The sequence below is a fragment of the Sciurus vulgaris genome (assembly GCF_902686455.1).
Source record: "Sciurus vulgaris genome assembly, chromosome: 1".
Lineage (NCBI taxonomy): Eukaryota > Metazoa > Chordata > Mammalia > Rodentia > Sciuridae > Sciurus > Sciurus vulgaris.
Genome location: NC_136461.1, coordinates 121,853,255 through 121,997,433, shown reverse-complemented (window position 1 = coordinate 121,997,433; position 144,179 = coordinate 121,853,255). Strand labels below are relative to the sequence as shown.

Sequence of the window (144,179 nt, the reverse complement as noted above, 5' to 3'; positions counted from 1 at the left end):
CTAGAGATGTTGAGCATTTTTCCATATGTTTGTTGATTGCTTGTAGATCTTCTTCTGTGAAGTGTCTATTCATTTCCTGAGCCCATGTATCGACTGGATTATTTGAATTCTTGGAGTAGAGTTTTTTGAGTTCTTTATAGATTCTGGAGATTAGTGCTCTATCTGAGGTATGATTGGCAAATATATTCTCCCACTAAATAGGCTCTTTCTTCGCATTGCTGATAGTTTCCTTTGCTGAGAGAAAGCTTTTTAGTTTGAATCTATCCCAGTGGTTGATTCTAGCTTTTATTTCTTGTGCTATGGGAGTCCTGTTAAGGAAGTCTGATCCTAGACCAACAAGGTGAAGATTTGGACCTACTTTTTCTTCCATAAGATGCAGGGTCTCTGGTCTGATTCCGAGGTCCTTAATCCATTTTGAGTTTAGTTTCGTGCATGGTGAGAGATACGGGTTTAGTTTCATTCTGTTGCATATGGATTTCCAATTCTCCCAACACCATTTGTTGAAGAGGCTACCTTTTCTCCTTTGCATATTTTTGGCCCCTTTGTCTAGTATGAGAAAATTGTATTTATTTGGGTTTGTGTCCATGTCCTCTATTCTGTACCATTGATCTACCTTTCTATTTTGATACCAATACCATGCCGTTTTTGTTACTATTGCTTTGTAGTAGAGTTGAAGATCTGGTATTGCAATACCCCCTGTTTCACTCTTCCTGCTAAGGATTGCTTTAGCTATTCTGGGTTTCTTATTCTTCCAGATGAATTTCATAATTGCTTGCTCTATTTCTGTAAGGTACGTCATTGGGATTTTAATTGGAATTGCATTGAATTTGTATAGCACTTTAGGTAGTATGGCCATTTTGACAATATTAATTCTTCCTATCCAAGAACCTGGAAGATCTTTCCATCTTCTAAGGTGTTCTTTAATTTCTTTCTTTAGTGTTGTATAGTTCTCATTGTAGAGGTCTTTCACCTCTTTTGTGAGATTGATTCCCAAGTATTTTATTTTTTTCGAGGCTATTGTGAATGGGGTAGTTTTCCTAATTTCTCTTTCTGAAGATTCATCACTTATGTATAAAAATGCGTTGGATTTATGGGCATTGATCTTGTAACCTGCTACTTTACTGAATTCACTTATGAGTTCTAAGAGTTTTCTGGTGGAATTTCCAGGTTCCTCTAAATATATAATCATGTCATCAGCGAACAGGGATAGTTTGAGTTCTTCTTTTCCAATTCGTATCCCTTTAATTTCTTTGGTTTGTCTAATTGCTCTGGCCAGAGTCTCAAGAACGATGTTGAATAGAAGTGGTGAAAGAGGGCATCCCTGCCTTGTTCCAGTTTTTAGGGGGAATGCTTTCAGTTTTTCACCATTTAGAATGATATTAGCCATGGGCTTAGCATAAATGGCCTTTACAATGTTAAGGAATGTTCCCACTATCCCTATTTTTTCTAGTGTTTTGAGCATGAAGGGGTGCTGTATTTTATCAAATGCTTTCTCTGCATCTATTGAAATAATCATGTGATTCTTGACTTTAAGTCTATTAATATGGTGAATTACGTTTATTGATTTCCTGATGTTGAACCAACCTTGCATCCCTGGGATGAAACCCACTTGATCATGGTGCACTATCTTTTTAATATGTTTTTGTATGCGATTTGCTAAAATTTTGTTGAGAATTTTTGCATCGATGTTCATTAAGGATATTGGTCTGAAATTTTCTTTCCTTGATGAGTCTCTGTCTGGTTAGGTATCAGTGTGATATTGGCTTCATAGAATGAGTTTGGGAGGGTTCCCTCCTCTTCTATTTTATGGAATACTTTGAGAAGTATTGGAATGAGCTCTTCTTTAAAGGTTTTGTAGAACTCGGCTGAGAACCCATCTGGTCCCGGACTTTTCTTTGTTGGTAGGTTTTTGATGACTTCTTCTATTTCAGTACTTGAAATTGGTCTATTTAAATTGTTTATGTCCTCCTCGTTCAGTTTAGGCAATTCATATGTCTCTAGAAACCTGTTGATGTCTTCGAAATTTTCTATTTTGTTGGAGTATAGATTTTCAAAATAGCTTCTAATTCTGTTTTGTATTTCAATCCTGTCTGTTGTGATATTTCCTTGTTCATTCCGAATTTTAGTGATTTGGGTTTTCTCTCGTCTTCTCTTTGTTAGTGTGGCTAAAGGTTTATCAATTTTGTTTATTTTTTCGAAAAACCAACTATTTATTTTGTCAATTTTTTGTATTGTTTCTTTTGTTTCAATTTCGTTGATTTCAGCTCTGAGTTTAACTATTTCCTGTCTTCTACTACTTTTGGTGCTGGTCTGTTCTTCTTTTTCTAGGGCTTTGAGCTGTAATGTTAGGTCGTTTATTTGTTGAGTTTTACTTCTTTTATTAAATGCGCTCCATGAAATAAATTTCCCTCTAAGTACTGCTTTCATAGTGTCCCAGAGATTTTGATATGTTGTTTCTTTGTTCTCATTTACCTCTAAGAATTTTTTAATTTCCTTCCTAATATCTTCTGTTATCCATTCATCATATAATAGCATATTGTTTAATCTCCAGGTGTTGGAATAGTTTCTGTGTTTTACTCTTTCATTTATTTCTAACTTCAATCCATTATGATCTGATAGAATACATGCTAGTGTCTCTATCTTCTTGTATTTGCTAACATTAGCTTTGTGGCATAATATATGGTCTATTTTAGAGAAGGATCCATGTGCTGCTGAGAAGAAAGTGTATTCGCTCTTGGTTGGATGGTATATTCTATAAATGTCCGTTAAGTCTAAATTATTGATTGTGTTATTGAGATCCATGGTTTCTTTGTTCAATTTTTGTCTGGAAGATCTGTCCAGTGGTGAGAGAGGCGTGTTAAAATCACCTAGTATTATTGTGTTATGGTCTATTTGGTTTCTGAAATTGAGAAGGATTTGTTTGACATACATGGATGAGCCACTGTTTGGGGCATAGATGTTTATGATTGTTATATCTTGCTGATTTATGCTTCCCTTAAGCAGTATGAAATGTCCTTCTTTATCCCTTCTGACTAACTTTGGCTTGAAGTCCACATTATCGGAAATGAGGATGGATACTCCAGCTTTTTTGCTGAGTCCATGTGCATGGTATGTTTTTCCCCATCCTTTCACCTTTAGTCTATGGGTATCTTTTTCTGTGAGGTGAGTCTCTTGCAGGCAACATATTGTTGGATCTTTCTTTTTAATCCAGTCTGCCGGTCTATGTCTTTTGATTGATGAATTCAGGCCATTAACATTCAGGGTTATTATAGAGAAATGATTTGGTTTCCCGGTCATTTGGTTCATTTTTTACATTTTATTTATTTATTTTTTTGACACAACTTGTTTCCTCCTTTATTTGACAATTCCTTTAGGGTAATTCCTCCCTTTGCTGCTTTGCTTCTTTGTTTTTCATCTCTTCCTCATGGAATATTTTGCTGAGAATGTTCTGTAATGCTGGCTTTCTTTTTGTAAATTCTTTTAGCTTTTGTTTATCATGGAAGGATTTTATTTCATCGTCAAATTTGAAGATAAGTTTTGCTGGGTATAAGATTCTTGGTTGGCATCCATTTTCTTTCAGGGCTTGAAACATGTTGTTCCAGGCCCTTCTAGCTTTTAGGGTCTGGATTGAAAAATCTGCTGATATCCATATTGGTTTTCCCCTGAATGTAATTTGGTTCTTTTCTCTCGCGGCCTTTAAAATTCTGTCTTTATTTTGTATGTTAGGTATTTTCATAATAATGTACCTTGGTGTGGGTCTGTTGTAATTTTGTGTATTTGGAGTCCTATAAGCCTCTTGAACTTGATTTTCCATTTCATTCTTCCGATTTGGGAAATTTTCTGATATTATTTCATTGAATAAATTGTTCATTCCTTTGGCTTGTTTCTCTAGGCCTTCCTCAATTCCAATAATTCTTAAATTTGGCCTTTTCATGATATCCCATAGTTCTTGTAGATTCTGTTCATGATTTCTTACCATCTTCTCTGTTTGTTCAACTTTGTTTTCAAGGTTAAATATTTTGTCTTCAATGTCTGAGGTTCTGTCTTCCAGGTGTTCTATCCTATTTTATATGCTTTCTATGGAGTTCTTAATTTGGTTTGTTGTTTCCTTCATGTCAAGGATTTCTGTTTGGTTTTTTTTCAATATCTCTAACTCTTTATTGAAATGATCTTTTGCTTCCTGTATTTGCTCTTTTAACTGTCGATTGGTGCGATCATTCAATGCTTGCATTTGCTCTTTCATCTCATCGTTTGCTTCTCTGATCATTTTAATTATGTACATTCTGAACTCCTTTTCTGTCATTTCTTCTGCCATGCTGTCATTGGGTTTTATTGATGTAACATCTAGATTTGTTTGCAGCATTTTCTTTCCTTGTTTTCTCATGTCGTTCAGGTATCAGTGGACCACTGAGATATTGCAGATTTCCTCTATTGACTTACAATGTCCCTGAATATTTCTATATATATCCCCCCTTAGCCTTCAGTAGCCTGAAGTCTTGGAGGAAGTTGATAATGCGGTGCTCCACAAGGAAGCTGCCTCTCTAGGAGTGGTGGCCTTCAGGTGGGGTATAATCCCTGCTAGTGGGCAGAGGTGCCTCCACTTGTTGACCAATGGTCATCCAAAGGGGACCTAGGCTGCGGGCTGAGGCAAGGCCTGTTTGGGCCTGAGTCTCTAGTTTTACCGTCCTTGTGGGGAAACCTCACCTGGCAGGGAAGACTCACCCGGTGGGGAGGTCTCGCTGGTCAGTTTCCTCCTAGAGGTTCCCGTCAATTTACAGCTACCGCCTGGGCTGGGCTGCCTTCCTATGAAAAGTTCCCAGGGGCCCAGCCCTACCTCCTGGGCCTGGGAGCCTCACCCTTCGCAGATGAATCTCCTTAGGCTGCCCCTCCTCAGAGAATCTGCCCGCAGGCCTGGAACCTGCGCTCCGCCCTAAGCCTGTCTCTGTGCGGCTCTTCCACCCAGAAGCCTCCTAGATCCTGGGACCCTGCTCTGTACCTAATCGCCTGGCTATGCGGCCCCTCCTCTGAGCAGCCACCTGGGGCCCCGTACAATCGCTCTGAGACCCAGAGACTTGCCACACGCCTCTTCCTCCAGACAGCCGCCTAGTATTCCGGTGCGGTCACTAGGAGTCCAAGAAACTCACTGCGTGCCTCCACCTCCCACCAACCACCCGTAGCCCTGGGCAATCAATCACTCCGAGTCGAAGTGACCCTCCCCGTTCCTCCTCCTTCTCCAGATAACCCCCCAAGTGTTCAGGAGCTGTCGCTCTGAGTGGCTCTGAATCCACATGACCCGCAGCACGGGTCCTCTGGGCAACCGCCCGGAGCTCTGGTGCGGCCACTCAAGACCAAGCGTCCCACCACGCTTCTCCTCCAGGCAGCCCCCCTGTGTTCAGGCACTGTCACTTTAAGTCCAAACAACTCACCACTCGCCTTCTCCTCTGAGCAGCCTCCTGGAGCGCTAATGCAGTCACTGCGAGTCCAAACGACCCGCCGCGCTCCTCCTCCTCCTCCTCCTACTCCTCCTCTGGGCAGGCCCCGGGGTTCAGAAGTGGTCTGAGTCCAAACAGCTCGCCACGCAGCCCCTTCTCTGGCAACCGCCTGTAGCTCTGGTGTAGTCACCCCGAATCCAAGCGGCCGCGCTCCTCTTCCTCCTCCTCGTCCTCAGGGCAGGCCCCGGTGTTCAGAAGCGATCACTTAGAGTCCAAACAGCTCGCCGCGCAGCTTCTCCTCTGGCAACCGCCTGTAGCTCTGGTGCAGTCACTCCGAATCCAAGTGGCCACGTTCCTCCTCCTCCTCCTCAGGGCAGGCCCCGGTGTTCTGAGTCCACACCTCTCCTGGGCTCTCCTCGCCACTCCTCCCCTGGGCAGCCGCCGGAGCCCCAGTGGTTGCTCTGAGTCCCAGCGCTGTGCCAAGCGGCCTCCTTTACGGCACTCCCAGTTGTTCGCGTTCACTGCTCCAGCGGGGGGAGGGGTGTCTCCCTCAGCCCTTTTGAATATTTTATTTAGAGGCAGGGTATCACTGAGTTGCTTAGGGCCTCGCTAAGTTGCTGAGGCTGGCTTTGAACTTGCAGATCCTCCTGCCTCAGCCTCCCAAGCTGCTGGGATTATAGGCTCTTCTTGTTTAAAGTCCTCTTACTGGTAGAAGAATGAAATGCAGCACCTTTTCCAAGGCCTGCTCACCTGCTGTTCACCAAAGTCAATCAGGACTCACTTCTACTTCTAGTGATTCATGGTTTGGGAGGTGCTATTAATTCAAAATATTAATTCCTTCATGGAAAATCCTGAATCCTTCTCATTGGGGGACTGAGTATAGTGAAACTTTGCCACTTTTCTGGCTACACCACAGCAGGATACCTTTCCAACTTTGGAGAAATCCCTCCCACACTCCCTATTCTGTGAAACCTGGAAGGAGTCAGAGTCCCAGTTCTGAGGAAGTTGAAGGAGCCTGATTCTCCCTCACACCCTCTGACAGTCCATGATGCAGGCAGGTAGCCCAGATTTGGCTAATTGGATGTTGCGTCCCAGAATTCTGAACCTTGAGATAGAGAAGCAAAGTCAATCAGTTGGGAGATAACAGCAGGGGTGGCAGCACCAGAAGTCCAACAGCAGCCTGGGGGAGGCTGATGGTCACAGTGCAGCAGCTCTGTCCCAACAAGATTGATTCTGCCACCCAGCCACGATGATAGTCTCTGAAGTCCATCTTGAGTTTCAGCCCATTTTCCCATCCTGGGATTCCAGACTTCTCAATGATTCCAGAATAGTCCTAACATTTTAAAGTAAATTCCTGTCTGCTTCAGTTGATTGTGTGTGTGAGAGAAAGAGAGAGAAAAAGACCTAAAATTCCTAAGTATAGTCAGGCATGGTGGCACTCACCTGTAATCCCAGTGACTCAGGAGGCTAAGGCAGGAGGATCACAAATTCAGGCCAGCCTGGAAAACTTAGCAGGACCCTGTCACAAAATTAAAAATAAAATGGGCTGGGGGATTTAGCTCCATGTTAAGTATCCCTGGTTTTTTTGTCTTACAGTTTCTGAGATTAGAAATTAAAATGGGGTTACTGAGGATATACCTCATTGGTAGAGTGCTTATATGCACTAGGTCTTTGGTTCAATGCCCAGGACTGAAAAAATAAATTAATAAGAAAAATTTTAAATGAGTCTATGGATCACTAAAAGGGTTTGAAAGTGTTCCTTCTCAGGTTTAAGGTATAAAAGCTTCCCTTTTCTTTTTTAATGCTTTCTTCTTTCAGTATTGAGGCTTTATGCATGCTAGGAAAGTTCTCTCCCTCTGAGCTACATCCCCTGTCCATATTTTTAATCTCTAAAGGTCACTCATGTTCTGTGGATCGTGGCCCCTTCCTCCATCTTCAAAGCCTATCATTCTGATGTCTGCTTCCATCATCATATCTCCCTGTTCTGTAAGTGTCTAAGTCTTTTGCTTCCCTTTCAAAGGACCCATGCCAGGCATGATGTCATATGCACTGCAATCCCAGAGATTAGAAGGGTAGGCAGGAGGATCCCAAGTTCAAGTCCAGCCTGGGCAATTTAGTAAGACCCTGTCTCAAAATAAAAAAAATAAAAAGGATTAGGAATATAGGTGAGTGGTAGAGTGCCCCTGGGTTCAATCCCCAATACCACTCACATACACACACACAAAAAGACCCATGTGATTACATTGGATTACCATGTGATTATCCTGGGTAACCATGTGGTTATCCTGGGTTATGCAGGATAATCTCTGTCTCAAGTTCCTTAACTGAATTATGTCTGCAAAATCCCTTTTGCCATCTAAATAACATATCCATGGGTTCCTAGAGTAGGAATGTGGACAATTTTGAGAGTACATAATTCTGCCCTCGATATGACTTTTCTGTATATTTGAAATTTTTCAAAATTAACAGGAAGAAAAAAAAGGGAAAATGCCTAGGAAATGAGAACGATACCCTTGATGCCTCTCTTTCACCCACAACCCACAGTCAATCTGTTCAGCCCTACCTTCAGCATAACCTGATCTTGTCATGTCTCTCACCTCCCTGGTTCTTACCCTTGTCTGTGCCACTAACATCACCTGGCTTATTACAATCAGCTCCTCTCTGCTTCTGCCTGTGAATATCTCCAATACAATCTCAAGAAACAAAGCAATCTTGCTAAATGATGCTATTTTCCTACTTAAATCCCCCAAGTCTTCCAATCTTGCCCAGAAAGCTCAGAAGACCCTATACAATCTGATTCCAAGATGTCAAGGGAGAAAACGTGTCTCGGTAAAAGGGTTCAAGAAGTTCCAGAGAGAAGAGGGAATTTGACTTAGGACCAGCTGGGTTCTTGATATAAGTGATAGGAAAGAATTTCAGTCCACATCAGTCAGAGGAATAGACAGAGATTGATTTAGGAAAGCAGATACATATTTAAGGGAGAGAGAATGAAGATAATTCCAAGAGAATGTGGCCTTTGTGGATAAAGCAAGAAATACACATTTCAAGAGAAATTGTGGTCCCACTCCAGAGTGAGAGACATGTTTTGGGGGTTCTGAGCTCTTCTTTTAAAGGAAACTTGAGGAGGGGTGGGTATGAGAAGGTGTATAACAATGATTATCAGTCTGGTGATCTCTCTGATGGTCTGGTCAGTGTCAGGATTCTCCAGCTGATGTGTTCTTCATTATCTGATCAACAGATAATGCTGGAAAGTTCCCTAAATTATAGGTTCCTCAAGGTATCGTCTCTCTCTTTGCTTAATCTATTTATTGGGGGAGTTAATTAACAGTGCACAGGTAGATTTACAGATTCCCCAAGAATTTGGGAGTGGCAGGCCTGCAAGGAAGACAGACTTGGGGGTCACAGACCTGAAAAAGTGTGCAGAACTTCTGAATTTAAATCTTCTCCCCTCGTCCTTCCTTTATGTCTCCTTTCTACCTGTTTCTCATTCCTCCTTTCCTACCTTAATTTACCTTTCCGACATTATCACCTTCTACTCTCCTCCAAGCTTATTCAGTTTCTGCTACATGAGGTCCCTTCTACCCTCTGAACCAGCAGATTCACTTCCACCTGAAGTGTATTGCATTTGCTTCTCCCTCTGCCTGGTACATTCTACTGCAGACCCCTTCATGGCTCAATCCCTCATGGGGATCCATTCAAAATTGCAAACCATGACTCTCAACATGTCCAAGTTCCTACTTATGTGTTGAAACATTTTTTTTCTAAAGTACCTGTCAAAGTTTGACATTCTATTTACTTTATTTATATTGTGTGCTTTCTAATTTTTGCCTGTTTTGTTGCTCTATCCCAAGCTTCTAGAACATGATCTGGCATGCATGTAAAAGGAATGAAATTTAGCTGCACATGGTGGCACACACTTATAATTCCAGTGACTAGTGAGGCTAAGGCAGGATTGCAAGTTTGAGGCCAGCCTGGGCAACTTAGTGAGACCCTGTCTCAAAATAAAAAATGAGAATGACTGGGGATGTCATGGGAGGAGCATCCCTGGGTTCAATTCCCAGTGCCAAAAAAGAAAAAAAAAAAAGAGAAAAAAAAGAGAAAGAATAAAGTTTATGAATGATTAGAAGACATTCATAAAATATGCTGTTAATTCTATAGTAACCCCTAAAAGAATAGAAGCAAAGTGCATAATTTTAAAGCTAATATAGAGAAGAAAATGAATAATAATACCACAATTGTAGCTTGGTGGGGTGGCACATGCCTGTAATCCCAGCTACTTGGGAGGCCAAGGCAGGAGGAAGTCAAGTTCCAGACCAGCTTGAACAACGTAGCAAGACCACCTCAAAATCAAAAAAAAAAAAAAAAAGGGCTGAGGATAGTAAAACACTGTGGGTCCAATCCCCAGAACTGCAAATAACAACTACCAAGAAACACAATTGTATTAATTCCTTATAGTTGTTAAAACAAATTATCACAAATTGGGTAGGTTTTGAAAACAACACAAAATTATTCTCTCACAATTCTGGAGATTTGAAGTCCAAAATTTAGGTATCATCAGGGCCATGTTCTTTCTGAAGACTCTGAGAATGGGTCCTTTCTTGCCTCTCCCTACCTTCATTTTGTTTTTGTTGCACTGGGGATTGAGATCGGGTTGTGTAACCACTGAGCCACATCTCCAACCCTTTTCTTAATATTTTATTTTGAGACTGGATCTTGCTAAGTTACTGAGGCTGGCTTTGAACTTTCGATCCTCCTGCCTCAGCCTCCCAAGTCACTGGGATTACAGTTGTATACCACCACACCCAGCAGAAGGCAAAATTTTTAACAAATAATTAAAAAATATGATAAAAACTAAAAAGTATAGTTTGAGTGCAGGAATGTCCTGTGATTTCTTAAAACTATTATAATTTAAGAAAGAGTTAGAGACTTTGTTGCTGTTGTTGTTTTTGGTGCTGAGGATTAAAGCCAGGGCTTCATACCTGCTCTGTAAACAGTCCATGACTGAACTACATCCCCAGCTTCCTCTGAATCATCTTAATTGTTAAAATCCGATCAAGGTGATCCCTAATTACTAACACCTCTGAGCACCTGCCAGGAGCAAATTTAAGTCCTCTCTGGAAGGCAGAAGACATCATCATCTCTGAAATGCTCGAATTCATTACCGGTCATTTCAATGACTACGATACACAAGAAGTTCTTGCTTCCATCTCCCCTTCACTTTGGTCACTATGTGTTAATTATGTCAGATTCATTCATTTTGTTCAGTCAGTTGGAATGAGACTCTCATGCTCTTATACAAGCTTTGTAATTATCTCCTGATGTTGCCATTATACAATCTGTTGCTCCAAAAAGCATATTATAAAATTGTTATGGGTAAAAATGCATTGGTTGTCCTTCCTCCTCCCGATTAAGGATCCCCAACCAGGGGGTGATAGGTAAAGGACTGCCTGACATTGTACAATGGATACCTTGACCTTGAGATGTTTTTCAGCATTGGGGATTGAACTCAGCACATTCTACCATTCTACCCCAAGCTACATCCCAAGTCTTTTTTTTTTTTTTTTTTTTCTGCCTCAACCTCTTTCAAACTAGCTAGGATTATAGGCACGCACCATTGCCACAGGCTTGACCAGTACTCTTTCAGTGTGACATTGCCACTTTTCAACATGAAGTCACACCTATTCAGGTAGTTTTGGTGACTAATAGGGTGCCTATTATCCACCCATCTCCTGACTGCTACACATCTTCCATGGCATGTTCCAGAATACCATTTGGTGGTGCCAAAAGATCTGCTCCCTCGTATTCCTCCAGTAACATAAGGAGTGGTAAAAACACTAAGGGAAAAGGAATAAACTGGGCACAGTGACATATGCTGGTAATCCTGGGAACTCAGGAGACTAAACCAGGAGGATTATAAGTTTCAGGTCAGTCTCCACAAATTAGCAAGACCTTGTCTCAAAACAAAAAGGACTGGGGTGTAGTTCAGGGGTAAAGCCCCTCTGGGTTCAATCACCAATAACACAAAAAAGCTTTCAAAAATTTTTTAATTAGAAATTTTTTTTTTTTAAATTTTGAGACAAGATCTCAGTAATTTTCTGAAGATGGTCTCAAACTTGAGATATTCCTACTGTAGTCTCCTAAGTTGCTGAGATGACAAGCAGGCATATCTATGCCTATCTCTGAGCATTAGCTTTTGAAGGAACCCAAAAAACATGTCTTGATATTTGTTAGTATAAGTTCCCTAATTTTTTTTCTTCTTCAACATTGTGTTTACTATTTTTGGCTCTTTGCATTTCCATATAAATCATCTAAAATTTCAAAAATCTGAAATTTTAACTTTGATTAGGATGGCACTGAATTCACAAACAAATGTGAGAAAATTGATATCACTTTAATATTGAAACTTCCAATCTCTGAACATTTTATTTTTTCCATTTATTTAATTCTTCTTTAATTTCTTCAAATAGGTAGATTTTTTTTCAAGAATTGATCATCTGTCATTGAACTTATCCCTTGATAACCTTTATATTTATTTTTATGATTTCAAAATGATAAAGTTTATTTTATCTTGTTTTGTAGTTGTGTGTTTCTAGTGTGTATTGATATTCATATGACCTTCCTAAATTCATGTATTACTTCTAAAAATTATAGACACTTTCAGATTTCCTACATTCAAATCACATCTTTTCTTTTACTCATCATGTTTCACTGGCTAAGTTCTCCAGCAAAATGCTGATTACATGGAAGCATATGCCTGTGGTCCCAGACTGAGGCAGGAGGAGTTCTTGAGCTCAGGAGTTCAAAGACAGCCTGGGCAACACGGTGAGAACCTGATCCAAAAAATACTTAACAAATAAAAATAAAAACAAAATAACATTACCATCATAAGATGGTGGTGGGAATCAAATGAGATCATTCATATAAAAGCAATTTGTGAAGAGTAAAGACCAATACAAAGTAAAAAAAAATTGTGTGTAGTAATAAAGATTAAACTCAGAGGTGATCTACTGAGCTACACCACTATCCACCTTTTTAAAAATTTTTTTAATTTTTGAGACAGAGTCTCACTAAATTGCTGAACCTGGCCTTGAAATTGCCATCCTCCTGTCTCAGCCTCCCTAGTAGCTGGGATTACAGGTGTGCACCACTGTGCCCAACAAATACTATTATAATTTTTTTAGAAAAAATTTACCAGAAGTAGTATCACCCATTTCTACATAGTTCCCAACCTCTGAGAAAAACTTTCAATTTCTCCATGAAGTATGATGATGTTTTCTGCCATTTTCTGGGAGATATAATTTATCATAATAAATGATTTCACCAGATATAAATTTAAAATTTCATCAGGTTCTCTTTACACAGCTATGAGACCTTTTTCCTCTCCCTCTCTCTTTCATACCATTCATGGAGTTAATTAATTGATTCCTTGCATTCCTGAAATAAATTGAACTTTGTTACAATGTATTTTAAAGAATGGATTAGATTCGTTAGTAATTTATTTAGGATTGCTGAATATATAATCATGAGTGACTGGCTTGTACTTGTCCTTTCTTGTGATATTCTGGTCAGATTTTTGTATCAAGGTTATGCTGCGTACCCAGTTAAAGAAACAATCCCAGAGACCACTCTCTCTTCTGACACCAATTGCAAGTTCAAGGGCTTCCAAGATCACCTTCACCTCAGATGTTAATTACCAGCTTGTGAGTCCCAAGACCACCTTGGGTCCAATAGTTCACTAGAAGGACTCACAGATACTGACTGCTGAGCCTGATATCTGCTTCCAGACAGCACTCTGAGCACTGGGTCCTCTGAGGGGAGGAATGCTGCACCCTCACACAGCAGAAGGGACAGGAGGACCGAACATCCAAAGGTGAGTGGGAAGCCTCTTTTAGGAGGGCCTTGATTCCACTGACCTGAAATTTCAATATTAAAGTGATATCAATTTTCTCAAATTTGTCTGTGAATTCAGTGCCATCCTAATGGCATTCATGACCCTCATGACCCATCACCTCTTAAGGGCCCCACTAGTCAGTACTATCCCATTGGCAATTCACTTTCAACGTATGAATTTTAGGGGACACATTCTGACCATTGCAAAACAGATAGAGGATGAAGAAAAGGCAGAAATGAGGCAATAAGGAAAAAGGCAAGTGTACGAATACTAACTGACAGAGATCAGGCTTAAGGAAGAACAACCATGAGGGCTTCACGGCACCTTTCAGCCAGCAGTTACAACCCAACCCACCAGCCCGAGCTACAAATAAAGAGGTAGTAGCAGCAATTGTCCCCATTAAAATACCATAAGATCAACCAGGCTTGGTGGTGCTCCCCTGTAATCCCACCTACCGAGGAGGCTGAAGCAAGAGCATTCCAAGTTCAAGGCCAGTCTCCACAACTTAGCAAGACCCTGACTCAGAATAAGCAATAAAAAGGACTGGAGCTCATCTCTACAGAACACTTTGAGTTTTAATTTACTTTGGGTGTTTAGTCTATCTGCAAGGACAAGGTAAACATTTAAAAGACAAACAAACAATAACAACAAAAAAGACTGCCAGGTCACTTCTTTCTGTGGTCTTTTCATAGCAACCACAGACAGAGTTGCACACAGTCAAATGTGTTTTCCTCCAGGCCTAGCTAAAGATGCCAGAGAGATTTTCAATTAAAGATCTGATGTAGGCTTGGTGAAACTGGATTTGAAAGGAAAGCCATGCAATGGCATGAAATTCTTAACATGTTATTAATAAGGAAACTGGTAAAGTTGAGGGGAACTTGGAAACCAAATAGAAATATTGAGTATGGTTTGTCACAGAAAAATGGGGCATTGATAACACTCTAGAGAAAGACTTTCATCACAGAGGAAAACTGGATTTGTTAAGGTTTGGAACATACTTGATAGTACTTTCTCACCAAACACAGAAGGAAAAGCAGAAAAAACAAACCTTTCTGTAAGAGTTTGCAAGTCCTTTCATAAGAGAGTATGTATAAATCTTGGTTGTGATGTTAGCCTTAATTTTTCTGGACCTGCAAACCAGAGTTCATCTGTCTTTGATTCTGAAAGCTGGCTTGCTCTGTACCAGATGAGCTTTGACAGTGCCAAATCATTCTCCTCTATAGGATTTATTTATTTATTTGGTGGTGCTGGGGAATCAAATCCAGCACCTCACCCACACCAGATAAATGCTCTACCACTGGGTCACATTCCTAGCCCCCCTTACATAGGATTTAAGCAAAATCCTCCCGTCCAGAGTTTCTAAACCACAGCACCATGAACATTTCTGATTAGATCATTATTATGAGAAGAGAATGTCCTTTGCAATATAAGATGATTTGGGGATTTGTTTGTTTGTGGGGGCGTTATTGGGTTTGTTGTTTTTTTGCTTGTTTGGTACTGGAGATTGAACCCAGGGTTGATTTACCACTGAGCTACATCCCCAGTCCTTTTTATTTTCTTCTATTGCTTTGAGAGAGGGTCTCACTAAGTTGCTGAGGGGTTCACTAAATTGCTCAGACTGGCCTTGAATTTGAGATCCTTAGACCTCAGCCTCCCGAGTTGCTGGGACTAGAGGCATGTACCACCATGCCCAGCTGTAGTATAAGTTATTTTGCAATATCCCCAACATTCACTAAATGCCAGTAGCATTCTTGCCAGGCTCCCTTAACACCCCTGCCTCCAACATTGCCAAATATCCGTGGGGAGTAGTCTGCCAGATAAAATATTGCATAAGACATAGTTATACTGCAAACATTATTCATCATTTATCTGACATTCAAACTTAAGTTGACCCTCTATATCTTTCTAGTCATCCTACCTGATAGGCAAAAGTGCCCCTTCCTATCCCACCTCCTTTGCTATTTGAGAACCAATGCCCTAGTCCATGGGGATAAATAGAAAAGGGATCATTCATAAAGAAGAGAAGTGTTGCTCAGTGCTGGAGCATGTGCTGAGTCCTGGTTTAATTCCAAGCACCTGCTCCCAAAATGTGGTGCTGGGGATGCATGATCCAATCAGCCTTTTGAGCAAAGTGTTGTAACACATATGGTCCCTGCTCCCAAGCCAGGGCTGCTGTGGTCAGCACCGTGCTAGCACAGATGGCTCTCTGAGGTCTGACTGAAACATTTGGTCCCCGTTTCAACAAGCAACTCAAGATGGTATGCCAGAGTGGCCAACCATATCCAGGTATCAGCCAATTTGTAAAAGGAATTCAAACAGACCTAGAGACACCAATTGTTGCCATTTATTACCCTCTTTTCTTTATTGGTATTCTAGTTTTTCTGTATCCAACAGCCTAGGGTTTGGAGATGGGTTTCCAGTCCCAAACCATAGAGCTCTCATCTGTAGAACAAGAGTACAGCTGCCTCAGTTATCTCCCGGCTGCTGCTGGAGTCAATGTGAGCTCCATATCCATTCCAGTAGAAGGAGGAGAAATCCCCACACTGCTTGGGACTTTCCTCTGGGAAGAATCCTCCTCCTCCGATGCAATGCTGGGGAAAAGGTAGAGACAGTGAGAGATCTGATTTGCTGATGACACCATTAAGCTCGTTGGTCCTCATGCTTCTTGACTTTGAGCATATCCTCCTATAAACCCCTCTCCTCCAGTGGATTCTGAAATAATGCTCTTTCCTGACTTCCTTTCTTCCTTTTTTAGCATTCATCTTCAGAACCCTCCGCTGGCCTCTCTTCCTCTGCACATTCCCTAAATGCTATTGCCCAAGGCTCAATCTCTGCCTCATTTTTGCTGTATGACTCATCTTCTCCCTGAATGTAACTATTAGCAGAATCTGGACCACTTCCAGGTCTCCTGCTCTGGCCCAGATGTTTCTCATGTTTGAGGTCCCTGTATCCAATAGCCACCTGGATGTTCCCAACTACATATCTCAAACACCAATAAGGGGGAAAAAATCTCTCCCTTGTTGTCCCTGAATTAGTTCTTCACTCTGCCATCCTGTCTTCTGCCCCCAACCCCAGCCCTGGGAATTGTTCCCAGGGCCTTCTGGATGCTAGATAAGTGCTCTACCACTAAGTCATAACCCGTTGTCACCCTGTCTTAATTAATTGATAGTAGTTACTCAAAGCCTTAGTTTTTTTTGGTGATTTGTTTTGTTTTTTGGTACCAGGGATTGAATCCAGGGATTCTTAACCACTGGGCCTTTTTTTTTTTTTTTTTAAGACAGTGTCTCACTAAGTTGCTTAGGGCCTCACGAATTGCTGAGGCTGGCCTTGAACTTGTGATCCTTTTGCCTCAGACTCCCAAGTCACTGGGATTATAAGCATTTACCACTGCACTTGGCTTCTTTCTAGTTTTTTTTTCATTTTCCATCCCCGACTACCATTTGGTCATCAAGAGCTGTTGCTTCCATTGATTATGTTCTCTGGAATCCATCCAGGTTCAGATAACCTTATAAGTTACCCTGCCTCACAGTAGACTAGAGGAAGGGGATGTGGGGATCAGGGGATGAAACCCATCAAATTATGTTATTGCATGTACAAATATCTAACAACAAAGCCCACAATTAGGTAAGTGATAATGCACCAATACAAAAATGTCATTCTTCTTTTTACCCCATTTTGGTTTCAAAAAATGTAATTATTTTTCATAAAATGTGAAATTTATCCTGCCTTAGAATAAAAATTTTAAAAAGTACTGGAATATAGCTCAGTGGTAAAGTACCTCTAGGTTCAATCCTAATACCAAAGGAAAAAAAAAAAGGGACTAGAGCCAGACCCAGACCCAGGGGCACACACCTGTAATCCAGGGTGAGGCATAAGGATCACAAGTTTCAGCAATTTAGTGAGACTCTCAGTAATTTAGTGAGATCCTGTCTCAAAATTAAAAATTAAAAAAGACTGGGACAGTAGCTCAGTGATAAAGTGCTTCTGGGTTCAATTCCCAGTACCAAATAATAACAACAAGAAACAGCTTCTTTTTTAACCAAAGATGCCCTAAGCAAAAATTCAGGCTTCAGTCAGACATCCAAGCCCCACACCCTTGTGGCCAGGGTTGGATGCATCCCAGCCCTGAACTCAACTTTGAAGGAACCTCTGTCATCTGGGGTAAGAGGCTGGAACTCACAGAAGACTTGTTCTCCTAAAGACTGTGGGAGAAGTTAGACTGCACAGAAAGCTCACTAGGCCCACCACAGTGGTACAACCTGTAATTCCAGTGACTCAGGAGGCTGAGGCAGGAGGATCACAAGTTCTAAGCCAACCTCAGCAACTTAGTGAGACCTGTCTCAAAATAAAAAAAAAAAATAAAGGCCTAGGATGTAGCTCAGTGGTAGAGTCCCCTTTGGCTCAATCTCTAATACCACCAAACAATAAGAAAAAATAAAGATCACTATGTAAAGATGAGCAGTATAAGCCATTGTCAGATGCAGCCACCTGTTGCTGTTTACACAGGCCTCAGCCAGTTACCGTGGGATGTTTTCCCAGCATCAACTGCTGTCCTGCTTTCATTCAAATATCAAAAGCAAACAGTAAGAATTAAAAAAGAAAAAAAAAAAAAAAAGCAAACAGTAGGTCTTCATTCTGGTGCAGCTCAGTGGTAGAGCGCTTGCCTACCATATGTGAGGCACTGGGTTTGATTCTCAGCACCACATACAAATAAAATAAAGGTCCACTGACAAATTTAAAAAAAAATTAAAGCAAGCTGTAATGGCTTTTGATTTTCTGATCCAAGACTTAATTTCTGTGACTTTATTTTACAGCAAATTTTTTTGAGGAAAATTAATAGCTATCCTTCATAACAAAAATAAATCTTGGGGCTGGGGATAGAGCTCAGTTGGTAGAAAGCTTGCCTCACATGCATAAGGCCCTGGGTTCAATCCCCAGAACCACAAAAAATAAATAAATCTTCTCTGGGTGCCGTGGCACACACCTATAATCCTAGTGGCTCTGGAGGCTGAAGCAGGAGGAACACCAGTTCAAAGCCAACTCAGCAACTCAGCAAGACCCTAAGCAACTCAGCAAGACCCTGTCTCTAAACAAAATATTAAAAAGGGCTGGGGATATGACTCAGTGGTTAAGCACCCCTGGGTTCAATCTCTGGAATCAAAATAAATAAATACCTATAAAAAATAAATCTTCCTCACCACTTTGCTTGTTCCTTCCTCAAAACATTATCCTTTGGTTTTTCTTAACTATTATAAAAGGCTGCATAGAGAGGTAGTTACGAAGACTGGGTTTATGCCTTGTAAATGGAGAAAACTGTATTCTAACTTAGTAGTTTTCTCATGATGTAATGACATAAAATCATGTCAAATTCCTAGGAAAGAGTCTGACGTATTTTAATAGCTCAATCAACATACTAGCTTTTTCTTTTTTTTGATGGTGGTAGTGGGGATTAAATGGAGGGGTTCTCTGCCACTGAGCTACATCCCCGACACATGTTATTTTTTTATGTTGAGACAGGGTCTCACTAAATTACTGAGGCTGACCTCAAACTTGCAATCCTCCTGCCTCAAGCCTCCAGAGTAGCTGGGATTACGGTGTGCACCGCTGAGTCTGGCTAGCACTTATTTATTATTGTTATTTACCCCTTTCCCCCAAGAATTCAAGAAAGGACTTCTGATTGAACTTTGGGAGCAAACACGCGCTTCCATCAGTAGGAGCGGTTTTCTGAGCATCACCAAAGTCGTAGACCACAGGTATTGCTGGGCCATTGTCAGTCCAACATTTCCCTAATCCATATTTCACTGGGTATTTCTGCAGGAACACAAAAGAAAAGTTTTGTAAGGACAGTAGATATGCTGCCTTTGGGCAGGAGAGGGATCCCTTCAAGTCAATTGTCATTATTCAGAAACCAGTCTGAATAATAATGACTCCTTCCCCATGGCTACATCTCCCCAACAGTCCCAAGTCCTCTGTGTCTCTTCCTCCTTCTTCCCACACTTCCTCCTCTAGGCTTCTTCCCTTGTCTGGCTCAGGGTTTCTGAAATATGCATGATATCGCTGTGAACTCATTAAAATATCAATGCAAATAGTAGTGACTTTGATTTTCCCAGCAACTCAATCATAACCTGGCTTCACAGAGCAGGTTTGTCCCCCAATCCAAAACACTTAAGTGTTCCCCCAGCCAGCAGCCCTGTGTACCTGGTAGAGGCCAAACAGATTATGTCCAAAATGCTGGAAGAAGCCAGTTGTGATGCGGTACTTCAGCAGAGAGTTATTCCGCCAATTCTGCATGGGGCTGTTGTTGGGCACATGCCAGATGCCCAGGCCTGGGCCTGGATGTCATAGTAGCCAGTGTTCTGGAAAAGCAACCAATATTGAGACTGACCAGCCCAGCAGGTCCCACAGGGGAAAAACACACATGGGCTCCCTCAGCTGAGCTGACAGCTCTGGGCTCCAGGTGGACAGATGGCCAGCCATGCTCACACACCCCTTCCAGCTGATCTTGGCCCCCAGCACCACCTCACTGCCTAATGACCCTGTGGGGAGGGAGCTGGGATGCAAGATGTGTAGCTACTTCTCTCTTCTGCTCCAGCACTATGTCCACAGCCCACCTCCCAACCCTCCCTCCTGCTGTGGCCCAGCCACACTCAGGTCCTCACCCTTTTCCAAGTGGCACCCACCTTATAGTCGTTGCTGGTGGCCGCCTCAGCAGACCCAAAGGTGTTGTAATTGGCCCAGTTGCCATACCCCTCCGGGTAGTCTGCTCTATTGCCCTGCTGACTGGACCACCGATCGCCCACCGTGCACTTCCCAGGCATGCTGTTCTCGTGCACACTGGCCACCAGGGTCCAGCCGCCACCCGCAGAGGTCATGTCCAGAAGGTCTGATAGACAGCACCATTCTTGGCCCGGAGGAAATACAGGCCATCTGTAGAGAGAACCAGCCAGAGCTTCCCTGTGTGTGAGCTCATGGTCCATCTCAGCCCTGTGACCAGAATGGCCCTGGGAAGTTAAAAGTGTATTCTGAACATTCTCACAATGTTCACTTATCTCCATGGGTACAATAATAATCCTCCATGGGTATCTTGTGTTTCTTCCCATCCATAAGCAGAGGCATTGACCACCTTTGTTCTGTATTATTTTCTCAAGGAATTTATAAACCAAATAGAGAAAGATGGTTCCTCCCTTTATATAGTGCCTCGCTCTGGCCAGGATACTCCAGAAATCATCATGCATGTCCCATCTGAGTAGAGATCAGAAATAGTCCCCTGAACTTCTCAGAGCAAATGGCTCCTTCCCTTATTCAGATTCCCTAAACTCAGAGTGTGCCTCTTTTCCACAACCTGCAGGAGGCTGGCTCCTCTGTAAGTACCTTGCACATTTCCCCACATAGGCAGGGCTTAAGTTCAGCTTTTATCAGAAAGCCCATGATTCCCCACAAAACATGGGAACATGGGAAGTTTGTGAGGAGCTACTACCTGGTCATTCCTCACTCTCCTCCCTATCTTCTATGAAAGCTGTCACTGCTCAGTAATCATGACAGATCTCATTGCCTCCCAGATTCTGATGAGGTATGAGGCTTTTTGTGGCATCCTACCCCCACCCCTCTGGTTCTATGAGATTGCTTAGCTGCAACACAGATTGGCTCCTCAGCAACAGAGCGCCCTACTACCCACATCACGTCATCAACCAGCCCTTTTTTGGGAATCAGAAAAGCTGACATCTTTGCTAATCTTGATTTTTCTCTTTCTGAAAGAAACTACCTGACTCCACAAAGAACTTTTTCTTTCTTCCTTTCCTTTCTTTCTTTGGCCTCAAACTTTTGATTCTCCCACCTCAACCTCCCAAGTCACTGGAGTTATAGGCATGTGCCACCACAACTGGTTTGTTTGTTTACTAGCCAAATTTGTCAGCCCGCTTGACAAACCCACTACGTGTAGAGATGTCACCTGGCCCAGCACAAGAAAACACTGATACTCTGGCTTCTGCTTTGCTACAGTAAGGAAGGTCTATGTCTCTGCCTCTGGCATCCCACACGTTGTGGTAGCTTCCATGAACCTGCGGCACACTAACTTGATAGTTTACGAGTAGAGGAGGATCTTAACTCATCAGAATTCTTGCCGCCACCCTAAGCATCACTGGCAATGCCGCATGTTCCTTGTGTTCAGAAGATTATGTGTCTGCATGGAACACAAACACCTCAAAATTCCTACCTGGTTCCAGCTACAGTGGTACACACCTATAATCCCAGCTACTCCAGAGGCTGAGTCAGGAGGATCACAAGTTTGAGGCTAGCTTGGGCAACTTAGTGAGACCCTGTCTCAAAATAAAAAATTAAAAGGACTGGAGATACAGTTCAGGGGTAAGAGTGACCCTGGATTCACTTCCCAGTACAGTAAAAAAAAATAAAAGAAAGAAAATCCTACTGGAAATCTCTTTTGGGTGAAAACTAGAGCCACAACAAGAGTCTATCCTCTTGATTTCCATGATTAGGCTGTGTTTCACAAAAAGTGACTTCAAAGAGAGAATGCTGGGTTGGTTCATTTTTAACCTCTTGCTCTCTAGCAAGTTTCTCTGATTTCCTTACAGCTTCTAGGCAGGGAAGAAAAGAAAGAGGCACAGGCTTTTCCCTCCCATTATATCTCAGGAAAATGGGTCACTGTTATAGAACATGAGAACAATTCTCATTAATAGATCTGGTACCACTGAGACCATATTTCCTGCATATTAGCTTCAGACCCCACCCCACTGCATCAGCTCGTCTCTATGTTCTGAAGTTACAAGAAATCAGGGACTCTCTCTGCTAAGACTGTCTGACCCAAAAGTAGTACAAGCTGAAGCTGGTCAACCAACTTTACTTAAATCCCTACTGTGTGAACTACCTGGACACTGGACATTCAAAGACAATTTGACATACTCCTTCAAGAGATTGCATCCTAGAGGGAGGAAGGACACAGAGAGGGACCCAGGTGAAATTGGGTAAGAAGAGGCCCACCTGTGGGCACAGGAAATCTCAACTTGCTGAGAAAGCAACCAGAAGTAATTCAGAACAGGTTGAATCTGATAGAACAAATAGGAACTGGCTATGAGACTGGAAGGAAAGGGGAGAGGACACTCCAGAAAGCATAAAAAATAGCATGAAGGAATGACCAAGCATAAACCAATCTTCTGAAAAATCGCAGGTCAGTGGCATACTGTGGCTGGAACACATGATGTAATGGGGTGGAGGGGGGTTCAAAACTAAAGCTGAGGAATTAGCAGAGACCAGTGGGGAAAGGGCCTTGTTTATTGCCCTAAAAGCATAGAAATTAAGTCAAGCATGGTGGCTCACACCTGCAATCCCAACAACTCAGGAGCCTGTGGCAGGAGAATCATAAATTTGAGGGCAGCCTCAGAAACTTAGTGAGACCCTGTCTCAAAATGAAAAATTACAAAAATGGCTTGAGATATAGCTCAGTGGTAAAGCATCTCTGAGTTCAATCCCCAGTACCAAAAAAAAGAAGAAACAAATGCCATTAATAAACTCTTCTTACTCATGGGCAGCAAATGAAATAGTGTATGAAAATGTGCCTTTCAACTTGATGGAATGAATTGAAATAAATAATATAATCCAGTAACACTGGAAAATATCACTATTATGTCTATCATGAGAAATGCAATGGTGAGGATGGAAATTAGAGGAAGATTCCTGACTGCTCTGGCTACCAGTTCCCTCTACAGATCCCAAGGCCAAGACACAGGAGCCAGAGAGGCTCGGGGAGGACACAGTTTCTGCCTCACCCCTGATTTCCTTCCAGCCAGACCCAGGAGGGGCCAGAAATCTGCCCCAAGTCCACATCTCCAGCTGGCAGCCAAGTGTGTGTTCTGTGCATCTCCACAACTCCTCTTCTGGCCTAGGACTTCAGAACCCAGCCCAGTTCTACTCCTCTGATGCAAGGCACCCCAGAGGGGAAGCAGAGGAACTGTTGCTCCTTGGAGTGATTTACCTGCACTGCATCTTTTGGTGCCACAGAGAGAAACAAAAGGAAGCAGAGTCTGGTCATCGTCCTGTAACCAGAAACAAGATACCCAGGATCACTGACTGGACCACCTTTTGTCTTCCTCCCATTCTTCCTCCCTGATTTCGCTGAGTCAGGAAATCTCCAGTGGAAAGTGATCAGCAATCTGGAACTCCTGAAATAGCCTGCATCCCTATTGAACCCTGTAAATACCCAATGGGCCATGGGCTCCTTTCCCTGAAACTCTCACTCCCTGAGACTGAGACCGGACCTGAGCTGGTATCATCACCCTCCCCACCACCACCATGCCTGGATCTTGTCTCATACTCAGAAATATCTTCCTATTCAGGCATGGCAGCATATGCCTGTAATGCCAGTGACCTGGGAGGCTGAGGCAGGAGGATTGCAAGTTTGAGCCAGCCACGGCAACTTACCAAGAACTTGTCTCAAAATCAAAAATAAAAAGGACTGGAGATGTAGCTCTGTGGTAAAGGACCCCTGGGTTCAATACCCAATACCCAAGAATGAAAAGAAACCCTTTCTCATCCACACAAATAGCTCCCACCTTCCTGCCTCAAGATGACAGAAGCTGAAAGTCCTGCCAGGTGGAGACTCGTAGCTCTCTCTGCAGAGAGTCCTGATGTGGGGTGAAGTGCCTAGCCCTTTATGGGCAGAACCAAACCACACAAGCCCCACCCACCCCAAGCTGTTTGCCCCTCCCTCTGACATCCTTCCCTTTGAAGGTACCAAATCTTAGTTCTCTGGAATTGAGATGTGTGACTGCTGGAGAAGCAGGGAGCTGTGCTCTTAGTCACACAGGTGACACTTACCATCTGGCAGAGGAGCCCTGCTTTGTCAGGCACACCATAGGGTGTAACAGTATGTCATCAGACTCTTGGGGTACATCAGACCTTACAGTCCTTCCCTGCCTCACACCCTCCCACCTCAATCTGATGCTCCAGCACCCCAGACATATCTCTGTCCACATATTATGTTTCAAGTCTCTCCTTAAATTTCTCTGAGACCTCTTCCCTGAGATTCCCACCCAAAGCTGATGGCTTCTTCCTTTGTCCTCCCACTCTGCACTGTTCAAACACTAATTATTACACAGATCTCACCACAATTCCATTGTTTTAGTAATTTTTTTTATTTAGAAATTACTTAAAATTTACAAACTGTTGTAAAAATTAAAATACAAAAACACACATATATCCTTTCCCTAGATTCACCTATTCTTTTTTTTTTTACCTATTCTTAATATTCACCCATCTCCTTATCATTTATTTATTCTCTTTCTTTACACACACACACACTTTTTTTCTGAACCATTTGACAGTAAATTACATACAGCATGGACCTTTAGCTCTAAATAAATATGTCTTCTAACATGGACATTTAGCCCTAAATAAATGTCTTCTAACAATTATTCTCACATATAACCATAGTACAACCAACAATTTCATACCATTGATTGATTTCTTTTTTCTTTTTTTTTTTTTTTTTTTTTTTTTGGTACTGGGGATTGAACCCAGGGGTGCTTAACCACTGAGTCACATCCCCTGTCCCTTTTCATTTTTTATTTTGAGACAGGTTCTAAGTTGCTTAAGGCCTTGCTAAATTGCTTATGCTAGTCATGAATTTGCAATCTCCTGCCTCAGCCTCCTGAGTTGCTGGGATTACAGGTGTGCACCACCACACCTAGTGTATCATTAATTCTGCAGCATAACTGATATTTCCCTAGGGTACACCAGCCCAGAGATTATGCTGGGTTTGTATTAATGGCACTGAAAGTTCTCTGGCTTTCATCCCCTCCCATTATAAGGAGACTTGTGGTCCTCTTTGAAATCCATAATCCCCAGGGGATGTTTTCTGTGTGCTAACAAACAAGAATTCTCCATCCTACACAAACCCCAGCCCACCCTGATTCCTCTCAGTACCACTCACTGCTGAGGCCCCAGCTGACCACTGCCTGTGTAATATGGTGGCCCTGCTGCCTCTGATGCTGAGCCTGGTGTGAAGGAAAAGTTGCTGATGTTCGAGACACTGCTTCCTCTTCAGTCACCAGCACATCTCATTGTCATCCAGGGCACAGGAGCCACCCACCTTGGTCAGTGTTGTGGGAGTAAACTGACTGCTCTGTCCATGGCACCAAAGCAGGACTTGCTGTGTGTCTTGGTGACCTCAGGGAAACTGTTTTTGTAGTGTTTCTTGCACATTGCTGTCTCCTGGACCCAGACAGGAGTCAAAGGAGGTGAGGATGGAGGACAAAGCTGAAGGACACTACGCTATACTCATGTTAGGCAGTAGTTAGCAATGAGCAGTGAAATGCAAGGTCACTGGTGTTCTTTAAATTACTTTAGGGTCTTCTTTAAACTATCCTCACAGTGGATGAGAAATCAAATGGTGGCATTAATCTGTAGAAAATAAAGCAAGGGAGCTATTTGGAAAACATGTCAAGAGAATAGGATTAATTGGACTAACTCTTGACAAGGTCTACTGAGATTGATGTGAAGCTACACATTATGGCTATAGGTGTTTCCATCTATCTGGGAAGGAAGATGTCTTTAATAGGGCAGGTGCACTAAGGTGACTTCTGACCAGCTATTGATCCCACAGCCCACTGTAACATGGGATTGACTTTTAGATGAAGCCCCCCCCCCCCCCAATAGTACGCCCACCATCCAGAGAGAACCAACTAACATCAAAAACTCCACCACCTGTCGTGAAGGAGGAGTTGAACACCTGATTGGCAAGGAATACAGAAGGTGGCCCTCAGTTCTCTTGGTAAACATTAAACTAATAAATTTGGAGATAGCATTGTCTCCTTTGTTGTTCTCTGCTGGAAGATGGCCCACTCTCTCTTGAGAGTGCTCTCTGCTTGACCTTATTTTGCTTTTACTTTGCTATTACTTATAATAAAGTTCTCTTGCATGGCTTTTGGTGTCTGATTTTAAATTTCTTTCATCAGAACACAAGAACTGAGGTTTGGAGTTTCAGCTTTCTGCTTACCTGTGACACTCTGATCTGACACTGATGTTAGAACCCTGAAATACTAAATGATTATGTGAGTTTCTTTTCAAGAAATGTCTGGATCTTTTTATTTAAGTATTTGTATAAGTGCTTGCTTAATACGGGTCTCCTCCTCCATGAGGACAGGCACAGATGCAAGGCTGGCCACCATGACTCCAGGTGTACACAAAATGCCTTGCATATAACAGATCCTCAATATTCATTATTTAATGGGCTGGTGGTATAGTTCAGTGTTAGAGTACTTGCCTAGTATGTGCATAGCCCTGGTTTGATCCCTAGAATTCCCAAAGGAAAAAAATCATTAGTCATAATGTCTTTTCTGTTTTTTGTTTGTTGGTGTGTGTGTGTGTGTGTGTGTGTGTGTATTTTCAGTATTGAACCCAGGGGTGTTCTACTTCTGAACTACATCCGCAAACCTTTTATGAATGTTTTATTTTGAGAAAGAGTCTCACTAAGTTGCTCAGACTGGCCCCAAACTTGCCATCTTCCTGCCTCAGCCTCTCGAGTCACTGGGATTACAAGTATGCACCACCACACTAGGTCATTAAATTTCTAAAAAGAATAATGTCCAATGCAAAATGTAAAAGTCCTGCTATGGGTGTATCTCAGAGGCAGAGTATGTGATTAGCACATGTGAGCCTTTGGGTTTAATCCCTAGTAACAAAGAAATAAAAATAAAACAAAAATTTAAGCCAGGAGTAATAGTGCCATACCTGCAATCCCAGTGGTTTAGGAGGTTGAAACAGGAGAATTAGAACTTCCAGTCCAGCCTAAGCAATTTGTGAGATCTTGTCTCAAATTTTGTTTTTGAAAAAGCGGGCGAGGTTGTGGCCGGGGATGTAACTCAGTGGTACACCACTTGCCTAGCCTACATGAAACCCTGGTTCCAATCATCGGTACTACAAAAAAATAAGATAAACTGAATTTTCTCCTCTTTGCTTAATCACTCCCTGCCATGCTTCCACTGTCAAAACAGCTAATGTTGTAGTACAAACAACAACCTGATATTTGCAGTGTTTTCAGGAGACAAAGGAAGAAATGTAGTGTCCTATTTGGGACAAAACAATCCAGAAAAAAACTATGGTATCTCCAGGCTGATGGGTGATAAAGAAGTAGATGAAGCTAGGCACAGTGGCACACACCTGTAATGCCATCAACTGGGGAAGCTGAGGAAGGAGAATGGCATGTTTATGGCCAGTCTTAGCAATTTAGCAAGATCCTATCTCAAAACAAAAAATAAGAAGAACTTGAGATGCTGCTCAGTGGTAGAACATTCTGGGTTCAATCCCCAGTAGTGAAGCCAGAATTGGGGACAGGCAGTTAGTGTAGAAATAGGGGATCAGGTCAAATTGAGGAAATGTAGGCCATGAAAGCCATCTGCCTCTGGAAGTTGGAGGCTGCCCCTGGGAGAATGGAATGTCAAGGCTCTCCAGATCCCATGGATTACCAAATTTACCTGCCCTTATCAAGGACTGCAAGCAAGAAGCTGCTAATTAATGCCCCCTGGGCCCTTGCCTTACTAAATCACTTTGGCCCTCCCCCTGCCCCATCTGCTTCTCACTTTTTACATCTCACCTGCAAAACCAGGCCTAGTCATGTAGGCAGGAAGGAGAGATAATGGGGGAGAGAACTGGAGAACTAAAAAGATCTTCTTATAAAAACAAAATTGGGGGAATATAATATAAAGCTGCTTCCCCACCCTTTATGCTGCAGCCATTTCTCCCCCTCCCATCTTACAACCTAGATTGTCAGTCTGTGAACATCCTAGCTAGTCATTGGTCCATTAATCAGCCTGCAAGTCTCCTTCTCAGTTATTGGTTCTTTGTTAGCCCGCAAAATTCCAATATTTAGGAGAAGCTCCTGCGCCATTTTCTCTCTAATCTTTCTTTTCCATCCCTGAGTGTATGCTCTGGTTGTCACCCTAATGAAATCTCTGGTGCGAGTTCTCGTGTCTGGAGTGGCTTTCTGGGTGCGGTCACTGGACTGAGACTCAGACCGGGCACCCCAGAGTGCTTGCTCCCCTGGATTCAAGGGTCTGAGCTGCCTTGTGACCTGAACTGAGCCACATTTTTCTTACAAGTACATTAGTATTTGACCTTAGGAAAAACCTTGAATACCTATAACTGATTGTCTCACATACATATAACCAACTTAGTTACATGCAAACTTGTTGAAATTTGCCCTTTACTTACACAGACTTTCTTAGTACTTACTTAGACCCTCATGTTTACCACATAAGCATTTTCTTACCCAGAAAAATTTTGTTCTTCATTAAATATATTTCCATATCTAGAACATTTTATTTTCTCTTTCCTATCTGTTGACCCCATTTTTGTTCATATTCTGAAACAACTCTTAGAAATTTCTGAATTTAGATAAATTACTCCATTTTAATAAGATTAAATATTTTGTTACTTATAGTACTCTAATTGAAACACAGTTGAAACTTTTGGAACCCTTTCTATATAGAATTGTACCTGTTAGGACTTAACTATTAGTAACCTTGTTTTTAGTAATGACACAAAACAATTTTAACCCCTTTTTATTTACCAATCTATGAAAATGCCAATAATGTTTAAGTATGTTACCCCATGGAATTTAAGGAGTTAAGAGTACTTGATGTTATTTAATAATTATCATTTTAACTTTGTAAATTAATCAGATGTCTCTAACAAACAGAGTTGAGTAATCCCATACATGCCAACTCTAATTCACTCATTTTATTGTAAAAAAAAAAAACAAAAACAAGATATCAGACAAGTGTACTAACAGTATTTGTCATCTCTTTCCTGTTGAAGAAAAGTTCTAGAAACAAGTGATATTAGACATTTTATAAACATCAACATTTTATTAGTTTGACCACCTAGAGACCTGCAAGTTATTTTCAAAGACATTTTACTTTTATTAGTTTGCTCAATTTAAATTGAACCTTTTAAAATCAAAATCTTTTTAAATTAAAAGTATCTGGATCCATTTTTAAAATTTTAATTTTCAATTTTTGATATCATTTACATGCTATTTAGATGCACCTACAGACAAACAACATGACATCAGACAACACAATATACACATAACACAAAATCAAAGGGCTTGTAACTTTATAGGTGAATCTCCATTGCAATGTAACAGATGTTCAAAAACTCTAGTTGAATAAAAAAATAGAACTGACCAAAAAAAGTCATGAGCTCAAAAAATATAGAATTTAAGGGGGAAAAAACAAACAAACAAACAAACAAGAATCTTGGAAAACTGTTATGGTCATTAATTACCTTAGTAAAGCACCATAAAATTTACTTTTGCTGGAGTTCATGTAAGACTCCTTGCTTCCCCCACCCCCCCTTGGGTTTGAAACTGGTCTTCTACTGAGCCTTCAGTCTTTCCTCTATTTACATTTTAATGTAAGCCTTGACTGAGATCTGAAAGGAGCTGAGATAACAGGTTCTAGCAGAAACTTGATGCCTAGGGTATTTTAGTCATTTCCATCAGTACAGATTTGGATGTCAAAGAAAATTATGAGACCTTATTTTCCATTACTTTTGAGAATGAAGTTACTATGCTAAGCTCCTCACTGAGATATGCCATCGATTATTGAGCTGCCTATGGCTGCCTACCCAGGATTTGTTTTTCCCTCAGTGACAAACAGGTTAAATCTTGCTTCATAGGTAAGCTGAGGACAGGAGCTTGAAGTAAGTTCCCTTTTGGATATTCCTGGGGCAGAGGATATTTTTCTATGGTGGCTATTTTCCTGTAGTATTGAACCTGTTGATGGCATAATTAAGCTTTATTTTTTGAGATCTTATAATTCCTATCAGCTAAGAAGTTTAGGAGCTGTGTAATGGCCTTTTGATAGTCCTCCTTGGTGGAGGCAAATAAAAGATGTCATTTACATACTGGAGAACAATTACAGATGTTTTATCTCTGAATTTTGTTAAGTCCTTAGCTAAGGTTTGTCCAGAACAGGTGAGGCAATGCTGTCCAGGTTAGTTGAGATACACGATCTGGTTCCTCAGAGGCAATCAGAAGTTGTGATTGAGGGTCTAGTGTATACAGGAAAGGCCATCTTTTAAATCTAACACAGTAAACCTAACAGCAGTTGGAATCCAAGATAAGAGTGTATGGATTAAGAACTGCAGGATGGAGGGAAATTACTGCTTTATTAAATTATTCTAAGGTTTTTGGACTAGGAAGTTTGCTTTTTAACTCCTAAAATGGTTGAATTGCATCGGCTGTTGGAAGGCATTAAAAGTTTCTGTCATTTTGGATGATCTAAAAGGTTTTGAATGATTTTTAATAAGCTCTTCTTCTTGTCTTTATGCTCCCTGTAAGGGAATTTCCATGAAACCACACTGGACACGGGAAATCACATAAGGGAGTTTATTAAGCAAACAGAGTGTCTCCCTGCAGGGTAAGAGAGAAAATGAAAGGAAAAGAGAAAGGAAAAGAAAGGGTGCATGCTAGAGAGAGTGGAAAGCCAGGAGGATAGAGAAAAGTGAGGAGGACAGACAGAAGAAAAAGATGGCGGGGAAGCTATAGTAAACAGTTGAATTCCGCCGGGCTAACAGGGGACCAATATCGGAGAAGGATACTTGCAAGCTGACTGATGAACCAATAGCTAGCTAGGATATTCACAGATTGACAAGTGGTTGGGAGGTGGGGAAAATGGCTGCACCTGATGGGCAGGGGAGCAGCTTTACACATTACACTCCCTTTTTTCTTTTTGATCTCTGTTACAAAAAAAGTGGAAGATGCAAGCTGGAGAAGATCATCTAAGGATTGATCAGGGCCATGTGCCAATTTTTGTAATTTTCTCTAAATGTTTGGGGCTGACTGAATGATAAATTTATACATTAAAAGTAGGTGGCCCTCTATGGTTCCAGGATTCAGGGTGGAGAGTTTTCTTATTGCCTTCCTGAATTTCTCCATGGAAATAGCAGTACTTTCCTGAAGGCCTCATAGTAGTTTTCTAGGCATCCTACTCATTATTTGAATCCCAGTTAGGATGGTTTCTGGGAACTGCCTGTGCTCTAGATGGTTTATAGCATATTTTTTCCAGGTGAAGTCAAATACCTGGCATAAGTTTTGAAACATCTCGATATTTATTAGGATCCTCCAAAAACCTCCCTAAATTTATTTTTTATGAGGTCCCCTTGATCTTCCTCCCTTAGTAGGTGATTCCTCAAGGCTTTCTCCTCTCATGGTAGAGATTATTGATGTTGAGCATGGTAATATATGAGAGGCACTTTTCTTGATCATTTGTAATTTAGCAGTATGCAGGCTAGTGGTGAACCTGGCAATACTGTTGAGACAGACGCTCCCTTCTGAGTTAGAAGTATTAGGGATGTCTCCCTAATTTTGAGCTTCCTTACAGCCCAGAAAAAACCATCTCTCACTACCTGGCTTTGCCAAAGTTATTTCTGGCCTTTTTTGGCAAAGTGCTAGGATCCTAGTTTGTCCTGTGCTAGAGACCCTTGGAGGATTCAGACTTAAGGGCATTACTGCTTTCCTCCCTGCCACTATAAACTCCTAATTATGAAAAACTGATGACAAAAGTAAAAAGTGTGCATTTTTGCCTATCTTTTTTGCCCTGTAGACTAAAGGAATCTCTGGAGGGTGAGGGGACATCTATTGGTTGTTGGGCATATAACACCCTTTTCTTGGAGGGTCTCATGGGAGGGGTTGATTTTAAATGCCTCCCTCTTGCAGCTTAAAGAGAACACAGTGAGCATATTTAAGCACAGGAACAGTAATGGGGAGACTCTAGATAGACTAGTGAAGGTTATGCGAACAAAGGGAACCTGGGCATTTTTATATTAATCATGCTAGGATTTCCTTTTAATCATACAATCTGAATTCCTAATGTCTGACCAGCGAGGGAAGGGGAGCATTCAGGAGGGAGTGGGTGTGCCAGGGAGTGTTGTGCAGCCCACAAAGCCATCTGCCTCTGGAAGTTGGAGGATGCCCCTGGGAGAATGGAATGTCAAGGATCTCCAGATCCCATGGATTACCAAATTTACCTGCCCTTATCAAGGACTGCAAGCAAGAAGCTGCTAATTAATGCCCCCTGGCCCTTGCCTTGCTGAATCACTTTGGCCCTCCCCCTGCCCCATCTGCTTCTCACTTTTTACATCTCACCTGCAAAACCGGGTTTTGTCATGTAGGCCGGAAGGAGAGATAAGTGGGGAGAGAACTGGAGAACAAAAGAGACCTTAACCTATAAAAGATGTAGGATGAGCTCACTTCTTGGAATTCTAGAACATCAGCCATGGCCCACTTCTCCCCCTTGGGAAAAGTCTGTATTATTGCTACTTTTAAATAAAACCTGCTTAATATACTTGCCTTGGTGTGCTTCTCTAGTGTTCAAACTTCAACATCAGAGGGAGCAGAACTCATCACCGGCAAATGGTGGTATCAGTAGTGAAGCCAGAATTGGGAACAGGTAGTTAGTGTAGAAATAGGGGATTGGGTCAAATCGAGGAAATGGAGGCCATAAAATCATCTGCCTCTGGAAGTTGGAGACTGCCCCTGGAAGAATGGAATGTCAAGGATCTCCGGAGCCCATTGATTGCCAAATTTACCTGCCTTTATCAAGGACTGCAAGCATGGAGCTGCTAATTAATGCCCCCTGGGCCCTTGCCTGCCTGAATCACCCTGGCCCTCCCCCTGCCCATGGTTTCTCACTTAATACAAAACCAGGCCTAGTCACTTAGGCAGGAAGGAGAGATAAGTGGGGAGAGAACTGGAGAACAAAAGAGAATTTAACCTATAAAAGATGTAGGGTACGCTCACTTCTTGGGACTTCTAGACATCAGCCATGGCCCCCTTCTCCCTGCCGGGAGGGAGAAGTCTGTATTATTAGCTTTAAATAAAACCTGCTTAATATGCTTGCCTTGGCGTGCTTCTCTAGTGTTCAATCTTCAACATTAGAAGGAGCAGAACTCGGCACCGGTAAACGGAGGTATCAGTAGGACCCCCCACACACACCAAAAAAATGGAAGAGGTGAAAACCAAGGTCCTGACTGAAATGTATATTTACAAAGGAGAAACACAGACTTCCTTTGAACTCTTAAGTCATACTGGCAACTGGGTGATAGATTTCCAGTCCCAGAACCCCTGCCATGTCCAGGAAAATGGGAGTCCAAGAGACTGGAAGAAAGAAGAGCTTGTACTTAAACTGTGTTTACAAATGTGTCTTATCTACTTTTTTTTTTTTTTTTTGTAAAATCTGGAATTTTAAAATTTCATTTTAAATTTTAAAATTTCATTTTAAAATATCTGGAGTTAATAATTTTCTTGAATGATCTGAGGTAAAGATCTAAACTAAATTGATGTTTTTCTACTTTGAAATTTCTTTTCCCAGTGTTATTTATGGATTGTTTTCTATCTCAATCAATGCTTTCATAGGCATTAAACACAATCTTAGTGATACCGCCGTTTACCGGTGACGAGTTCTGCTCCTTCTAATGTTGAAGATTGAACACTAGAGAAGCACGCCAAGGCAAGCATATTAAGCAGGTTTTATTTAAAGCTAATAATACAGACTTCTCCCTCCCGGCAGGGAGAAGGGGGCCATGGCTGATGTTTAAAAGTCCCAAGAAGTGAGCATACCCTACATCTTTTATAGGTTAAATTCTCTTTTGTTCTCCAGTTCTCTCCCCCCTTATCTCTCCTTCCTGCCTAAGTGACTAGGCCTGGTTTTGCATTAAGTGAGAAACCATGGGCAGGGGGAGGGCCAGGGTGATTCAGGCAGGCAAGGGCCCAGGGGGCATTAATTAGCAGCTCCTGGCTTGCAGTCCTTGATAAAGACAGGTAAATTTGGTAATCAATGGGCTCCGGAGATCCTGACATTCCATTCTTCCAGGGGCAGTCTCCAACTTCCAGAGGCAGATGATTTTATGGCCTCCATTTCCTCGATTTGACCCAATCCCCTATTTCTACACTAACTACCTGTTCCCAATTCTGGCTTCATTAGGATCAACTTACCTGTTTTTGCTTTGGTACTATGCTGTTTAAATTATACCTTCATAATTTTGTTACCAAGAAAGACTAATATCCACATTCACATATGTATAGTAAATATTTATCATGTAAAATCTTATTAAATGTTTATTTGCTATTCTTTCCCATATATTTATTTCAGAATAACTTTAGAAATCAATGAAAAATTTCTCTTTACCACACTGTTCAAAGATAGCTCCCATTAACTTCCAATCACATACACATTAAGAGGGCTGTGGGTATAGTTCAGAGGTAGACTACTTGCCTAACTTGCACAAGGTCCGAGGTTCGATCCCCAGAACCCCAAATAAATAAATAAACAGAAAGAATAAACATATCCTGAGTTGGTTACTTATTTACTTTCATAAAACTGCTAGGCCTTTTTACTGTGTTATCACATATTCTTTGAAAATAAGATTTTTAATCACCAAATATTCAGTTGCTAAATTTTTAAATAATTTAACTGTCTCATTGTTGAACTATTAAGCTATTTCCAAGTTTTTACTATAATGAACAACTCTGCAATAAACATTCTTATACATATATCTTTATTTACACATATAAATATTTCCCAGACATAAATGTCTAGAAGTGAAATTTCTGTGCAAAATAGTATGAAAACTTTTTGAAATCATCTTTATTGTTCTCCTGATAACTTGTACCAATTTTTACTTCCACTAGAAATGAACAAAGGCCAATTTTAGTGTATCAATAAGGATATATATTTGGATGAAAATAATAGAAAACCTTACCATAGTAGCTTAAATAGGTAAGGGGAATATTTGTCACCAAACAAAAATTCCAAGTGTAGGTTACCCAGGACTGGTGTGGGAATTAATGATGTTAAGAAGGTATTTTGTCACTTTGATCTTCCTGCTTCACCATCCTTTATATATAATTATCAGCCTCAGGATAGATAACTACTGTCTCTCTGAGCATTACATTTGTATGCCAGGGAGAAAGAAAAAGAAAGAAACCCTAACTACTAGGGAGACTAGGAATATTAATATTTTGCTAACAACATTCGAAGAAAGTAAGGGAAAACTGAAGTTGGAATGGTGAGCTGTGTTTATAGTCAGTGTAAGGTATAAAGCTTCCCTCCTCTCCCGTTACAGGAATTTCCCGCCTCCCAAACACTGTCAATCTGCGCTCTGCCCACCTCTTCCATTACAAGAATTTCGGCCTCCCCATCACCTGTCACTCTGCACTCTGCCCGCCTCTTACGTTACAGGAATTTCCGGCTTATGCTGCCGCCATCTCCCTGCCTCCCATGTTACATCCTAACATGCTATTGGTTCATCAGTCAGCCTGCAAGAATTCTCCTCCTCGATTGGTTCCTTTCAGCCCGGGAGATTCCAATATCTGGGAGAGGCCATACACCATCTTTCTCTTTTTCGACCCTTCTTTTCTCCCTGAGGGGACCACATAAATAAAGTTCCTTGTGTGAGATCTCGTGTCTGCGGAGCGTTTTTTCTGGGAGCTATTGGCGAGCCACAACTGCCCCTAACATCTGGTGATGCATTTTGCATTTTTTATTTTTCCTAACAGTCAGAAATTATGATTTACTGAGTTTTGTCAATTTGATAGTTTTTAAAAGCAAACTTATACTTTGCTTTTTATTGTTTATTAATGAAGTTGAATATTGGTGGTTTTTTGTTGTTATTTTGTTCTGAGTTGCATTAAATCTAGAAAGTAATTTAAGAAATATATATATATATATATATATATTTGGTGGGACTGGGGGTTTACTGGGGATTGAACCCAGGGTATTGAACCCAGTAGTGCTTTACCACTGTGTTACATTCCCAGTCCTTTTTATTTTTTATTTTAAGATGGGGTCTCACTTAAGGTCTCACTATGTTGTTGAGATTGACACTGAATTTATGATCCTCTTGCCTCAGCCTCCCAAACTGCTGGGATTACAGGTACATGTCACTGCACTCAGCTTCAAATATTTATCCTAATGCAGCCATAATTGGGGACAGGCAGTTCGTGTAGAAATAGGGAATTGGACCAAATGGAGGAAATGGAGGCCATGAAAGCCATCTGCCTCTGGAAAACTACCCCTGGGAGAATGGAATGTCAAGGATCTCTGGAATCCATTGAGTTGAATTTACCTGAGCTTGTCAGGGACTACAGGCAGGGAGCTGCTAATTAATGCCCCTTGGGCCTTTTCCTGGCTGAATTACTTTGGCCCTCCCCCTGCCCATCTCACCGGCAAAACCAGGCCTAGTTACCTATGCAGGAAGGAGAGATAAGTGGGGAGAGAACTGGAGAACAAAAGAGACCTTAACCTATAAAATATGTAGGGTATGCTCACTTCTGGGGACTTTAAAACATCAGTCCCAGCCCCCTTCTCCCTCCTGGGAGAAGTCTGTATTATTACCTTTAAATAAAACCTGCTTAATATACTTGCCTTGGGGTGCTTCTCTGATGCTATACTTCAACACCTGAGGAAGCAGAACTTGTCCCAAGTAAATGGCAGTATCATTAATATGAACTTTATTTTTCCTCTGTATTTTTTTTATAAATCTCTATTTATAGATATTTTTCTTTATATAGTTTAGAGCTAATTATTTTTTGTGTCTAATTTCCCCATTTGATAGATCATCTTGAGTAGGTATCACAATTTTTCTTTGCAAAGAACCAGACAATGTATACTATAGACTTTTTGACCACATAAGTCTTTCTTGCATATTCTTTATTTTGTGTTTGTCTATTTGCTTCTTTGCTTATTTTTAACAATCTCTGAATATGTAAAAATCATTCTTAACTTGCTGACCGTACAAAACCAGGCTGTGAGTCACATTTGCCAAACCCTGATCTTGAAGACAAGATTATGACATTCGAGTTATTCCTCTGTTTTCCCATGCAGCTGTTTCTCCTGGAATTTAGCATATGACACAGCCTGCAATAGACTCTCAGTATGTCTTCTAGAAGGATGATTCTGATCTCAGCTTGCTAAATTAATTTTCTCCCTACTGAGGCTTAATTACTGTGATACTTCTTTATTAAAAAAAAAAAAAATCCTCCATTGATAGCATTCCAATTGTCCGGGGTGAAAAATACAAAATTCTTGGGAGGCACCCACACCTTTTCAGTGGCCCATTCCACTGGAGGTGGAATAGCCCCTGGGTGCTTAAAATACAACCACCTTTGTCTTGAGAGGCTTTTAGACCAGGAAACAAAGAGAGAAGTTAGGAGAACAAAAGTTACCCTCACAGTGCTGGGGCTGTAGCTAGGTGGTAGAGCCCATATTTAGAATGCATAAGGCCCTGGGCTCATTCTCCAGCACCAAAGGAAAAAAAAAAAAAAAAAAAAAGAATTCCCCTCACCTAGAAAGAATTCCCCTCACCTAGAAACTTCCCTACCATCTGCTTATAGTAATCACCCTTCATCTGGCCCAAGAACCTGTAAAGGAAATAATACCTTGGTATCCCACAGGTAAGGAAGAAACAGGAATTCAAGTCCACAATTCTTTATCCAAAACTCAGCACCAGATGAATATTAGAATTCAAAAATTTAAGCATTTTTAGGAAAAATAGGTTGAGACAAGCATGGTGGTGCACACTTGTAAACTCAGTGACTCTAGAGACCGAGGCAAGAGGATCACAAGTTGGAGGCTGGCCTAGGCAACTTAGTGAGACCCTGCTCCAAAATAAAAAAATAAAAAATAAAAAATAAAAAGGGCTGGAGGTATAGCTCAGTGGTAAAGTGCCCCTGAGGTCAAAACTCAGCATCAAAAGCAAAACAAAAGAAAAAGGAAAAAAAGAAAAGAAGTTAGTCAAACATACCATATAGAGCTCAACATCTCTAGCAGAATCTACAGTAGCCCTTATAATTGAATGTGGTATGAGTTTTTTAAAATTATGGAATTATGGATTCAGAATTATAAATTTTTACTGACCTATAAGAGTGTCAAAAGGTTCAAAATGAGATAAGAAATGGTCATGAGCACTTTGTACACTATAAAACACTGAGAAAGCATTAGATCATATCAAATTCTTTGTAAGTGTTGGGCTGGCTCACCATCTGCTACCGAATGCCTGCTCCCCAGATAGTGTGGCATCAAGGGAAAGTCAAAGCGAGCCCTTCTGAATGTGCCTTTTGTGTCAAATGGCTGGTGGAGCTGGGAGGAAGAGATCTGGATGATAGTAATGCCAGGTACAACCCCAAGGTCTTCTCTGCATGTCACAAAATGCCCTGTTTCTGGGTATCACCAGTTGGTCCTTTAAGTTTGTAAGGTCAGTTCCTTCCCATGACTATAAATTGTCATGATGATGCCAGTTCAAATTCCTAAATATTTTCTAGAAATAAAACACAATTTTTAACAGGATTCAAAGTTCCTTAGTTATTCTGCAATATAAATTCTTCTAGCCAGGCACAGTGGTGAATGCCTCAGGAGGCTGAGGCAGGAAGATCACAAAAACGACAAGTTCCAGGTCAGCCTCAGTGACTTAACAAGACCTTCTCTCAAAATGAAAAATAAAATGTACTGGGGATGTAGCTCAGTGGTAGAACACCCCTGGGTTCAATCCCAAGTACCCCCACATTTTTAAAATTAAATTAAAACAAAAAGGGAACATCTTCAAAAAGTGATAATAATTGCTAATCTCCTCAGGGCCTGCTGGCATAAAATAAAGCTTGGTTTCTCCTACTTTTTGAGTGCTGTCTTGTTATTTCCCACAATATGATTGGTTTGCACATGCCTACCAGTACATATGCAGGATACATTTCAGGTGAGATTTTCTTTCTTTGTAATATAGACAACTGGCTGTTAGCTCCACTTGTACAGATTCAACCAACCTTGGATCCAAAATATTTCCCAAAAAGTTGCCTTGGTATGAATATATACAGTCTTTTTTTCCGTTTTCTTTTCACTGTTCCTTAAATAATGCAGTGTAACATGGGCTAGGGACATAGCTCAGTGGTAAAGCATATCTAGCAAGTGTGAGGACTTAGGTTCTATCCCCAGCACAAGCCAAAATAATACAGTGTAATGACTATTTTTGTAGCATTTACATTGTATCAGGGACTGTAAATTATCCAGTATATTTGAAGTACAATTGGTGTAGTTTAGTGGCAAAGTACCCTTGGATTCAATCCCCAGGACCAGTATGCAGGAGGATGTGCATAGGTTATATGCAAGTGCTACTCCATTTTATATAAGGTACTTGAGCATCCTCAGATTTTGGTCTGGGTGGGGCAGCAGAGGGGGTCCTCAAATCAACCCTTGGATGATACAAGGAATGATTATATCATTCAGTGGGGAGGTGGTAGAAAAGAAGATTTACCTATCTTAAGCCATTGAAGACCACTTACATTTACCAAAAGAAGCTGACCATTGTGAATAGCCTATCTGATTTCGATCAATTCATTAGGTCCATTATGTATCTTTAATGGCTCATTATTTAGGAATCTGAATTACAAACGATAGTTCTCCCTCAAACGACATTTTTGTGGGGTTCATTGAACATCTCTATACAGTCACATGTTAAAGGTCACTATTAGATGGCTGAAACAATGTTTTCACTCACTAGTCTGTCCTCAATGCTTAACAGTGTCTGCCACATAGTAGGTGTTCAATAACATTTGTTAAAGTGATGCTTTAATACCTGAATGTGGAGATGAGGATGTGGCTCATTGATAAAGTGGTTGCCTAGCATGCACAGGCCATAAATTCCAACCCTAGCATAAGAAAGAAAGGAAGGAAGAGGAAGAGAAAAAGAGAGTAAGCCAAATATTTCCAGAGAGATGCCTCCAACTCTAACAGGGCTAGAGGTGTAGCTCAGTGCTAGAGCACTTTGCTTTGCTTCAGGCTAGAAGTGAAATATGTCAGTTTTGTTCACAACCCATGTTAATGTTAATATGGGCATTGGTGTTAGTGGCCAGTTAAAAGTTACCTTAGTGCACCTGCACTACTGAAGGAATCTTCCTTCCCAGACAAATGGACCATGATTCCTAGCTTCACACCATCCTCAATGGACCCTGTCAAGAGTTAGTCCCATTTATCGACTGGATTATTTGAATTCTTGGAGTAGAGTTTTTTGAGTTCTTTATAGATTCTGGAGATTAGTGCTCTATCTGAAGTATGAGTGGCAAAGATATTCTCCCACTCTGTAGGCTCTTTCTTCACATTACTGATAGTTTCATTTGCTGAGAGAAAGCTTTTTAGTTTGAATCTATCCCAGTGGTTGATTCTAGCTTTTATTTCTTGTGCTATGGGAGTCCTGTTAAGGAAGTCTGATCCTAGACCAACAAGGTGAAGATTTGGACCTACTTTTTCTTCTATAATCTGCAGGGTCTCTGGTCTGATTCCAAGGTCCTTAATCCATTTTGAGTTTAGTTTCGTGCATGGTGAGAGATATGGGTTTAGTTTCTTTCTGTTGCATATGGATTTCCAATTCTCCCAGCACCATTTGTTGAAGAGGCTATCTTTTCTCCATTGCATATTTTTGGCCCCTTTGTCTAGTATGAGAAAATTGTATTTATTTGGGTTTGTGTCCATGTCCTCTATTCTGTACCATTGATCTACCTTTCTATTTTGATACCAATACCATGCCGTTTTTGTTACTATTGCTTTGTAGTAGAGTTGAAGATCTGGTATTGCAATACCCCCTGTTTCACTCTTCCTGCTAAGGATTGCTTTAGCTATTCTGGGTTTCTTATTCTTCCAGATGAATTTCATAATTGCTTGCTCTATTTCTGTAAGGTACGTCATTGGGATTTTAATTGGAATTGCATTGAATTTGTATAGCACTTTAGGTAGTATGGCCATTTTGACAATATTAATTCTTCCTATCCAAGAACATGGAAGATCTTTCCATCTTCTAAGGTGTTCTTTAATTTCTTTCTTTAGTGTTGTATAGTTCTCATTGTAGAGGTCTTTCACCTCTTTTGTGAGATTGATTCCCAAGTATTTTATTTTTTTCGAGGCTATTGTGAATGGGGTAGTTTTCCTAATTTCTCTTTCTGAAGATTCATCACTTATGTATAAAAATGCGTTGGATTTATGGGCATTGATCTTGTAACCTGCTACTTTACTGAATTCACTTATGAGTTCTAAGAGTTTTCTGGTGGAATTTCCAGGTTCCTCTAAATATATAATCATGTCATCAGCGAACAGGGATAGTTTGAGTTCTTCTTTTCCAATTCGTATCCCTTTAATTTCTTTGGTTTGTCTAATTGCTCTGGCCAGAGTCTCAAGAACGATGTTGAATAGAAGTGGTGAAAGAGGGCATCGCTGCCTCGTTCCAGTTTTTAGGGGGAATGCTTTCAGTTTTTCACCATTTAGAATGATATTAGCCATGGGCTTAGCATAAATGGCCTTTACAATGCTAAGGAATGTTCCCACTATCCCTATGTTTTCTAGTGTTTTGAGCATGAAGGGGTGCTGTATTTTATCAAATGCTTTCTCTGCATCTATTGAAATAATCATGTGATTCTTGACTTTAAGTCTATTAATATGGTGAATTACGTTTATTGATTTCCTGATGTTGAACCAACCTTGCATCCCTGGGATGAAACCCACTTGATCATGGTGCACTATCTTTTTAATATGTTTTTGTATGCGATTTGCTAAAATTTTGTTGAGAACTTTTGCATCGATGTTCATTAAGGATATTGGTCTGAAATTTTCTTTCCTTGATGAGTCTCTGTCTGGTTTAGGTATCAGTGTGATATTGGCTTCATAGAATGAGTTTGGGAGGGTTCCCTCCTCTTCTATTTTATGGAATACTTTGAGAAGTATTGGAATGAGCTCTTCTTTAAAGGTTTTGTAGAACTCGGCTGAGAACCCATCTGGTCCCGGACTTTTCTTTGTTGGTAGGTTTTTGATGACTTCTTCTATTTCAGTACTTGAAATTGGTCTATTTAAATTGTTTATGTCCTCCTCGTTCAGTTTAGGCAATTCATATGTCTCTAGAAACCTGTTGATGTCTTCGAAATTTTCTATTTTGTTGGAGTATAGATTTTCAAAATAGCTTCTAATTATGTTTTGTATTTCAATCCTGTCTGTTGTGATATTTCCTTGTTCATTCCAAATTTTAGTGATTTGGGTTTTCTCTCGTCTTCTCTTCGTTAGTGTGGCTAAAGGTTTATCAGTTTTGTTTATTTTTTCGAAGAACCAACTATTTATTTTGTCAATTTTTTGTATTGTTTCTTTTGTTTCAATTTCATTGATTTCAGCTCTGAGTTTAACTATTTCCTGTCTTCTACTACTTTTGGTGCTGGTCTGTTCTTCTTTTTCTAGGGCTTTGAACTGTAGTGTTAGGTCGTTTGTTTGTTGAGTTTTACATCTTTTATTAAATGCGCTCCATGAAATAAATTTCCCTCTAAGTACTGCTTTCATAGTGTCCCAGAGATTTTGATATGATGTTTCTTTGTTCTCATTTACCTCTAAGAATTTTTTAATTTCCTTCCTAATATCTTCTGTTATCCATTCATCATATAATAGCATATTGTTTAATCTCCAGGTGTTGGAATAGTTTCTGTGTTTTACTCTTTCATTTATTTCTAACTTCAATCCATTATGATCTGATAGAATACATGCTAGTGTCTCTATCTTCTTGTATTTGCTAACATTAGCTTTGTGGCATAATATATGGTCTATTTTAGAGAAGGATCCATGTGCTGCTGAGAAGAAAGTGTATTCGCTCTTGGTTGGATGGTATATTCTATAAATGTCCGTTAAGTCTAAATTATTGATTGTGTTATTGAGATCCATGGTTTCTTTGTTCAATTTTTGTCTGGAAGATCTGTCCAGTGGTGAGAGAGGCGTGTTAAAATCACCTAGTATTATTGTGTTATGGTCTATTTGGTTTCTGAAATTGAGAAGGATTTGTTTGACATACATGGATGAGCCACTGTTTGGGGCATAGATGTTTATGATTGTTATATCTTGCTGATTTATGCTTCCCTTAAGAAGTATGAAATGTCTTTCTTTATCCCTTCTGACTAACTTTGGCTTGAAGTCCACATTATCGGAAATGAGGATGGATACTCCAGCTTTTTTGCTGAGTCCATGTGCATGGTATGTTTTTCCCCATCCTTTCACCTTTAGTCTATGGGTATCTTTTTCTATGAGGTGAGTCTCTTGCAGGCAACATATTGTTGGATCTTTCTTTTTAATCCAGTCTGCCAGTCTATGTCTTTTGATTGATGAATTCAGGCCATTAACATTCAGGGTTATTATAGAGAAATGATTTGGTTTCCCAGTCATTTGGTTCATTTTTTAAATTTTGTTTATTTATGTGTTTGACACAACTTGTTTCCTCCTTTATTTGACAATTCCTTTAGGATAATTCCTCCCTTTGATGATTTGCTTCTTTGTTTTTCATCTCTTCCTCATGGAATATTTTGCTGAGAATGTTCTGTAATGCTGGCTTTCTTTTTGTAAATTCTTTTAGCTTTTGTTTATCATGGAAGGATTTTATTTCATCGTCAAATTTGAAGGTAAGTTTTGATGGGTATAAGATTCTTGGTTGGCATCCATTTTCTTTCAGGGCTTGAAAAATGTTGTTCCAGGCCCTTCTAGCTTTTAGGGTCTGGATTGAAAAATTTGCTGCTATCCGTATTGGTTTCCCCCTGAATTCAAATAATCCAGTCGATAAATGGGCTGAGGAAATGAATAGACACTTCACAGAAGAAGATCTACAAGCAATCAACAAACATATGGAAAAATGCTCAACATCTCTAGTAATAAGAGAAATGCAAATCAAAACCACCCTAAGATTCCATCTCACCCCAATTAGAATGGCGATTATCAAGAATACAAGCAACAACAGGTGTTGGCGAGGATGTGGGGAGAAAGGTACACTCATACATTGCTGGTGGGGCTGCAAATTAGTGCAGCCACTCTGGAAAGCAGTGTGGAGATTCCTTAGAAAACTTGGAATGGACCCTCCATTTGACCCAGCTATCCCACTCCTTGGCCTATACCCAAAGGACTTAAAATCAGCATACTACAGAGATACAGCCACATCAATGTTCATAGCTGCTCAATTCACAATAGCCAGACTGTGGAACCAACCTAGATGCCCTTCAATTGATGAGTGGATAAAGAAACTGTGGTATATATATACAGTGGACTATTACTCAGCCATAAAGAATGATAAAATTATGGCATTTGCAGGCAAATGGATGAAATTGGAGAATATCATGCTAAGTGAGATAAGCCAATCTCAAAAAGCCAAAGGACGAATGATATCGCTAATAAGTGGAGGATGACACATAATGGGGGGGAGGGAAGGGTTAGTGTTAGGGTTAGAGTTAGGGTTAGGGAGGGAGGCAAGTATGGAGGAAGAAAGTACTGTATAGAGGGTAAAGAGGGGTGGGAGGGGTGGGGGGAAGGGAAAAAATAACAGAATGAATCAAACAACATTACTCTATGTAAATTTATGATTACACAAATGGTATGCCTTTATGCCATGTACAAACAGAGAAACAACATGTATCCCATTTGTTTACAATAAAAAAAATAAAATAAAATTAAATTAAATTAAATTAAATTAAAAAAATTAAAAAAAAAATAAAACCCCATCTCTGTGAGCACCAAAAAAAAAAAAAAAAAAAAGAGTTAGTCCCATTAAGCCTTTTCCTTTTATGTATTTTCCCATTACCTCTTTGCTTTTGTTTATTTTCTACAAATTAACTGCCACTGTTTGCTTTCTTATCCACTTTGAAAGTAGTTTAAAGAAGCATCTAAAGTAATTTAAAGAATACTTGTAACCTTGCCATGCATGACACTGCTCATTGCTAGCTACTAACCAACAGTTCCTTCTGTTTTGCTAGCTTGGAACACAGTCTTCAAGTTATACAGAAATCCAAGCTATCATACTGGGGAGAAAGGGGTCTTATGATAAGGCCCTGGAGGGAGGGCACACCACATGGAAAGAGAGGCATGTTGAGGAGAGCTGAGGAGGCCTTGACTAGCTCCCAGCTACTGCAGACTCACAAGTGATCCAGCTGGCAATATATGGCTCAGTCAACACACAGGAATAACCCCTGTGTCCATCAACTGATAAATGAATAAATTGCTGGAGGTCTGGGGTATAGTTCAGTGGAAGAACATACGCTTTGCGTCCATGAGGCCCTGGGTTTGAGCCCCAATACCAAAAAATGAAAAAAAGTAAAAAAAAAAAAAAAAAAAAATTCCATGCCAGATGAGTTGGTATATACCTATAATCTCAGATATTGGAGAAACTGCCTCTGAGAACAGAGAAGTTACTCTTTTGTATGGGAGATTTCCAAGAAGGAGATCTCCATTTGTGGGAATGTTTTACTCTCTGCACCCAGAAGGGAAGGAGAGCTAAATCACTAGACTCTCATCAACAGAGAAGGCACTGACTTAACTCTGCATAATAAACCTTACCATTATTCACCATACTTTTCCTGTCTATCTTCCCCAAATCAGTTTCCCCACAACCCTTTTCCTTTCTTTAAGCTGAAAGTAGTATTTAAAATAATTCGAAGCCACCTATATGAAATTGACTCGCTTCTCTGGCTGTTTGCTATGCATCCACAGCCCATCTATGTTTTTACTTTCCAAGTGGTCAAGCACAGTCCAAATAGTAAATGGAAGCCAGGAGTGGTGGTGCATGCCTGTAATCCCAAAAACTGGGGAGACTGAGGCAGGAGGATTGCAAGTTCAAGGTCAGCCTGGGCAATGAACAGGACCCTGTCTCAAAGTAAAAATTAAAAGGGACTGGGGATGTAGCTCAATGGTAGAGCACCCCTGGGTTCCATCCCCACTACCGAAAAACAAACTGTTCAACTTCAGGGTTATAAAGGCTCCAGCATACTGTTTCGGATCCCAAAGAAAGAACTTAGAGGACTCGATGAAGAGGGTTGGGACATTTTATTACCTACGCACTGGCAGCAGGCTGGGATATACAACACCTACAAGCAGGAGGAGTGTGAAGGATAGGCTGTGTGCCCACTGTGCATGTGGATTTCTTCACGTTTTATGGGTATGTTGTGGAAATGACCAGATGGCACTGAAAAAGTAGGAGAAACCAAGTTTTATTTTACACCGAGGGGCCCAGAGGAGATTAGTACTCCAAAATTCTGAGCCCATCTGACTAATTTTTCTTAACATTTATAGTCTGCCTAGTATCATAAATTTTCTAGTCTAAAACAGTACATAATTGGACACAAGGTTTCAAAAAGCATATTGTATTTATAAGGGTCTTAGAGTGGGAACTGGTTACAAAAGCAGACTGTGATAAAGGAAGCAGGCTTGCAAAGTCTTCTGTATCTCTGGCCTTGAACCTTGAGGTTTCACAGGGGCATTTACACTTCAAAGGGATGTGGTTAGGTCCCAGGGGAAGTCCTTTACATTCTAAAAGGAAGGAGTAAGTGGTGCTAATTAGTTCTCCTGAAGCCCAGCTGGTGGGAACAGAGGAAAGGAAACTCTCACTATCCTGGGCAACTCCTCAGTTTACTTTATATCTAGGCCTGGGTCAGTTACTCACTACAGGTACATTCTTTAACTTTACAACCAAGGACACTCTGCTTTGATCTTCACCTAAAGATTGGAGACAAGGGAAGTGACCACTTTCCCCTTCTCTGTTTTTTTTTTTTTTTTTCTTTTTCTTATCACATTCTTTAGAGTCCTCTATATGCCCAGAACAATGAACTTCCCTAGGCACTGACTAGTGTTTACCTGAACACAAATTCAGGCTATTCTAAAGAAAATGTGGTATATATACAAAGGAATATTACTGAGCCATAAAGAAAAATGAAATTATGGCATTTGCCAGTAAATGGATGGAACTGAAGACTATCATGCTAATTGAAATAAGGCAATCCAGAAATCCAAAAGTCAAATGTTTTCTCTGATATGCAGATGCTGATTCACAATAAGTGGGAGCGGGGAGGGATTGAAGTACTTTGGATTAGACAAAGGGGAACAAAGAAAAGGGAGAGAGGATGGGAATAGGAAAGACCATAGAATGAATCACACAGTACTTTCCTATAGTCATATATGAATACACAACCAGTGTAACTCCACATCATGTACAAATGCAAGCATGGAAAAAGAATAGAAATTTATACTCTATGTATGTGTACTATGCCAAAATACACTCTACTGTCATGTGTAACTAAAATGAACGAATAAAACAATTGTAAAAAATAAGATACTCATTTTTACACTTAGAAAAAAATGAATAAATGTGTGCTGTTCTGAGTAGCAAAATGGCACATCATTTCATCCCCCTCCTTCCCACTGGGGGCATGCAACACCCACACTCCATACACCACTTGCCCAGTAGTCACTTAGTGGCTGTCTAGGTTATCAGATCAACTGTGGTATTGCAGTCCCGCCCCCTCACCCCATGAGTCAAAACTATTGTTACTGTAAGGGAAGAACTGAATGAAGGAAATAAAGAGAGAGGAGAGGCGGCTCAAAAGTAACACAGGTTTATTCGAGACAAGCCTGTGGAGGGGGCCCCAATGGAGACAGAGACCCATTTTCATAGGTGCATGAGGGAGTCGGGAGGTTACACAAGTCTGTAGTTAGAGGCGGTCAGGGAAGGGTCCTTATGGTTGTCACGTCCATTCTTTGAGGTGGTCGCTGTTCCATGTCAAATCAGGTATTTTCAGGATTTCTGTCCCAGATAGCAATTTCCTTTGCACTATAGTTTGGGGTTTAGGGTCAGGTTGAGTCAGAGTGACCTTCAGGTGGCTCTTATTCTAAGATAGAGGATATGTTTCAAAATGGTGTTGCCTGTGTTCAATTCTTCCTAACAGTTGCCAGGACCCAAGTCCATTTGCTCATGATTTGAAAGCAATACTCCTGGGACATAAGAGTTGGTGGGAAAGAAATCAGGTTTATTCAAGAGCTGGAATCCTGAGTAGATGAAGGAGATTATCATCCCCCAAAAGGCCACCTGGGAACTCAGGTAAGCAAAGGGACTTATATAGAGAGGGAGAGGAGGTACAGGGGGCAATGGGCAGGAAGAACACTGCTGGGCGGGATCTTCACCATCCAGGGCATGGATCTTCTTTTTCTGGTCAGAATCTTGCAATTGACCCTAACTCCTACACCTATTTCCTGTAACTCTTTAGACAAACATATTATCCCTACCCGGGTCCCCAAGTTAAACATCAGAGCAATTTACACATTTTGTGTTAGTTGATGCAGAGTAAAGAGTAAAGGGGTTGTTACATATTCTGATGTTATCTGAAAGTCACCAGATGTTTGGGTTCTGTAAATCTAGAGAAAGATTACTTAGTAATTATTAGTTAATCACTTAGGTACAACTTTTCTTTAGAATTTAGAACACCAGGCAAAGGGAGAATAAGCAAATTACAAAGGGGCAGCTCCCTGTTAGACTATGGCACAGGTTCTTATGAAAGAAAAGGCTTTATCGGGGCTGGTGATGTAGCTCAGTTGTTGAGTGCTTGCCTAGCATGCGTGTAGGCCCTGGGTCCAATCTTTAATACTGGTGTGGCACAGGAGAAAAGACTTTATTGCACCACCCATCAGCAAGGAGACCAGGAGCTGCCTCCTTGATCAATTGTCGGTGGGGGAGTTTATTAAAAGGAAGCAGTAGCTTGTTGATTGGATGGCAAGAAGGGAAGTTTGAGGGTGTTTTTGGCCATAGGTGTAAATGTCTATCATGCTTCTTCACAGGTTGCATATTTCTCTTTGAAGTCATGTTCTGCATGGGGAATTTTTTTCTTTAGGATTTTTTTGGGAGGGTTATGGGATTGAACCCAGGGGTGCTTAACCACTGAGACACATCCCCAGTCCTTTTTTTTATATTTTATTAGAGGCAGGGTCTCACTAAGTTGCTTAGGGCCTTGCTAATTTGCTGAGGCTTGGGCTTGAACTCTCCATCCTCCTGCCTCAGCCTCCCATATGGCTGGGATCACAGGCATGCCTCACTGCTCAGGGCTGCATGGGGAATTTTGAACTTGTGAGGTCAAAAAATTATTGTCTGACTAGCAGGTTTCTTCTGCACATGTGTTTTTTTCTTGTTGTTGTCATTTGCAATAATGGAGACTAAGCCTAGCGGTACTCCATCACTGAAGTACATTCTCAGCCCCTTTATTTTTCATTCTGAGACAGGTTAGAAATACTGGGGTGCTGCAAGGAATCAAACGCATGCTCAAAAGTGGTTCAGCAAACTTTACTTCCGCAAAAGGGCATGCTACCAAAGAAAATCCAGCAACAAGGCAGTCCATCTGTTTTTATCCCTAACACAGTACTACCCCTTGCTATGATAGGAGGAGCTCAGGGTTACAATATACAAGATTGGCTAATTTTAAAATTGGGGTGGGTGAAGGGAAGGGTTATATTAAAATGGCTATAATTGGATCTCAAAATGGCTACAAAATGGCTACAACTGGATCTTACATTTCAATTAAGGCTGAATATTATATTTTGAATGGACCACTGAACTTTCTGTTTCTCAGAGATGGTTCTCACTAAATTGCCTAGGCTGGCCTCAAATTTGTGATCCTCCTGCATCACTGAGATTACAGGTATGTACCACTGTGCCTAGCAAATGTCTATTCTTGGAAAGCCAGTTTTATACTATCCTTAGTATATATATGAATTCTAGAGGTTTTTCTGAAACAAACTTTGTTGTTTAAAATTTATGTCTGAGCCAGATATGGTGGCATTAGGAGGTTGAGGCAGAAGGATCACAAGTTCAAGGCCAGCCTTAGCACCTGGTCAAGACCCTGTCTCAAAATTAAAAAAATATATATAAATGTAAAATAAATACTTTAAATAAAACTGCTTTTTCAAATATATATAGACTTATGTAGAATTGTTTTGGAGTTGGGGGTGAAGCTCAGCAGTAGAGCATTTGTCTAGAATGCATGAGATGAGGTCCTGGGTTTAACTCCAGTACCGCAAAAATAAATAATTTTTTTTTTTTTGGTACCCAGGGACACTTAAACACTGAGTCATGCCCCACAGCCCTTTTTATTTTTATTTTGAGACAGGGAATCTCCAAGTTGCTTAGGGCCTCACTAAGTTGCTGAGGCTGATCTTGAATTTGTAATTCTCCTGCCTGAGTCTCCAAAGTCTCTGGGATTATAGGCACGTGCCTCAGTGTCCAGCTAAATAAATAAATATTTTTAAATTGTTTTTATTTTTATCCTTTGTCTATTTTTGCCTATAAGATGTTTTTCACATAGCTGGAGTTATAAAATGAAAGTTATTTTGCATTCTGCTTTTCTTAATAGATATGTGCACCCAAAAATCATAAACATTTTTCTTGTTTCTTCATGTTATTCATAATCATAATTTTTACCTAGGCTTTTTCACCTCTCATAGTGTCCCCTACCAGAGCAAATTGTGGTCCCAAACCATTGCCTGGCCTCTGTGCCTGTAGGCTCTTGGCACTGAAACAGGTGGCATGGTGAGAAAAAAAATAATTATTATTATCATTTTAATAGCCGCATAATATTCCATTGGTTTATGTACTCCAAACAAGTAATTTGCTTTTGTTGAGAACTTTTACTCTTACAAATCATGCTACAATGAACATTTTCCATATATATTTATAAAACCTTTTATTTCTGTTTAATTATTCCCTTAGGGCTCATTCCCATGAGGGATTACTGAACTCCAGGGTATGAGCAATGCTATGGTCATTGACTATGCTGCAGTTCTGTGCTTGAAAAAAAGTTTTGACTACCAATAGTCCACTAATCTACCTGTTTCCCAGAACTTTCCTGCCTTAGTGATACAGTGGTTTTCTTATTTGTTTTGGTTTTGGTTTGTGTTTTCTGCATTTTTTTGCTACATTTACATTAATAAATGTAAAATGGATCCTCAACATAAATTCTGTTTGTTATTTTCTGCTTTCTTCTTTCTGTCTTTTTGCCTAAAGAAAAACAGCTACTCTGAGGTACCTCGCACAACAAACCACCACCTGACCCTCTACTACCCATGAGACCAACATAGGAATTTTTATAGGAAAAAAAAAAAGGTGCCTTATAGTCATAGAGAAAAGATTGCACTTCCACAGGATCTGACTCCAAAACAGGATTCAGAGATTCAAAGGGGGACCAGAGGCCGTGGGCAAAAATCTTGTTATGAGTAAAAACTGTCAAGGATGAATACAGTAATGCCCAGATTATTTTTCTTGTACAAGTTAAAAGCATGCTTAGTTGCCATCATCCTTAAATACAGCAATATCAGTCTGCTAGTGCTGCCATAACAAAATAAAATAGACTGAGTGGCTTAGTTGAAATTTATTTTCTCACAATTCTGGATGCCAGAAGTCCAAGCCCTCAGTGTTGTCAGTTTAGTTTCTTCTGAGGCCTGTTTCCTGGTTTGTGGATGGGCACCTTACTGCTGTGCCCTCACACTGTTGACCCTTAGTCTGTATATGTGACCCAACCTCCTCTTTTTGTAAAGACACCAAGCACATAGGATGAGCACCCACCATGATGATCTCACTTAACCTTAATTATCTCTTTAAAAGGCCCCATCTCCAAATGAGGTTGCATTTGCAGGTACTGAGGAGTTAGAACTTCCACACATCAGAACACTGGTCCACTTAAGTTTTGAATATAGCCCTCGCTGCTCTGCCACTGCAACTTATTTTTAAAATGGACGTGTTTCTTTCTCTTCCTCTCTCCCTGCTCCTCCCTAATGTCTCCCCCTCCCTAATCACAAGGGAAACAGAAGTACCTTTTTTCACCAACCTAGACATCCAGGCTGCCATGAGCTGAGGATATTTCCTCTTCCACACCCTTATGCCATGATGTTCTGCCTCACCTCAGGCCCAGCAGAATGGAGTCAAACAACCACGGGCTGAACCTCTGAAACTTTGAGTCCAAATAAACTTTTCCTCCTCTAAGATGTTCTTGTCAGGTCTCTCAGTCATAGCAACAAAAAGCTGCACCTAGAGATACACACAATAATGTTCTTAGAAATATTGTGCTTAATTGAGAAAAGCAAAACCACCAGAATCAAAATGAATGCTCAATGATCTGATAGTAGAAAAACAAATCATGATAAATCATACAATGGAATATCAATAGCATTGAAAATGAATGGATGAGAGGTACCATTACTGAGCCATAAAGAGGAATAAAATTATCACATTTTCTGGTAATGGATGAAACTGGAGAATATCATGCTAAGTGAAATAGGCCAAGCCCAAAAATCCAAAGGCCCGAATGTTTTCTCTGATAAGTGCATGACAATATATAACGAGGGGGAGTGGCAGGGGGAAGAGAAGAATGAGGAACTTTGGATGGTGTAGAGGAAAATGGGGTGGGAGGGGTGTGGGGACAGAAAGGTAGTAGAATGAAACAGACAGTGTTACCCTATGTATATATATGATTACATGAATGGTGTGAATCTAGATTGTGTACAACCATAGAAATGAAAAGTTGTACCCCATTTGTGTACAATGAATCAAAATGCAGTCTGTAAAAATAAAAAAGATTTAATAAAAAAAGGAAAAAAAAGAAAATGGATGGATGACTTTGCAACAGCATTAGAGGACTAGTAGTGGTTTAATGTCATAGGTATCAAAAAAATGTAATATAATAGTAGTTTTATATAATTCCAAAACAAATTTAAAATACATTTAGTTATGTTTGCAATGTGTTGCATATACATGTGATTGATAAAAGTAGTTTAAGCAATACAACAATAAGCACAAATTGACATTATGGCAATACCTAAAGGGGAAATGATGTGGAGTGTTGCAAAGGAGCACTGGGGTAGGTGTAGGTGACTGATAACATTTAGTTCTTGGGTTATAAGTATCTATTGCATATGTTATAAGAAGGAAGAGGAGGCAGAGGCAGGAGGATCCCAAGTTCAAAACCAGTCTCATAAACTTGGCAAGGTCCTAAGCACTTAGCACGACCCTGTCTCAAAAATAAACAAATAATAATAAAAAGGGCTGGGGATGTAGCTCTGTTGTTATGCACCTCTGGGTTTAATCCCCAGTACAGGCAAATAAATAAATAATAAATGTGGAAGGCAGGCTGGAAGAGGAGAAGGGAGAGGTTGAGAACTGACCTGGCTATCAGGTATCTCTGTTACTTGTTACAACTATAAAGAAGGACCACCAGGCATGAAGGCACCTACCTGTAATCCCAGCAGCTTAGGAGGCTGAGGCAGGAAGATCACAAGTTCAAGGCCAACCTCTGCAATTTACTAAGATCATGTCTCAGAATAAAATTTAAAAGACCAAGGATGTAACTCAGTAGTAGAGTGCTTGCCCAGATGTTCTAGGTTTACTCCCCAATAGAAAGAACTGCACTTTTCTTCTTTGAAGTTCAGCAGAACTATGCAACTTGTTCTAACCAGAATCGTGAACAGAAAGTATCACTTCGAGGCTGAATGCTTTGAGAAATTCAGGGCAACAGACAACATATTTTGAGACAGGGTCTCACTAAGTTGCTGATGTTGGCCTCAAACTTGAATTCCTCCTGCCTTATTCCTCCTTAGTAGCTGTGATTACTAAGCGGTGTGCCAACTTGCCTGCCTATAAATCTATAACATTTTGTGACAGTGTGACCTGGGCACAGAATCTGATTACCATGAGAGCTGGGCAAGTGATGACTTGCAGGGGCGAAGGGCAGGGTTTATAATCTGGAAGGAGCATATGGGAAGCTCCTGGGGTGCTGAAAGTTCTATTTCTTGACCAGGATAATAATTATCCAGGTATTTGCCTTTTTGTAATTCATTAAACTCTATATTTATGTCTCTGCGTGAGTGCGTGTGTATGTTGTGTGTGTGTGTGTGTGTGTGTGTGTGGTGGTGTTTACAATAAAGCTTTCTTTTTTTAAAAGAAAGTATAACCAAGTCACTAGAGGCAGATGCTGGGCTGGAGTGAGGAGGTGCTTCTCTCACTGTGTACACACACATCCTGTCAATCTTCTGTCTCAGGTACATTTGAATTATTTGACATGCACTGGCCATTGAGGATGAATCTAAGTCCACCAAAAGCAATAGTCTGTCATACAAGCATCTATTCTTTTTTTAATTTATTTTTGCAGCACTGGGGATTGAACCAGGACCTTGTGCAGGCTTAGGGAAGTGGGTTTTATTTTTTTACATTCCTATTACCCCTCCCTCACCTCCCAATAATTTCGGGCTTCTCACTATACTACCTAGCCTCAACTAGCTCCTCGTCACCCCCACATAGGTTGTAGTGTAAGTGGAAATGGCACTCAACTGCCATTGCTATCTCCTGCTATTTCTCTCCTCTGCCCTCAACTTGTCATTGCCAATGTTATAACAGTCCTTACTGGTCCTACCATTATCCTCTTAACTCCTCTGAGTCCTGTGTTCTGAAGCACACAGAATTTCAGTGATCAAGGAAGGAGAAGCTAAAATAAAAATAAGAATCCAAAGTGGGTAAGAGAAAGACTGAAGAGAGCAAGTGTCCAGCATTCATACAAGACCCCAGCCACCAGCAATGGGCCTCACTATTGCTTTCAGATGTCTGAATAACTCAATCCAAAACATCCTATCCTGACTGTCTACTTATAAGTGAGTGAATAAAAGAGAAGGCACAAAAATGTTACAGCTAATGTACAACAAACAAGCCATGCTCAAATCACAGCCTCATAAGGAAAGAAATGATTGTTGTTGTTTTAAGACACTACTGTTGTGGAGTGGATTGTTATGTAACAATAAATGACTAGTACAGCTCCTATGGGATAGATTTTTGAACTGGTTGTTTAGCTGATGTAGGAGGACAGGGATTTTTTTTTTAATTTTAATTAAAAATCATAAATTTACATAGATTGGCAATGTTGTTTGATTCATTCTGTTATTTTTTCCCTTGCCCCCCTCCCTCCCACCCTTCTTTTCCCTCTATTACATTCCTTTCTTCCTCATTCTTACCACCCTCCTTATCCCTAACCCTAAACCTAACCTCATCCTAACACTAACCCCTCCTACCCCCCCCCCCAGGTCCTCATCCGCTTATCAGCGAGATGGACAGGATATTTTTAATGGGATTGTAGGGGATGGTTTGTGTTTTACAAGGATCCTTGTTGCCACAAGTGTGGAGAAGAGAATTTTAGTGGACCTATACTAGAGATAGAAGAGGTTTGAAATAGAGGTCAGAGGAAAGCCTTGTTGTGTGGCTCACCAGTATTAATCACAAGGCCAGATGAGTGGTTTTGGGCAATCTGGACTGTTCAGTCCCCTTGGTCAGAGATTGCTTAAGAAATGGGTATGTGTTTGGGCTGAATTACGTTATCAATTTCAATATGTTGAGTTGGAAATGTAATTGCATTTAAGATAGGGCCGTCAGAGAGGCAATTAAGCTAAAATGAGATATTAGGATGAATTCTAATCCAATATTGCTGCTATACTTATAGGAAAGGAAATTTGGACACAAAAAGAGACACTCAGGATGCACATGCACACAGAGATCAGACCAAGTAAAGACACTGAGAGGAAGGAAAGCGCGAGGAGGCCCTGCCGCGCTACCAGCGCAGCAGACCCAGCAGCCCCGGCAGCCCACCCAGTCCCGTCCCGACCGCCGCGTCCTCCTGACTTGTTCCAACAATCTGTTGAAACACGGTGGATTACTTTGAAGTTCTCGGCGTGCAGAGACATGCCTCTCCGGAGGATATCAAAAAGGCATATCAGAAACTGGCCCTAAAGTGGCATCCAGATAAAAATCCTGAGAATAAAGAAGCAGAGAGAAAATTCAAACAAGTAGGTGATGCATATGAGGTGTTATCAGATGCTAAAAAAAAATGGACATCTATGACAATATGGCAAAGAAGGCTTAAATGGTGGAGGTGGAGGTGGAAGTCATTTTGACAGTCCTTTTGAGTTTGGCTTCACGTTCCGGAACCCAGATGATGTCTTCAGGAAATTTTTTGTGTGAAGGGACCCATTTTTTTTCACTTCTTCAAAGACCCATTTGAAGACTTTTGGTAACTGAAGGGGTCCCCGAAGGAAGCAGAAACCGAGGTACAGGCTCATTTTCTCTCGCTTTCAGTGGATTTCCATCATTTGGAGGTGGATTTTCTTCATATGATACAGGATTTACTTCATTTGGGTGACTAGATCACGGTGGCCTTACTACATTCTCTTCTACATCATTTGGCGGCAGCAGAAATGGGTAACTTCAAATCTATATCAACTTCTACCAAAATAGTAAATGGCAGAAAAAATCACTAAAACAAAAAGAATAGTCGAGAATGGTCAAGAAAGAGTAGAAGTTGAAGACGGCCAGTTAAAGACCTTAACGATAAATGCTAAAGAGCAGCTGCTACGCTTGTATAACCGGAGTAATTCAACGCACGCATTTAACAGAAATGTTAAACTATAACAAGCACCCATTTGAGGATTAACAGGAACATTTTTTGAAGATTTCAGATGAACTCGACTTTCAGTATGATTGTACCTAATCTAAAGTATTTATAAACAGCTCATGGAGCCCCTATTTGTCATAGACTTTTGAGTTATTGTTGGGACCAAACAATAGTAACATTATTTTTTTTTTGTCTTTAAATTGTTGTATCTCTGTATGGACTTTGCTTTTTTATTACAACATAATCCCAAGGTGAGCCTTGACTTTGAGTAGTGCCAGGACAAATTGTATTCTAACACCAGCATGGATCTGCTTTCCATTGTGTTTTGACATGTGAGCCAAGTAGTGTCACCTGTTGTGAGCCTAATATTGCCAGGATGAGTCTCCTGTAGAAATAATTAGTTTTTTTTTTTTTTTCAGTATTTAGTAATGAAAGATATTAATGCATTATGGTAATACATTTCTGGCTTAATATAAATTTAAGGAAGTTTTTTAGTGGTACATGAATGCTGGCAACTTAGTAAAGTTTTGACAATTGTTTAAATATGTAATGTTAAGCTTAGGTTTTAAAAAGCTGGTAAACTGGGTCTTTGGCATTTGTTTAAAAAAAAAAAAAAAAAAAAAAGACACTGAGAGGTGGCTACTACAAGCTAAGGAGAGAGGCCTCGTAAGGAACCAGACCTCAGAAGGAACTAGAACTGGGCGTGTGTACCTTTCACATCTAGTCTCCAGAACTGTGAGAAAACAGGTTTGCATTGTTCGGGCACCAGTCTGATCCTTTGTTAAGGCCCCGTGGAACTAGTGCAACATGTAACTGATCTCTGACCAGTGCGACATTAGGAAAACACTCTGGAGAAAGCTTGCTCTCTCATGAAATGGAACCACAGGAAAAGATTACACTCCTTCCTTGTCTTGTAGGCAATGCCTGAAATACCAGTTGCCATCTTGAACTAAGGATGAAGAAGTGGAGAGAAGCTAATGAGTCAACAAAGTCTGGATCCTACTGTCTTTCTAGATTTCTTACTTCATGGTGTGATATTTACTTTTTTTTTAAATCACTTCGACATGAGGTTTCCATTAGTCACCACTGAATGTGTTCTAAATGATTGAGACCTTAACTAAAGAAGTGTCAAGGGCAGAGGGATTTGGAGGTGGCATGGGAAAGAGATTTCAGAGGAAGGAGGAGGTACAATCAGTGGAACACAGTCACTGATTGGATGCTGGTGGTTAGAAGGGATAATGTCCCTCCAACAGGTCTACCGTTTTCCTAGGTTCTTAGGTTCAATCAATCAATTGTAGACTGTTCCGTGATGTGTGTGCTACTAAGGACGGGATACATAAATGATACTAAAGATGCCAAAATATGGAAAAACTACATCTGAGAATTAATAAGAAAAAGTCATTACAAACAAATTAGAGACAGTAGTAAAAAAATTTTAAAAAAAGAAAAAATATGCTAAAAGAAGTATATATTTTGCCTTGTGCACATGTGCAGTTTTATGGGTTATTGAAATACAAATAAAATATACACATGGGTCTCTTATTCATTTTCTTCACATGTGCAGCCTGGCATTGGACACCTGTGATTCTGAGGGCCAGTTGGCTTTCTTTTTTCATGATGGCTTTGAGGGTTCTTGGAGGAAACGTTGTGAGCAACCTCAGCGACAATAAGACTTGTTGCCATCAGCAGCATTTCTAGCACCCTTGAACATTGAGGACCAGGAACTTCCAGAGATCCACTGGGTAGCAATGGGGCTTTACTTTCCCTGTGTGCTCCGCATACCAATGTGGGGAATCAAGCTCTGGCCCTTGAATCTTCTCTGTACCAAGTGTGTTCATATCTCTGGGTTTCTCTCTGTTATGCTCAATTTAGACATATCAGCCTGACTAGGATGGCTGAAATGAGGTTGACTTGTTCTTCTTTGTGATGACATTGGGGTTTCATAAGATGTCTGAAAGCTGGTGATAATGCTGAGCAGGAGATTGCTGTTACCACTGTAGGCAGGGCAAGAGGGGAGAGAGGGGCAGAAGTGGGCCTTCCTTCATGGTCACTGTTTTATTTTATTCTATCAGCATCTCTCAGTATTTTGTGCAAAATCTGTACTTCAGACCTACAAAGATAAAAAACACTAGCATTAATCAAAAGAGATTTACAGTCTTTTCCTATCGGTTGCAATGTTGATCAGTACCATAAAGAAGTTATGTATTAGGGATGTGGTTTCCCCTGGGAGGAGATGACCACTTCTATTATAAGCTGATGGGATTTGGATTACTTGGGACAGGAATGGTATAGGAGCATCAAATCCAAAGCATCAAAGAGGGTTTTACTGATTTAATTCCAAATGGAATGTGTAATAAAATTTAGTTTTGGGCAAAATGAATAAATTTAGAACAAAATAGCAAACTTTGTGTGAAACTGTTTATTCAAGCTAAATACATATTTATTCTGAAATGATACCTTTCTTATTTTTCTTAAAGTTTCCTTTTGCTATGAAATGATATGATAGGTAGATGTATGCTTACACAAATGGTATGAATCTACATACATATGGTGTACAACCATAGAAACGAAATGATGTACCCCATTTGTGTACAGTGAATCAAATTGTAGTATGTAAAAAATTAAAAACTAAATAAAAGAAGAATAAATTTTTACTTAGCAGGAAAGAAAGGCACAAACAAAAACCCAAAGTCAACATCAAGTCTTGCTAGTTTCCTCTATTTTCTTTTTGAAAATATACAAGTCCATGAAAATCCACAAATTTAGGAACAATGCTAGAAGATGACCTCTAATATTTGTCCTGCTTATTTCATGAGTCATCGCTGTATATATTTCCTGTAATAACTAGAGGCCTTACCTCCTTGGGTATCCTGCCAGGAAGGGTGGGTCTGGTGACCTGGGCTGTGCCCCTGTACTTTCCCCATAAAGGGCTCAATGCTTCACCTCTCATTAGGAGCCTCTGCAGAGAAAGCTCCAGGCTCCACTCAACTGGCAACTTCAATTTCTGACCCTGTGTTGAAGGGGTTTGCTTTCTGTGAGTTTGAGGAGCCCTTAGGTCTCAGCTCAGGTCTGGTTTAGTTCCCAGAGAGGTGTGGAGTTAAAAAAAAAAGATAGAGAGAGAGACAAGGGATCTTTGAATCTTTGTAGGACTAGACAGAGTGGGCACAGGGATAAAGAAAGAAACATAATCAGATAGTGACTTTCATCTTGCTTTTTTTTAGACCACCATGACCCAATTGGGGTTCCTGCTGTTTCTCATTGTGACCACCAGAGGGGCGCAGTGCTGGTGAGTCTCACTGTCAGGTTCCCAGCCGACTTGGACACAGAGTTCAAAAGAAAACAGAACTTGGCAGGGTTGCTTCCAGGGTGGGGGTCTCTCCTGAGCCAGAGATGATGTCTTTGAGATGCACAGAGTCCAGCTGGATGTAGTCTGATTGCTGATTTCTGGCTTCTTGAGGGAACTGGTCTCCAGCAGTGAGAATATTTCTAAGGCATATCCTAGGTCTGGTTCTTATCTCTGTGTGGCCCTGAGGGGACCCTAGTGAGAACTTGAAAGCACCCAGAAAACTGATACAAATGGGTGAATTCACACAGAGATTTTATCAAGCAGACGAGTAGAGTGCCCTGAAGTGAGGGAGGAGAGAGAGAAAAAAAAGAGAATGGCAGAGGAGTTATTCTTAATTAGTGGAAGTTTGTGGGCTAACAATCTAGGTTGTAAAATGTGCAGGGGACAGAATAATGGCAGCAGCAAAATGGCAGGGGGAGAAATGGCTTGCAGCCTTGTTAACCCATTGTCCCTTCATTCCCCCATTTTCATTTTTATAAGAAGATTCCTTTGGGCACTTGGACAAAGATTCATCTTCAGTAACTGCTATCTTGCTGGGCATGGACATAGAGCTGATTCAAGGGAGGGAGAGTGTCATTGCAGTAGACAGGGATTGGGGACTGGATAGTTCCCCTGGGGGAGTGCACTAGTAGCCAGGCACCAATTCTTCCTTTATGAGGTCCTGATAGTCTTGAAATACAAGCTGATTAATAGTCTTATTAGAAAAAAAATTTACTTGAATCTGATTTTGTGAAAATTTCAATGCACAGGGGGCAAAGGGCCAGTATGATGGGGAATAGGGTACATAAATGGGAGAATTGTTCCTTGTCCTTTCCAACTCCTCCTACAGCTGTTTGATCTTGTCCTTAACAATAGCCTGATTGGTTGACATAGAAGTAGCACTCTTCCTGAGAGCACTTCTCTTTTTCTAGTGAACCCTCAAGGTGGCTTCCATTAGAAGATATGCACCTGAAAGCAAATTGGAAGAGAGACACTCCTGAGTAATTTGGGGGTGATATCTGACTGCTCCAAGGGGATACTGTTGAAAGTCAAAGAGCTGTTAAAATCTCGGGTCCTAGCTAAGAGATGAGAAGAACCATTCTCTCATGCACATTCAACATCCCTGTGCCATGAGACAGTTAAATTGAGTATATGGTGTGTGGTGGTGACTGTCTGTATTAAGAGTGAATCCTCTGAGCCTCGGCTGTGAACATATGTTAAATGGGTAAAAACACCACTAGGGACAGTAGGAGTTAGTCTTCCATCAGTCCCTTGGGCAATTTGGGGGGGGGGGATAAAATGGCTGGCACCCCCGACAGATCTATTGGGAAAAATCTAAGAGTTAGGAAAATGGCAGACAGGGTGAATGGCAGGGGAGGCAAGAATGTAGCTGAAGTCCAGTCCTCATGACTGGGTGTGGTTTCTGGTGCCTCAGTGTTCTGGTCCTGGGTCTCTGGAATGGGAAGAAGGGTGTAGGAATTAATGGCCTTTAGCCTGAGGCAGACAGGTCCCACTGGGGGTGGCCAAGTGTTGGTTGTAAGAAGTCTGAGGGTTAGAAGCTGGAGAGGAGTTTGTGGATTGAGAGTAGAGCTTAATCCAAGAAATGTGTAGCCATCTTGATAAACCTGGCAACTTGACAGCCATTGGCATAGCCAAGATCACTGTATGGGGTCCCTGCCACTTGGGAGATAGAGGTGCTGTGGCCTCCTGAGGAGGAGAAATAAGAACTTGGTCTCCTATTTGAAGAGGTTGAGTCAGAGGGGGCCAGACAAGGGTCTGGGCAGGGAGGAGTCAGCATAACTTCATAGGAATGCCTGAATGTGGTTTAGGAGAGGAACAGATATATGAGAAGGAAGAGGGGAAGGAAGGGGTATCTTGGGGGAAGGATGGGATGACTACCTCAGCTCAAAAGGGGAGATATTGTAGTTTTCCTTGGGAGCAAGTGAAGAAGCAGAAAAGCAAGAGGCAGAAGTATAACCCAGTCAAGGTGAAGTTCTAAAGAAAGTTTGGTAAGAACTTCTAAGAGTTTGGTGTGTTTGTTCTACTTTATCTAAAGACTTTGGGTGAAAGGGATTGTGGAAATGCCAAGGGACTCCAAGAGCCTTGGCAAGTTGTTGGGAAACTTGGCAGATGTATTTACGCCCATTATCTGATTGGAAGGAGGTAGGCACTCCAATGTGAAGAATGATTTCATGAAGGATGAAGGTAAAGACAGTGCCCTTTTATTGGAGCTGTGGATGGCTTCAACCCATCCCAAGAAAGTGTGTACCATGACCAAAAGGTATTTAGATTTTCTTACTGTGGGCATGTGAGTGGAGTCAAGTTGCCAGTCTACCCTGGAATGGCACCATGGGCCTGGTGAGTCAGAAAATGGGGGGTCTAATGGCTGTAGGATTGTTTCGTAGGCAAACTTCACATGTGGAGGAGAGTTCTTTCAGAAATGAGATGTCATAGGATAGTTGCAAATGAGTCTTAGTGAATTGTGAGAGCAAAGAAAGGTTGGGGTAGAATAGACAGTGGAGGTAGGAAAGTATCTCCCTGTTGGTGGGCGGTGGAGGTAGGGGATCCTGGAGAGTCATGATGGGAGGTGGTGTGATATAGGGCCACTTTTATAGCCTCCTCATCTGCCTTGTTGTTGCCTGAAAGAGATGAATGATTGATCTGTCTGATGGGCTTGGCAATGTACAAGGCCTATGTTTGCTGGGAAGGGTGAACAAGGAGGTTAGGATGTAGCTAGAGTGGTGGTGGAGATCCCTTTTGTAGTAAGAAAGCCCCTCCCTTTCCAAATAGAGGCATGGGAAAGGATAATGTGAAAAGCATATTTGGAGTCAGTGTAGATTGTGAGGGATTCTCCCTTTCAAGGGCAAAAGCATGGAAGAGGCTGATTAGTTCCGCCTATTGTTTGGTATTGTTGTTAGGTAGTGGTCCTGACTCTACAATCTTTTCCCAGGGAGACAATGGCATATCCAGCCCCTCAGATCCCTTCATGAAGAAAAGAAGCTCCCATCAGTGAACCATATGAAAGTAGGGTTGTGTAAGGCCTCCTCCTGAACATTGGAGAGGCAGGGAAGTAACTCTTTCAGAATTTTAAGGCATTTATGTGTTGCTGAGTGTGTATGTTTGTGAAGGCGGTGTTAGAGGGTGGCCTGGATTTAAAAAGAGGGCATGTCTTAAAGGAGAATGGAAGAGTCCTCAATAAGAGCAGCTTGCAAGCTAACCACACACAACAGGGTGGTAGAATTTGCAGGCCCTTATAAGTAAGAAGCTTGGACAGATGATAAGGGTGAGAGCACTTCAGTGGGAGCCCCAAAAGGAAAGCTTTTTGATTCCTGGGTTAAGACAAATGCTGCAGTCACTACCTAAGAAACAATGGTGCCCAGCCTCTTACAGTGGGGTCTAGCCTTTTTGATAGGTAGGCCACTGGGCCAAACAGTAGGATTGAACATATGTCCTAATATGCCCAGAGGTGAACCCACTTTTCTCATAGACAAATAGGTGAATGGTCTTGTGATGTCAGGGAGATATAAGGCTGGATCTTGAAAGATAGGCCTTTCCTTAGGATCTGGAAAGGGACTTCCACCATGTTGAGGAGAGGTTCAGTGGGGGGTACCTTTGAAGCCTTATACAAGGGGGGCTGTCAGAATGAAAAACTTTGGGATGTAGGATTAGTAAATGTTCTGCTAACCCTAGAAAAGGAAGGATTTCTTCCTTGGTAGATGGAGTGGGCATGTCCTGAACAATGCTTTTCTCTCTATAGTGAGGGCCTTAAATCCAGGTGAGAGGCTGACTCCTAAGTAAATAACCTGAGGTTGGGAAAGCTATACCTTTGCTGGAGAGACCCTATACCACTCTGTCAGTCAGAAAAACTTAAAAACTTAACAGTGTCTCCTTGGGAGTCCTTAAGAGAGGGACTACATAGAAGATCATCACATATTCTGAGGGAGGAGGAAAACAAGAGTAGAGAGGCAAGATCATGAGACAATGTTAGTAGTCAAACAGGTGAGGGCTGTCCCAAAATCCCTGTGGGAGAACTGTCCAGGTCAGCTGAGAAGAACTTGAGTGAGAGGGGTCAGTCCAGATGCAAAGCAAGAGATTGTGCAAGTCAGATGAAGAGGGACAGGTGAAAAAAGGCATCTTCAAATCCAACACAGAGAAGTATGTGGTGGAGGAGGGGATAGAGAAAAGGTAAATTGTAGGGATTGGGCACAATGGGGAAGATGGGGTTAACTGCTGAGTTGATGATGCAAAGATCTTGCACCAAATGGTAAGATTCAATTAGGCTTTTTAACAGCCAAAATGGGAGTGTTATAAGGTGAGTTGGTGGGGTGCAGGAAGTCTTTCTGCCTTAAATTCTAGATGACTAGTTGAAGCCCTAAGAGGCTTCTTTGGGAAAGGAGATATCCTGGGGCTTGGGTAGGATGTTGGGTCCTGCAGGTGAATGAGTTCAGATGAACACATGGCTACAGAGGGTGTGTGGGTGTCCCAGACCTTGGGGTCAATAAGTGAGGGAGGAAGGGACTAATGAAGACTCAGGTTGAGATTTGTATATTCCTGCAAGATCATGAGGAAAGGAACAGCAGGAGGATCTTGGTGGAGGCACATGGTGGGTGAGAAGGAAATAGAGGCAACAATTTGGTTAAGATGTCCCTTTCCAGGAGAGAAATGGGACAACATAGGAATTATCAAAAAGGAATGAGTGAAGCAGATTTATCCAATATGGGCAACTTATTGGACAAGTTTGTAGGGGGGCAGTATGGTTTTCCCTCTACCCTGACAATAGAGGATTTGGCAGGGGAAGTGGGTCCCCCAAATTCCCAACAGCACTGAAAAGGTGGCTCCAATAATCTTTCTTTATTTTTTCTCCCTCTGAGGGGTCAGGGATTTGGACCGGGGTCCTTGCACATGCTAGGCAAGCACCCTCCAACATAAGCTATTTCTTCAGCTCTGGCCTCCAATATCTATAAGGAAAGGGAGCTGCCTGCTTGCCAACAGTAGAGGGTCACCCAGGGCTCCTAAGCAGTGAAGGTCATTGGGTGCAGAAAACCCTAGGGCCCTTTCAGTCATTCATTGCCATCCCAGTAAGTATCTGGGTGGAGGGGGTGAGGGTGACCATTTCTCTGAGATGCCAGGGCAATCCACTGCCAAATGTCCTAGGTTGGTGGCATTTTGGACAAGGACCTGGGAGCTGCTGGGGGTTTTGGGCAGACTCGTGCCCCGTGACCCTCTTTTCTGCACTTGAGGCATGGGCCTGGAGGTCTTCTTGGAGCTAGGATACCCCTAGTAGTGGCAAGCTAGGGCAGGGTCTAGCTGACTGAAGGCGTTGACTAGCATTTGGTATTTTTAGTTTTAGTTGTTTTTTTTTTTTTTTTACTTCCCTTTCCATACACCCCCTGAAAGCTACCACTAAACCTCTGGCTGTGGGTAAAGGGCCCCCCTGTCCAACCAGGCCTCAATTTACCCTTTATGTTCAGAGAGCTTTGAGAAAAATAATAAGTCATGAGTAGCTGTCATCCTTCCAGAATTTCCAGGTCCTGATTAGCATATTTGAGCATGGTCTCTGTGAGGTGACTCAGAAAGGCAGATGGGTTTTTCAATTTTTGTTCTGTTACTTGCCTGAAGTTTAACATAACTAATGGTGTTAATGGTGGTGAGACCTTTTGGAGACCTGCAAGGATGCAGGTTTGGAAACTCGTCCCTCTGTAGATGCCCAGTCTCCATGGGTATAGTCCATTGGGGGCTCCCTATCTGGGTACTGCTTCAGTTCCAATGGGGTGGGTCAGGGTAGATTGGTGAACCTCATCTGCATAATTGCAAGTCTGGTCCCAGGACTCATCCTGTGCTCCTCCGGGGTCAAGGTGTTGACATGATCATATAATGTCATGCAGGTGAGGTCAACAAGACTGGGTAAAAATACTGAAATTCTTAATGAATCTTGTGGAGATTGGAGGTGAAGGAGCCTAGCTGGCTTCTCAGTCTGGAAATGAATTGTAGGCCAAGAAAGGATCATGGCTCTGACCACTCCCTCCACACTGGCCACCTCCTATAGGGTGACTAGACCGACATGATGGGAGAAATGAGTGGGCTGGGTGGGGACCAAGACAGAAACAGTGGGGCAAAGGACGATGGAGGAGCAGGGGCCAGAGGGGCCTGGTATAGGGAGAGACTGGTATGCAGGAGACTGGTATGGGGGTGCTTTGCTAGCCGGGGTTGACGTTGGAGAAGGAGGAGGGAGGTAGGATGGGAGAAGAAGCAGGGGGAATTGAAGGTTTCATTGCCAAAAGGAGTGTTTGGGTTTACCAGGAAGAGCAAAGATCAGGTTTATTGTATCAAGAAAGAGAAAGCTTGGAAGGTAAGGAATCCCTTTCCATTTGCCTGCTCGCTTACAGAAGTTGTATAAGTCCCATAGAATATTTGGATCCAGGGTGAACTTAGGTGGTCCTTTTGGATTGTGATCAATTGTCATAAATTGATAATTGTGATCAATTATTATTACACAAGCAAATAAGTTTTGGTGGACTTTAGGTCAGGGGCCAGGTAAAGGGATTTAAGATTGTCTAGTAGACACCCCAGGGGTGAATCTGCTGGAATGGAGAACCCAGATCCCATGGTGGAGACTGATAAACAGTGGAGTCAGGGTCCAAGGTGTCCTGAGGTCACAGACTAGTTAGCTGCAGATGAGGAGGCAGCACAATGATGGGAGCCATCACCCTCATCAGTGTGTGCCAGGCAAAAGCTGAGGGTTTGAGAACTTGGCACCAGGAATTTTGAGAGGAAAAGTGAAGAGGAGCCTCAATCCAGAGAGAGAATCTCCACCATAAAGATTGGAGACCCACTGGTCAGATAAGGTCAAATAAGGGGGCCAATCATAACTGTAAAACTCATGGCTGGGGGAACCCCCACTCAACTACCTTGAGGGTGCCAGATGATCAATGATTGCATCTCAGGTCAGCAGAGGAGTGTTTAAGTCAACCTAGAGGAAAACTCACTAATCTGAAGGCAGTGGTGGATGTGGAACCAAGCGTCTGGGCAAAGGGAAGGTGAGACCAGTGTCTGGGGGTCTGGGATTCATATGGGATTCCACTTGCCTAAGTGGCTCATCTGAGTCATGGCACCAATAAAAGCACCCAGAAAACCACTCTGGACACAGGAACTCACACAAGAGATTTTATTAAACAGACGAACAGTGTCTGCCATGAAGGGAGAGAGAGAGAGAGAGAGAGAGAGAAGAAGAAAGAGGAGAGAGAGAGAGAAAAGAGAGAGAGAGGAGAGAGAGATGATGGGAGAGCTATTCTTAAGTAGTGGAATGTCATGGGCTAACAATCTGGACCAATGACAGACAAGGAAGTTCACAGGCTAACCATTTAGGTTGTAAAATGTGTGGGGGAGACAAAATAATGGCAGCAGCAAAATGGCAGGGGAGAAATGGCTGCAGCCTTGTTAACCCATTTTCCCTTCAGACATGTCCTCTCCTTGACATTTCCCACCACCGTGGCCTACATTGACCTTGGGATCTCCATGGAAATGGTGTGGTATACTCTATGTCCAGAGAATGTTCTCTTTATAACCTTCTCTACAAGAGTAGCAATGGCATTTTACAATCTGTATTTCTTTCTATTGTTATTTATTTATTTATTTTTTAAAGAGAAAGACTGTTTCTTTTCTCTGTACTGGGAATTGAACCCAGAGGCACTCAACCGAGCCACATCACCAACATATTTTATTATTTTTAATTTTGAGATAGGTCTCCTAAGTTGCCCAGCCTGACCTTGAATTTGTGATCCTCCTGCCTCAGTCCCTGACTCACTGGACTCACAGGAGTGTACCACCATGCCTGGCTGAGAAAAGCATGTTTCTAAATATTATTTCACTTGATCTTCCACAGAAACACGATTAGCTTCATCTCAGGCATAAGGAAACTGAGGCTCAGGTATGTTAAAGAGAATTCAAGGACTCTCCACTTGGAAGCTTCAGCAACTTAGGCCTGAATACCTCTGACTCCAAAGCTTGTGACTGCTTCCATCCCCCCAAACTTTTAGACTGTTTGCAAAGTTGAAACTCATATACGAGGCTCATCATTGTACGCCCTTGTGGGTCTCTTGGCTAGAGTCTCAGCACTGCCAACCTCACACTCTGTCTCAACCATATTTAGCTACCTGCATTTCTTCAGGTTGGACTTTGCTTTATTCTTTTATCCAGGTCTTTGGACATATTGCTCTCCTTGCCTTGAATTCTCTTTTCTTTCTTCCAACTGATAAATCATGTCTATTCTCTCAGAATACACTATAGTGTCACCTGAAATAGAAAGCCTCTGTGACTAAGTCATCCGACCCCACACAATCCCCCTGGCTCCTTCAGACTTCTCTATTCTCACCTCAGTCTTTCTTTTGTTTTCCTGAGCTTATGCTTCATTCCTTTTAATAACATTTTCTGTTGTTTTTTGGCAGCTCCCTCTAGAGGTAAGTTCCTGGGGGGTGTTTTTTTCTTTGAATGTCAGGTGCCCATGTCAGGACTTGGCACAGCATGAGGTTGTGTGGAGGGAGGTAAGTTAAATCTGTGCTGGATGCTGGCTCAGATGGGCTGAATGGATGACACTAGATAGCTCAGGGCCTTCCAACCCAGGTAGGGAGTGATGGAATGAGTTTGGGATTAGCGACAAGGGAAGGTTGGGTTTTGTGTCAAACCAGCAAACAGAATGAAACTCTTCATATTCTCTAGATGAGGTCAATACTAGTCCTATGAAATGGACCTGGCCTTCATCATCTGCATCTCTGCTTAGAAGCTGCAAAAAAATCAAAGAAAAGTAATTTAGTGCAGATGGTAAGTAACAAGCCCCCTCAGGATTTTGTTCTCTGGGATTTTTTTTTTTTTTTTTTTTTTTTTTGCATATTTAAAATTTTTTTGTTACTGGGGATTGAACTTCGGGCACTTTATCACTGAACTCCTTAGGCCTGCCCCCACTCCCTGCTGTCTTGTGAGACAAGTTCTCTCTAAGTTGCTGAGGCTGGCCTGAACTTTCCATCCTTCTTCCTCAACCTCCTGAGTTGCTGGGGTTACAGGAGTATGCCACCAAATCCAGCACATTTGTTTTTAAGTTTAAAAGAATGTGCTAAAATGTATATATTACATATTGGATGAGGCTTATCATTTTAAACAATTTTAAATGTACGTTTTTGTGGCATGAATTACTTTTTCAGTGCCAAGCAATCATGACCAGTATGTATCTCAAGAAAATTTTCATTACCACAAGCAGAGACTCTATATTATTAAGTAATGAATCCATATTCTGCCTTCCTTAAGGTCCTGGTAACTGCTTTTGTACTTTCTGTCTCTATGAATTTGCCTATTCTAGTTACTTCATATAAGTAGAATCATAAGGTAGCTGTACTTATACAGCTGGCTTATTTCACTTAGCATAATGTTTTCAAGATTTATACATGTAGCTTGAATAATTAGTTCTTTTTATCAATTGTGTATAGATATATTTCTCAATATATGCATAATAGAGAATGTATGTGATGTATGTGTATAATAATATTTTATTTCTCTGTTGAATACTTGGGAACTTTCTAAGGACTAATGCTACAATAAATGTTAATGTACAAATATCTGTTTTAGTTTCTGTTTTTAATTAATTTGGGTATGTACTGGAAGTGAAATTGCTGGGTCATATGAAAATTCTGTCCTTAATTCTGAGAGGAACACTGCTGAGAGCTTGGATAATTCTGTGTTTTGCCTCAGTCAGCGGCTCATGTTCTGAACATGGGGAGATTCCAGTACACCCAGGGATGCATAATGAGAGGACTCAGGAGAAGAGCCCTTAGGTCAGGTGTCTAGTTCCCAGAGCTGTCCTGGTCACGGGGCTGAGATGGATCATGAGCTCACACACAGGGAGGCTCTGGCTGGTTCTCTCTACAGATGGCCTGTATTTCCTCCAGGCCAAGAATGGTGTCATCTATCAGACCTTCTGTGACATGACCTCTGCGGTGGCGGCAGGACCCTGGTGGCCAGTGTGCACGAGAACAGCATGCCTGGGAAGTGCACAGTGGGCGATTGGTGGTCCAGTCAGCAGGGCAATAGAGCAGACTACCCGGAGGGGGACGGCAACTGGGCCAATTACAACACCTTTGGGTCTGCAGAGGCGGCCACCAGTGACGACTATAAGGTGGGTGCCACTTGGGAAATAGTGAGGACCTGAGTGTGGCTGGGCCACAGCAGGAGGGAGGGCTGGGAGGTGGGCTGTGGGCACAGGGCTGGAGCAGAAGAGACATAGTTACACATCTTGCATCCCAGCTCTCTCCCCACAGGGCCATTAGGCAGTGAGGTAGTGTTGGAGGCCCTGATCAGCTGGAAAGGGTGTGTGAGCATGGCTGGCCATCTGTCCACCTGAAGCCCAGAAGTGTTAGCTCAGTTGAGGGAGCCCAGTACAACCACTTGCCTAGCCTACATGAAACCCTGGTTCCATCATCGGTACTACAAAAAATAAGATAAACTGAATTTTCTCCTCTTTGCTTAATCACTCCCTGCCATGCTTCCACTGTCAAAACAGCTAATGTTGTAGTACAAACAACAACCTGATATTTGCAGTGTTTTCAGGAGACAAAGGAAGAATGTAGTGTCCTATTTGGGACAAAACAATCCAGAAAAAAACTATGGTATCTCCAGGCTGATGGGTGATAAAGAAGTAGATGAAGCTAGGCACAGTGGCACACACCTGTAATGCCATCAACTGGGGAAGCTGAGGAAGGAGAATGGCATGTTTATGGCCAGTCTTAGCAATTTAGCAAGATCCTATCTCAAAACAAAAAAAGAAGAACTTGAGATGCTGCTCAGTGGTAGAACATTCTGGGTTCAATCCCCAGTAGTGAAGCCAGAATTGGGGACAGGCAGTTAGTGTAGAAATAGGGGATCAGGTCAAATTGAGGAAATGTAGGCCATGAAAGCCATCTGCCTCTGGAAGTTGGAGGCTGCCCCTGGGAGAATGGAATGTCAAGGCTCTCCAGATCCCATGGATTACCAAATTTACCTGCCCTTATCAAGGACTGCAAGCAAGAAGCTGCTAATTAATGCCCCCTGGGCCCTTGCCTTACTAAATCACTTTGGCCCTCCCCCTGCCCCATCTGCTTCTCACTTTTTACATCTCACCTGCAAAACCAGGCCTAGTCATGTAGGCAGGAAGGAGAGATAATGGGGGAGGAACTGGAGAACTAAAAAGATCTTCTTATAAAAACAAAATTGGGGGAATATAATATAAAGCTGCTTCCCCACCCTTTATGCTGCAGCCATTTCTCCCCCTCCCATCTTACAACCTAGATTGTCAGTCTGTGAACATCCTAGCTAGTCATTGGTCCATTAATCAGCCTGCAAGTCTCCTTCTCAGTTATTGGTTCTTTGTTAGCCCGAAACAATTCCAATATTTAGGAGAAGCTCCTGCGCCATTTTCTCTCTAATCTTTCTTTTCCATCCCTGAGTGTATGCTCTGGTTGTCACCCTAATGAAATCTCTGGTGCGAGTTCTCGTGTCTGGAGTGGCTTTCTGGGTGCGGTCACTGGACTGAGACTCAGACCGGGCACCCCAGAGTGCTTGCTCCCCTGGATTCAAGGGTCTGAGCTGCCTTGTGACCTGAACTGAGCCACATTTTTCTTACAAGTACATTAGTATTTGACCTTAGGAAAAACCTTGAATACCTATAACTGATTGTCTCACATACATATAACCAACTTAGTTACATGCAAACTTGTTGAAATTTGCCCTTTACTTACACAGACTTTCTTAGTACTTAGACCCTCATGTTTACCACATAAGCATTTTCTTACCCAGAAAAATTTTGTTCTTCATTAATATATTTCCATATCTAGAACATTTTATTTTCTCTTTCCTATCTGTTGACCCCATTTTTGTTCATATTCTGAAACAACTCTTAGAAATTTCTGAATTTAGATAAATTACTCCATTTTAATAAGATTAAATATTTTGTTACTTATAGTACTCTAATTGAAACACAGTTGAAACTTTTGGAACCCTTTCTATATAGAATTGTACCTGTTAGGACTTAACTATTAGTAACCTTGTTTTTAGTAATGACACAAAACAATTTTAACCCCTTTTTATTTACCAATCTATGAAAATGCCAATAATGTTTAAGTATGTTACCCCATGGAATTTAAGGAGTTAAGAGTACTTGATGTTATTTAATAATTATCATTTTAACTTTGTAAATTAATCAGATGTCTCTAACAAACAGAGTTGAGTAATCCCATACATGCCAACTCTAATTCACTCATTTTATTGTAAAAAAAAAAAAAAAACAAACAGATCAGACAAGTGTACTAACAGTATTTGTCATCTCTTTCCTGTTGAAGAAAAGTTCTAGAAACAAGTGATATTAGACATTTTATAAACATCAACATTTTATTAGTTTGACCACCTAGAGACCTGCAAGTTATTTTCAAAGACATTTTACTTTTATTAGTTTGCTCAATTTAAATTGAACCTTTTAAAATCAAAATCTTTTTAAATTAAAAGTATCTGGATCCATTTTTAAAATTTTAATTTTCAATTTTTGATATCATTTACATGCTATTTAGATGCACCTACAGACAAACAACATGACATCAGACAACACAATATACACATAACACAAAATCAAAGGGCTTGTAACTTTATAGGTGAATCTCCATTGCAATGTAACAGATGTTCAAAAACTCTAGTTGAATAAAAAATAGAACTGACCAAAAAAAGTCATGAGCTCAAAAAATATAGAATTTAAGGGGGAAAAAACAAACAAACAAACAAACAAGAATCTTGGAAAACTGTTATGGTCATTAATTACCTTAGTAAAGCACCATAAAATTTACTTTTGCTGGAGTTCATGTAAGACTCCTTGCTTCCCCCACCCCCCCTTGGGTTTGAAACTGGTCTTCTACTGAGCCTTCAGTCTTTCCTCTATTTACATTTTAATGTAAGCCTTGACTGAGATCTGAAAGGAGCTGAGATAACAGGTTCTAGCAGAAACTTGATGCCTAGGGTATTTTAGTCATTTCCATCAGTACAGATTTGGATGTCAAAGAAAATTATGAGACCTTATTTTCCATTACTTTTGAGAATGAAGTTACTATGCTAAGCTCCTCACTGAGATATGCCATCGATTATTGAGCTGCCTATGGCTGCCTACCCAGGATTTGTTTTTCCCTCAGTGACAAACAGGTTAAATCTTGCTTCATAGGTAAGCTGAGGACAGGAGCTTGAAGTAAGTTCCCTTTTGGATATTCCTGGGGCAGAGGATATTTTTCTATGGTGGCTATTTTCCTGTAGTATTGAACCTGTTGATGGCATAATTAAGCTTTATTTTTTGAGATCTTATAATTCCTATCAGCTAAGAAGTTTAGGAGCTGTGTAATGGCCTTTTGATAGTCCTCCTTGGTGGAGGCAAATAAAAGATGTCATTTACATACTGGAGAACAATTACAGATGTTTTATCTCTGAATTTTGTTAAGTCCTTAGCTAAGGTTTGTCCAGAACAGGTGAGGCAATGCTGTCCAGGTTAGTTGAGATACACGATCTGGTTCCTCAGAGGCAATCAGAAGTTGTGATTGAGGGTCTAGTGTATACAGGAAAGGCCATCTTTTAAATCTAACACAGTAAACCTAACAGCAGTTGGAATCCAAGATAAGAGTGTATGGATTAAGAACTGCAGGATGGAGGGAAATTACTGCTTTATTAAATTATTCTAAGGTTTTTGGACTAGGAAGTTTGCTTTTTAACTCCTAAAATGGTTGAATTGCATCGGCTGTTGGAAGGCATTAAAAGTTTCTGTCATTTTGGATGATCTAAAAGGTTTTGAATGATTTTTAATAAGCTCTTCTTCTTGTCTTTATGCTCCCTGTAAGGGAATTTCCATGAAACCACACTGGACACGGGAAATCACATAAGGGAGTTTATTAAGCAAACAGAGTGTCTCCCTGCAGGGTAAGAGAGAAAATGAAAGGAAAAGAGAAAGGAAAAGAAAGGGTGCATGCTAGAGAGAGTGGAAAGCCAGGAGGATAGAGAAAAGTGAGGAGGACAGACAGAAGAAAAAGATGGCGGGGAAGCTATAGTAAACAGTTGAATTCCGCCGGGCTAACAGGGGACCAATATCGGAGAAGGATACTTGCAAGCTGACTGATGAACCAATAGCTAGCTAGGATATTCACAGATTGACAAGTGGTTGGGAGGTGGGGAAAATGGCTGCACCTGATGGGCAGGGGAGCAGCTTTACACATTACACTCCCTTTTTTCTTTTGATCTCTGTTACAAAAAAAGTGGAAGATGCAAGCTGGAGAAGATCATCTAAGGATTGATCAGGGCCATGTGCCAATTTTTGTAATTTTCTCTAAATGTTTGGGGCTGACTGAATGATAAATTTATACATTAAAAGTAGGTGGCCCTCTATGGTTCCAGGATTCAGGGTGGAGAGTTTTCTTATTGCCTTCCTGAATTTCTCCATGGAAATAGCAGTACTTTCCTGAAGGCCTCATAGTAGTTTTCTAGGCATCCTACTCATTATTTGAATCCCAGTTAGGATGGTTTCTGGGAACTGCCTGTGCTCTAGATGGTTTATAGCATATTTTTTCCAGGTGAAGTCAAATATCTGGCATAAGTTTTGAAACATCTCGATATTTATTAGGATCCTCCAAAAACCTCCCTAAATTTATTTTTTATGAGGTCCCCTTGATCTTCCTCCCTTAGTAGGTGATTCCTCAAGGCTTTCTCCTCTCATGGTAGAGATTATTGATGTTGAGCATGGTAATATATGAGAGGCACTTTTCTTGATCATTTGTAATTTAGCAGTATGCAGGCTAGTGGTGAACCTGGCAATACTGTTGAGACAGACGCTCCCTTCTGAGTTAGAAGTATTAGGGATGTCTCCCTAATTTTGAGCTTCCTTACAGCCCAGAAAAAACCCATCTCTCACTACCCTGGCTTTGCCAAAGTTATTTCTGGCCTTTTTGGCAAAGTGCTAGGATCCTAGTTTGTCCTGTGCTAGAGACCCTTGGAGGATTCAGGACTTAAGGGCATTACTGCTTTCCTCCCTGCCACTATAAACTCCTAATTATGAAAAACTGATGACAAAAGTAAAAGTGTGCATTTTTGCCTATCTTTTTTTGCCCTGTAGACTAAAGGAATCTCTGGAGGGTGAGGGGACATCTATTGGTTGTTGGGCATATAACACCCTTTTCTTGGAGGGTTCATGGGAGGGGTTGATTTTAAATGCCTCCCTCTTGCAGCTTAAAGAGAACACAGTGAGCATATTAAGCACAGGAACAGTAATGGGGAGACTCTAGATAGACTAGTGAAGGTTATGCGAACAAAGGGAACCTGGGCATTTTTATATTAATCATGCTAGGATTTCCTTTTAATCATACAATCTGAATTCCTAATGTCTGACCAGCGAGGGAAGGGGAGCATTCAGGAGGGAGTGGGTGTGCCAGGGAGTGTTGTGCAGCCCACAAAGCCATCTGCCTCTGGAAGTTGGAGGATGCCCCTGGGAGAATGGAATGTCAAGGATCCTCCAGATCCCATGGATTACCAAATTTACCTGCCCTTATCAAGGACTGCAAGCACGAAGCTGCTAATTAATGCCCCCTGGCCCTTGCCTTGCTGAATCACTTTGGCCCTCCCCCTGCCCCATCTGCTTCTCACTTTTACATCTCACCTGCAAAACCGGGTTTTGTCATGTAGGCCGGAAGGAGAGATAAGTGGGGAGAGAACTGGAGAACAAAAGAGACCTTAACCTATAAAAGATGTAGGATGAGCTCACTTCTTGGAATTCTAGAACATCAGCCATGGCCCACTTCTCCCCCTTGGGAAAAGTCTGTATTATTGCTACTTTTAATAAACCTGCTTAATATACTTGCCTTGGTGTGCTTCTCTAGTGTTCAAACTTCAACATCAGAGGGAGCAGAACTCATCACCGGCAAATGGTGGTATCAGTAGTGAAGCCAGAATTGGGAACAGGTAGTTAGTGTAGAAATAGGGGATTGGGTCAAATCGAGGAAATGGAGGCCATAAAATCATCTGCCTCTGGAAGTTGGAGACTGCCCCTGGAAGAATGGAATGTCAAGGATCTCCGGAGCCCATTGATTGCCAAATTTACCTGCCTTATCAAGGACTGCAAGCATGGAGCTGCTAATAATGCCCCTGGGCCCTTGCCTGCTGAATCACCCCTGGCCCTCCCCCTGCCCATGGTTCTCACTTAATACAAAACCAGGCTAGTCACTTAGGCAGGAAGGAGAGATAAGTGGGGAGAGAACTGGAGAACAAAAGAGAATTTAACCTATAAAAGATGTAGGGTACGCTCACTTCTTGGGACTTCTAGACATCAGCCATGGCCCCCTTCTCCCTGCCGGGAGGGAGAAGTCTGTATTATTAGCTTTAAATAAAACCTGCTTAATATGCTTGCCTTGGCGTGCTTCTCTAGTGTTCAATCTTCAACATTAGAAGGAGCAGAACTCGGCACCGGTAAACGGAGGTATCAGTAGGACCCCCCACACACACCAAAAAATGGAAGAGGTGAAAACCAAGGTCCTGACTGAAATGTATATTTACAAAGGAGAAACACAGACTTCCTTTGAACTCTTAAGTCTACTGGCAACTGGGTGATAGATTTCCAGTCCCAGAACCCCTGCCATGTCAGGAAATGGGAGTCCAAGAGACTGGAAGAAAGAAGAGCTTGTACTTAAACTGTGTTTACAATGTGTCTTATCTACTTTTTTTTTTTTTTTTTGTAAAATCTGGAATTTTAAAATTTCATTTTAAATTTTAAAATTTCATTTTAAATATCTGGAGTTAATAATTTTCTTGAATGATCTGAGGTAAAGATCTAAACTAAATTGATGTTTTTCTACTTTGAAATTTCTTTTCCCAGTGTTATTTATGGATTGTTTTCTATCTCAATCAATGCTTTCATAGGCATTAAACACAATCTTAGTGATACCGCCGTTTACCGGTGACGAGTTCTGCTCCTTCTAATGTTGAAGATTGAACACTAGAGAAGCACGCCAAGGCAAGCATATTAAGCAGGTTTTATTTAAAGCTAATAATACAGACTTCTCCCTCCCGGCAGGGAGAAGGGGGCCATGGCTGATGTTTAAAAGTCCCAAGAAGTGAGCATACCCTACATCTTTATAGGTTAAATTCTCTTTTGTCTCCAGTTCTCTCCCCCCTTATCTCTCCTTCCTGCCTAAGTGACTAGGCCTGGTTTTGCATTAAGTGAGAAACATGGGCAGGGGGAGGGCCAGGGTGATTCAGGCAGGCAAGGGCCCAGGGGGCATTAATTAGCAGCTCCTGGCTTGCAGTCCTTGATAAAGACAGGTAAATTTGGTAATCAATGGGCTCCGGAGATCCTGACATTCCATTCTTCCCAGGGGCAGTCTCCAACTTCCAGAGGCAGATGATTTTATGGCCTCCATTTCCTCGATTTGACCCAATCCCCCTATTTCTACACTAACTACCTGTTCCCAATTCTGGCTTCATTAGGATCAACTTACCTGTTTGTTGCTTTGGTACTATGCTGTTTAAATTATACCTTCATAATTTTGTTACCAAGAAAGACTAATATCCACATTCACATATGTATAGTAAATATTTATCATGTAAATCTTATTAAATGTTTATTTGCTATTCTTTCCCATATATTTATTTCAGAATAACTTTAGAAATCAATGAAAAATTTCTCTTACCACACTGTTCAAAGATAGCTCCCATTAACTTCCAATCACATACACATTAAGAGGGCTGTGGGTATAGTTCAGAGGTAGACTACTTGCCTAACTTGCACAAGGTCCCGAGGTTCGATCCCCAGAACCCCAAATAAATAAATAAACAGAAAGAATAAACATATCCTGAGTTGGTTACTTATTTACTTTCATAAAACTGCTAGGCCTTTTTACTGTGTTATCACATATTCTTTGAAAATAAGATTTTTAATCACCAAATATTCAGTTGCTAAATTTTTAAATAATTTAACTGTCTCATTGTTGAACTATTAAGCTATTCCAAGTTTTTACTATAATGAACAACTCTGCAATAAACATTCTTATACATATATCTTTATTTACACATATAAATATTTCCCAGACATAAATGTCTAGAAGTGAAATTTCTGTGCAAAATAGTATGAAACTTTTTGAAATCATTCTTTATTGTTCTCCTGATAACTTGTAACAATTTTTTACTTCACTAGAAATGAACAAAGGCCAATTTAGTGTATCAATAAGGATATATATTTGGATGAAAATAATAGAAAACCTTACCATAGTAGCTTAAATAGGTAAGGGGAATATTTGTCACCAAACAAAAATTCCAAGTGTAGGTTACCAGGACTGGTGTGGGAATTAATGATGTTAAGAAGGTATTTGTCACTTTGATCTTCCTGCTTCACCCATCCTTTATATAAATTATCAGCCTCAGGATAGACTAACTACTGTCTCTCTGAGCATACATTTGTATGCCAGGGAGAAAGAAAAAGAAAGAAACCCTAACTACTAGGGAGACTAGGAATATTAATATTTTGCTAACAACATTCGAAGAAAGTAAGGGAAACTGAAGTTGGAATGGTGAGCTGTGTTATAGTCAGTGTAAGGTATAAGCTTCCCTCCTCTCCCGTTACAGGAATTTCCCGCCTCCCAAACACTGTCAATCTGCGCTCTGCCCACCTCTTCCATTACAAGAATTTCGGCTCCCCATCACCTGTCACTCTGCACTCTGCCCGCCCTCTTACGTTACAGGAATTTCCGGCTTATGCTGCCGCCATCTCCCTGCCTCCCATGTTACATCCTAACATGCTATTGGTTCATCAGTCAGCCTGCAAAGAATTCTCCTCCTCGATTGGTTCCTTCAGCACGGGAGATTCCAATATCTGGGAGAGGCCATACACCATCTTTCTCTTTTTCGCCCCTTCTTTTCTCCCTGAGGGGACCACATAAATAAAGTTCCTTGTGTGAGATCTCGTGTCTGCGGAGCGTTTTTTCTGGGAGCTATTGGCGAGCCACAACTGCCCCTAACATCTGGTGATGCATTTTGCATTTTTTATTTTTCCTAACAGTCAGAAATTATGATTTACTGAGTTTTGTCAATTTGATAGTTTTTAAAAGCAAACTTATACTTTGCTTTTTATTGTTTATTAATGAAGTTGAATATTGGTGGTTTTTTGTTGTTATTTTGTTCTGAGTTGCATTAAATCTAGAAAGTAATTTAAGAAATATATATATATATATATATATTTGGTGGGACTGGGGTTTACTGGGGATTGAACCCAGGGTATTGCACCCCAGTAGTGCTTTACCACTGTGTTACATTCCCAGTCCTTTTTATTTTTTATTTTAAGATGGGGTCTCACTTAAGGTCTCACTATGTTGTTGAGATTGACACTGAATTTATGATCCTCTTGCCTCAGCCTCCCAAACTGCTGGGATTACAGGTACATGTCACTGCACTCAGCTTCAAATATTTATCCTAATGCAGCCATAATTGGGGACAGGCAGTTCGTGTAGAAATAGGGAATTGGACCAAATGGAGGAATGGAGGCCATGAAAGCCATCTGCCTCTGGAAAACTACCCCTGGGAGAATGGAATGTCAAGGATCTCTGGAATCCATTGAGTTGAATTTACCTGAGCTTGTCAGGGACTACAGGCAGGGAGCTGCTAATTAATGCCCCTTGGGCCTTTTCCTGGCTGAATTACTTTGGCCCTCCCCCTGCCCATCTCACCGGCAAAACCAGGCCTAGTTACCTATGCAGGAAGGAGAGATAAGTGGGGAGAGAACTGGAGAACAAAAGAGACCTTAACCTATAAAATATGTAGGGTATGCTCACTTCTGGGGACTTTAAAACATCAGTCCCAGCCCCCTTCTCCCTCCTGGGAGAAGTCTGTATTATTACCTTTAAATAAAACCTGCTTAATATACTTGCCTTGGGGTGCTTCTCTGATGCTATACTTCAACACCTGAGGAAGCAGAACTTGTCCCAAGTAAATGGCAGTATCATTAATATGAACTTTATTTTTCCTCTGTATTTTTTTTTATAAATCTCTATTTATAGATATTTTTCTTTATATAGTTTAGAGCTAATTATTTTTTGTGTCTAATTTCCCCATTTGATTAGATCATCTTGAGTAGGTATCACAATTTTTCTTTGCAAAGAACCAGACAATGTATACTATAGACTTTTTGACCACATAAGTCTTTCTTGCATATTCTTTATTTTGTGTTTGTCTATTTGCTTCTTTGCTTATTTTTAACAATCTCTGAATATGTAAAATCATTCTTAACTTGCTGACCGTACAAAACCAGGCTGTGAGTCAATTTGCCAAACCCTGATCTTGAAGACAAGATTATGACATTCGAGTTATTCCTCTGTTTTCCCATGCAGCTGTTTCTCCTGGAATTTAGCATATGACACAGCCTGCAATAGACTCTCAGTATGTCTTCTAGAAGGATGATCTGATCTCAGCTTGCTAAATTAATTTTCTCCCTACTGAGGCTTAATTACTGTGATACTTCTTTATTAAAAAAAAAAAAAATCCTCCATTGATAGCATTCCAATTGTCCGGGGTGAAAAATACAAAATTCTTGGAGGCACCCACACCTTTTCAGTGGCCCATTCCACTGGAGGTGGAATAGCCCCTGGGTGCTTAAAATACACCCCACCTTTGTCTTGAGAGGCTTTTAGACCAGGAAACAAAGAGAGAAGTTAGGAGAACAAAGTTACCCTCACAGTGCTGGGGCTGTAGCTAGGTGGTAGAGCCCATATTTAGAATGCATAAGGCCCTGGGCTCATTCTCCAGCACCAAAGGAAAAAAAAAAAAAAAAAAAAAGAATTCCCCTCACCTAGAAAGAATTCCCCTCACCTAGAAACTTCCCTACCATCTGCTTATAGTAATCACCCTTCATCTGGCCCAAGAACCTGTAAAGGAAATAATACCTTGGTATCCCACAGGTAAGGAAGAAACAGGAATTCAAGTCCACAATTCTTTATCCAAAACTCAGCACCAGATGAATATTAGAATTCAAAATTAAGCATTTTTAGGAAAAAATAGGTTGAGACAAGCATGGTGGTGCACACTTGTAAACTCAGTGACTCTAGAGACCGAGGCAAGAGGATCACAAGTTGGAGGCTGGCCTAGGCAACTTAGTGAGACCCTGCTCCAAAATAAAAAAATAAAAAAATAAAAAATAAAAGGGCTGGAGGTATAGCTCAGTGGTAAAGTGCCCCTGAGGTCAAAACTCAGCATCAAAAGCAAAACAAAAGAAAAAGGAAAAAAAAAGAAAAGAAGTTAGTCAAACATACCATATAGAGCTCAACATCTCCTAGCAGAATCTACAGTAGCCCTTATAATTGAATGTGGTATGAGTTTTTTAAAATTATGGAATTATGGATTCAGAATTATAAATTTTACTGACCTATAAGAGTGTCAAAAGGTTCAAAATGAGATAAGAAATGGTCATGAGCACTTTGTACACTATAAAACACTGAGAAAGGCATTAGATCATATCAAATTCTTTGTAAGTGTTGGGCTGGCTCACCATCTGCTACCGAATGCCTGCTCCCCAGATAGTGTGGCATCAAGGGAAAGTCAAAGCGAGCCCTTCTGAAGTGGCCTTTTGTGTCAAATGGCTGGTGGAGCTGGGAGGAAGAGATCTGGATGATAGTAATGCCAGGTACAACCCCAAGGTCTTCTCTGCATGTCACAAAATGCCCTGTTTCTGGGTATCACCAGTTGGTCCTTTAAGTTTGTAAGGTCAGTTCCTTCCCATGACTATAAATTGTTCATGATGATGCCAGTTCAAATTCCTAAATATTTTCTAGAAATAAAACACAATTTTAACAGGATTCAAAGTTCCTTAGTTATTCTGCAATATAAATTCTTCTAGCCAGGCACAGTGGTGAATGCCTCAGGAGGCTGAGGCAGGAAGATCACAAAAAACGACAAGTTCCAGGTCAGCCTCAGTGACTTAACAAGACCTTCTCTCAAAATGAAAAATAAATGTACTGGGGATGTAGCTCAGTGGTAGAACACCCCTGGGTTCATCCCAAGTACCCCCCACAATTTTTAAAATTAAATTAAAACAAAAAGGGAACATCTTCAAAAAGTGATAATAATTGCTAATCTCCTCAGGGCCTGCTGGCATAAAATAAAGCTTGGTTTCTCCTACTTTTTGAGTGCTGTCTTGTTATTTCCCACAATATGATTGGTTTGCACATGCCTACCAGTACATATGCAGGATAACATTTCAGGTGAGATTTTCTTTCTTTGTAATATAGACAACTGGCTGTTAGCTCCACTTGTACAGATTCAACCAACCTTGGATCCAAAATATTTCCCAAAAAGTTGCCTTGGTAGAATATATACAGTCTTTTTTTTCCGTTTTCTTTTCAACTGTTCCTTAAATAATGCAGTGTAACATGGGCTAGGGACATAGCTCAGTGGTAAAGCATATCTAGCAAGTGTGAGGACTTAGGTTCTATCCCCAGCACAAGCCAAATAATACAGTGTAATGACTATTTTGTAGCATTTACATTGTATCAGGGACTGTAAATTATCCAGTATATTTGAAGTACAATTGGTGTAGTTTAGTGGCAAAGTACCCTTGGATTCAATCCCCAGGACCAGTATGCAGGAGGATGTGCATAGGTTATGCAAGTGCTACTCCATTTATATAAGGTACTTGAGCATCCTCAGATTTTGGTCTGGGTGGGCAGCAGAGGGGGTCCTCAAATCAACCCTTGGATGATACAAGGAATGATTATATCATTCAGTGGGGAGGTGGTAGAAAAGAAGATTTACCTATCTTAAGCCATTGAAGACCACTTACATTTACCAAAGAAGCTGACCATTGTGAATAGCCTATCTGATTTCGATCAATTCATTAGGTCCATTATGTATCTTTAATGGCTCATTATTAGGAATCTGAATTACAAACGATAGTTCTCCCTCAAACGACATTTTTGTGGGGTTCATTGAACATCTCTATACAGTCACATGTTAAAGGTCACTATTAGATGGCTGAAACAATGTTTCACTCACTAGTCTGTCCTCAATGCTTAACAGTGTCTGCCACATAGTAGGTGTTCATAACATTGTTAAAGTGATGCTTTAATACCTGAATGTGGAGATGAGGATGTGGCTCATTGATAAAGTGGTTGCCTAGCATGCACAGGCCATAAATTCCAACCCTAGCATAAGAAAGAAAGGAAGGAAGAGGAAGAGAAAAAGAGAGTAAGCCAATATTTCCAGAGAGATGCCTCCAACTCTAACAGGGCTAGAGGTGTAGCTCAGTGCTAGAGCACTTTGCTTTGCTTTCAGGCTAGAAGTGAAATATGTCAGTTTTGTTCACAACCCATGTAATGTTAATATGGCATTGGTGTTAGTGGCCAGTTAAAAAGTTACCTTAGTGCACCTGCACTACTGAAGGAATCTTCCTTCCCAGACAAATGGACCATGATTCCTAGCTTCACACCATCCTCAATGGACCCCTGTCAAGAGTTAGTCCCATTTATCGACTGGATTAGTTGAATTCTTGGAGTAGAGTTTTTTGAGTTCTTATAGATTCTGGAGATTAGTGCTCCTATCTGAAGTATGAGTGGCAAAGATATCTCCCACTCTGTAGGCTCTTTCTTCACATTACTGATAGTTTTCATTTGCTGAGAGAAAGCTTTTTAGTTTGAATCTATCCCAGTGGTTGATTCTAGCTTTTATTTTCTTGTGCTATGGGAGTCCTGTTAAGGAAGTCTGATCCTAGACCAACAAGGTGAAGATTTGGACCTTACTTTTTCTTCTATAATCTGCAGGGTCTCTGGTCTGATTCCAAGGTCCTTAATCCATTTGAGTTTAGTTTCGTGCATGGTGAGAGATATGGGTTTAGTTTCTTTCTGTTGCATATGGATTTCCAATTCTCCCAGCACCATTTGTTGAAGAGGCTATCTTTTCCTCCATGCATATATTTTGGCCCCTTGTCTAGTATGAGAAAATTGTATTTATTTGGGTTTGTGTCCATGTCCTCTATTCTGGTACCATTGATCTACCTTTCTATTTTGATACCAATACCATGCCGTTTTTGTTACTATTGCTTTGTAGTAGAGTTGAAGATCTGGTATTGCAATACCCCCTGTTTCACTCTTCCTGCTAAGGATTGCTTTAGCTATTCTGGGTTTCTTATTCTTCCAGATGAATTTCATAATTGCTTGCTCTATTTCTGTAAGGTACGTCATTGGGATTTTAATTGGAATTGCATTGAATTTGTATAGCACTTTAGGTAGTATGGCCATTTTGACAATATTAATTCTTCCTATCCAAGAACATGGAAGATCTTTCCATCTTCTAAGGTGTTCTTTAATTTCTTTCTTTAGTGTTGTATAGTTCTCATTGTAGAGGTCTTTCACCTCTTTTGTGAGATTGATTCCCAAGTATTTTATTTTTTCGAGGCTATTGTGAATGGGGTAGTTTTCCTAATTTCTCTTTCTGAAGATTCATCACTTATGTATAAAAATGCGTTGGATTTATGGGCATTGATCTTGTAACCTGCTACTTTACTGAATTCACTTATGAGTTCTAAGAGTTTTCTGGTGGAATTTCCAGGTTCCTCTAAATATATAATCATGTCATCAGCGAACAGGGATAGTTTGAGTTCTTCTTTTCCAATTCGTATCCCTTTAATTTCTTTGGTTTGTCTAATTGCTCTGGCCAGAGTCTCAAGAACGATGTTGAATAGAAGTGGTGAAAGAGGGCATCGCTGCCTCGTTCCAGTTTTTAGGGGGAATGCTTTCAGTTTTTTCACCATTTAGAATGATATTAGCCATGGGCTTAGCATAAATGGCCTTTACAATGCTAAGGAATGTTCCCACTATCCCTATGTTTTCTAGTGTTTTGAGCATGAAGGGGTGCTGTATTTTATCAAATGCTTTCTCTGCATCTATTGAAATAATCATGTGATTCTTGACTTTAAGTCTATTAATATGGTGAATTACGTTTATTGATTTCCTGATGTTGAACCAACCTTGCATCCCTGGATGAAACCCACTTGATCATGGTGCACTATCTTTTTAATATGTTTTTGTATGCGATTTGCTAAAATTTTGTTGAGAACTTTTGCATCGATGTTCATTAAGGATATTGGTCTGAAATTTTCTTTCCTTGATGAGTCTCTGTCTGGTTTAGGTATCAGTGTGATATTGGCTTCATAGAATGAGTTTGGGAGGGTTCCCTCCTCTTCTATTTTATGGAATACTTTGAGAAGTATTGGAATGAGCTCTTCTTTAAAGGTTTTGTAGAACTCGGCTGAGAACCCATCTGGTCCCGGACTTTTCTTTGTTGGTAGGTTTTTGATGACTTCTTCTATTTCAGTACTTGAAATTGGTCTATTTAAATTGTTTATGTCCTCCTCGTTCAGTTTAGGCAATTCATATGTCTCTAGAAACCTGTTGATGTCTTCGAAATTTTCTATTTTGTTGGAGTATAGATTTTCAAAATAGCTTCTAATTATGTTTTGTATTTCAATCCTGTCTGTTGTGATATTTCCTTGTTCATTCCAAATTTTAGTGATTTGGGTTTTCTCTCGTCTTCTCTTCGTTAGTGTGGCTAAAGGTTTATCAGTTTTGTTTATTTTTTCGAAGAACCAACTATTTATTTTGTCAATTTTTTGTATTGTTTCTTTTGTTTCAATTTCATTGATTTCAGCTCTGAGTTTAACTATTTCCTGTCTTCTACTACTTTTGGTGCTGGTCTGTTCTTCTTTTTCTAGGGCTTTGAACTGTAGTGTTAGGTCGTTTGTTTGTTGAGTTTTACATCTTTTATTAAATGCGCTCCATGAAATAAATTTCCCTCTAAGTACTGCTTTCATAGTGTCCCAGAGATTTTGATATGATGTTTCTTTGTTCTCATTTACCTCTAAGAATTTTTTAATTTCCTTCCTAATATCTTCTGTTATCCATTCATCATATAATAGCATATTGTTTAATCTCCAGGTGTTGGAATAGTTTCTGTGTTTTACTCTTTCATTTATTTCTAACTTCAATCCATTATGATCTGATAGAATACATGCTAGTGTCTCTATCTTCTTGTATTTGCTAACATTAGCTTTGTGGCATAATATATGGTCTATTTTAGAGAAGGATCCATGTGCTGCTGAGAAGAAAGTGTATTCGCTCTTGGTTGGATGGTATATTCTATAAATGTCCGTTAAGTCTAAATTATTGATTGTGTTATTGAGATCCATGGTTTCTTTGTTCAATTTTTGTCTGGAAGATCTGTCCAGTGGTGAGAGAGGCGTGTTAAAATCACCTAGTATTATTGTGTTATGGTCTATTTGGTTTCTGAAATTGAGAAGGATTTGTTTGACATACATGGATGAGCCACTGTTTGGGGCATAGATGTTTATGATTGTTATATCTTGCTGATTTATGCTTCCCTTAAGAAGTATGAAATGTCTTTCTTTATCCCTTCTGACTAACTTTGGCTTGAAGTCCACATTATCGGAAATGAGGATGGATACTCCAGCTTTTTTGCTGAGTCCATGTGCATGGTATGTTTTTCCCCATCCTTTCACCTTTAGTCTATGGGTATCTTTTTCTATGAGGTGAGTCTCTTGCAGGCAACATATTGTTGGATCTTTCTTTTTAATCCAGTCTGCCAGTCTATGTCTTTTGATTGATGAATTCAGGCCATTAACATTCAGGGTTATTATAGAGAAATGATTTGGTTTCCCAGTCATTTGGTTCATTTTTTAAATTTTGTTTATTTATGTGTTTGACACAACTTGTTTCCTCCTTTATTTGACAATTCCTTTAGGCTAATTCCTCCCTTTGATGATTTGCTTCTTTGTTTTTCATCTCTTCCTCATGGAATATTTTGCTGAGAATGTTCTGTAATGCTGGCTTTCTTTTTGTAAATTCTTTTAGCTTTTGTTTATCATGGAAGGATTTTATTTCATCGTCAAATTTGAAGGTAAGTTTTGATGGGTATAAGATTCTTGGTTGGCATCCATTTTCTTTCAGGGCTTGAAAAATGTTGTTCCAGGCCCTTCTAGCTTTTAGGGTCTGGATTGAAAAATTTGCTGCTATCCGTATTGGTTTCCCCCTGAATTCAAATAATCCAGTCGATAAATGGGCTGAGGAAATGAATAGACACTTCACAGAAGAAGATCTACAAGCAATCAACAAACATATGGAAAAATGCTCACATCTCTAGTAATAAGAGAAATGCAAATCAAAACCACCCTAAGATTCCATCTCACCCCAATTAGAATGGCGATTATCAAGAATACAAGCAACAACAGGTGTTGGCGAGGATGTGGGGAGAAAGGTACACTCATACATTGCTGGTGGGGCTGCAAATTAGTGCAGCCACTCTGGAAAGCAGTGTGGAGATTCCTTAGAAAACTTGGAATGGACCCTCCATTTGACCCAGCTATCCCACTCCTTGGCCTATACCCAAAGGACTTAAAATCAGCATACTACAGAGATACAGCCACATCAATGTTCATAGCTGCTCAATTCACAATAGCCAGACTGTGGAACCAACCTAGATGCCCTTCAATTGATGAGTGGATAAAGAAACTGTGGTATATATATACAGTGGACTATTACTCAGCCATAAAGAATGATAAAATTATGGCATTTGCAGGCAAATGGATGAAATTGGAGAATATCATGCTAAGTGAGATAAGCCAATCTCAAAAAGCCAAAGGACGAATGATATCGCTAATAAGTGGAGGATGACACATAATGGGGGGGAGGGAAGGGTTAGTGTTAGGGTTAGAGTTAGGGTTAGGGAGGGAGGCAAGTATGGAGGAAGAAAGTACTGTATAGAGGGTAAAGAGGGGTGGGAGGGGTGGGGGGAAGGGAAAAAATAACAGAATGAATCAAACAACATTACTCTATGTAAATTTATGATTACACAAATGGTATGCCTTTATGCCATGTACAAACAGAGAAACAACATGTATCCCATTTGTTTACAATAAAAAAAATAAAATAAAATCAAATTAAATTAAATTAAATTAAAAAAATTTAAAAAAAAATAAAACCCCATCTCTGTGAGCACCAAAAAAAAAAAAAAAAAAAAAGAGTTAGTCCCATTAAGCCTTTTCCTTTTATGTATTTTCCCATTACCTCTTTGCTTTTGTTTATTTTCTACAAATTAACTGCCACTGTTTGCTTTCTTATCCACTTTGAAAGTAGTTTAAAGAAGCATCTAAAGTAATTTAAAGAATACTTGTAACCTTGCCATGCATGACACTGCTCATTGCTAGCTACTAACCAACAGTTCCTTCTGTTTTGCTAGCTTGGAACACAGTCTTCAAGTTATACAGAAATCCAAGCTATCATACTGGGGAGAAAGGGGTCTTATGATAAGGCCCTGGAGGGAGGGCACACCACATGGAAAGAGAGGCATGTTGAGGAGAGCTGAGGAGGCCTTGACTAGCTCCCAGCTACTGCAGACTCACAAGTGATCCAGCTGGCAATATATGGCTCAGTCAACACACAGGAATAACCCCTGTGTCCATCAACTGATAAATGAATAAATTGCTGGAGGTCTGGGGTATAGTTCAGTGGAAGAACATACGCTTTGCGTCCATGAGGCCCTGGGTTTGAGCCCCAATACCAAAAAATGAAAAAAAGTAAAAAAAAAAAAAAAAAAAATTCCATGCCAGATGAGTTGGTATATACCTATAATCTCAGATATTGGAGAAACTGCCTCTGAGAACAGAGAAGTTACTCTTTTGTATGGGAGATTTCCAAGAAGGAGATCTCCATTTGTGGGAATGTTTTACTCTCTGCACCCAGAAGGGAAGGAGAGCTAAATCACTAGACTCTCATCAACAGAGAAGGCACTGACTTAACTCTGCATAATAAACCTTACATTATTCACCATACTTTTCCTGTCTATCTTCCCCAAATCAGTTTCCCCACAACCCTTTTCCTTTCTTTAAGCTGAAAGTAGTATTTAAAATAATTCGAAGCCACCTATATGAAATTGACTCGCTTCTCTGGCTGTTTGCTATGCATCCACAGCCCATCTATGTTTTTACTTTCCAAGTGGTCAAGCACAGTCCAAATAGTAAATGGAAGCCAGGAGTGGTGGTGCATGCCTGTAATCCCAAAAACTGGGGAGACTGAGGCAGGAGGATTGCAAGTTCAAGGTCAGCCTGGGCAATGAACAGGACCCTGTCTCAAAGTAAAAATTAAAAGGGACTGGGGATGTAGCTCAATGGTAGAGCACCCCTGGGTTCCATCCCCACTACCGAAAAACAAACTGTTCAACTTCAGGGTTATAAAGGCTCCAGCATACTGTTTCGGATCCCAAAGAAAGAACTTAGAGGACTCGATGAAGAGGGTTGGGACATTTTATTACCTACGCACTGGCAGCAGGCTGGGATATACAACACCTACAAGCAGGAGGAGTGTGAAGGATAGGCTGTGTGCCCACTGTGCATGTGGATTTCTTCACGTTTTATGGGTATGTTGTGGAAATGACCAGATGGCACTGAAAAAGTAGGAGAAACCAAGTTTTATTTTACACCGAGGGGCCCAGAGGAGATTAGTACTCCAAAATTCTGAGCCCATCTGACTAATTTTTCTTAACATTTATAGTCTGCCTAGTATCATAAATTTTCTAGTCTAAAACAGTACATAATTGGACACAAGGTTTCAAAAAGCATATTGTATTTATAAGGGTCTTAGAGTGGGAACTGGTTACAAAAGCAGACTGTGATAAAGGAAGCAGGCTTGCAAAGTCTTCTGTATCTCTGGCCTTGAACCTTGAGGTTTCACAGGGGCATTTACACTTCAAAGGGATGTGGTTAGGTCCCAGGGGAAGTCCTTTACATTCTAAAAGGAAGGAGTAAGTGGTGCTAATTAGTTCTCCTGAAGCCCAGCTGGTGGGAACAGAGGAAAGGAAACTCTCACTATCCTGGGCAACTCCTCAGTTTACTTTATATCTAGGCCTGGGTCAGTTACTCACTACAGGTACATTCTTTAACTTTACAACCAAGGACACTCTGCTTTGATCTTCACCTAAAGATTGGAGACAAGGGAAGTGACCACTTTCCCCTTCTCTGTTTTTTTTTTTTTTTTCTTTTTCTTATCACATTCTTTAGAGTCCTCTATATGCCCAGAACAATGAACTTCCCTAGGCACTGACTAGTGTTTACCTGAACACAAATTCAGGCTATTCTAAAGAAAATGTGGTATATATACAAAGGAATATTACTGAGCCATAAAGAAAAATGAAATTATGGCATTTGCCAGTAAATGGATGGAACTGAAGACTATCATGCTAATTGAAATAAGGCAATCCAGAAATCCAAAAGTCAAATGTTTTCTCTGATATGCAGATGCTGATTCACAATAAGTGGGAGCGGGGAGGGATTGAAGTACTTTGGATTAGACAAAGGGGAACAAAGAAAAGGGAGAGAGGATGGGAATAGGAAAGACCATAGAATGAATCACACAGTACTTTCCTATAGTCATATATGAATACACAACCAGTGTAACTCCACATCATGTACAAATGCAAGCATGGAAAAAGAATAGAAATTTATACTCTATGTATGTGTACTATGCCAAAATACACTCTACTGTCATGTGTAACTAAAATGAACGAATAAACAATTGTAAAAAATAAGATACTCATTTTTACACTTAGAAAAAAATGAATAAATGTGTGCTGTTCTGAGTAGCAAAATGGCACATCATTTCATCCCCCTCCTTCCCACTGGGGGCATGCAACACCCACACTCCATACACCACTTGCCCAGTAGTCACTTAGTGGCTGTCTAGGTTATCAGATCAACTGTGGTATTGCAGTCCCGCCCCCTCACCCCATGAGTCAAAACTATTGTTACTGTAAGGGAAGAACTGAATGAAGGAAATAAAGAGAGAGGAGAGGCGGCTCAAAAGTAACACAGGTTTATTCGAGACAAGCCTGTGGAGGGGGCCCCAATGGAGACAGAGACCCATTTTCATAGGTGCATGAGGGAGTCGGGAGGTTACACAAGTCTGTAGTTAGAGGCGGTCAGGGAAGGGTCCTTATGGTTGTCACGTCCATTCTTTGAGGTGGTCGCTGTTCCATGTCAAATCAGGTATTTTCAGGATTTCTGTCCCAGATAGCAATTTCCTTTGCACTATAGTTTGGGGTTTAGGGTCAGGTTGAGTCAGAGTGACCTTCAGGTGGCTCTTATTCTAAGATAGAGGATATGTTTCAAAATGGTGTTGCCTGTGTTCAATTCTTCCTAACAGTTGCCAGGACCCAAGTCCATTTGCTCATGATTTGAAAGCAAATACTCCTGGGACATAAGAGTTGGTGGGAAAGAAATCAGGTTTATTCAAGAGCTGGAATCCTGAGTAGATGAAGGAGATTATCATCCCCCAAAAGGCCACCTGGGAACTCAGGTAAGCAAAGGGACTTATATAGAGAGGGAGAGGAGGTACAGGGGGCAATGGGCAGGAAGAACACTGCTGGGCGGGATCTTCACCATCCAGGGCATGGATCTTCTTTTTCTGGTCAGAATCTTGCAATTGACCCTAACTCCTACACCTATTTCCTGTAACTCTTTAGACAAACATATTATCCCTACCCGGGTCCCCAAGTTAAACATCAGAGCAATTTACACATTTTGTGTTAGTTGATGCAGAGTAAAGAGTAAAGGGGTGTTACATATTCTGATGTTATCTGAAAGTCACCAGATGTTTTGGGTTCTGTAAATCTAGAGAAAGATTACTTAGTAATTATTAGTTTAATCACTTAGGTACAACTTTTCTTTAGAATTTAGAACACCAGGCAAAGGGAGAATAAGCAAATTTACAAAGGGCAGCTCCCTGTTAGACTATGGCACAGGTTCTTATGAAAAGAAAAGGCTTTATCGGGGCTGGTGATGTAGCTCAGTTGTTGAGTGCTTGCCTAGCATGCGTGTAGGCCCTGGGTCCAATCTTTAATACTGGTGGTGGCACAGGAGAAAAGACTTTATTGCACAACCCATCAGCAAGGAGACCAGGAGCTGCCTCCTTGATCAATTGTCGGTGGGGGAGTTTATTAAAAGGAAGCAGTAGCTTGTTGATTGGATGGCAAGAAGGGAAGTTTGAGGGTTTTTTGGCATAGGTGTAAATGTCTATCATGCTTCTTCACAGGTTGCATATTTCTCTTTGAAGTCATGTTCTGCATGGGGAATTTTTTTCTTTAGGATTTTTTTGGGAGGGTTATGGGATTGAACCCAGGGGTGCTTAACCACTGAGACACATCCCCAGTCCTTTTTTTTATATTTTATTAGAGGCAGGGTCTCACTAAGTTGCTTAGGGCCTTGCTAATTTGCTGAGGCTGGGCTTGAACTCTCCATCCTCCTGCCTCAGCCTCCCATATGGCTGGGATCACAGGCATGCCTCACTGCTCAGGGCTGCATGGGGAATTTTGAACTTGTGAGGTCAAAAAATTATTGTCTGACTAGCAGGTTTCTTCTGCACATGTGTTTTTTTCTTGTTGTTGTCATTTGCAATAATGGAGACTAAGCCTAGCGGTACTCCATCACTGAAGTACATTCTCAGCCCCTTTATTTTTCATTCTGAGACAGGTTAGAAATACTGGGGTGCTGCAAGGAATCAAACGCATGCTCAAAAGTGGTTCAGCAAACTTTACTTCCGCAAAAGGGCATGCTACCAAAGAAAATCCAGCAACAAGGCAGTCCATCTGTTTTTATCCCTAACACAGTACTACCCCTTGCTATGATAGGAGGAGCTCAGGGTTACAATATACAAGATTGGCTAATTTTAAAATTGGGGTGGGTGAAGGGAAGGGTTATATTAAAATGGCTATAATTGGATCTCAAAATGGCTACAAAATGGCTACAACTGGATCTTACATTTCAATTAAGGCTGAATATTATATTTTGAATGGACCACTGAACTTTCTGTTTCTCAGAGATGGTTCTCACTAAATTGCCTAGGCTGGCCTCAAATTTGTGATCCTCCTGCATCACTGAGATTACAGGTATGTACCACTGTGCCTAGCAAATGTCTATTCTTGGAAAGCCAGTTTTATACTATCCTTAGTATATATATGAATTCTAGAGGTTTTTCCTGAAACAAAACTTTGTTGTTTAAAATTTATGTCTGAGCCAGATATGGTGGCATTAGGAGGTTGAGGCAGAAGGATCACAAGTTCAAGGCCAGCCTTAGCACCTGGTCAAGACCCTGTCTCAAAATTAAAAAAATATATATAAATGTAAAATAAATACTTTAAATAAAACTGCTTTTTCAAATATATATAGACTTATGTAGAATTGTTTTGGAGTTGGGGGTGAAGCTCAGCAGTAGAGCATTTGTCTAGAATGCATGAGATGAGGTCCTGGGTTTAACTCCAGTACCGCAAAAATAAATAATTTTTTTTTTTTTGGTACCCAGGGACACTTAAACACTGAGTCATGCCCCACAGCCCTTTTTATTTTTTATTTTGAGACAGGGAATCTCCAAGTTGCTTAGGGCCTCACTAAGTTGCTGAGGCTGATCTTGAATTTGTAATTCTCCTGCCTGAGTCTCCAAAGTCTCTGGGATTATAGGCACGTGCCTCAGTGTCCAGCTAAATAAATAAATATTTTTAAATTGTTTTTATTTTTATCCTTTGTCTATTTTTGCCTATAAGATGTTTTTCACATAGCTGGAGTTATAAAATGAAAGTTATTTTGCATTCTGCTTTTCTTAATAGATATGTGCACCCAAAAATCATAAACATTTTTCTTGTTTCTTCATGTTATTCATAATCATAATTTTTACCTAGGCTTTTTCACCTCTCATAGTGTCCCCTACCAGAGCAAATTGTGGTCCCAAACCATTGCCTGGCCTCTGTGCCTGTAGGCTCTTGGCACTGAAACAGGTGGCATGGTGAGAAAAAAAATAATTATTATTATCATTTTAATAGCCGCATAATATTCCATTGGTTTATGTACTCCAAACAAGTAATTTGCTTTTGTTGAGAACTTTTACTCTTACAAATCATGCTACAATGAACATTTTCCATATATATTTATAAAACCTTTTATTTCTGTTTAATTATTCCCTTAGGGCTCATTCCCATGAGGGATTACTGAACTCCAGGGTATGAGCAATGCTATGGTCATTGACTATGCTGCAGTTCTGTGCTTGAAAAAAAGTTTTGACTACCAATAGTCCACTAATCTACCTGTTTCCCAGAACTTTCCTGCCTTAGTGATACAGTGGTTTTCTTATTTGTTTTGGTTTTGGTTTGTGTTTTCTGCATTTTTTTGCTACATTTACATTAATAAATGTAAAATGGATCCTCAACATAAATTCTGTTTGTTATTTTCTGCTTTCTTCTTTCTGTCTTTTTGCCTAAAGAAAAACAGCTACTCTGAGGTACCTCGCACAACAAACCACCACCTGACCCTCTACTACCCATGAGACCAACATAGGAATTTTTATAGGAAAAAAAAAAAGGTGCCTTATAGTCATAGAGAAAAGATTGCACTTCCACAGGATCTGACTCCAAAACAGGATTCAGAGATTCAAAGGGGGACCAGAGGCCGTGGGCAAAAATCTTGTTATGAGTAAAAAACTGTCAAGGATGAATACAGTAATGCCCAGATTATTTTTCTTGTACAAGTTAAAAGCATGCTTAGTTGCCATCATCCTTAAATACAGCAATATCAGTCTGCTAGTGCTGCCATAACAAAATAAAATAGACTGAGTGGCTTAGTTGAAATTTATTTTCTCACAATTCTGGATGCCAGAAGTCCAAGCCCTCAGTGTTGTCAGTTTAGTTTCTTCTGAGGCCTGTTTCCTGGTTTGTGGATGGGCACCTTACTGCTGTGCCCTCACACTGTTGACCCTTAGTCTGTATATGTGACCCAACCTCCTCTTTTTGTAAAGACACCAAGCACATAGGATGAGCACCCACCATGATGATCTCACTTAACCTTAATTATCTCTTTAAAAGGCCCCATCTCCAAATGAGGTTGCATTTGCAGGTACTGAGGAGTTAGAACTTCCACACATCAGAACACTGGTCCACTTAAGTTTTGAATATAGCCCTCGCTGCTCTGCCACTGCAACTTATTTTTAAAATGGACGTGTTTCTTTCTCTTCCTCTCTCCCTGCTCCTCCCTAATGTCTCCCCCTCCCTAATCACAAGGGAAACAGAAGTACCTTTTTTCACCAACCTAGACATCCAGGCTGCCATGAGCTGAGGATATTTCCTCTTCCACACCCTTATGCCATGATGTTCTGCCTCACCTCAGGCCCAGCAGAATGGAGTCAAACAACCACGGGCTGAACCTCTGAAACTTTGAGTCCAAATAAACTTTTCCTCCTCTAAGATGTTCTTGTCAGGTCTCTCAGTCATAGCAACAAAAAGCTGCACCTAGAGATACACACAATAATGTTCTTAGAAATATTGTGCTTAATTGAGAAAAGCAAAACCACCAGAATCAAAATGAATGCTCAATGATCTGATAGTAGAAAAACAAATCATGATAAATCAATACAATGGAATATCAATAGCATTGAAAATGAATGGATGAGAGGTACCATTACTGAGCCATAAAGAGGAATAAAATTATCACATTTTCTGGTAAATGGATGAAACTGGAGAATATCATGCTAAGTGAAATAGGCCAAGCCCAAAAATCCAAAGGCCGAATGTTTTCTCTGATAAGTGCATGACAATATATAACGAGGGGGAGTGGCAGGGGGAAGAGAAGAATGAGGAACTTTGGATGGTGTAGAGGAAAATGGGGTGGGAGGGTGTGGGGACAGAAAGGTAGTAGAATGAAACAGACAGTGTTACCCTATGTATATATATGATTACATGAATGGTGTGAATCTAGATTGTGTACAACCATAGAAATGAAAAGTTGTACCCCATTTGTGTACAATGAATCAAAATGCAGTCTGTAAAAATAAAAAAGATTTAATAAAAAAAAGGAAAAAAAAGAAAATGGATGGATGACTTTGCAACAGCATTAGAGGACTAGTAGTGGTTTAATGTCATAGGTATCAAAAAAATGTAATATAATAGTAGTTTTATATAATTCCAAAACAAATTTTAAAATACATTTAGTTATGTTTGCAATGTGTTGCATATACATGTGATTGATAAAAGTAGTTTAAGCAATACAACAATAAGCACAAATTGACATTATGGCAATACCTAAAGGGGAAATGATGTGGAGTGTTGCAAAGGAGCACTGGGGTAGGTGTAGGTGACTGATAACATTTTAGTTCTTGGGTTATAAGTATCTATTGCATATTTATAAGAAAGGAAGAGGAGGCAGAGGCAGGAGGATCCCAAGTTCAAAACCAGTCTCATAAACTTGGCAAGGTCCTAAGCAACTTAGCAAGACCCTGTCTCAAAAATAAACAAATAAATAAATAAAAAAGGGCTGGGGATGTAGCTCTGTTGTTATGCACCTCTGGGTTTAATCCCCAGTACAGGCAAATAAATAAATAAATAAATGGAAGGCAGGCTGGAAGAGGAGAAGGGAGAGGTTGAGAACTGACCTGGCTATCAGGTATCTCTGTTACTTGTTACAACTATAAAGAATGACCACCAGGCATGAAGGCACCTACCTGTAATCCCAGCAGCTTAGGAGGCTGAGGCAGGAAGATCACAAGTTCAAGGCCAACCTCTGCAATTTACTAAGATCATGTCTCAGAATAAAATTTAAAAGACCAAGGATGTAACTCAGTAGTAGAGTGCTTGCCCAGATGTTCTAGGTTTACTCCCCAATAGAAAGAACTGCACTTTTCTTCTTTGAAGTTCAGCAGAACTATGCAACTTGTTCTAACCAAGAATCGTGAACAGAAAGTATCACTTCGAGGCTGAATGCTTTGAGAAATTCAGGGCAACAGACAACATATTTTGAGACAGGGTCTCACTAAGTTGCTGATGTTGGCCTCAAACTTGAATTCCTCCTGCCTTATTCCTCCTTAGTAGCTGTGATTACTAAGCTGTGTGCCAACTTGCCTGCCTATAAATCTATAACATTTTTGACAGTGTGACCTGGGCACAGAATCTGATTACCATGAGAGCTGGGCAAGTGATGACTTGCAGGGCGAAGGGCAGGGTTTATAATCTGGAAGGAGCATATGGGAAGCTCCTGGGGTGCTGAAAGTTCTATTTCTTGACCAGGATAATAATTATCCAGGTATTTGCCTTTTTGTAATTCATTAAACTCTATATTTATGTCTCTGCGTGAGTGCGTGTGTATGTGTGTGTGTGTGTGTGTGTGTGTGTGTGTGTGTGTGTTTACAATAAAGCTTTCTTTTTTTAAAAGAAAGTATAACCAAGTCACTAGAGGCAGATGCTGGGCTGGAGTGAGGAGGTGCTTCTCTCACTGTGTACACACACATCCTGTCAATCTTCTGTCTCAGGTACATTTTGAATTATTTTGACATGCACTGGCCATTGAGGATGAATCTAAGTCCACCAAAAGCAATAGTCTGTCATACAAGCATCTATTCTTTTTTTTAATTTATTTTTGCAGCACTGGGGATTGAACCCAGGACCTTGTGCAGGCTTAGGGAAGTGGTTTTATTTTTTTACATTCCTATTACCCCTCCCTCACCTCCCAATAATTTTCGGCTTCTCACTATACTACCTAGCCTCAAACTAGCTCCTCGTCACCCCACATAGGTTGTAGTGTAAGTGGAAATGGCACTCAACTGCCATTGCTATCTCCTGCTATTTCTCTCCTCTGCCCTCAACTTGTCATTGCCAATGTTATAACAGTCCTTACTGGTCCTACCATTATCCTCTTAACTCCTCTGAGTCCTGTGTTCTGAAGCACACAGAATTTCAGTGATCAAGGAAGGAGAGCTAAAATAAAAATAAGATCCAAAGTGGGTAAGAGAAAGACTGAAGAGAGCAAGTGTCCAACATTCATACAAGACCCCAGCCACCAGCAATGGGCTCACTATTGCTTTCAGATGTCTGAATAACTCAATCCAAACATCCTATCCTGACTGTCTACTTATAAGTGAGTGAATAAAAGAGAAGGCACAAAAATGTTACAGCTAATGTACAACAAACAAGCCATGCTCAAATCACAGCCTCATAAGGAAAAGAAATGATTGTTGTTGTTTTAAGACACTACTGTTGTGGAGTGGATTGTTATGTAACAATAAATGACTAGTACAGCTCCTATGGGATAGATTTTGAACTGGTTGTTTAGCTGATGTAGGAGGACAGGGATTTTTTTTTTTAATTTTAATTAAAAATCATAAATTTACATATGGCAATGTTGTTTGATTCATTTTGTTATTTTTTCCCTTCCCCCCTCCCCTCCCACCCTTCTTTTCCCTCTATACATTCCTTTCTTCCTCATTCTTACCACCCTCCTTATCCCTAACCCTAAACCTAACCCTCATCCTAACACTAACCCCTCCTACCCCCCCCCCCATGTCCTCATCCGCTTATCAGCGAGATGGACAGGGATATTTTTAATGGGATTGTAGGGATGGTTTGTGTTTTACAAGGATCCTTGTTGCCACAAGTGTGGAGAAGAGATTTTAGTGGACCTATACTAGAGATAGAAGAGGTTTGAAATAGAGGTCAGAGAAAGCCTTGTTGTGTGGCTCACCAGTATTAATCACAAGGCCAGATGAGTGGTTTTGGGCAATCTGGACTGTTCATTCCCCTTGGTCAGAGATTGCTTAAGAAATGGGTATGTGTTTGGGCTGAATTACGTTATCAATTTCATATGTTGAGTTGGAATGTAATTGCATTTTAAGATAGGGCCGTCAGAGAGGCAATTAAGCTAAAATGAGATAATTAGGATGAATTCTAATCCAATATTGCTGCTATACTTATAGGAAGAGGAAATTTGGACACAAAAAGAGACACTCAGGATGCACATGCACACAGAGATCAGACCAAGTAAAGACACTGAGAGGAAGGAAAGCGCGAGGAGGCCCTGCCGCTGCTACCAGCGCAGCAGACCCAGCAGCCCCGGCAGCCCACCCAGTCCCGTCCCGACCGCCGCGTCCTCCGACTTGTTCCAACAATCTGTTGAAACACGGTGGATTACTTTGAAGTTCTCGGCGTGCAGAGACATGCCTCTCCGGAGGATATCAAAAAGGCATATCAGAAACTGGCCCTAAAGTGGCATCCAGATAAAAATCCTGAGAATAAAGAAGCAGAGAGAAAATTCAAACAAGTAGGTGAGGCATATGAGGTGTTATCAGATGCTAAAAAAACGGGACATCTATGACAATATGGCAAAGAAGGCTTAAATGGTGGAGGTGGAGGTGGAAGTCATTTTGACAGTCCTTTTGAGTTTGGCTTCACGTTCCGGAACCCAGATGATGTCTTCAGGAAATTTTTTGGTGGAAGGGACCCATTTTTTTTCACTTCTTCAAAGACCCATTTGAAGACTTTTGGGAACTGAAGGGGTCCCCGAGGAAGCAGAAACCGAGGTACAGGCTCATTTTTCTCTGCTTTCAGTGGATTTCCATCATTTGGAGGTGGATTTTCTTCATATGATACAGGATTTACTTCATTTGGGTGACTAGATCACGGTGGCCTTACTACATTCTCTTCTACATCATTTGGCGGCAGCAGAATGGGTAACTTCAAATCTATATCAACTTCTACCAAAATAGTAAATGGCAGAAAAATCACTACAAAAAGAATAGTCGAGAATGGTCAAGAAAGAGTAGAAGTTGAAGACGGCCAGTTAAAGACCTTAACGATAAATGCTAAAGAGCAGCTGCTACGCTTGTATAACAAGTAATTCAACGCACGCATTTAACAGAAATGTTAAACTATAACAAGCACCATTTGAGGATTAACAGGAACATTTTTTTGAAGATTTCAGATGAACTCGACTTTCAGTATGATTGTACCTAATCTAAAGTATTTATAAACAGCTCATTGGAGCCCCTATTTGTCATAGACTTTTGAGTTAATTGTTGGGACCAAACAATAGTAACATTTTTTTTTTTTTGTCTTTAAAATTGTTGTAATCTCTGTATGGACTTTGCTTTTTTATTAAACATAATCCAAGGTGAGCCTTGACTTTGAGTAGTGCCAGGACAAGATTGTATTCTAACACCAGCATGGATCTGCTTTCCATTGTGTTTGACATGTGAGCCAAGTAGTGTCAGCCTGTTGTGAGCTAATATTGCCAGGATGAGTCTCCTGTAGAAATAATTAGTTTTTTTTTTTTTTTCAGTATTTAGTAATGAAAGATATTAATGCATTATGGTAATACATTTCTGGCTTAATATAAATTTAAGGAAGTTTTTTAGTGGTACATGAATGCTGGCAACTTAGTAAAGTTTTGACAATTGTTTAAATATGTAATGTTAAGCTTAGGTTTTAAAAAGCTGGTAAACTGGGTCTTTGGCATTTGTTTAAAAAAAAAAAAAAAAAAAAAAAGACACTGAGAGGTGGCTACTACAAGCTAAGGAGAGAGGCCTCGTAAGGAACCAGACCTCAGAAGGAACTAGAACTGGGCGTGTGTACCTTTCACATCTAGTCTCCAGAACTGTGAGAAAACAGGTTTGCATTGTTCGGGGCACCAGTCTGATCCTTTGTTAAGGAAGCCCCGTGGAACTAGTGCAACATGTAACTGATCTCTGACCAGTGCGACATTAGGAAAACACTCTGGAGAAAGCTTGCTCTCTCATGAAATGGAACCACAGGAAAAGATTACACTCCTTCCTTGTCTTGTAGGCAATGCCTGAAATACCAGTTGCCATCTTGAACTAAGGATGAAGAAGTGGAGAGAAGCTAATGAGTCAACAAAGTCTGGATCCTACTGTCTTTCTAGATTTCTTACTTCATGGTGTGATATATTTACTTTTTTTTTAAATCACTTCGACATGAGGTTTCCATTAGTCACCACTGAATGTGTTCTAAATGATTGAGACCTTAACTAAAGAAGTGTCAAGGGCAGAGGGATTTGGAGGTGGCATGGGAAAGAGATTTCAGAGGAAGGAGGAGGTACAATCAGTGGAACACAGTCACTGATTGGATGCTGGTGGTTAGAAGGGATAATGTCCCTCCAACAGGTCTACCGTTTTCCTAGGTTCTTAGGTTCAATCAATCAATTGTAGACTGTTCCGTGATGTGTGTGCTACTAAGGACGGGATACATAAATGATACTAAAGATGCCAAAATATGGAAAACTACATCTGAGAATTAATAAGAAAAAGTCATGTACAACAAATTAGAACAGATAAAAAAAGTTTTAAAAAAGAAAAAATGCTAAAAGAAGTATATATTTTGCCTGTGTGCACATGTGCAGTTTTTATGGGTTAATTGAAATACAAATAAAATATACACATGGGTCTCTTATTCATTTTCTTCACTGTGCAGCCTGGCATTGGAACCTGTGATTCTGAGGGCCAGTTGGCTTTCTTTTTTCATGATGGCTTTGAGGTTCTTGGAGGAAACGTTGTGAGCAACCTCAGCACAATAAGACTTGTTGCACATCAGCAGCATTTCTAGCACCTTGACATTGAGGACCAGGAACTTCCAGAATCCACTGGGTAGCATGGGCTTTACTTTCCTGTTGCTCCCATAACCAATGTGGGGAATCAAGCTCTGGCCCTTGAATCTTCTCTGTACCAAGTTGTTCATATCTCTGGGTTTCTCTCTGTTATGCTCAATTTAGACATATCAGCCTGACTAGGGCTGAATGAGGTTCTTGTTCTTCTTTGTGATGACATTGGGTTTCATAAGATGTCTGAAGCTGGTGATAATGCTGAGCAGGAGATTGCTGTTACCACTGTAGGCAGGGCAAGGAGGAGAGAGGGGCAGAAGTGGGCCTTCCTTCATGGTCACTGTTTTATTTTATTCTATCAGCATCTCTCAGTATTTTGTGCAAATCTGTACTTCAGACCTACAAAGATAAAAAACACTAGCTTAATCAAAGAGATTTACAGTCTTTTCCTATCGGTTGCAATGTTATCAGTACCATAAAGAAGTTATGTATTAGGGATGTGGTTTCCCTGGGAGGAGATGACCACTTCTATTATAAGCTGATGGGATTTGGATTAACATTGGGACAGGAATGGTATAGGAGCATCAAATACCAAAGCATCAAAGAGGGTTTTTACTGATTTAATTCCAAATGGAATGTGTAATAAAATTTAGTTTGTGGCAAAATGAATAAATTTAGAACAAAATAGCAAAACTTTGTGTGAAACTGTTTATTCAAGCTAAATACATATTTATTCTGAAATGATACCTTTCTTATTTTTCTTAAAGTTTCCTTTTGCTATGAAATGATGATGATGGTAGATGTATGCTTACACAAATGGTATGAATCTACATACCATATGGTGTACAACCATAGAAACGAAATGATGTACCCCATTTGTGTACAGTGAATCAAATTGTAGTATGTAAAAAATTAAAAACTAAATAAAAGAAGAATAAATTTTTACTTAGCAGGAAAGAAAGGCACAAACAAAAACCCAAAGTCAACATCAAGTCTTGCTAGTTTCCTCTATTTTCTTTTTTGAAAATATACAAGTCCATGAAATCCACAAATTTAGGAACAATGCTAGAAGATGACCTCTAATATTTGTCCTGCTTATTTCATGAGTCATCGCTGTATATATTTCCTGTAATAACTAGAGGCCTTACCTCCTTGGGTATCCTGCCAAGGAAGGGTGGGTCTGGTGACCTGGGCTGTGCCCCTGTACTTTCCCCATAAAGGGCTCAATGCTTCACCTCTCATTAGGAGCCTCTGCAGAGAAAGCTCCAGGCTCCACTCAACTGGCAACTTCAATTTCTGACCCTGTGTTGAAGGGGTTTGCTTTCTGTGAGTTTGAGGAGCCCTTAGGTCTCAGCTCAGGTCTGGTTTAGTTCCCAGAGAGGTGTGGAGTTAAAAAAAAAGATAGAGAGAGAGACAAGGGATCTTTGAATCTTTGTAGGACTAGACAGGAGTGGGCACAGGGATAAAGAAAGAAACATAATCAAGATAGTGACTTTCATCTTGCTTTTTTTTTAGACCACCATGACCCAATTGGGTTTCCTGCTGTTTCTCATTGTGACCACCAGAGGGCGCAGTGCTGGTGAGTCTCACTGTCAGGTTCCCAGCCGACTTGGACACAGAGTTCAAAGAAAACAGAACTTGGCAGGGTTGCTTCCAGGGTGGGGGTCTCTCCTGAGCCAGAGATGATGTCTTTGAGATGCACAGAGTCCAGCTTGGATGTAGTCTGATTGCTGATTTCTGGCTTCTTGAGGGAACTGGTCTCCAGCAGTGAGAATATTTCTAAGGCATATCCTAGGTCTGGTTCTTATCTCTGTGTGGCCCTGAGGGGACCCTAGTGAGAACTTGAAAGCACCCAGAAAACTGATACAAATGGGTGAATTCACACAAGAGATTTTATCAAGCAGACGAGTAGAGTGCCCTGAAGTGAGGGAGAGAGAGAGAGAAAAAAAGAGAATGGCAGAGGAGTTATTCTTAATTAGTGGAAGTTTGTGGGCTAACAATCTAGGTTGTAAAATTGTGCAGGGGACAGAATAATGGCAGCAGCAAAATGGCAGGGGAGAAATGGCTTGCAGCCTTGTTAACCCATTGTCCCTTCATTCCCCCATTTTCATTTTTATAAGAAGATTCCTTTTGGGCACTTGGACAAAGATTCATCTTCAGTAACTGCTTCTTGCTGGGCATGGACATAGAGCTGATTCAAGGGAGGGAGATGTCATTGCAGTAGACAGGGATTGGGGACTGGATAGTTCCCCTGGGGAGTGCACTAGTAGCCAGGCACCAATTCTTCCTTTATGAGGTCCTGATAGTCTTGAAATACAAGCTGATTAATAGTCTTATTAGAAAAAAAATTTACTTGAATCTGATTTTGTGAAAATTTCAATGCACAGGGGGCAAAGGCCAGTATGATGGGGAATAGGGTACATAAATGGGAGAATTGTTCCTTGTCCTTTCCAACTCCTCCTACAGCTGTTTGATCTTGTCCTTAACAATACCTGATTGGTTGACATAGAAGTAGCACTCTTCCTGAGAGCACTTCTCTTTTTCTAGTGAACCCTCAAGGTGGCTTCCATTAGAAGATATGCACCTGAAAGCAAATTGGAAGAGAGACACTCCTGATAATTTGGGGGTGATATCTGACTGCTCCAAGGGGATACTGTTGAAAGTCAAAGAGCTGTTAAAATCTCGGGTCCTAGCTAAGAGATGAGAGAACCATTCTCTCATGCACATTCAACATCCCTGTGCCATGAGACAGTTAAATTGAGTATATGGTGTGTGGTGGTGACTGTCTGTATTAAGAGTGAATCCTCTGAGCATCGGCTGTGAACATATGTTAAATGGGTAAAACACCACTAGGGACAGTAGGAGTTAGTCTTCCATCAGTCCCTTGGGCAATTTGGGGGGGGGGGATAAAATGGCTGGCACCCCGACAGATCTATTGGGAAAAATCTAAGAGTTAGGAAAATGGCAGACAGGGTGAATGGCAGGGGAGGCAAGAATGTAGCTGAAGTCCAGTCCTCATGACTGGGTGTGGTTTCTGGTGCCTCAGTGTTCTGGTCCTGGGTCTCTGGAATGGGAAGAAGGGTGTAGGAATTAATGGCCTTTAGCCTGAGGCAGACAGGTCCCACTGGGGGTGGCCAAGTGTTGGTTGTAAGAAGTCTGAGGGTTAGAAGCTGGAGAGGAGTTTGTGGATTGAGAGTAGAGCTTAATCCAAGAAATGTGTAGCCATCTTGATAAACCTGGCAACTTGACAGCCATTGGCATAGCCAAGATCACTGTATGGGGTCCCTGCCACTTGGGAGATAGAGGTGCTGTGGCCTCCTGAGGAGGAGAAATAAGAACTTGGTCTCCTATTTGAAGAGGTTGAGTCAGGGGGCCAGACAAGGGTCTGGGCAGGGAGGAGTCAGCATAACTTCATAGGAATGCCTGAATGTGGTTTAGGAGAGGAACAGATATATGAGAAGGAAGAGGGGAAGGAAGGGGTATCTTGGGGGAAGGATGGGATGACTACCTCAGCTCAAAAGGGGAGATATTGGTAGTTTTCCTTGGGAGCAAGTGAAGAAGCAGAAAAGCAAGAGGCAGAAGTATAACCCAGTCAAGGTGAAGTTCTAAAGAAAGTTTGGTAAGAACTTCTAAGAGTTTGGTGTGTTTGTTCTACTTTATCTAAAGACTTTGGGTGAAAGGGATTGTGGAAATGCCAAGGGACTCCAAGAGCCTTGGCAAGTTGTTGGGAAACTTGGCAGATGTATTTACGCCCATTATCTGATTGGAAGGAGGTAGGCACTCCAATGTGAAGAATGATTTCATGAAGGATGAAGGTAAAGACAGTGCCCTTTTATTGGAGCTGTGGATGGCTTCAACCCATCCCAAGAAAGTGTGTACCATGACCAAAAGGTATTTAGATTTTCTTACTGTGGGCATGTGAGTGGAGTCAAGTTGCCAGTCTACCCCTGGAATGGCACCATGGGCCTGGTGAGTCAGAAAATGGGGGGTCTAATGGCTGTAGGATTGTTTCGTAGGCAAACTTCACATGTGGAGGAGAGTTCTTTCAGAAATGAGATGTCATAGGATAGTTGCAAATGAGTCTTAGTGAATTGTGAGAGCAAAGAAAGGTTGGGGTAGAATAGACAGTGGAGGTAGGAAAGTATCTCCCTGTTGGGTGGCGGTGGAGGTAGGGGATCCTGGAGAGTCATGATGGGAGGTGGTGTGTATGATAGGGCCACTTTTATAGCCTCCTCATCTGCCTTGTTGTTGCCTGAAGAGATGAATGATTGATCTGTCTGATGGGCTTGGCAATGTACAAGGCCTATGTTTGCTGGGAGGTGAACAAGGAGGTTTAGGATGTAGCTAGAGTGGTGGTGGAGATCCCTTTTGTAGTAAGAAAGCCCCTCCCTTTCCAAATAGAGGCATGGGAAAGGATAATGTGAAAAGCATATTTGGAGTCAGTGTAGATTGTGAGGGATTCTCCCTTTTCAAGGGCAAAAGCATGGAAGAGGCTGATTAGTTCCGCCTATTGTTTGGTATTGTTGTTAGGTAGTGGTCCTGACTCTACAATCTTTTCCAGGGAGACAATGGCATATCCAGCCCCTCAGATCCCTTCATGAAGAAAAGAGCTCCCATCAGTGAACCATATGAAAGTAGGGTTGTGTAAGGCCTCCTCCTGAACATTGGAGAGGCAGGGAAGTAACTCTTTCAGAATTTTAAGGCATTTATGTGTTGCTGAAGTGTGTATGTTGGAAGGCGGTGTTAAGAGGGTGGCTGGATTTAAAAGAGGGCATGTCTTAAAGGAAATGGAAGAGTCCTCAATAAGAGCAGCTTGCAAAGCTAACACACAACAGGGTGGTAGAATTTGCAGGCCCTTATAAGTAAGAAGCTTGGACAGATGATAAGGTGAGAGCACTTCAGTGGGAGCCCCAAAGGAAAGCTTTTTTGATTCCTGGGTTAAGACAAATGCTGCAGTCACTACCATAAGACATGGTGCCCAGCCTCTTACAGTGGGGTCTAGCCTTTTTGATAGGTATGCCACTGGGCCAAAAGTAGGATTGAACATATGTCCTAATATGCCCAGAGTGAACCCACTTTTCTCAGAGACAAATAGGTAGAATGGTCTTGTGATGTCAGGGAGATATAAGGCTGGATCTTGAAGATAGGCTTTCCTTAGGATCTGGAAAGGGACTTCCACCAGGTTGAGGAGAGGTTCAGTGGGGGTACCCTTTGAAGCCTTATACAAGGGGGCTGTCAGAATGAAAAACTTTGGGATGTAGGATAGTAAATGTTCTGCTAACCCTAGAAAGGAAAGGATTTCTTCCTTGGTAGATGGAGTGGGCATGTCCTGAACAATGCTTTTCTCTCTATAGTGATGGCCTTAAATCCAGGTGAGAGGCTGACTCCTAAGTAAATAACCTGAGGTTGGGAAAGCTATACCTTTGCTGGAGAGACCCTATACCCTCTGTCAGTCAGAAAACTTAAAAACTTAACAGTGTCTCCTTGGGAGTCCTTAAGAGAGGGACTACATAGAAGATCATCAACATATTCTGAGGGAGGAGGAAACAAGAGTAAGAGAGGCAAGATCATGAGACAATGTTTAGTCAAACAGGTGAGGGCTGTCCCAAAATCCCTGTGGGAGAACTGTCCAGGTCAGCTGAGAAGAACTTGAGTGAGAGGGTCAGTCCAGATGAAAGCAAAGAGATTGTGCAAGTCAGGATGAAGAGGGACAGTGAAAAAGGCATCTTTCAAATCCAACACAGAGAAGTATGTGGTGGAGGAGGGGATAGAGAAAGGTAAATTGTAGGGATTGGGCACAATGGGGAAGATGGGGTTAACTGCTGAGTTGATGATGCAAAGATCTTGCACCAAATGGTAAGATCAATTAGGCTTTTTAACAGCCAAAATGGGAGTGTTATAAGGTGAGTTGGTGGGGTGCAGGAAGTCTTTCTGCCTTAAATTCTAGATGACTAGTTGAAGCCCTAAGAGGCTTCTTTGGGAAAGGAGATATCCTGGGCTGGGTAGGATGTTGGGTCCTTCAGGTGAATGAGTTCAGATGAACACATGGCTACAGAGGGTGTGTGGGTGTCCCAGACCTTGGGGTCAATAAGGGAGGGAGGAAGGGACTATGAAGACTCAGGTTGAGTTGTATATTCCTGCAAGATCATGAGGAAAGGAACAGCAGAGGAGTCTTGGTGGAGGCACATGGTGGGTGAGAAGGAAATAGAGGCACACAATTTGGTTAAGATGTCCCTTTCCAGGAGAGAAATGGGACACATAGGAATTATCAAAAAGGAATGAGTGAAGCAGATTTATCCAATATGGCAACTTATTGGACAAGTTTGTAGGGGGCAGTATGGTTTTCCCTCTACCCTGACAATAGAGGATTTGGCAGGGGAAGTGGGTCCCCCAAATTCCCACAGCACTGAAAAGGTGGCTCCAATATCTTTCTTTATTTTTTCTCCCCTCTGAGGGGTCAGGGATTTGGACCGGGGTCCTTGCACATGCTAGGCAAGCACCCTCCAACATAAGCTATTTCTTCAGCTCTGGCTCCAATATCTATAAGGAAAGGGAGCTGCCTGCTTGCCACAGTAAGGGTCACCCAGGGCTCCTAAGCAGTGAAGGTCATTGGGTGCAGAAACCCTGGGCCCTTTCAGTCATTCATTGCCAATCCCAGTAAGTATCTGGGTGGAGGGGGTGAGGGTGACCATTTCTCTGAGTGCCAGGGCAATCCACTGCCAAATGTCCTAGTTGGTGGCATTTTGGACAAGGACCTGGGAGCTGCTGGGGGTTTGGGCAGACTCGTGCCCAGTGACCCTCTTTTCTGCACTTGAGGCATGGGCCTGGAGGTCTTCTTGGAGCTAGGATACCCCTAGTAGTGGCCAGCTAGGCAGGTCTAGCTGACTGAAAGGCGTTGACTAGCATTTGGTATTTTAGTTTTAGTTGTTTTTTTTTTTTTTTACTTCCCTTCCATTACACACCCTGAAAGCTACCACTAAAACCTCTGGCTGTGGGGTAAAGGGCCCCCTGTCCAACCACCTCAATTTACCCTTTATGTTCAGATAGCTTTGAGAAAAATAATAAGTCATGAGTAGCTGTCATCCTTCCAGAATTTCCAGGTCCTGATTAGCATATTTGAGCATGGTCTCTGTGAGGTGACTCAGAAAGGCAGATGGGTTTTCAATTTTGTTCTGTTACTTCCTGAAGTTTAACATAACTAATGGGTTTAATGGTGGTGACCTTTTGGAGACCTGCAAGGATGCAGGTTTGGAACTCGTCCCTCTGTAGATGCCCAGTCTCCATGGTATAGTCCCATTGGGGCTCCCTATCTGGTACTGCTTCAGTTCCAATGGGGTGGGTCAGGGTAGATTGGTGAACCTCATCTGCATAATTGCAAGTCTGTTCCCAGACTCTCCTGTGCTCCTCCGGGGTCAAGGTGTTGACATGATCATATAAATGTCATGCCAGGTGAGGTCACAAGACTGGGTAAAATACTGAAATTCCTTAATGAATCTTGTGGAGTTGGAGGTGAAGGAGCCTAGCTGCTTCTCAGTCTGGAAATGATTGTAGGCCAAGAAAGGATCATGGACTCTGACCACTCCCTCCACACTGGCCACCTCCTATAGGGTGACTAGACCACATGATGGGAGAAATGAGTGGGCTGGGTGGGGGACCAGAAGCAGAAACAGTGGGGCAAAGGCGATGGAGGAGCAGGGGCCAGAGGGGCCTGGTATAGGGAGAGACTGGTATGCAGGAGACTGGTATGGGGGTGCTTTGCTAGCCGGGTTGAAGTTGGAGAAGGAGGAGGGAGTAGGATGGGGAGAAGAAGCAGGGGGAATTGAAGGTTTCATTGCCAAAAGGAGGTGTTTGGGTTTACCAGGAAGAGCAAAGATCAGGTTTATTGTTCAAGAAAGAGAAAGCTTGAAGGTAAGGAATCCCTTTCCATTTGCCTGCTCGCTTACAGAAGTTGTATAAGTCCCATAGAATATTTGGATCCAGGGTGAACTTAGGTGGTCATTTTGGATTGTGATCAATTGTCATAAATTGATAATTGTGATCAATTATTATTACACAAGCAAATAAGTTTTGGTGACTTTAGGTCAGGGGCCAGGTAAAGGGATTTAAGATTGTCTAGTAGACACCCCAGGGGTGAATCTGCTGGAATGGAGAACCCAGATCCCATGGTGGAGACTGATAAACAGTGGAGTCAGGGTCCAAGGTGTCCTGAGGTCACAGACTAGTTAGCTGCAGATGAGGAGGCAGCACAATGATGGGAGCCATCACCCTCATCAGTGTGTGCCAGGCAAAAGCTGAGGGTTTGAGAACTTGGCACCAGGAATTTTGAGAGGAAAAGTGAAGAGGAGCCTCAATCCAGAGAGAGAATCTCCACCATAAAGATTGGAGACCCACTGGTCAGATAAGGTCAAATAAGGGGGCCAATCATAACTGTAAAACTCATGGCTGGGGGAACCCCCACTCAACTACCTTGAGGGTGCCAGATGATCAATGATTGCATCTCAGGTCAGCAGAGGAGTGTTTAAGTCAACCTAGAGGAAAACTCACTAATCTGAAGGCAGTGGTGGATGTGGAACCAAGCGTCTGGGCAAAGGGAAGGTGAGACCAGTGTCTGGGGGTCTGGGATTCATATGGGATTCCACTTGCCTAAGTGGCTCATCTGAGTCATGGCACCAATAAAAGCACCCAGAAAACCACTCTGGACACAGGAACTCACACAAGAGATTTTATTAAACAGACGAACAGTGTCTGCCATGAAGGGAGAGAGAGAGAGAGAGAGAGAGAGAGAGAGAAAGAGAGAGAGAGAGAGAGAAAGAGAGAGAGAGGGAGAGAGAGAGAATGATGGGAGAGCTATTCTTAAGTAGTGGAATGTCATGGGCTAACAATCTGGACCAATGACAGACAAGGAAGTTCACAGGCTAACCATTTAGGTTGTAAAATGGTGTGTGGGGGAGACAAAATAATGGCAGCAGCAAAATGGCAGGGGAGAAATGGCTGCAGCCTTGTTAACCCATTTTCCCTTCAGACATGTCCTCTCCTTGACATTTCCCACCACCGTGGCCTACATTGACCTTGGGATCTCCATGGAAATGGTGTGGTATACTCTATGTCCAGAGAATGTTCTCTTTATAACCTTCTCTACAAGAGTAGCAATGGCATTTTACAATCTGTATTTCTTTCTATTGTTATTTATTTATTTATTTTTTAAAGAGAAAAGACTGTTTCTTTTCTCTGTACTGGGAATTGAACCCAGAGGCACTCAACCACTGAGCCACATCACCAACATATTTTATTATTTTTAATTTTGAGATAGGTCTCCTAAGTTGCCCAGCCTGACCTTGAATTTGTGATCCTCCTGCCTCAGCCTCCTGACTCACTGGACTCACAGGAGTGTACCACCATGCCTGGCTGAGAAAAGCATGTTTCTAAATATTATTTCACTTGATCTTCCACAGAAACACGATTAGCTTCATCTCAGGCATAAGGAAACTGAGGCTCAGGTATGTTAAAGAGAATTCAAGGACTCTCCACTTGGAAGCTTCAGCAACTTAGGCCTGAATACCTCTGACTCCAAAGCTTGTGACTGCTTCCATCCCCCCAAACTTTTAGACTGTTTGCAAAGTTGAAACTCATATACGAGGCTCATCATTGTACGCCCTTGTGGGTCTCTTGGCTAGAGTCTCAGCACTGCCAACCTCACACTCTGTCTCAACCATATTTAGCTACCTGCATTTCTTCAGGTTGGACTTTGCTTTATTCTTTTATCCAGGTCTTTGGACATATTGCTCTCCTTGCCTTGAATTCTCTTTTCTTTCTTCCAACTGATAAATCATGTCTATTCTCTCAGAATACACTATAGTGTCACCTGAAATAGAAAGCCTCTGTGACTAAGTCATCCGACCCCACACAATCCCCCTGGCTCCTTCAGACTTCTCTATTCTCACCTCAGTCTTTCTTTTGTTTTCCTGAGCTTATGCTTCATTCCTTTTAATAACATTTTCTGTTGTTTTTTGGCAGCTCCCTCTAGAGGTAAGTTCCTGGGGGGTGTTTATTTTCTTTGAATGTCAGGTGCCCATGTCAGGACTTGGCACAGCATGAGGTTGTGTGGAGGGAGGTAAGTTAAATCTGTGCTGGATGCTGGCTCAGATGGGCTGAATGGATGACACTAGATAGCTCAGGGCCTTCCAACCCAGGTAGGGAGTGATGGAATGAGTTTGGGATTAGCGACAAGGGAAGGTTGGGTTTTGTGTCAAACCAGCAAACAGAATGAAACTCTTCATATTCTCTAGATGAGGTCAATACTAGTCCTATGAAATGGACCTGGCCTTCATCATCTGCATCTCTGCTTAGAAGCTGCAAAAAAATCAAAGAAAAGTAATTTAGTGCAGATGGTAAGTAACAAGCCCCCTCAGGATTTTGTTCTCTGGGATTTTTTTTTTTTTTTTTTTTTTTTTTGCATATTTAAAATTTTTTTGTTACTGGGGATTGAACTTCGGGCACTTTATCACTGAACTACATCCTTAGGCCTGCCCCCACTCCCTGCTGTCTTGTGAGACAAGTTCTCTCTAAGTTGCTGAGGCTGGCCTGAACTTTCCATCCTTCTTCCTCAACCTCCTGAGTTGCTGGGGTTACAGGAGTATGCCACCAAATCCAGCACATTTGTTTTTAAGTTTAAAAGAATGTGCTAAAATGTATATATTACATATTGGATGAGGCTTATCATTTTAAACAATTTTAAATGTACGTTTTTGTGGCATGAATTACTTTTTCAGTGCCAAGCAATCATGACCAGTATGTATCTCAAGAAAATTTTCATTACCACAAGCAGAGACTCTATATTATTAAGTAATGAATCCATATTCTGCCTTCCTTAAGGTCCTGGTAACTGCTTTTGTACTTTCTGTCTCTATGAATTTGCCTATTCTAGTTACTTCATATAAGTAGAATCATAAGGTAGCTGTACTTATACAGCTGGCTTATTTCACTTAGCATAATGTTTTCAAGATTTATACATGTAGCTTGAATAATTAGTTCTTTTTATCAATTGTGTATAGATATATTTCTCAATATATGCATAATAGAGAATGTATGTGATGTATGTGTATAATAATATTTTATTTCTCTGTTGAATACTTGGGAACTTTCTAAGGACTAATGCTACAATAAATGTTAATGTACAAATATCTGTTTTAGTTTCTGTTTTTAATTAATTTGGGTATGTACTGGAAGTGAAATTGCTGGGTCATATGAAAATTCTGTCCTTAATTCTGAGAGGAACACTGCTGAGAGCTTGGATAATTCTGTGTTTTGCCTCAGTCAGCGGCTCATGTTCTGAACATGGGGAGATTCCAGTACACCCAGGGATGCATAATGAGAGGACTCAGGAGAAGAGCCCTTAGGTCAGGTGTCTAGTTCCCAGAGCTGTCCTGGTCACGGGGCTGAGATGGATCATGAGCTCACACACAGGGAGGCTCTGGCTGGTTCTCTCTACAGATGGCCTGTATTTCCTCCAGGCCAAGAATGGTGTCATCTATCAGACCTTCTGTGACATGACCTCTGCGGTGGCGGCAGGACCCTGGTGGCCAGTGTGCACGAGAACAGCATGCCTGGGAAGTGCACAGTGGGCGATTGGTGGTCCAGTCAGCAGGGCAATAGAGCAGACTACCCGGAGGGGGACGGCAACTGGGCCAATTACAACACCTTTGGGTCTGCAGAGGCGGCCACCAGTGACGACTATAAGGTGGGTGCCACTTGGGAAATAGTGAGGACCTGAGTGTGGCTGGGCCACAGCAGGAGGGAGGGCTGGGAGGTGGGCTGTGGGCACAGGGCTGGAGCAGAAGAGAGACATAGTTACACATCTTGCATCCCAGCTCTCTCCCCACAGGGCCATTAGGCAGTGAGGTAGTGTTGGAGGCCCTGATCAGCTGGAAAGGGTGTGTGAGCATGGCTGGCCATCTGTCCACCTGAAGCCCAGAAGTGTTAGCTCAGTTGAGGGAGCCCATGTGTGTTTTTTGCCCCTGTGGGACCTGCTGGGCTGATCAGTCTCAGTGTTGGTTGCTTTTCCAGAACCCTGGCTACTATGACATCCAAGCCCAGGACCTGGGCATCTGGCATGTGCCCAACAACAGCCCCATGCAGAATTGGCGGAACAGCTCTCTGCTGAGGTACCGCACCATAACTGGCTTCTTCCAATATCTGGAACATAATCTGTTTGGCCTCTACCAGGTACACATGGATGCTGACTGTGGCTGGTTTTCATGGATGTAGACATAGGCAGGGGTCTGAGGTTGGGCAGGAAGCAAATTTCCATGAGCCTTTCATGTCCCCTAATCTAATTTGCTGATGGCTTCTGTCCCACTTTCCTCAGAAAGTTAAGATATGAGACCCAGGAGAGAGGAGATTTGGGGCAAGAAAGAGGGGGGGAGAGAGAGAGAGAGAGAGAGAGAGAGAGAGAGAGAGAGAGAGAGAGAGAGAGAGAGAGAGAGAGAGAGAGAATATATCAGTTGGCCTGGTTTGTTGGAGAAGAGCAAAAGGGAAAGATTCTTATTTTGATCTGGTTTTGAAATAATCTCAGCTACTGAGAAAGTATTGCTTCCTCTTTATGAATGACATCAAACACCCAAAATCAAAGCCATTGTCCTTAATCGATGATTATTTTGTTGTTGTTCCATATAGAAATACCCAGTGAAATACGGAATAGGAAAGTGTTGGACTGACAACGGTCCAGCAATACCTGTTATCTATGATTTCGACGATGCTCAGAAAACTGCATCTTATTACTCACCCTATGGCCAGGGTGAGTTTTTAATGCTCCTGAATTCTTCATAGCAAAGAGAATAAATTCAGTTATAATAGGGAATGGTTATTTATTACTACAGCCTCATTCTCTTTTATGAATGCTACATGTATTGTCACCTTTAATTTGCACAACTACCCTTGAGGACTATTATTAACCCCACTTTATGGATCAGAAAACTGAAGCACTGAGAGGTTCAGGAACATACCTGAGGTCACAGTGCATAGGCAGGGGAGTCAGCATGTGGACTGGGGAAATTTGGCTTCAGACTCTATTCCTAGCAATCCCATTATCAACTCCTCAGCAACTTATTAAGCCTAGGCCAGTTCACGTGTAAAGGGCAAATGGTGAGACAATTTTATTTCACCTGTAAGGGGTAAATATCATTTAATGTGAATCTAAGTTTGGTGGCATCTCCTTTTTAAAGGTTGGGCCTACTCTATAAAATTAAAAACTGTTATAAATATATCTAGGATTTTAGAATTTAAAATAAAAGAGAAGCCAGACATCCTGGTGTGTGTCTATAATCTCAGTTGCTCAGGAGGCTGAAGAAGGAGAATTGAAAGTTTGAGGGCAATTTAGAGAGGCCTTGTCTCAAAAGAGAGGTTGGGAGAGACCAAGAAAAGCTAATTGCTATAAGCCATTTAAGATGTGTATTTGTGATTTCCCAACATTGTTGAATTTCTCCATACAGACTGTGATAGAAAAGGGGCCCTCTCTGAGTGTTCCGGGGGTGGGAAAAAGTCCCTTTTGGTCACATTTAGGACTGGGATGCACCAGTCATTAACCAAAGTAGTGCTGGGCTCCACTCTCAAGCCTCAGACTGGCGTCAACACTCTCTGGGTTGGCCTAAAGGAAGCTATTTCTGGCATTTTACCTGAGTGCTGTTTTCTGCATTTCATTTTCAGAAGAATTCACTGCAGGATTTATCCAGTTCAGAGTATTTAATAATGAGGGAGCAGCCAATGCCTTGTGTGCTGGAATGAAGGTCACCGGATGTAACACTGAATTTGTGAGTCTTTGTGAGAACTAAAGAGGCTTGTGAGTGAGATTGACTCTGTGTGTGGGGGGGTGGGGGGGAGTGTGACTTCCCTTTCTCCTTGCTGAGTCTCAGGGACCAGGGCTGTGAAACCTCCTGTGCAAGCACAGACATCCTGTACTGTTTAGGACCAAAATCAAGGGTTGAGGTTTCAAATGCACCATTGATTATTGTATGCTCACATACAATATCCTTTGTTTTTCCTTTGGGAAAAAACATTCAGTTACCTGGAGTTAGGGTGAGGATTATGTTCAGGGACATCCCATGGACATTTTTGAAGCTGAGAGTGCTTGAGAAACATGAAGTGTTGTTATTCTCCACCTGGTTAAGCTTTCAAAGTCAAACTTGGCCTGCCCAACCCTGCCCAGGGATTGTATGGATGCACCATGTGTTGAGAGGTTACCAGGAAAGTCCCAGACATATTCTGCTAGAACCTCACTCAGGCCATCCCAGCTCCCTGCCACAGGTACTTTCTCTGTCCAGAGGTCACCATGTGGAATGATTGCCAGAGAAAGATGAGGCAGTTTCACTGTCCAGGAGAACCCTGGGGTCATGAGGGGGAATTTTAAGTATGGGGACACTAAAGGAGCAGGTCTCGTTGTGACGACCTGGCTCCTATGGCTCCTTTAAGCCATGGCTTAAGGCGTGTGTAATGTAGTGTGCACATGCACCTGTTCATTACCTAGTTAAGCCTGCACTGGGCACCTACACTGCACAAGTACAGGGGACACAAAGAGCTCCTTGTTCATCATCTAACAGGGCAGACATTCACAGAAAGATGAAATTACTATCTAATGAATCCAAGGTATCATAGAAATATAAACAAGGGAGGTAGGAGTGTAACTCAGAGGTTGAGTGCTTGCCTAGCATGTGTGAGGTCCATGATTCAACCCTCAGCACCAAAAATAAAAACAAAACAAACAAAAAAACAACAAATAACTAGGGGCTACAAGAACATCTAACTCTGATGGGGGTGTCAAGGAAGTGATTGCAGGAAGATGACTTCTGTGCTGAGTCTTGAGAGATGGACAGATAGAACTTTATGAGGTATCAGTGCAATTTAGGATAAATGAATAACGTTTAGAATCTTCAGTGTTTCAGAGAGCATGTGGCATTGAGGGAGCAGCAAGCTGTTTTACAGTTTTGTGCATCCATGTATGTGGGGTAGAGACAGCAACTGTATAGGAAGAGACCTCCCATCACACCAATGATTTTGAACTTTATTCTATAGGCAATGGGAGCCAATAAAGCACTTTAAAGGGAAGATTGACTTGATCATCTTTGTGACAGTAATGCTTGTAGCACAGTGGTCACAGACTCAAGGAGTCAAGATTAAGGACCAGGAGACCAGTATTGAGGTGGTTCCAATATTCCAAATGAAGGCCTAAAGTAGGATAGTGCTCACAGGGATGAACAGGAGGTACTGATGCATTCAAAGACTTCAAATTTATGACCAGTTGAACACAGGTGATGGAAAGAGAAGTCTAGAATAACCATATTGTTTTCATTTGGGTAGGGCAATATCTTTTGTTAAGTTAGAGTGTCTGGATGATGAACAGATTTGGGATCAAGGAAGGATATGCAGTCACACACTACTTCATGACAATATTTTGATCAAAGACAAACTGCCTATATGACAGAGGTCCCAGGAGATTATATTACCTTGTGGCATCATAGTCATCTTAGTTTGTATAAATACACTATCATGTTCACACAATGACAAAATTGCCCAATGATGCATTTCTCAGACAGTGTCTGCATTGTTAAATGATAACTGGATGTAATTAACTTTGTTTTGGTTTAGTGGAACTTGAAATGCCTGCAAAGAGATCCCAGTGATAGAGTTTGAGGTCTGCAGTCCAAAAAACAAATGGACTGGAGACAGGGATTTGGGGGCCATCAGTGAATTTCTAGTAACTGTAGCAGATGAGGATCAGACAATCTAAAAGGAGAGGGAGATGTGTCCCCCATAGGGAGCAAGAGTTAAGGAATTCATGAAGGAGGAGTCTAGCCAGGCAGTCCAAGAATGAATGTTCAGAAAAGTTGAAGTTTAGTGTCACTAAAGGTAGGGGTTGAGAAGTTTTTATGGGAGAACTAGATCAACATTGCCCATGGAGTATTGATGAAGACCAAAGATCCCTCTGTATTTGACCATTAAGGTCTTTGGGCTTGCCAGCAGACCTCTCACTGCCAACTCCTCCTCTCTTTGTTTCCTAGCACTGCATTGGTGGAGGAGGATACTTCCCAGAGGATAATCCCAAGCAGTGTGGAGACTTCTCTGCTTTTGACTGGAATGGTTATGGAACTCACGTTTCTTACAGCAGCAGCCGGGAGATAACGGAGGCAGCTGTGTTTCTCTTCTACCGTTGAGAACTTTATACTATGGGACCCAGAACCCTTGTCCCAATCATAGGGTCCCAAGGATGGAGAACCCCTGCCCAGTATCACTAATGTTAGTAGCAGAGTAAAGAGGAATAAATGATATTATTTCAGGGATTGGTGTTTGTGCTAATTGGCTTTGTGTCACTATGACTAAAATATCTGACAAGAACATCTTAGAGGAGGGAAAGTTTATTTTTAATCATGGTTTCAGAGATTCAGTCCTTGGTGGATCAAGTCCATTGCCCTAGGCCCAAGGCAAGGCAGAACATCATAGTGGAGAGATGTGGTGAAGGGAAGTTATTCCACTCATGGCAGCAAAGAGGGATTGGTGGGGGAGAAAGAGAGAGAAAGAAAGAGAGAAAGAGAGAGAGAGAGAGACAGAGACAGAGACAGAGAGACAGAGAAGGAAGGGAAAGAGAAGAGAGGAGAAGAGAGGCCTCTAGGAAAAGAACACACCCCCAGTGACCTACCTCCTCCAGTCATGCCTCACCTGCCTAGTTACTGACCACAGAGTTCATTCAAATTAGGATGGACTGATTAGGTTACAGTGCTCACAACCCAGTTATTTCACCTCTGAATATTCCAGAATTTGAATATAAGGTGTCCCCCAGGATCTTTGGGGGGACACCTTATATTCAAACCATAAGTGTTTTATGGATTATTTTTATGTAGGAAGATTTCAAAAGACTGCTTATTGCGCAGATTGGTTCTACTTCAACCACTTTTGTGCTTGAAATGTTAAGGCTTAGGAACCTGAATAGGGGAATATGCCATCCTCCAACCCCCTTCAGGTAACACTTTAAAATATCCAGAGGAATAAAGGGTAGGGAGGAGAACTTTTATCCTACTCCTTCTTAACTTACCCATATGGACTGCTCAATTTGCATCCTCAACCTGAAACTCCTGAAGAATAAAATAGTTTTTTTTATGGGGGTTTGGGGGTACAACAATGAAGGAAGAGACACCTAATATCCACATCTGTTATATTATAGCCTTGGTGGTTGGGTATTCTCCTTAGGAAATCATAGCCTGGCAGGCCTATGATGATGACTCTTCTAGGGTAGTGGCTAACCCTCCTGGATCCATCTTTGAGGCCTTGTTCAAAAGCAGCCAAGTGACCAAATCATCCCCACTGTGTTATTAGTGCATGTAGGATGGGATGACATCGGTATGGCCCTTGATTAAATGTTGGGCATTTTAAAAGGGGGATTTACTGTAATTTAAAACTGGACATTCAAAGCAAATCAGGGACTCAGGAGGTTGGTTGTAATAAAATAGGTCAGAAATCCCCAGCAGCATACCTTTTGCTGTAGCCAGGCCAGAAGAAGCAGCCAGAGTAGTCCCTCCATGAGCAAAGTGGAGGGATAAGGGTATTAAAGGATAGGGAATTTTAGGAGCCTGAGGCATGTCTGGGTACAGAGCATTTAGAAATCAAGGACATTGCCTGACTAAACTGAAAAGCATGTTGCACAGTATCCTATGTGGGAAAGAAGTCATCATCTCTCCAGGTGGCATGCAAAGAACAAAGGAAATAATCATTTTGCAGGCATGGCATGGGGTCCAGCAGCTGAGGGAGCTGATTCCTTGGAAACCTGAGATTAGCCTGAAATATAGGCCCAGTCAACACACACTGCACAACAGTGTACTTAAGTGACCATCAGAAAATCAAATGTGGTGACAGGTTTACACAGGGGACAACTGGTTATGAAAACCTACCCAACTCTACCCCTCCAACTTGGCTGCTTGAATGACAGGTTGAAAGGTGTCTGGTCAGGAATTCGGAAGGACAGATGTGGGAGAGTTTGAGTTTGGAGAGAGACCAGGAAGTGTCGGGGTTGCAGGTGATATAGGGGATTAAGAATTGGCTCCTCTACCACACAGCTGGAGCCCAGGGGAAATCCCTGGTGTAGTCTTCCAGAGTGAACTCACAATTATCGGGCTCTGGAGGTACACTGATTTAAAATCTCCAGACCAACTGGAATTCAGCAAAGAGCCTGGTTCCCAGCCTAAACCCTGCCTCCAGAAACTCTGCCTATGGGGTTACTTCTCTCACCCCAGCAATCCAGAGGGTGGAGCATCAGGCTCCAATGCCGCATCTATTTCCTACCACTCCCACACTTGACACAGTTCTGTTGGAGTAGAGGACTCAACACTTGACATGGTTCTGTTGAAAGATCATCCTCCTTCTCGGGGGCCATCGACATGGCATGTCTCCATGTGTAGTTGCTTTTTAATATTAATAATCAATATATCATTAGAAACTTATTGGGAAAACATTGAGAAGGTTTTACTGTATTGGGACACAAAAGAGTACACAATAAAAATTTAGTAGTAATACATAGATAAAATATATGAAAATAAACAATTGTAACTATGCTTGAGTTAAAAGGAACCTGTGATTACTATAGTATAATAATTTCTAAATATAGGCATTTCTAAAAATGCCTTTATCAAGAGGCATTCCTCTGAGCTTGGATGTGGTGTTTAGCCTTTGTTGCTTTCCTCGTTTTAATAATTGATTCTAGAGATACTTTACATAATAAAAATATTTAGGTTAGTCATAAATATAATTTGTGTTTTTCCTACGTTTAGTCTAATTCTTTGAGAATCAAAATAGGATTGTAGTCTACCATTAAATGAAATAGAATAGACTAAATATTAACTATAAGTTGACTTCTTTGCCCTTTGTTAATAATAGTAAAAGCTTTTCACTGTTAAACACTGGAGTTCATGGTAAGGGTAATTTCTCAGAAAATCTAGTGATGAATTTGTTCTGGAAATTGAAAGTTAACAGATCATGGTGCCCTCAATTTAGCTGGGGGACAAAGTTGTTTTAATCTAGCTGGGAAATAAGGTTGTTTTGATCTAACCTATCATACAGAAAGAATGTGTACTTTGAGAAGAAGTATAGATTGTACTTCTGAAGGATTTTTTTTTTATTTTGAACTAACCATAAAATGATATAATCATTACTAAAAAAAAAACAAAAAGTATAAAAAGGCTGGCAGAAAAATAAAGTCAGCCTCAGAACATTTGGTGTCTCTGCTGTTTCTCCACCACGCTGATGCCTTCCATCCACCTAGGATCCCCCACCACTGCTAGGGCTGACCCCAGCACTCCAGAGGACCCCACCTAAAATTGCTGAGAAGAGAAGCTGAAAATCTTTTGAACTCCAATGGAAAGAATTCTTTAACTCTTCATCAAGATTTTCTCTCTCTCTCTCTTTCTTCAAAGTTTAATTGTAATCTTAATGGTACATAAACATTTATATATATTCATATAAGTTTTTTCTCATTTCTAGAATTTTTGAAGCCAGTTATATTCATAGATTGGTTTTTAGAGAACTAGGATATTTGATTAGTATATTTCACTTTTGTCTTATATTTTTTATTTTTATTTAAAATTTTTTTAATTTTTATATATATTTTTCTCTTACCTGTTTCCCTCCATTCTCTCTCTCTCCTCTGCTAACAGCCAATCTCTATTTTCTCTCTTTCAATCTTCCTTTAATTTTTTACTTCAATCTTCTTTCCTTATCCTTCATAATCACCTTATCTTATATCACTTTTTTTTTTCTCTCTGTCCACCATTTGAAATTGCAAACCCTTTTGCAAACTTGCTGTTTTTATTGTAGGTAATAACTGATCACATCATTATCTTTTATTGTGATAATTAACATTATGGATGTCATAGTAGGAACTATTTGACTTAATGCTGTATATTGTTTACATTGGTTGTTGTTGGTATTTTCTCCCCTTACTCAGTGAGGTACTGGAAACCTTCAGGGACACTATAAATCCCTAGGGACACTATAAATCCCTAGGGGAGAAACTCTACTGCCTCAGATCCAGATGTTAGATGGGCAGACACACAAACAACATGAAAAGGCAAGGGAATAAAAAACCAAGATACTCTAATAACAGAATCCATCAACACCTCTGTGGAAGAAATATCAAGAAGGAGTTTAGAAATTAGAGAGTCAAACAGATCTGTGAAGTAAAGGACAGTATAAGGAGTGAAATCAGAGAGGAAATACAAGAAGTGAAAGATCACTTCAATAAAGATAGAGATTCTGAAAAAAAAAGTGGAAATCATTAAAATAAAAGAATAAATAAACTAAAATAAAAATTCAATTGAAAGCATCACCAACAGATTAGATCACTAGGAAGTCAGAGTTTCAGGTAATGAAGACAAATCTTGGAAACAAAGTTGATCATGAGAAAGTATTTTAAGAGACCATGAACAGAATTTCCAAGAACTGGGATAAACTGAAAAGACCAAACTTAAGATTTATTGGTATAGGGGTTGGGGATATAGCTCAGTTTGTAGAGTGCTTGCCTGTCAAGCACAAGGCCCTGGGCTCGAACCCCAGCACTGCAAAAAAAAAAAAAAAAAAAAAAAAAAAGAAGATTTATTGGGATAGACAAAGGCTCAAAGATACAAACAAAAGGAATGCACAATCTTTTCAACTAAACAATATAAGAAAATCTAAAGAATGAAATGGAAAATCAAATACAAAAGGCTTACAGGATCCCAAATATACAAAATTACAACAGATCCACACCAAGGTGCATTATTATGAAAATGCCTAACAAACAGAGTAAGGATAGAATTTTAAATGCTGCAAGAGAAAAATGACAGGTAACATTATTGGAAACCAGGGTAGATATCAACTGATCTCTCAAAGCATGGAGGTCCTGGAATAATATGTATTAAGTTGTGCAAGAAAATGGATGCCAGCCCAGAATCCTATATCCAACAAAATTAAGCTTCAGAATTTATGATGAAATAAAAACCTTCCATGATAAACAAAAGTTAATAGGATTCACAATCAGAAAGCCTGCACTACAAAACATATTCAGTAAGATATTACATGAAGAAGAAATTAAAAGAAAAGTAAATACAAGCAAAAGGAGGAATCACACTAAAAGAACAGAGAATCATTGGAGTTACACTGTTTGTCATATATGCACATAAGAAAGTTATGTCTGATTCATATACTGTCTTTCCCATTCCCATACCCCACCTTCATTAAATAATGTTCAACCCAGGGATGCAGGGTTGATTCAACACATGAAAATCAATAAAAATAACTCGTCACGTCATTAGACTTAAAGACAATAATCATATGATAATCTCAATAGATACAGACAAAGCATTTGACAAAATACTGCACCCCTTCAGGTTCAAAACACTAGAAAAACTAGGGATAGTGAAACATACCTCAATATTGTAAAAGCCATATATGCTAAACCCAAGCCCAACATCATTTCAAATGGAGAAAACTTGAAAGCATTCCCTCTAAACACTGGAAGAAGACACGGATGCCCTCTTTGACCACTTTTATTCAACATCATCCTTGAAACTCTAGCCAGAGCATTAGAAGAAAGAAATTAAAGGGATACAAATAAGAAAAGAAGAACTCAAACTATCACTATTTGCTAATGACATGATTATTTAGGCAACCACAAAGCTTCTAGAACTCACAAATAAATTCAGCAAAGTAGCAGATTATAAAATTAACACAGCTGAGCCTGCCTGCCCCACAATACGGAGATCGAACACCAGCACTGAGCCCCCCCACCCACTGCAGACAGACTGGCACTGAGCCCCCCAACCCACCCCCACACCTAGGACAGAGGCCGGTAGCTGAGCCTGTCTGCCTATCCCCCTACTGCTGAAAGACACTGTGCTTGCCTCCGTGCTGACTCAGTGCACCCTTGCTGGGGCTCCCCAGCTTCTTTGGAGGCTGATGCAGGCATTTTGAATTATTCCTGAGGGTGTGGTCATCATCATTGGAAGGGTGGCTCTCTTCCTGAGACACCTACAGAAGACTAGAGGCCCTTTGACAGGCAAACCTACTTACTTACTTACATCCTACACCCTTGCCCATCCTCCTGTTCACAACTAGAAATACTGTAAATAGTAATCGAACTCATTCTGTTTATTTTAATAATGTTAAAGTCTTTATAGGGCTATCTGGTTCAGGGCTGCATTTTCTCTGTATTGGATGCTACTGGTATTGATCTCCCCTTCAAAGGAGAGGTAGTGGAAAACTGCAGGGTCATAATAAGCCTGCAAAGGGGGGGGGGACTTCAGTATCTCTGATCTTCACTGCTAGAGGGGAATATATAGAAACAATATGAAAAAACAGGGGAAGAAAGTGTCCCTAACAAACCAAGATGCTATCGTGAGAGAATCAAATGACAGCATGGCAGTAAAAATGACAGAAAAAGAGTTTAGAATCTGCATAATTAAAATGATCCATGAAGCAAAAGACGAGATAAGAGAGCAAATGCAGGCAATGCATGGCCATTCCAGTAAACAGTTAAAAGAGCAAATGCAGGAAGCAAGAGAACACTTCAATAAAGAGATAGAGATTCTGAAAAAAAAAAAAACAAAAACAGAAATACTTGAAATGAGAGAGATGATAAACCAAATTAAAAACTCAATAGAAAGCATCACCAAAAGAATAGACCTCGTGGAAGACAGAATCTCAGACAATGAAGACAAAATATTTAATCTTGAAAATAAAGTTGAACAAACTGAGAAGATGTTAAGAAGCCACGAACGGAACCTCCAAGAATTATGGGATATTGTGAAAAGACCGAGTTTAAGAATTATTGGGATTGAGGAAGGCACAGAGATACAAACCAAAGGCATGAAAAACCTGTTCAATGAAATGATATCAGAAAATTTCCCAAACCTGAAAAATGAAATGGAAAATCAAATATAAGAGGCTTACAGAAGACCAGGTACACAAAAGTACAACAGATCCACACCAGGACACATTATAATGAAAATACCTCACATATGAAATAAAGATAGGATTTTAAAGGCTGTGAGAGAGAAGTATCATATTACATATAAGGGGAAACCAATACGGATATCAGCAGATTTCTCAGTCCAGAATCTAAAAGCAAGAAGGGCCTGCAACAATATATTTCAAGCTCTGAAAGAACACAGATGCCAACCAAGAATCCTATACCCCGCAACACTAACCTTCAGATTTGACAATGAAATGAAATCTTTCCACAATAAACAAAAGTTAAAAGATTTTACAAATAGAAAGCCTGCCCTACAGAACATTCTCAGCAAAATATTTTGTGAGGAGGAAGTGAAAAGCAACAATACAAGTCAGCATGGGGAGGAACTATCCTAAAGGAAAAGCCAATCAAAGGACATGTAAAAAACCAAAAATAAACCAAAATGACCAGGAATACAAATCATATCTAAATAATAACCCCGAATATCAATGGCCTAAACTCAATAATTGAAAGACATAGACTGGCAGATTGGATTAAAAAGAAAGACCCAACAATATTCTGCCTTCAAGAGACTCATCTCATAGAAAAAGACATCCACAGACTAAAGGTGAAATGATGGGGAAAAAACATACCATGCACATGGACCCAGTAAAAAAGCAGGGGTCTCCATTTTCATATCAGATAAAGAGGACTTCAAACCTAAGTTAGTCAGAAGGGATAAAGAAGGACATTTCATACTGCTTAAGGGAAGCATAAAATAGCAAGATATAACAATTTTAAATATTTATACCCCAAACAATGGAGCATCTGTGTATATCAAACAAACACTTCTCAATTTTAAAATAGACCAAAACACATTAATAGTGGGGGACTTTAACACACTGCTGTCAACACTGGATAGATCCTCCAAATAAAAACTGAACAAAGAAATTATAGAACTAAATAATACAATCAATGATATAGACTTAATGGATATTTACAGAGTATTTCATTCATCATCGAGCAAATATACTTTCTTTTTAGCAGCTCCAAAATAGACCATATGCTATACCACAAAAGCCATTAGTAAATACAAAAAAAATAAAGATACTACCCTGTACTCTATCAGACAATAATGGAATGCAATTAGAAATGAATGATAAAATAACAAACAAAAACTACTCATACACCTGGAGACTAAATAATATGCTACTGAATGATGCAATGATAACAGAAGACATCAGGGAAGAAATTAAAAAACAATCCTAGAGTTAAATGAGAATAATGATACAACATATCAAAATCTCTGGGACACTCTGAAACCAGTGCTAAGAGGAAAGTTCATTACATTGAGCTCATACATTTTTTTAATTTATTTTTTTATTGTAAACAAATGGGATACATGTTGTTTCTCTGTTTGTACATGGCGTAAAGGCATACCATTTGTGTAATCATAAATTTACATAGAGTAATGTTGTTTGATTCATTCTGTTATTTTTTCCCTTCCCCCCACCCCTCCCACCCCTCTTTTCCCTCTATAAAGTCCTTCCTTCCTCCATACTTGCCCCCCTCCCTAACCCTAACTCTAAACCTAACAGTAACCCTTCCCTCCCCCCATTATGTGTCATCATCCACTTATTAGCGATATCATTCGTCCTTTGGCTTTTTGAGATTGGCTTATCTAACTTAGCATGATATTCTCCAATTTCATCCATTTGCCTGCAAATGCCATAATTTTATCATTCTTTATGGCTGAGTAATATTCCATTGTATATATATACCACAGTTTCTTTATCCATTCATCAATTGAAGGACATCTAGGTTGGTTCCACAGTCTGGCTATTGTGAATTGAGCAGCTATGAATATTGATGTGGCTTTATCTCTGTAGTATGCTGATTTTAAGTCCTTTGGGCATAGGCCAAGGAGTGAGATATCTGGGTCAAATGGTGGTTCCATTCCAAGTTTTCTAAGGAATTTCCACACTGCTTTCCAGAGTGGCTGCACTAATTTGCGGCCCCACCAGCAATGCATGAGTGTACCTTTCTCCCCACATCATCACCAACACCTACTGTTCCTTGTATTCTTGATAATTGCCATTCTAATTGGGGTGAGATGGAATCTTAGGGTAGTTTTGATTTGCATTTCTCTTATTACTAGAGATGTTGAACATTTTTCCACATGTTTGTTGATTGCTTGTAGATCTTCTTCTGTGAAGTGTCTATTCATTTCCTTAGCCCATTTGTCGACTGGATTATTTGTATTCTTGGAGTAGAGTTTTTTGAGTTCTTTATAGATTCTGGAGATTAGTGCTCTATCTGAAGTATGAGTGGAAAAGATTTTCTCCCACACTGTAGGCTCTTTCTTCGCATTGCTGATAGTTTCTGTTGCTGAGAGAAAGCTTTTTAGTTTGAATCTATCCCAGGTATTGATTCTTACTTTTATTTCTTGTGCTATGGGGGTCCTGTTAAGGAAGTCTGGTCCTAAACCGACATGTTGAAGATCTGGACCTACTTTTTCTTCTATAATCTGCAGGGTCTCTGGTCTGATTCCGAGGTCCTTATTCCATTTTGAGTTTAGTTTCATGCATGGTGAGAGATATGGGTTTAGTTTCATTCTGTTGCATATGGGTTTCCAATTTCCCAGCACCATTTGTTGAAGAGGCTATCTTTTCTCCTTTGCATATTTTTGGCCCCTTTGTCTAGAATGAGAAAATTGTATTTATTTGGGTTTGTGTCCGTGTCCTCTATTCTGTAACATTGATCTACCTTTCTATTTTGGTACCAATACCATGCTGTTTTTGTTACTATTGCTTTGTAGTAGAGTTGAAGATCTGGTATTGCAATACCCCCTGTTTCACTCTTCCTGCTAAGGATTGTTTTAGCTATTCTGGGTTTCTTATTCTTCCAGATGAATTTCATAATTGCTTGCTCTATTTCTGTAAGGTACGTCATTGGGATTTTAATTGGAATTGCATTGAATTTGTATAGCACTTTAGGTAGTATGGCCATTTTGACAATATTAATTTTTCCTATCTAAGAACATGGAAGATCTTTCCATCTTCTAAGGCGTTCTTTAATTTCTTTCTTTGGTGTTCTGTAGTTCTCATTGTGGAGGTCTTTCACCTCTTTTATGAGATTGATTCCCAAGTGTTTTATTTTTTTCGATGCTATTGTGAATGGGGTAGTTTTCCTAATTTCTCTTTCTGAAGATTCATCACTTATGTATAAAAATGCTTTGGATTTATGAGCATTGATCTTGTAACCTGCTACTTTACTGAATTCACTTATGAGTTCTAAGAGTTTTCTGGTGGAATTTCCAGGTTCCTCTAAATATATAATCATGTCATCAGCGAACAGGGATAATTTGAATTCTTCTTTTCCAATTCGTATCCCTTTAATTTCTTTGGTTTGTCTAATTGCTCTGGCTAGAGTCTCAAGAACGATGTTGAATAGAAGTGGTGAAAGAGGGCATCCCTGCCTTGTTCCAGTTTTTAGGGGGAATGCTTTCAGTTTTTCACCATTTAGAATGATGTTAGCCATGGGCTTAGCATAGATGGCCTTTACAATGTTAAGGAATGTTCCCACTACCCCAATTTTTTCTAGTGTTTTGAGCATGAAGGGATGCTGTATTTTATCAAATGCTTTCTCTGCATCTATTGAAATAATCATGTGATTTTTTTACTTTAAGGCTATTGATATGGTGAATTACATTTATTGATTTCCTGATGTTGAACCAACCTTGCATCCCTGGGATGAAACCCACTTGATCATGGTGCACTATCTTTTTAATATGTTTTTGTATGCGATTTGCTAAAATTTTTTTGAGAATTTTTGCGTCGATGTTCATTAAGGATATTGGTCTGAAATTTTCTTTCCTTGATGAGTCTCTGTCTGGTTTAGGTATCAGTGTGATATTGGCTTCATAGAATGAGTTTGGGAGGGTTCCCTCCTCTTCTATTTTATGGAATACTTTGAGAAGTATTGGAATGAGCTCTTCTTTAAAGGTTTTGTAGAACTCGGCTGAGAACCCATCTGGTCCCAGACTTTTCTTTGTTGGTAGGCTTTTGATGACTTCTTCTATTTCAGAACTTGAAATTGGTCTATTTAAATTTTGTATGTCCTCCTCATTCAGTTTAGGCAATTCATATGTCTCTAGAAACCTGTTGATGTCTTCAAAATTTTCCATTTTGTTGGAGTATAGATTTTCAAAATAGCTTCTAATTATGTTTTGTATTTCAATCCTGTCTGTTGTGATATTTCCTTGTTCATTCCAAATTTTAGTGATTTGGATTTTCTCTCGTCTTCTCTTTGTTAGTGTGGCTAAAGGTTTATCAATTTTGTTTATTTTTTCAAAGAACCAACTATTTATTTTGTCAAGTTTTTGTATTGTTTCTTTTGTTTCAATTTCATTGATTTCAGCTCTGAGTTTAACTATTTCCTGTCTTCTACTATTTTTGGTGCTGGTCTGTTCTTCTTTTTCTAGGGCTTTGAACTGTAGTGTTAGGTCGTTTGTTTGTTGAGTTTTACATCTTTTATTAAATGCGCTCCATGAAATAAATTTCCCTCTAAGTACTGCTTTCATAGTGTCCCAGAGATTTTGATATGATGTTTCTTTGTTCTCATTTACCTCTAAGAATTTTTTAATTTCCTTCCTAATATCTTCTGTTATCCATTCATCATATAATAGCATATTGTTTAATCTCCAGATGTTGGAATAGTTTCTGTGTTTTACTCTTTCATTTTTTTCTAACTTCAATCCATTATGATCTGATAGAGTACATGCTAGTGTCTCTACTTGTATTTGCTAACAGTAGCTTTGTGGCATAATATATGGTCTATTTTAGAGAAGGATCCATTTGCTGCTGAGAAGAAAGTGTATTCGCTTTTGGTTAAATGGCATATTCTATAAATGTCCGTTAAGTCTAAATTATTGATTGTGTTATTGAGATCTATGGTTTCTTTGTTCAATTTTTGTCTGGAAGATCTGTCCAGTGGTGAGAGAGGTGTGTTAAAATCACCTAGTATTATTGTGTTATGGTCTATTTGGTTTCTGAAATTGAGAAGGATTTGACATACATGGATGAGCCACTGTTTGGGGCATAGATGTTTATGATTGTTATATCTTGCTGATTTATGCTTCCCTTAAGAAGTATGAAATGACCTTCTTTATCCCTTCTGACTAACTTTGGCTTGAAGTCCACATTATCTGAAATGAGGATGAATACTCAAGCTTTTTTGCTGAGTCCATGTGCATGGTATGTTTTCCCCATCCTTTCACTTTTAGTCTATGGGTATCTTTTTCTATGAGGTGAGTCTCTTGTAGGCAACATATTGTTGGATCTTTCTTTTTAATCCAATCGGCCAGTCTATGTCTTTTGATTGATGAATTCAGGCCATTAACATTCAAGCTTATTATTGAGATATGATTTGTATTCCCAGTCATTTGGTTCATTTTTAAAATTTTATTTATTTATTTATTTGACGCAACTTGGTTCCTCCTTTATTTGACAATTCCTTTAGGATAATTCCTCCCTTTGCTGATTTGCTTCTTTGTTTTTCATCTCTTCCTCATGGAATATTTTGCTGAGTATGTTCTATAATGCCGGCTTTCTTTTTGTAAATTCTTTTAGCTTTTGTTTATCATGGAAGGATTTTATTTCATCGTCAAACTTGAAGGTAAGTTTTGCTGGATATAAGATTCTTGGTTGGCATCCATTTTCTTTCAGGGCTTGAAAAATGTTGTTCCAGGCCCTTCTAGCTTTTAGGGTCTGGATTGAAAAATCTGCTGATATCCGTATTGGTTTCCCCCTGAATGTAATTTGGTTCTTTTCTCTCACAGCCTTTAAAATTCTGTCTTTATTTTGTATGTTAGGTATTTTCATTATAATGTGCCTTGATGTGGGTCTGTTGTAATTTTGTGTATTTGGAGTTTTATAAGCCTCTTGAACTTGATTTTCCATTTCATTCTTCAGATTGGGGAATTTTTCTGATATTATTTCATTGAATAGATTGTTCATTCCTTTGGTTTGTTTCTCTAGGCCTTCCTCAATCCCAATAATTCTTAAATTTGGCCTTTTCATGATATCCCATAGTTCTTATAGATTCTGTTCATGATTTCTTACCATCTTCTCTGTTTGGTCAACTTTGTTTTCAAGGTTAAATATTTTGTCTTCAATGTCTGAGGTTCTGTCTTCCAGGTGTTCTATCCTACTGGATATGCTTTCTATGGAGTTCTTAATTTGGTTTATTGTTTCTTTCATGTCAAGGATTTCTGTTTGTTTTTTTTCAATATCTCTAACTCTTTATTGAAATGATTTTTTGCTTCCTGTATTTGCTCTTTTAACTGTCGATTGGTGCGATCATTCAATGCCTGCATTTGCTCTTTCATCTCATTATTCAGTGCATGCATTTGCTCTTTCATCTCATTGTTTGCTTCCCTGATCATTTTAATTATGTACATTCTGAACTCCTTTTCTGTCATTTCTTCTGCCATGCTGTCATTGGGTTTTATTGATGTAACATCTAGATTTGTTTGCGGCATTTTCTTTACTTGTTTTCTCATATTGTTCAGGTATCAGTGGACCGCTGAGATATTGTAGGTTTCCTCTGTTGACTTACAATGTCCCTGAAGATTTCTATATATATCCCCTCTTAGCCTTCAGTAGGCTGAAGTCTTGGAGGAAGTTGATAATGCAGTGCTCCACAAGGAAGCTGCCTCTCTAGGAGTGGTGGCCTTCAGGTGGTGTTTATTCCCTGCTAGTGGGCAGAGGTGCCTCCACTTGTTGACCAATGGTCATCCAAAGGGGAACTAGGCTGCAGGCTAAGGCAAGGCCTGTTTGGGCCTGTGTCTCTGGTTTTACCATCCTTGTGGGGAAACCTCCCCCGGCAGAGAAGACTCACCCAGTGGGGAGGTCTTGCTGGTCAGTTCCCCTCCTAGAGGTTCCCGTCAATTTACAGCTACCCCCTGGGCTGGGCTGCCTTCCTCTGCAAAGTTCCCAGGGGCCCAGCCCTACCTCCTGGGCCTGGGAGCCTCACCCTTCGCAGATGAATCTCCTCAGGCTGCCTCTCCTCAGAGAATCTGCCCGCAGTCCTTGAACCTTCGCTGCACCCCTAAGCGTGTCTCTGTGCGGCTCTTCCACCAAGAAGCCTCCTAGATCCTTGGACCCTGCTCTGCACCTAATAGCCTGGCTATGCAGCCCCTCCTCTGAGCAGCCACCTGGCGCCCCGTAGAATCGCTCTGAGTCCCAGAGACCCGCTGCACGCCTCTTCCTCCAGATAGCCGCCCGGTGTTCCGGTGCAGTCACTAGGAGTCCAAGCAACTCACTGCATCCCTCCTCCTCCCACCAACCACCCGTAGCCCTGGACAATCACTCCGAGTCGAAGTGACCCGCCCCTTCCTCCTCCTCCTCCAGGTAACCCCCCCGGGTGTTCAGAAGCGGTCACTCTGAGTGGCTCTGAATCCACGTGACCCGCTGCACACCTCCTCTGGGCGGCCGCTCGAGTGTAGCCACTTGAGACCAAGCGACCCACCGGGCTTCTCTTCTAGGCAGCCCCCAGGTGTTCAGGAGTGGTCGCTTTAAGTCCAAACAACTCACCAATTGCCTCCTCCTCTGAGCAGCCGCCTGGAGCTCTAATGCAGTCACTGCGAGTCCAAACGACCTGCCGTGCTCCTCCTCCTTCTCCTCCTACTCCTCAGGGCAGGCCCTGGTGTTCAGAAGTGGTCTGAGTCCAAACAGCTCACCGTGCAGCTCCTCCTCTGGCAACCGCCTGTAGCTCTAGTGCAGTCACTCTGAATCCAAGCGGCCATGCTCCTCCTCCTCCTCCTCCTCCGGGCAGGCCCCGGTGTTCAGAAGCAGTCGCTCTGAGTCCAAACAGCTCACCGCACATCTCCTCCTCTGGCAACCGCCTGTAGCTCTGGTGTAGTCACTCCGAATCCAAGCGGCCACGCTCCTCCTCCCCCTCCTCAGGGCAGGCCCCAGTGTTCTAAGACCACACAGCTCTCCTCGCCGCTCCTCCCCTGGGCAGCCACCGGAGCCCCAGTGGTTGCTCCAAGTCCCAGCGCTGTGCTGAGCGGCCTCCTCTATGACGCTCCCAGTTGTCCGAGTTCACTGCTCCAGCGGGCGGAGGGGTGTCTTGCCGGGCAGCTCTACTTCACAAAGTTCCCTGCGTTCTGGGACTACCGCCCCATCCGGGACGCCTCCCCAACAGGAGGGACTCACCCGGCTGCTTTGAGTTGGTCCCAAGTCTCTCAATATCTCCTCTTTTGAATCCTGAGTCCTGGAGCAACATGAAATGCAGCCACCCTCTAGTCCGCCATCTTGAAAACGCAGTTCGCCATCTTGAAAATGCCGAGCTCATACATTAAAAAAATAAAAAGTCAACAACTAAATGACCTAACATTAGCTCAAAGCCCTAGAAAAAGAACAGATCAACACCAAAAATAGTAGAAAACTGAAAATAATTAAAATCAGAGCTGAAATCAATGAAATTGAAACAAAAGAAATAATTCAAAAAATTGACAAAACAAAAAGTTGGTTATTTGAAAAAGTAAACAAAATTGATAAACCCCTAGCCAAACTAACAAAGAGAAGGAGAGCGAAAACTCAAATTACTAGAGTTCATGATGAAAAAGGAAAGATCATGACAGACACCATTGAAATATATAACATAATTAGAAGCTACTTTGAAAATCTATACTCCAACAAAATAGAGAATATCAAAGACATCAACAAATTTTTAGAGACATATGATCTTCCCAAACTGAATCAGGAAGATGTACACAATCTAAACAGATTAATTTCAAGCACCAAAATAGAAGAAGCCATCAAAAGCCTACCAATCAAGAAAAGCCCAGGACCAGATGGATTCTCAGCCAAATTCTACAAGACCTTTAAAGGAGAATTGATACCAATATTCCTCAAAGTATTCCAGGAAATAGAAAAGGCGAGAACCCTTCCAAATTCCTTCTATGAGGCTAGTATTTCTCTGATACCAAAACCAGACAAAGACTTATCAAGGAAAGAAAACTTTAGACTAATATCCCTGATGAACATAGATGCAAAAATCCTTAACAAAATACTGGCAAATTGCATACAAACATATATTGAAAAGACAGTGCACCATGATCAAGTGGGGTTTATCCCAGGGATGCAAGGTTAGTTCAACGTCTGGAAATCAAGAAATGTAATTCATCACATCAACAGACTTAAAGTTAAGAATCACATGATTATTTCAATAGATGCTGAGAAAGCATTTGATAAAATACAGCACCCCTTCATGCTTAAAACACTAGAAAAATAGAAATAGTAGGAACATACATCAACATTGTAAAGACTATTATGCTAAGCTCACAGCCAACATCATTCTTAATGGAGAAAAACTGAAAACATTACCTCTAAAAACTGGACAAGACAGGGATGCCCTATTTCACCACTTCTATTCAAAACCGTCCTTGAAACACTTGCTAGAGCAATTAGACAGACCAAAGAAATTAAAGGGATACAAATAGGAAAAGAAGAACTAAAGCTGTCACTATTTGCTGATGACTTGATCCTATATTTAGAAGATCCAAAAAACTCCACTAGAAAACTTCTAGAACTAATAAATGAATTAAGCAAAGTAGCAGGATATAAAATCAATACATATAAATCTAATACATTTCTATTCATAAGTTGTGAATCCTCTGAAAGAGAAATTAGAAAAACCACTCCATTCACAGTAGCCTCAAAAAAAGTAAAATACTTGGGAATTAATCTAACAAAAGAGGTGAAAGACCTCTACAATGAAAACTACAAAACATTAAAGAAAGAAACTGAAGAAAACCTTTGAAGATGGAAAGATCTCCCACGTTCTTGGATAGGCAGAATTAACATTGTCAAAATGGCCATTCTACCAAAGGCTCTATACAGATTCAATGCAATTCCAATTAAAATTCCAATGACATTCCTTATGGAAATAGAGAAATCTATTGTGAACTTCATCTGGAAGAACAAGAGACCTCAAATAGCCAAAACAATCCTGAGTAGAAAAAGTGAAACAGGAGGTATCACAATTCCAGACATTAAGCTATGCTACAGAGCAATAGTAACAAAAACAGCATGGTATTGGCACCAACATAGACAGGCAGACCAATGGTACAGAATAGAAGACATAGAGACAAAACCACATAAATACAGTCACCTCATACTAGACAAAGGAGCTAAAAACATACAATGGAGAAAAGATAGATTCTTCAACAAAAGGTGCTGGCAAAACTGGAAATCCATATGCAGTAAAATGAAATTAAACCTCTTTCTCTCACCCTGCACAAAACTCAACTCAAAATGGATCAAGGACATAGGAATCAGACCAGAGACCTGCACCTAATAGAAGACAAAGTGGCCCGAATCTTCATTATGTTGGCTTAGGATCAGGCTTCCTCAACAAGACTCCCGAAGCACAAGAAATCAAAGCAAGAATCAATAAACGGGATGGACTCAAACTAAAAAGCTTTTTCTCAGCAATGGATACCATCAAGAATGTGAAGAGAGAGCCTACAGAGTGGGAGAAAATCTTTTCCACACACACTTCAGATAGAGCACTTATCTCCAAAATTTATAAAGAACTTACAAAACTTTACACCAAAAATACAAAGAACCCAATCAATAAATGGGCCAAGGAACTGGACAGACACTTTACAGAAGAAGACACACAGGCAATTAATAAATATATGAAAAAGTGTTCAACATCTTTAGTAATTAGAGAAATGCAAATTAAAACAACTCTAAGATTTCATCTTACTCCAATTAGAATGGCTATTATCAAAAACACAAACAATAATAGACGTTGGTGTGGATGTGGGAAAAAAGGCACACTTTTACATTGCTGGTGGAGTTGAAAATTGGTGCAACCACTCTGGAAAGCAGTATGGAGAATCCTAAGAAAACTTGGAATGGACCCACCTTTTGACCCAGTTATCCCACTCCTCAGTTTATACCCATAGGACCTAAAATCAGCAAACTATAGTAACACAGCCACATCAATGTTAATAGCAGCTCAGTTCACAGTAGCTAGATTGTGGAACCAACCAAGATGCCCTTCAACAGATGAATGGATAAAGAAACTCTGGTATATATACACAATGGAATACTATTCAGCCATAAAGAAGAATATTATTATGGCATTTACAAATAAATGGATGGAATTGGAGAATATCATGCTACGTAAAATAAGCCAATTCCCCAAAATCAAGGACTGAATGTTTTTCCTGATAAGGGGAGAATGATATATAATGGGAGTGGGAGTGGGGAGAGAGAGAAGAATAGGGGAACTTTAGATTATGTAGGAGGAAATGAGAGGGAGGGGGTATGAAAAATGGTGGAATGGGACAGACATCATTACCCTATGTACATGTATGATTACACAAATAATATGAATCTACATCATGTACAACCATAGAAACAAAATGATACCCCATTTGTGTACAATGAATCAAAATGCAGTCTATAAAAAATTAAAAGATAAATTTAAAAAAACACCCATATTTCAACTGTATTCCTATACATCAGTGATGAATCCACTGAAAGAGAAATTAGGAAAACTGTCCCATTCACAATCATCTCAAAGAAAATAAAATAATTGGGAATCAATCTAACAAAAGAGGTGAAAAACCTCTACAATGAAAACTACAGAACACTAAAGAAAGCAATTGAAGAAAACCTTTAGAAGATGGAAAGATCTCCCATGCTCTTGGATAGGTAGAATTAACATTGTCAAGATGGCCATACTACCAAAAGCATTATACAGATTTAATGCAATTCCTATTAAAATACCAATGGCATTCTTCATAGAAATAAAAAGCAGTCATTAAATTCTTTTGGCAAAATAAAAGACTCAGAATAGTCAAAGCAATCCTCAGTAAGAAAAGTGAAGCAAGAGACTTCACAATACCAGACCTCAAATTATACTACAGAGCTATAGTAACAAAAGTAGCATGGTATTGGCACCAAAACAGATACATAGACCAGTGGTACAGAATAGAAGACACAGAGACAAACCCACCTAAATACTATTATACTGGAAAAAGGCTCCTAAAACAGACAATGAAAAGAAGATAGCCTCTTCAACAAATGGTGCTGGGAAACCTGAAAATCCACATGTAATAAGATGAAATTAGAACCCCATCACTCACCCTGCACAAAACTCAAAATGAATCATGGACCTAGGCAATAGATCAGAAATTCTGTGCCTACTGGAAGAGAAAGTAGGCTCAAACCTCCCTCATCTTGGCTTAGGAATTGAATTCCTCAACAAGAGCCCTAAAGCACAGAAGTAAAATCAACAATCAATAAATGGGATGGTATCAAACTAAAAAGTTCCACAGCAAAAGAAACAATCAAGAACATGAGGAGAGAGCGTATAGAATGAAAGAAAATGTTTGCCGCCTGCATCTCTGATAGAGCATTAATCTCCAGGATATATAAATAACTCAAAAAACTTAACACCAGAAAAAAAAAAAAAAACCCAATCAATAAATGGGCAAAGGAACTGAACAGACACTTCACAGAAGAAATATGATCGGTCAACAAATATATGAAAAAATGTTCAACTTCACTAGCAAATGCAAGTTAAAACTACACTGAGATTTCATCTCACTCCAGTCAGAATAGCAATTATTAAGAATACAAGTAACAATAAATGCCAGCAAGGATGTGGTGAAAACATCATACTTTGCTGGTGGAACTGCAAATTGGTACAACCACTCTGGAGCAGTATGGAGTTTCCTCAGAAAATTTGAAAAAGAATTATCATTTTACCCAGTTAGTCCACCCCTTGGCACATACCCAAAGGACTTAAAATTAATATACTACAGTGACTGGCCACATCAATGTTCATAGCAGCCCAATTCACAATAGCCAAACTATGGATCCAACCTAGGTACCCTTCAACAGATGAATCAAGAAAATGTGGTACATATACACAATGGAATATTACTCATCCATAAAGAAGAATGAAATTCTGGCATTTGCCAGTAAATGGATGGAACTGTAGACTATCATGCTGAGTGAAATAAGCCAATCCCCCCGAAAACAAATGCTGAATGTTCTCTCTGATGTGAGGATGCTGACTCACGATAGGTGCAGGGAGGGAGGAGTGGAGGTTCACCAGACTGGACAGGGGAGAATGGGAAAGAGTAAAATGAATGGGACATAACTTTCCTATGTTCATATATGAATACACAACCAGTGTAACTCCACATTATGTACAATTACAAGAATGGAAAGTTATACTCCATGTATGTATGATATGTCGAAATACATTCTACTGTCATGTATAAGTAAAATGGGAAATTTTTTTTAAAAAGGAAGGAAGATGAGCCAGATACAGTGGCCCACACCTATAATCCCAGCAGCTCAGGAGGCTAAGGCAAGAGAATTGCAATTTCAAAGCCAGCCTCAGCACTCAGTAAGGTTCTGAGTAATTTAGCCTGAGGAAAAGTAAAAATGGCTGAGGAATGTGGCTCAGTAGTTAAGTGCTGCTGGGTTCATTCCCAGTTCTAAAAATAAAAAATAAAAAATAAAAAAAGGGAAGATGAGCTGTAATGGTTCGTTTGAGGGTGTGTTTCCGTCAGCTTTTTGTTGCTGTGACTAAAGGACCCAATCAGCACAACTGTAAAGGAGGAAAGGTTTGTTTAGGGGCTCAGGGTTTCAGAGGTCTCAATCCATAGACAGTAAATTCCATTCCTTGGGGTTCAAGGTGAGGCAGGACATCATGACAGAAGAGTGTGGGAGAGCAAACCAGCTCACATGATGATCAGGAAGCAGAGAGAGAGGTCTCCACTTGTCAGATACAAATATACACACCAAAGCCACACCCCAGATCCCACCTCCTCCAGTCACACCCTACCATTTCAGTTACTAGTCAGTTAATCCCTATCAGGGGATTGATCACTGATTGGGTGAAGATTCTCACAACCCACACATTTCTCCTCTGAACCTTCTTGCATTATCTCACACATGAGCTGTGGGGGTGGATACTTCACATCTAACCCATAACATTCTGTCCCTGGGCCCCAAAAGGTCACACTCATCTCACAATGCAAAACACATTTTATTCATTCCCAAGAGTCCCCATGGTCTCAAGAGTTCCATGATTGCTCAAAGTTTAAGTTCAAAGTCTTGTTTGAGGCTCAAAGTAATCTCACATTGTAAGCTCTTGTAAAATTAAAAGCAATTTACAAGTATCCGACATATAATGGACAGAGTAAACATCTCCAATCATAAAATTGGGGGCATAGAAAAAAGGGATGGAATCCAAGAAAGACCAAAATCCAGATGGGCAAACAAGTCCTGTAGTTCTGCATTTGGCATCTGAAACACATGGCATGATGTCCGTTCCAAGGGGCTTATGTAGTTCCATCCCTGTGGCCTTGTTGATTGCAGCCCAAGTAGCTTTTCTGTTGACTTGTCTCTGCTCAATTCCTGCAGCTTTCCTAGAATGATGTCCCATGTTACTGGCATTTCTTAATCTTGGGGATCTCCACTGCAGCTTTGACTTCCTCCTCAAGTCTCTACACCTTGCCTTCTCAAGGAGTGCCTGAAGGGACACTGATCCTGCTGCACTTTACCTGGCTTCCAAGGCCTTCCTTTGAAATCTTGGAAGTGGAAGTCTCCAAGACCCCCTAACTCTAGCATCCTGCATTTATGTAGAGCCAACACCATGTGGTTCCAAGTTCTGCCACCATTTTCAGCAGTAACCACACCTCCAGGGACTCTGGCTGCAGCAGTTTCTGAGTATGTGAGTGGCTGAGCACAATCAAAAAACTTTGTAAGCCCTTTGTACAAGAAAGATTCCCCATTGGTGTCTTCTTAAGAGAATTTTCACTTTTACTCCCTGGGCCTGAGATGGGGGTGGTCTTGTCAATTCCATCTTTCTCATTGTCTCTGGGCAAAGTCTTCAACATTCCTCTAATTTTATTCCCACCTTTCAAGTTCAAGTTTTTCAAATCTTTTTGCTCTAATTTCTGCTCCTGATTATTACAATAAACTTGCCTAAAAGCCTCCAGTAATATCCATGCCACTTCCTGAATGTTATGCTTCCTAGGAATTTCTTTGGTCAAATAAAGAAGTTCATTGCTTTCAAAATCAGCTTCACAGGAAGTCTCAGGACACAGGCAAAATGCAGATTTCTCAACCAGAATAACATGAATGGCCTCTACTCCAAATTCCAATAGAAACCTTCTTTTCTGAATCCTCGTGAGCCCTGTCTTCACTGACCACAGTCCTATTGCCATTCTGGTCTTCTGAGTTCCCACCAGAATCAGTCATTGAGCTGTGCTTACAACAGTCTTAAGTATTTTCAACTTGTATGGTTAAGCATCTCAAAATTCCTCCCACCAATTCCAAAAAAGGTCCAAATGCTTATAAACCACATAGTCAGGATAGTCACAGCAACAACCCCACTTGGTACCAATTTCTGTTTTAGTCAGTTTTTTTTTTTTTTTTTTTTTTTTTTTGCTGCTGTGACTAAAGGACCCAACCAGTACACTTGTAAAGGAGCAAAGGTTTATTTAGGGGCTCAGGGTTTCAGAGGTCTCAATCCATAGACAGTAAACTCCATTCCTTGGGGTTCAAGGTGAGGCAGGACATCATGAAAGAAGAGTGTGGGAGAGCAAACCAGCTCACATGATGATCAGGAAGCAGAGAGAGAGGTCTCCACTTGTCAGATACAAATATACACACCAAAGCCACACCCCAGATCCCACCTCCTCCAGTCACACCCTACCATTTCAGTTACTAGTCAGTTAATCCCTATCAGGGGATTGATCACTGATTGGGTGAAGATTCTCACAACCCACACATTTCTCCTCTGAACCTTCTTGCATTATCTCACATATGAGCTTTGGAGGGACACCTCACATCTAAACCATAACAGGTTGTATGTGAAGTCTTGAAATCATCTCTGAGAATGGGGAGAAGAAGCCAACCGGGAACAAGTAAAAGAATTATTGGCAGCCCTGAAGAAGGTACAGCTGAGTCTTGACATGTCACACCGGGAGTTCTGATAGTCAATAACGCTCAAATCTGTGGCTTCCTCTACCTGCCTATACATCTTTTGCAGTATGACTTTAGCTACCCCTGCACACCTGGATTTACCCTCTCAAAGTTTTTCACAATCTCCTAAGCAGTCAGGGTAATATAAATGTACTTAGGTCTGTACACCAACTTCAGTCCTTATTTATTTTGCAAACATGAACTTGCTTGGCTTCTCCAAACTTCACTGTCTTCATCTGTGAAACCAGGACAATAACTGTCTACTTCTCAGAGTCCCTATGAAGAATAAATGAGCTCACATATGCCAATCCCCTTGCTCAAAATTTGACTCAAGTGCTTGTTAAACAGTAGTTCTTTTCCCTCAGTTCTGCCAAATCCTGTAATTTTTCCTCAGCTTTCTTTATCTTTCTACTTTTAGAGTAACTAACAACATTCTTTTGTACTTTGGTTGTTTGGCATTGTTAGAAATAGTATCCCACTGTATCCATTCAACTTTCTTTTCTCAGGGGGACATCAAATGTGCTAAGTAGAGCATGAATGTACTTGGAGCCAATGTTCTGTCCCATTTTAAATTCAGGCACATGCAATGGACTGGAATTGTGAACTTATCAATTCTAAATGGTTTTGAGTTTCATCAGGTTTGAGGGAAAGTACTCAAAGAATACTCAGATTACCAAGTAGTCATGATCTCACTTCCCTGCTTGGGAAATGATACCACATCTGGCCATATCCACAGGCCAATTATTCTTCAAATGCAGTCTGGGCTTTTGCTATGTTGCCAGCCTTTTCATCAGGCAAAATGAGACATAAAACTGTATTTGTTCTTTCAGTTACAATTAAAAAATGATCAAAATAAATGTAAGTTGAATAAATAACCATCTACATATGTAAATACAGAGATGATCAGACTGCCATAATAGAGGAGAGCCCTCATTTAATCAGAACAGGATAGGTAAAGAGCCAACCAAGAAGAGAAAAACCACCTGGGAGTAGGGCGTCTTTTGAGCAAGAGCACCAAGAGCCAGGAAACATATGGAAACATATGGAAGAAAACATATGGAAGAAAACACAGAAATCATGGGGTGTTTGTATCAGTTCAGGTTCAACTGCACTTTGTGTAGGCAACTGCCACAATGTGGCCCCAGTGACTGGGGCTATGAATCAATCCGACAGTGTCCTCAGAATAAACTGCTTGCCCCCAACGGGAAAGGGTTGCTGTCATTTCCTTCCAGCACACTGTCTCCTACTGGGGAACTTGTGTCACTGCAAGGGCTAGTGCCTGGACACGTTCATGGACTCCACTTCAGCTGCCTTGTTTAGCTCTAAACAACTATTTCGCTCTCATTCCCACTCCCCACAAGAGTTATTCTGTCTGTCACCATTTTCAGCAGGCTCCCATTTCAATTGGCTCTATTATGTCTTGTGGTATATAACCTCAGCCTCTGATCCATGTGCCAAAGTAATATTAGGTGTCACCTACTTGAGTTTTTACCCTTTCTTAGTGCAGAGGTGTCCTTTCTTTTGTCCATTGGTGCTGTGGAGGCCACCCTCTGTGAACTACCAAAAATAAGAAATCCCCAAAAACCCAGTGATGTCTTTATCTGATGCTCTGAACAGGGAAGTATAGTGTAATGGCCCTCAACTGAGAGATTTTGTCCTCTAGGGTACATTTGACAATGTTTGGAGACACTTGGGTTATTACAACTGGGCTCCAGAGTGTGCCACGGGTATGGTGGAGACCTACGGGTGGAGGTATGGAGTGCTGCTAACATTCTACAATACACAGGATTTCCACTCACGGCGAGGATTTAAGAATTATCGAACTCAAAGTATCAATAGTACCCAGTTTGAGAAATCCCAGTTTAGAGTGAGGTGATTGACATTTCTTAAGCCAAACTGAATTTCGATGAAATAAAACAAAAGCTACAGAATTCTCACTCTTCAAAATCTAAACAGGGGTGGGAGTTGTGGCACACACCTGTATTCCCATTAGCTCTGAAGACTGAGGCAGAAAGATCACAAGTTCAAAGCCAGACTCAGCAACTTAGCAAGGCACTAAGCAATTCAGTAAGACCTTATCTGAAAATAAAAAATGAAAAAGGGCTGGGGATGTGGCTCAGTGGTCAAGCACCTGGCTCAGTGGTCAAGCACCTCTGGGTTCAATCCTTGGTACCAAAAAAAAAAAAAAAAATGTTTAAAGAAATCTAAATGGGGAACCACAGCTTTAGTAATGTCCTTTCAGTATTGTCACTGAGAAGTCCAATTGTCTTGGTCTGGTGTCTGACACATGTGATTCAGTGAGGGATATTTTGGTTTAAGGAGAAGAAGAGAACATTAAAAAACAAATGAGTTTCCCCACACAGTAAGACATTTGTGCAGATTGGTAGATGTGTGTTAACATCAAGGAATTCCTCCTTCTCTGGATTGTGTTTTTTTCATCTTTTATTTTTTTGCAATAGTGGGGGTTGAAAGAGGGGTTGCTTTGCCTCTGAACTACATCTCCAGTCCTTTTTATTTTTTTCTTTTGAAAAAGGGTCTTGCTAAGTTGCCCAGGTTGACCTCAAACTTGCAATTCTATTACCTCAGCTGGGATTGTAGGTGTGCACCATCACGCAGAGCTCAAGTAAATCTTTCCCAGTCTCATTTGTATATAACTGTTTCTTTGCCATCGCTTAAATGTTTTTACTACTAGGGGATTCCCTCCTTAGTCACCCTTTCACTTCACATATTCTTTCTGAGTGAGATCTTTCATATGTGTATATATGGCATGACTTCAACCGTAATTTGTATAGTGATTATTCATATATCTGGTATGTAGTACAGATATCTCTCTCTTGAGCCCCAGATACGTATATTCATCTGTGTCTCAGACATCTAATCTTTTGTATGTGTGTGTGTGTGTGTGTGTGTGTGTGTGTGTGTGTGTGTGCGCATGTGGTACTGGGGATTGAACCCAGGGTCACTTTACCATTGAACTATACCCTCAGCCCTGTTTATTTTTTATTCTGAAACAGGGTCTCATTAAATTGCCCGAGCAGACCTCAAATTTGTGATCCTCCTGCCTCAACCTCCTTAGTCACCTATACATCACTGCACCTATATGGACATCTTATTCTTAACATATTCCTAACTGAACTTAGCATATCTCATGTCCCAGCTTGTCCCTTATCCTGTCTGCTGATTCATTACCCAAGCCATAAACCAGATGCCTTTTCCCATTCCCTTTGAGCCCATAGACAACCGGTTATCAAGTTGTGCTCGTTCTTGGCATACCAAGAGCTCTGCCTCAGTTAAGTCTTCTTTATGGCTTAACGGTATTCTTTCAGTAGCTTTATAAAGCCTCCTTCCTTCTAGCCTCATTTTCTTTTCCATTGGAGTATTCTTTCTAATTGATGAATACAAGTATTTCACTCATCTGCTCAAAATCTTTCAATTACCTCCCTCACAAGCCTTTAGGATAGAATTCAAATGCTTATTCATATGTAAGTGTTACTAAAGATTGCTAAAACCTTGATAATATTGATGTGATTTCCTTAGCCAGTCTTTTCTTCATTTCAGTTCCTCATTTTCTAGAACTAGTAAAGATCTTTGACTTTCAGATTTTATACATATTCACTCTTTCTAACTAACACACTTCCTCTATTCTTCAAGGAAGCCACACCTATTTCCTTATCTCCCAGAACCCCGCTGGGATAATAAACAGTTTGCATTACATGCTCTTTCTGCGTGACTCCATGACCTTCCCATTTCACAACCACAGT

At 40.8% G+C, this 144,179-nt stretch overlaps 1 protein-coding gene and 3 pseudogenes across 4 annotated transcripts; 3 read left to right on the top strand and 1 right to left on the bottom strand.

Annotated features, from left to right (window-relative positions):
• Positions 1–16,074: 16,074 nt before the first annotated feature.
• On the bottom strand, positions 16,075–20,293 carry LOC306654378 (intelectin-1a-like; annotated as a pseudogene). Its single transcript has 4 exons — positions 20,004–20,293; positions 19,522–19,679; positions 19,026–19,134; positions 16,075–16,298 (listed from the first exon to the last, which is right to left on the bottom strand). The product of its transcript is annotated as an intelectin-1a-like (transcript).
• A 35,575-nt stretch (positions 20,294–55,868) lies between these two features.
• Positions 55,869–56,634, top strand: LOC306654373 (dnaJ homolog subfamily B member 6-like; annotated as a pseudogene). Its single transcript has one exon. The product of its transcript is annotated as a dnaJ homolog subfamily B member 6-like (transcript).
• Positions 56,635–69,814: 13,180 nt separating this feature from the next.
• LOC306654361 (intelectin-1-like) lies at positions 69,815–117,748 on the top strand (the record flags this gene model as incomplete). The annotated part of the gene is given in 6 exon segments (XM_079127824.1): positions 69,815–69,920; positions 69,923–70,104; positions 113,491–113,649; positions 114,100–114,220; positions 115,129–115,232; positions 117,477–117,748. Coding segments are annotated over 6 exon segments (825 nt in total). The 3' UTR covers positions 117,630–117,748.
• On the top strand, positions 98,992–100,172 carry LOC306654366 (dnaJ homolog subfamily B member 6-like; annotated as a pseudogene). Its single transcript has one exon. The product of its transcript is annotated as a dnaJ homolog subfamily B member 6-like (transcript).
• Positions 117,749–144,179: the final 26,431 nt, after the last annotated feature.